Genomic DNA, 144,179 nt, shown 5'->3' on the forward strand with positions numbered 1-144,179 from the left:
ATCTTACCCCCCATGCATAGGAAGCATCTCAAGCAACTTCCTCATTAATTATGACAAGTACCTCAAGTACCTTAGTCATCAAGCATGACAAGCACCTTAGGTGGAGTTCCCACCTCAAGCTGAGCCCTAGCTTGCCTAAGGTCAAAGGCAATTTTAGGTCGGGTTCCCACCTCAAGCATAGCCCTAGCTTGCTTAAGGTCAAAGACAGCTTAGATTGGGTTTCCACCTCAAGCTCAGCGCTAGCTTGCTTAAGGTCAAAGACAAGTTTAGGTCGGGTTTCCACCTCAAGCTCAGCCCTAGCTTACTTAAGGTCAAAGGACTTTTAACACTAACCATTTGAGGTCTTTAATGAAGCTAACCATAAGGTCTTTTAAGCTCCATTAGTTAGCCTTGCTCTTTGGCAAACCATCTCTCATTTGGGTCCCTTTACCATTGGCCCCGTGTAAGCAGATGTCTATATTCTAACCCTTGTTCCCGTTTATTATCCCACATTAAATGATCAGTTTAATATAAGAAAATCATTTGGGTTGGTTAGATATTAGATATTTAATGACATTACCTCTCTCTTGAAATCATAGTCGTCATCGACTATGAGGTAAAAGAGATAAAGTCATAGTCATTAATCAATTTGTCTTAGCGGGTAGAGGATCCCTTTTTACCCTATGACATCATTCCAAGATGGATGACTAATCCATTTGGTGATTGGGAGATATAGTTGCCACAAGCATGGTGTTTGAGAGACGTCGTCATCCCAAACATAATTCTAGTATGCATGCTACTTCAATTTGTGCACAATAAAGAGAGAATTAGTCTTATAAAACAAAACATTGGTCATTAAAAGAAACATGTACATTTGCTTACTTCAATGTAGCATTGCAAGCGTTGACAAGGTTCATACTATCCTTAAGCTGGATTCCTTGCATCCATCTAGCATCTTCAAAAGGATAATTTTTGAACTTAATAAGATACCATCGGATAGTCTTACCATGTCATAGTACCTTGTCTTCATGCCGAAGGATAGCTTCGAGTTGTAGTACCTCTTCTTGATCTTCTATTTCGGGAGAGTCTTCAATAATTGGTTCATTTGGAGGCTCTCCTTTATAGGGCTTGAGTAGGCTCACATGAAAATCATTGTGTATGAGCCAATGGTTAGGCAACTTGAGTTGATAAGCCACCTCATTGATTGGCTTCAAAATTTGAAAAGGACCATAGTATCTTTTTGCTAGACTAGCATAATACTTTTGATGGCCCGTAGGATTTTTGCCCGTCATTTGCTTCAATCGAGCCTTAGGAAACTTAAGTAAGACCCAATCATTTTCTTTGAACGTTTAGGCCCTTCTGTGCTTGTCAGTAGCAGCTTTTTGCCTTAGTTGGGAGATGGATATAGCCTCCTTTTGAAAAGATGCTTGCAGGTCACGGCTATACTCATCGATAGCAAAGATCTTCCCATGTATTTTAAGTAGCAAGGGACTTTTAGGTCTTCCCTCTATGATTTCAAAAGGTGCTTTTCCTGTAGAAGTATGGATAGTATTTATGGGCATACTCTACAAGAGTTAAGTACTTTTCCCATTGTGAGCGTTGATTTACTTATGTAACATAGGTCTTTAGTAGATCAAGAATCGTAAGATTGGCTATCTCACTTTGGTCATCCGTTTGTGGGTGATAGGCCGAAGAGAAATTCAATCTTGTACCTAGATTCTCAAAGAGACCTTTCCAGAAATTACTGGTCATTCTAGGATCTCTATCGGACACGATGGATGTTGGCAATCCATGGTGTTTGAAAATCTGTGATATAAAGAGAGTTTCCATTTGGGGTGCCTTAATAGTCTTCTTGACACGGATAAAGTGTGCTTGCTTGCTAAACCTGTCGACAATTGTCCATATTCCCGTATTCCCATGGATAGATTTGGGTAATCCAAAGGTAAAATCCATGGATATACTCTCCCATGGTGAATTAGGAATTGGCAATGGCTGGAGTAATTCACGTTGCTTCCCTCTATCATACTTGGTCTTTTGGCATACCACACATTTTGAAACATACTCTTGTATGTCCACTTTCATGGTAGGCCAATAAAAGTACGTCTCCACTCCTCGAAAAGTAGGTTGAATGCCTCTATGCCCCGCATAGGGAGGAGCATAGGATTCATACATGACTTTCTCACGAAGGGAGTGGGTAACACATAGTCTATTGCCACGGAGAGGATAACCATCTTGCAAGGTGAATGGTTCCTCTTTCTTCCCCAAAGCAAGGACAGACATTATGTCTTTAAAGTCAAGGTCAGTAGCATACTCATCTATCATAGAAGATAGATCATTGTGAGTTGCTATTGACAAAGCATTAACTTTTGGTCGTCGTGAAAGTGCATCAGCCACTTGATTGTGCTTACCAGCAATGTGAGCAATGTGGAAATTAAATTGTGAAAGAAAATTTGCCCTCCTCATTTGTTTGTCGGAAAGCTTTGTTTGCATCATGAAGTACTTGAGACTTTGATGGTCTGTTCGTAAAATGAATGGAGTCCCCAATAGATAGTGCTTCCATGTGTCTAGGATGTAGAACAGCTAACAACTCTTTCTCATAAATGCCTAAGACCCGTTCATCCGTGTTGAGCCTTCGGCTCTCATAGGCTATGGCATGCCCTTCTTGAAGCAAGACTGCTCCCTTAATGCTTGAAAAATCACTTGGAGATGTGCTTGCGTTCCTCCAAGGAATTTGAGTAGATGATGATATTATCAAAGAACACTCCAATGAATTTGCACTAGGGTCTAAAAATTTCTCCATTAATCAATTGAATGTAGCTGGTGCATTAGTCAAGCCAAAAGACATGACTAGATATTCATAAAGGCCAAACGTTGTACAAAACGTGGTCTTTAGGTTATCTTCATTCACTATCCTTATTTGATGGTAGCCACTTTTAACGTCAATCCTACTGAAGTAGGTAGAGCCTTGTAGCTTATCAAACAAATCTTCTACCCGAGGTACGTGAAATTTGTTTTTGATAGTGATATGGTTTAGTGTGCGATAGTCCACACACATGCGGTATGTACCATCTTTCTTTTGCACTAAAAGGACTGGAGAGCAAAAGGGAGAGGAGCTAGGCCTCACCATTCCTTTGTCTACTAATTCTTGTACTTGCCTCATGATCTCCTCTTGTTGAGCTTGCGAAACTCGATAGGGAGGTTTCTTAGGCGGTGAGCTTCCTGATAGGAGCTCAATTTGATGGTCATCATCCCCTCGTTTTGGAGGTAAGTCCATAGGGATATCATCGATGAACACATCTTGGAATCCTTTTAGAAATTTAGACAAGCCTAACTCTTCTTGATTCCTACCATTCACCTTTGATGAAACATTAGGACCTTTTAGGGATTATTTGACAAAAATCATGTACGCAGAAACTGAGCTTTTCATTGATTTATCAAGGGCGAGAGGATTTACAAGTGGTATAGTACGACCAGACTCATTAGCATCTATATATATATATTCTTTCCCCTGTAGGTGAAGTAGATTCTCCTTTCAGGGAACTTCATGATGGCAGCCATGCAATTGAACCATGGTACCCCTAGGATAGCATCCTCATGTTGGAGAGGAGAGATACAAAAGTCTTCTTTGTCGACATAGCTTTGGACATGAAGCCTCAACTTCCCAATCAAGGGAGTAATGGAGGCTTGCTGTCCCTTGAAAGCGGCATCCGCAGTTACAGCATCTCCCATCTCAAAGGCTTGAATGCCCAACTTGGTGGCCAACTCCATTGATATGAAGTTGAGAGTAGAACCAAGGTCAAACAAGATGAAGGCATCATGCTCCCTTACCTTTTCCCAAGCATAGGAGAGAGGTGATCCTTTGCAATGAGTATCCTCTTTTGAAGCTTCGATAGTGGAAGCTCTAGGAGTCTCATTGCGAGCATTTCTTTTAGGGCAAGAACGATAGCCATGTCCTTGCTCCCCACACTTAAAACATTTGTGATCCTTGCAAAAATTTCAAGCTCTTCAGGAGAGAGTTTATTTTTACCTTGTAAACTCCTTTCTCCTTGGACCGATTGTTGTTGTTGTTGCTGGAATGGCCGCAGGAAAAATTTTGGGCATTAATTTTTTCCTTTGCATCACTTTTGTCTTTATTGTCCATGGGTTTGACATTCCGTCTAACCCCTTGTTGGAAATTGATGCGTGAAGCAACCATGGTATGGTGGATTACTTCGCTGATAGAGGCAGGCCGTTGAGAGTTGACATACTCGGAGATCTCTTCAGGTAATCCCGCACAGAATTGTTGTTTTTGTTCAGCAAAGTCTATCATTTGAAAGATAGTAGCCTTGAGATGTAAATCCCAAAACTTGTCCACATATTTGTGGATAGACTCATGAGAGAGAAGCCTTAAACTCCGCCATTCGGTGAGCACTTTGTCCTTTGCAACGCTTGCAAGGAATTGCTTCATGATGGAAACTCGTAGAGTTTTCCATGTCTTTGGGGCTTTGCCATTGCCACGAAGGCTAGCCCACCATTGACGAGCCGATTTTTGGAAGTGCATAGCTACATGGCGTAGCTTGGAGGACTCCGTGAAGCCCTCGTCTCCAAAGGCCGCATCAAATTGTTGGATGAAGGCCAACACTTTGTTGGTAGCACGAAAGGTGCCATCATAGGTGAGAAAAGAGATACTCTTTCCTGCCTCTTTGAACTTCTTGAGCTTTTGTGACCTTCGCCATGCAGGTAAAGATTTGTGATGTCCTCCCCTCTTATATTCTCTAGGAGAATAGCTATAGCTTTCATCGGTAGAGGAGGAAGGTGAAGAAGAAGGAGAAGAGGGTGACCTCTTTCTTGCCCTTTTCTTCCTTGGTTTCCTCTCTTCCCTTTTGGAGTGACGAGGAGAAGGACTATGGGTTAACCGTTTCCTCTTGGAAGGAGTTGGCGATCTTTTAGTCCGCCTTCTTCGTGGAGCCGCATCTTCGGAGGAATTTATGGATTCATTGCTTTCTTGATCTTCCTCCTCTCGTATGGGAGAGAGTCTTCTTTTGGGGGTCTCTTCAAGAGGCCTTGTAAGCTCTCTCTCCTCTTGGAGAGGAAAGGAAATCCCATAAGCACGAAGTTGTTGAGTAACTTCGGCTTGCAAAGTGGGGTTGCCCATAGCTTGTTGCAACCTAGTGACAAGATAATTAACAAACATGGGGGCATCATCATTGGCACCTTCAGGTGCAAAATCAAAATTATCAATGTTCATTCTACTCTCTTGGTTATTGTCAGCCATGTTAATTAAACTTATATGTTTACTTAGTGTATGCTTTGGCAATTCAAAACCTTAGTTGCTACTCCTCTTAGCCTTTGAAAATAGGCCTTAAGTATCTACACCCACGGCTCGAATTGGTTAATTATAGAGAGTAGTGGAGTGAGTCTAACATAGCGAAGTTGCCGAGGGATAGCTCCTTTAGGACTTCTTATGGCTCAATAATGGTAAAGCCGTAGGCAAGTCTAAATAGACTCCATTATTAAGACGAGGTGTGCACCATATCCCACATAGTGGGCTCAACAAAACCGATCATAGATCCCAGACCCACTTACCCTAATATAACTAACAAAAACAACCATTAATAGGCTACTTAAGGACCTCTCTTCTTAAGCAAGAAAAGAGAAACCAAATGCTCTGATACCAATGTAATGGAAATGGCCTATGAACTTTGAGAGTAGCGGAATTAGAAAATTAGGTGAAGCACTTTTGAGAGATTACTTTGTGAGCATAGCGGGTGAACTTAATTGATGGTAGCTACATAAACTTGGTACTTAGTTAACTTGGCATGAACAATACTTTTGTAAGAGAGAGAGAGAGAGAGTTTAAAGAACATGACAATAGTTGAGGACCGGATTCATATGGAGCCGGTCCCCCTCCAATAGGCATTTGTATTATAGTTTCTCCCGTCAAGAGAGACTTGGTACAATACAATCTTTGTGTTCCTTGTGACCTACGTGATGCAATGATATGGAAAGCTTCATGCATCACAAGCATAGCATAAACTTGTAGAAAGCATTAACTATCCCAAGCTTCAGTCCCAAGGCCTCAAACACCTTCAAAGGTGGAGAGAGCTAGTGGGGAATGAGGGTAGGGAAGAGGAAGAAGAAACATTCAAGAGGAGAAAGAAATAGTTCCTCACTTATCATTACTCTTCTTGCTAGCATACATAATAGCATAGTAATGGAGATGGAGAAGATGACAAGCTTAAGCATTGAAGCATGTCTCTTGGTTGGATTTGCATTCCATAGCCAAAAGTGTTGATGTAGGCTCTCACTTCTCACAAGCTTGGAGAAGGAGGCGGTGTTCCTCAACTTTCACCAAGTGAGAATGCCCGTGCAAATGAGTGTGTGTGTGGAGTATATCCCCCTAGCACCCCCCCCCCCCCCCCCCCCCCCCCCCTTGCTTTGGGCGAGTGGTGACTTTTCTACATGCTGCAAGGTCATTGGACCCCTCTCCCCCTAGCCAATCACATGCAGCATGCAGTCAAGTACATGGGTAGTCTTTGACAAGTGTCCTCCTTACCCCTTAGAGAGAGAGAGCTTGAAAATATCTAGATATTTGTTGGATGGAAGTAGAAGCTCAGTGGACCCCTCTTTAACCAAACCAATAGCATTCACACACACCATGTGGTTAAGCTTAGTGGGAGTCTGACATTTTTCCCATGTACCTTTTTAAAAAAGGGGTGCCCCTTGGGTGAGTGGAAGGTTGGGTCAAAAATTCCCCTAACTTTGGGACTTTTATGCATAGAAAGCTTCTCAAGCAACTTCCTCATTAAGTGTGTAAGGTTTCTTTTTGACTCAAGCATCTTACCTCCCATGCATATGAAGCTTCTCAAGCAACTTCCTCATTAAGTGTGTAGGAGTCTTTTTTTGACTCAAGCATCTTACCCCCCATGCATAGGAAGCTTCTCAAGCAACTTCCTCATTAATTATGACAAGTACCTCAAGTACCTTAGTAATCAAGCATGACAAGCACCTTAGGTGGAGTTCCCACCTCAAGCTGAGCCCTAGCTTGCCTAAGGTCAAAGGCAAGTTTAGGTCGGGTTCCCACCTCAAGCACATCCCTAGCTTGCTTAAGGTCAAAGACAAGTTTAGATCGGGTTCCCACCTCAAGATCAACCCTGGCTTGCTTAAGGTCAAAGACAAGTTTAGGTCGGGTTCCCATCTCAAGCTCAGCCCTAACTTGCTTAAGGTCAAAGACTTTTAACACTAACCATAGGAGGTCTTTAATGAAGCTAACCCTAATGTCTTTTAAGCTCCATTAGTTAACCTTGCTCTTTGACAGACCATCTCTCATTTGGGCCCCTTTACCATTGGCCCTGTGTTGAGATAGATCCGTAAGCACATGTTTATATTCTAACCCTTGTTCCCGTTTATTATCCCACATTAAATGATCAGTTTAATATGAGAAAATCATTCGGGTTGGTTAGATATTAGATATTTAATGACAAGACTAGTTTCTTTAATATAGTTTCTATTTTGTTAAAAAAAAGATTAATGTGACATAGCAAAGGTATGCTAAATAGGTATGGAGTTAGGATTTAAATTTGGAAAAATTACCAAAATACCCCTCAAATTTCAAAAATTCCCAAAATGCCCTTGTATCTTTTTGGTTGGATTGTTCCAGATTTTGTACTCTTTATCCCATTTTGACAATTGAGATCTGTTTTTGAGTGCTTAGAATATAATTTGTCACTAATTACCTAGAAGAAAGGACAATTATGTCAAAAAATAATGAAGCAAATCATCTCCAAAGCCTACATGTGTGCTTAGAAAATAATTTGTCACAAATTTCCTCGCAAAAAAGGGTAGTTATGTCAAAAAATAATGAAGCAAATCATCTCCAAAGCACTCAAACAACATACTCAATCTCAAAAGGATCAAGACTAGAAAATCTTGAACAATCCAACCAAAATAGATAAAGGGCATTTTGGGATTTTTTGAAATTTGAGGGGTATTTTGAGAATTTCCAGGGGTATTTTGGTGATTTTCCCTTTAACTTTAACAGGTCTCTCTCTCTCTCTCTCTCTCTCTCTCTCTCTGTGTGTGTGTGTTGTCTTTCCTTTCACTATCACGATCCACTCAAAGATCTCCAACGCGCTCTGCTCTTGCTCACCCAAGGGCGGTCGTATACACGAAACTCGCCATTCCTGTGTTTTTTAGGGTTAGGGTAATTGATTTTCAGCATTTCGCTTGTCTCATGGGGGTTACAACATTTGGGCTCAGTTACGTGTTTGTCTTTCTGTTCGTCCTCTGCAACCGTTCAGCTGCCTCGTTTCTCTCGTCTGATGTCTGTCCAAAGCTTGACATTGAAGAAGTTCTCCTGCTCCAAGAGAATCAGTGTATCATTGATGGTGACGGCAACTCATTGTATGCCGATATTGCACCTGGGGTCGCAGAGGTAATCAAGATACAGTTGTTTGCATAAGTACCTTTCCCATGTTATCTATCACGTTTGCGTCTCACATAGATTTCTCTGCTCTGTACTGTTCTCTGCAGGTGAATGGAACTACACTGGAAAGAGTTTTAAGCATTCTGCAAAGCAAGCAGGATGCTTATGCTGCCATCCTCTTCTATGCAAGCTGGTGTCCCTTCTCCAGGACCTTAAGGCCTCTGTTTGACACACTTTCATCAACGTTTCCAGGAATTTACCATATAGCTGTCGAGGACTCAGCCATCCAACCAAGGTAGGTTCTGCTGATAAAGTTATACGGTGAGATCAACAAAGACAAGTATTAGGGATAGTTTTCTGTCACCTGGTTAGAAATTTGGGGTTTCTACAAGAGGGCTTTAAGATTCTCGTGTTGCAGAATAATGTTGTTGATTTGAATTTGTGTTGCAGGATAATGTTCACGATGAAAAGGGGAAAATGCATATATTGATTGTTTATGAATATCTTTAGTTCTTTGATTGGTTCACGAACGTTGAAAAAGAATTCTGAACAAGTGAATGCCTGTTGACGATCCTCAAAGCTCTGTCCCTTCTTTCTACTTGTCCAAGTGCCCACATTGTGGAGTATTGAGTTTTAGCATTTGTTTGATTCATGGTGCGTGTGTGTAAAAGAGATAGAGATACACAATGTAGACTCTAAATGAACTCTTTATTATGCATTAGAAAAGCGAGATTACACGCATCTTGTATAGGCACTCATAGAGGGTGACATTTTGTCAAAGTGCAGCCGAAGGCTTGATGACGAGAGAGAGAGAGAGAGAGAGAGAGAGAGAGAGAGAGAGAGAGAGAGAGAGAGAGAGAGAATGCAAGGCTAGAATGCCCCCCCCCCCCCGCTAGAGGAGAGACAAAAATGCATGGCCCACATGTCAATAATCCATGTCAAAAACATAAAAATAGGGTGCATACAAAACAAAGTTTGGGAAAAATCCCCCATGATGCCTCGATTCTAGAAATGCCTCACAAGGCTTGCCACGGCCACAAAGAAGTCCTCACTCACATGATCTAGATGGAAAAACTCAATAGATAACCTCCAAAACACCCACACCCCCTCAGATTTTGGGTACACAAGACCATGTATCCGAACACCCAAAGACATTTAGTAAGTTGTTCCAACTTATGGGTATCTGTCGATAGGGCCCTAGGGACACAAGAAATTAAATAAAGCTAACTGGACAGCAGTACGGATTTTCCACTAATTGCATTGACAGGTTGACGTGGACTGTCGTACCGATTTCCATAAAAAAGCATTGATAATGTTGACGATGTAGGTTGTACGGATTTCTAGAAATTACGTTGGTTGCTTTTAAGGAGTTCCAATGCTAGTTTCTGGACCAGATGCTTTTGAGATTGACGTGGCAGGCTGTACGGATTTTTGGAAATTACTTTGGCTGCTTTTTTGGAGTCCCAACGCTAGTTTTTGGACCATATCCTTTTCGGATTGATTGCTTTTGAACTATTTGCTTTTGGGGCATCCTTTGTAAGAATAAATAGAACTCTCGGGTAAGAATAAATAGAACTCTCGGGGGTCTCACTCTACAGAGCATCTGGATGTAGAGTCCTGCGGGTGTTGTACTTTGCTTAAGCATTAATATAAAAATAAATACTGAAAGGGGCGCCATATTTTGGGGCCAATACCTCTGAGCATGAAACTACGTCGGGTTGTGTCGACTCCAATTTTTAAAGTGTGAAAAAGTTATGACTTATTTTAAGTGATTTCGCTCGTGTGCTGTGCCAGATTTTTGACTTGGGGTGCCCAAGTATGTAACAGTGGTATCAGAGCTCAACCGATTTCTCTTCTACCGGGAAACCCGATCCTTTTACCGCGACACACATGGATTCAGAGATGACTCCTGCAAGAATCAAACGAACCCACCCAACAGTTTTGGAACGGGTGGCAGCACGAAAAGTTCACATGGAACAACAGATAAAGAGTACGGGCCACCTTGGCCTGCGGACTACCAGCTAATGGAGATGCAGTGTCAACAACGAGGTGATGATTGCACAAAGCAGATTCTTCCAGTTTTCGAAGAATCCACAATATGCCAAATTTTTGACCCGACACCCGATTGATGAAGTTCATTTTCGATGGCAGACAACCATCGACTTCCCATTAAAGTAAGCCCTCAAGAAACCTTGTGTCCCATGGATGTTTACTGAAGATGAACTCGATGACGTTGTCGAAAGATGAGTCAACCAACTTCTGGGGACGAAGAATTAATTGAAGAAACGTGACGAGGGAACAAACTACCCTGGCTATTAGGTCGTCAATCTTCTTTTGCGAATGCAAGAAAACAGAAGAAGCATGTACGCTTCGAGGGATTGTGTAGTTCGTTCTCATCTGCTTTTGACAGTTCGGATAGCTCTTCCTCTTTTGATTCAAGTGACGAGGACAGAAAGGGAAAGAAACGACGAAAGAATCAGAGATATGGAAAGAACAGGAAGAAGGCGAAGAAAAGCAGATCCTGTCGTAGATCCCGACAATTTTTTGATAGTTTGGACGAGGATCCGTCCTCTTTTGAGAGTTCGGACTCCGAGGAATAGATGTTTTATTTGAAGAGGAAGCATTTTTATAGAGCCAATCAATACGACTTTCTCGAAGATAAGAGTAAGAAGACCAAAGGATTCAAGGAGGATAGGCAAGCCATAAAATTTGTTACCTTTTCAAGTTTTCGAGATGCGCACAATGCCCTCGCTTTTATTCAACAATTTTACATAGCTTTTTTTGGAGGGCGTTGTTCAAAGCACTAACAGATTAGGAGGGCAATATCCTATTTAAAAGGAAATGCACGAACATGGTGGTCCACTCTTTTGTTACGAAAAGAAGCATTGACAAATTGGTTAAAGTTTAAGAGACTTTTTATTTCCTCATGGCTCACTCAAGTGTACGAACGTGACATTATCACCGCCTGGAATCATCTTAGGATGGCGAAGGCATATACTTTAGATACTTATTGCGAGAGATTCTGGAAAGTTTTTCTACATGTCTCATCTTTAAAAAAGATCAATTTTAAGCAGCAAATCAAGCGATTTTGCCGTGGACTGCCCATAGAGATACGAGATTATTACTTGTTACAGAAATGTGAGTCCATACTGCAGTTGATGATGCTAAGCAAGGGTTTGCTATGCATTCAGGTAACTTGACTTATCCAATAGATTAACCTTCGATAAGTGATGGCAGAAGGAGAGGAAAGAAAGATACACGTCTGCGATTGATAGAGGAATAGAAATAAGAATACCTCCAGACAGGAAAGTGTTTTGACTGTGGGAAACAAGGACATATATCTGCGTGGTGCCTCAGAAGGCACAAGAATGAGAACGACTAACAGATTGAAATAGAATTAGGTGAGGAGATACTTGCTCCATAACAGATACTGGATATAAAAAATTGAAAAAAAAGACATTTGTCCTACCTACTTTTAATAAATGTCGTGTCGAAGTCACTTATTAATAAACGACTCAAGTGAGTGTTCATATGCCTTTATGCTTAAGTGACTTAATTGTGCAAGTGAGTGTTCATATGCCTTTATGCTTAAGTGACTTAATTGTGCAAGTGAGGGTATGTAACTTGAGTTGCCTGATCATGCACGTCTTGCTAGAGACTCACAAAGTGCCAAGCTAGGTCCTAAGCTAAGACTGACGCTAGGCTGTAGCAGAAGCTTATCCACATAGCGCAAGTGTAGTGCGCACGTGACATCCCCCATGTTAAAGGTGAGGCACAATTGCTGGTCTTCTACCTTGGGGCAGGACACTTGCAGGTCTATTGGCACTCCTTTCACGACAAGGAGTCGTTTTTTTTTTCCGCTCAGTTCGGGATCTTCACGCAATATCTTCACCTTGTATTGATGGAGTACAACACTTTACTACACTGCTCGTGAAGGCACTTTACCATGGAGATCGTGACACGCCATGGAGTATCTTTCAGTGGAGGCCGCCTGTAACCGGCCTGTTCAATCCAAAAAGGGCGGTAGACTTTACTTTAAACCTTGATTTAGCTTTCACCCATTATTAGTCGTCTATTTTACCTGTACTTTCAAGACACAACAAAGGGGAGAGGGATACAGGCTGCTAGATTGCACCTGTATGAGTAGACGGACACCAGATTGGCCCCTAAGTTAGGCGCCCCTTTCGGTATTTCTTTATTGTTCAAAAGAGGGAATATACGCTGTGGTTCTTTCCAAGCTGCCCCGCACAAACTCGGCTGAATTTCCACTGTTCCAGCTTGATTTCGGCAGCATAACTGTACTAGAACCCTTCACAGTCAGTATTCCCACGCATTGGATGACTTTCCCGACGCATACGGGCACTTTGCAAAACCTGGCGAGAATCTGCAGCACGCTGAATTCTCTGTTTTCAGCCCCGAAAATGCGCCAGATCACCTGTACAGCGGTCCCCTTGCGTCCCCGAACGTCTTGGGGGTATTAGGGTCCGTTTAGGGCCAAAACCCTAAACCTGCAAAAATACACAGCAGGCTGTAATTTACTGTTTCGGGCTCCGTTTCGCGTGCCGGTCGCATCCGTAGCAAGTCCTCGAGCTCCCGCACCTGTAGGGCTACTTGCCCTTTGAATCAGACGAGATTTCTGGCGTGAAAACCTCTCCGAATTCACCTGTACCTGCGGGGGGATTAGCCGCTAGCTAATCCAGTACCTGTGCAAGAGGCTCTTGCCTCGGCAATTGTGCATGAACCCACACAACTGTACATTGGTCAAATGAAGAGCCCACTAGAGGGGCATAACATACTGCCAAAGGGGAGAGAGAGGGCAGTGCGTAGCGTGCAGGGCATCACTCCTGGCACCGCACTGTGCATAAGAGGGAAAGCGAGCACTCCATAGCTCTTAACCTGTGACAAAAACTGAAAATGAGGCTCTCCCACTCCTAAATTCAGCGCCACTTCTTGTTGCATGAGGCAAGTGCACCAGAATGTGCCACTTGGCACATTTACAAGCATTTTCCCGTTTCGGGGTTGCCGCCTAAAAATCTCCCAACCGGTTGCCCAGTTGACTTCACGGCAGAGTAAGAAAATGTTCCCCTTGTCATTCCGGAGGTAATGACGCCAACACATTTTCAAGTCCCGAAATAGCAGTTCCCTAAATGTTAGGAGATGCTGCCATTGTATCTTTCTAGGTCATCCGACCCTCTTTGTACACTGCGGCCACATCCAGAACTGAAATGTAGCCTCTGTAGCAAAGGATTCCACTTTGGCTAGTCAATGACCCACTTGGCTAACCATAGTCCTCGTCCAACCTTAGTGCTCTCTTGCCCTCAGGCCTGGACTCCCTCTGGACAGTTCCACACTAGCTATGCAATGCAGGGCAGTTAGATTTCCCGAGGGGTGTTTCCAAAAAGTGAAAGTAAATAGATAATAAGAAAGAAATCAACAAAAAGGATAGATAGTAGTCACACGCTGGTGACATACCCCCCTCTTGAAATCTCAAACGTCCTCGTTTGCATCTATGTCGTACATGCTTATTGTCAACACTGATGTATTCAACACCTGTCGACACATATACGACACATACATGCTCATTGTCAACCCTGGTGTATTCAACACCTCGTCGACTCATGTATTGCCTGCGTGTGAACCCTGTCCCAATGACATAGTGGTAGCTTCGCACTCTGCCATTGCTTTGAGTCACTAACTTTCCAATGACAAAATGGTAGCTGCACATTTTGCCACTGTCTTATAGTACACGTTGGATCCCGTAACACTTTCGAGCATACCCAAACCGACAGTTTAAGAATGCAGTTACACATGTACTCTTCAATAGAAGCAATCACTGTATCCTTGACAAACTGACAAGAAATACTCACTTCTATAGCACTAACCAAACTTTTGGACATTCCATAAGAGCAATTGCCAAACTGACAATCTGTACAGCTCTAACATTCATGTAACAGGTATTTCATTTGAGCTCACTTTAAATACCATGTACATCATTTGTTTCACAAGCCATTGTCACACTGACAATCCATTTAGCTTTGAAACTCAAGGGGTCAAGGTAGGTTGCAAATCGAAGGCTTCCAGGTAAAGTGATAACACAGTTGGTGACTCTGCAAGTTCACCTTCTTCCATCCACTTAGCATCCATTGGTGGATAGTTTCTGAACTTTACCAAGTAACGCCTAGCAACCTTGCCTTTCACTTTCCTTTCTTTGTGTGCCAAAATCTGTTCCGGGACCAAGATCTCGTCAAGTTCCTCGACTTCCGGCTGATCTTCAGCTGGCATATCTTCTTGCACATCACCCACATAGGGTCTGAGAAGACTCACATGAAACGCATTGTGAATCTTCCAACTGTCAGGCAATTTCAGCCTATATGCAACATCACTGATTATGTCGCACACTTGAAAAGGCCCATAGTAACGCATGCTGAGCTTTGGAAACAGTCTTTCCTTGCCCTTTCATCTTCTTTAACCTTGCCTTTTCAAAGCGTAAAAGCACCCAATCACCAAGTGAATATACCACTTCACGACGGTGACGATCAGCTGCTTTCTTTTGCTTTGCCTGAGTCCTTTCTAAGGCCACTTTGACCTTCTTGTACATTTCATCCATGTCCTGAACATACTTATCTGCTTCAAATATCTTGTCCTTTGTATGCAGTATGGGAGGAACTTTCTTGCCACCTTCAACTATCTCAAAAGGTGCCTTGCCAGTTGATGAATGCACTGTATTATTGTATGCATACTCCACCAATGGCAAATATTGCTCCCACTTTCCTTTATGCTCTGACACATAACACTTCAGCAGATCTAGGACAGTAGAATTTGCCTCTTCTAACTGCCCATCTGTTTGAGGATGAAATGACGAAGAGAATTTGAGCGTGGTGCCCATATTCTCAAACAAGCCTCTCCAGAACAAACTTGTCATGCGTGGATCACGGTCTCTAACAATCGACTGGGGAATGCCATGATACTTGAAAATATTGCTCATAAACAAGCGTGCCATCTGATCTGGCTTTATCTTCTTCCTGACAGGAATAAAATGAGCCTGTTTGCTGAATCTGCAAATAATGGTCCAAATACCATCGTTTCCTGTCTGCGTTCTCGGAAGATCAAAGATAAAATCCATAGCAATACTTTCCCATGGTTTATCTGGAATAGGTAGTGGTTGCAATAACCCTGGTGCCTTTTGCCTGTCAAACTTGACCTTTTGGCATATTAGGCATTCTCGCACAAAGGCATCCACATCCCTTCTCAATGTAGGCCAATAGAAGAATGTCTCAACCGCTTTAACTGTAGCATCGATACCTCGATGCCCTGCATACGGTGGGACATGACTCTCTTCCATAACTTTGCGTCGCAATGGCTTTGTGACACACAATCTGCCATGCATCATCATGAACCCGTCTTTAAGAAGATAGTGTTCATGACGTTGTCCATCCATTAGTTGCTCGAAGACCCTTGCAAAATCTTCATCATTTGCATATTGTTCTCTCATATCATCAAGTTCATGATGATAAGGAATCGACACAGCTGAAATTTGTGGCTTCCTTGACAAGGCATCAGCCACAACATTCTTCTTGCCTTCCACATGCACAATCTGAAAATGGAACATGGACAAGATATTTGCCCATCGCATATGCTTCTCAGATAACTTTGTCTGTGTCAAGAAGTATCGCAAGGTCTGATGATCCGTTTGGACAACGAAATCTGCACCTAGCAGGTAGTGTTTCCAACTTAAGAGCGCATGAATCACAGCCAGTAACTCTTTCTCATAGACCTGCATGGTCATCTCTGGCCCTTGCAAAATTCTGCTCTCATAGGCTACTACCCTGCCATCTTGCATTAGCACTGCACCAATGCTACTACCGCAGGCATCACACTGGACCACAAATGACTTCCTAAGATCTGGCAACACAATGACTGGATCTGAAGTCATCTTTTCCTTTAAGAGATTAAAAGCTGAAATCTCTTTCTGTGTCCATCTAAAGGTGACTGCCTTCTTTTGAAGAGCATGTAAAGGTGAAGCAATCTCAACGAAATTTCGGATAAACCTTCTGTAATAGGAGCATAGTCCCAAAAAGCTTCGGACATCATGCACCGTCTTCAAATTTGGCCATGACTTGATCGCTTCAACTTTTGCAGGATCCATTCTGACACCATCCTTTGAGACAATGTGTCCGAGAAAGTGAATCTCTTCCAGAAAAAACTCACTTTTCTTTGCATTGATGAGCAACCTATGACTGCGTAGCTCTTTGAACACAATGGCCAAGTGATGCCTATGCTCCTCTTCATTCTTTGAGTAGACTATCATGTCATCAAAGAATGTACCAACAAACTGCTGGTGTGGACGGAAAATTCTGTCCATCATCCTATTGAACGTAGCAGGAGCATTTGTGAGACCAAAGGGCATCACTAAAAATTCGTAAAGGCCAAACGTTGTTCTAAAAGCAGTCTTGTGCACATCCTCTGACCTAATGCGGATCTGATGGTACCCACTCTTTAGATCTATCCTGCTAAACATAGCTGCTGCTCCTAATTTGTCCATAATATCATCAATTCTAGGTATAGGAAACCTATTCTTGATGGTATTCTTGTTCAGTGCACGGTAGTCGATGCACATACGCCATGAGCCATCCTTTTTCTGCACCAACAACACTGGAGAACAGAATGGAGATGAACTGGGCTGAATCAGCCCCTTTTCTAACAACTCCTGTACTTGGCCCATTATCTCTTTCTGTTGAGCGGCACTAACCCTGTACGGAGGCTTATTTGGTGGGCTACTGCCTGGCACCAAATCTATCGCATGGTCCTCGGGTCTCTCTGGCGGTAATTGAGACGATAATGAATCGAAAAAACAGTCACTATACTGTTGTAAAAACATTGACCTTTCTTTATCTAGCAAAGATAAATTTGATTCATCACAATCTGACACTTCTCGTGCAAAAACCAAGTACGCAGAAAGATGCTTTTTCATTACAGAAGTAATAGCAGAAGCTGATACAGTGGGAATAGACTCCCCTTTAAGCTTTACATCCAGAATGTGAGTCTTTCCCCTGCTCTGTACAGTGATCTTTTTGTTGTAGGCATCCATGATTCCCTGTACACGAAACAACCAAGGAATACCTAACAACACATCACATCCGTCCAGTGGCATGATGTAAAATTCTTCAGCATCTACATAGGACTGGATATGTAGACGCAACTTTCCAATGATGGGTGTCACAGCCTCTGTATGGCCAGGACATGCCAAACCTGCCTCTGCTGTATACCCCATCTCTTCAGGTCTGATTCCCAACTTTGAAGCCAATTTTGGGGAAATGAAGTTGGCTTTGGCACCTGGATCAAAGAAGATAAGCACTGTTTGATCCCTGACCTTTCCCCATGCTCTGCAAAGCTCACTTGCATCTGAGTTTGGCTTGTCGCCCACCATATCTGGCACTAGACCAGCCATGGGCTTCTTTCCTTTCTTGTCTTCCTTGTCATCAGAATCAGCTGGCCTTTTCTTTGTAGGACAATTGTAAGCAATGTGGCCAGGCTGCTCACATATAAAGCATTTGTTCTCTGTCCTCAGGACCTTCTTTTGCTCTTCTGACTTGCGAGGAAAACGTCTTTTCCATTTCTTTGCTGGTCCTTTTTCTGATTTAGCCGTAGCTTTGTCTTTCCCTGCGTTGGCTGACTGTAACAAACTTGGACACTCCAAGTCAAGAATCAACCGCGACAGCACCAAATAACCACTTCAAAACAATTCACAGATCACAATAGATTTGCACTGGCCCGGCGGAGTTCCGTGCCTAGAGATATTGGCCCCAAAGACTGGCGCCCCTTTCGGTATTTCTTTTTGTATTAATCAATCATCAAAGTACAAGAGAGCGGTTAGGGTTTCACTCTCAGACTCTGCGTCCAGATGCTCTGAGAAGTGAGGCCCTCACCACTAATTTAAAGGTTACAAGGGATGCCCAAAAGCAGAGCCCCAAAAGCTTTTAAAATCAAAAGCATCAGTTCTCTCTCTCTCTTAGAGAGTCTTTTCTCTTTTTTTTTTATAAAAAAAAAAAAAGCAAAAGCAAAATTCGCGTCGCTCATCATTTTCCAAATTTTTTTTTAAAAAAAATAAAAAATAATCCGCCTCCGCGATTTCCGGAATTTAGGGTTTTTGGCAAAAATTAGGGTTTGCAGGAATTTTAGGGTTTCTGGCAGAAATTAGGGTTTTTGCTGTTCGCCACGTCATCACTTTGTGACATACCCCCCTCTTGAAAGCATTGTAATCGACCGCGATTACGCCTGCAAAACCGACAAAAGCCATAAACCGTCTTAGCAGACACTGACTGTTAGTACCTACGTACTAGGAACACACATCTAGCACATGTACAAAATCGACAGTCACATCACATGACATCACAGGACATCACCAGACATCACAGGACATCACATGACATTCAACATTCATTCGGATCTTAGACCATGATTTATCGGCAATGTAGCTAGCAATCACATCTAGGTCCAATCGGGACCTCATCGATGTCCGATTGACTAACCCCTATTGCAACCATGTCTATTCGAGATCAATCAGACCAAAATGCTACAGTCATTTCGTCTATCAGTTCCTGTACTCACAAGAAGTCAAGAACAAATCAGTATCATAATCAGGAATTCCATTTCATAAAGTCATCCAGCAGAATACTGTCAGCTCTCAGTATCCCTGAAGCTCAAAGAGACATCAGTGACTTTAGTATCAAAATCGAGGCATCTGTTGACAAAGGAGTGGAGCGACTCCCCTCTTGTGCATCCCACTGCACCAGATCTTCGGCCAAGCTGAGTTTCTGGGTTCCGTTTGGAGTAGACTATGCTAAACCAAAACATCGAGGTAAAGTTTCACAATCCGAGGAGTATCTGCTAGGTCCTCCTCCTCCATCCACTTCGCATCAAATGCAGGAAAGTTCTTGAACTTAACCAAGAACCGCCTTCGGACTTTACCTTTCTTCGTATCATTATGTGCCAAAATCTGTTCAGGAACAAGGATCTCCTCGTTTTCTTCCACTTCGGGTTGCTCATCAGGCTCCCCATCATCAGGCACATCACCTTTAAAAGGTTTCAAGAGATTCACATGAAATGCATTGTGAATCCTCCAAGTATCTGGCAGTTTCAATTGGAAGGAGACTTCATTTATCTTTTCAGTAATCTGGAAAGGGCCGTAGTATCGCATACTAAGCTTTGGAAAAAGCCTCTCCTTTCCCTTGTTCTTTCGTAGGCGTGCCTTCTCAAAACGTAAGAGCACCCAATCATCCTCCTTCAATTTCATGTCGCGACGACGGCGATCCGCTGCCTTTTTCTGTCGTTCTTGAGACTTCTGCAAAGTCTCGCGAACCTTGGCAAAAGCCGTATCCAGATCTCGCGTATATTTATCCGCTTCAAAGATCTTATCTTTCGTGCTCAGGAAGGGTGGAACCTTCGCAGCACCTTCAACAATCTCAAATGGCGCCTTACCCATCGACGAGTGTATCGTGTTATTGTAGGCAAATTCCACCAGAGGTAAATATCTTTCCCATTGAGTCTTCTGATCTGAGATATAAGACTTCAATAAATCTAGAACCACTGAATTGGCAATCTCGGATTGCCCATCAGTCTGCGGGTGGAACGATGACGAGAACTGTAACCGTGTGCCAATGTTCTCCCAAATTGCCTTCCAAAACAAACTCGTAAATCTGGGGTCTCTGTCGGAGACAATTGTCTCAGGCATGCCATGTAATCTGAAAATCTGGGCCACAAACAGTCTCGCCAAGTGATCCGGCTTGACTGTTTTCTTCACTGGAATGAAATGAGCCTGTTTGCTAAATCTGTCAATAACAGTCTAGATACCATCGTGACCACTCTGTGTTCTCGGGAGATCAAAAATGAAATCCATCGCTATACTTTCCCAGGGGCGGGTGGGTATGGGTAAAGGCTGTAACAATCCCTGTGCTTTATGCCTATTAAACTTAACCTTCTGGCATACCAAGCAACTGCGCACAAACTCTTCCACATCTTTCTTGAGTCTCGGCCAAAAGAAATATCTCTCTACCCCTTTCATGGTGGTAGCAATGCCGCGGTGACCCGTAAAAGGTGGACAATGGCATTCAGTCATAACCTTTTCCCTCAACGGCTGTGTAATGCACAACATAGTCTTTTTCATCAAGTAGCCTTCCCGAAGGGAGTATCCAGCTACTGTCTCCCCATCCCGTATCCGTGTGAAAATATCTGCAAAATCTGTATCTGTGGCACACTGATCGACCATATCCTCGAAGCTCCTATGATGTATCGCGGAAATAGCCAGAACCAACGGTTTCCGAGACAAAGCATCTGCCACCACATTCTTCTGTCCCTGCACATGGACAATCTGGAAGTGGAACTGTGACAAGATGTTCGCCCACCGCATCTGTTTTTCCGAAAGCTGCTTCTGTGACAAGAAGTAGCGCAAACTCTGATGGTCTGTAAAGACAGTAAAATCCGCTCCGAGTAGGTAATGCCGCCACTGAGTAAGAGCATGGATAACCGCCAAAAGCTCTTTCTCATAAATCTGTGCTGTCATCTCCGGCCTAGAGAACAAACGGCTCTCGTAAGCTATGACATGGCCTTCTTGCATCAAGACCGCACCCAGACTACGACCACAAGCATCACAATATACTTCGAATGACTTCTGCAAGTCCGGCAAAGTCAAAATAGGTCCCGTAGTCAATTTCTCTTTCAATGTCTGAAAGGCAGTCACCTCTGTGGGTCCCCACGAAAAAGGTACTCCTTTCTGTGTCAAGATATGCAAAGGGGAAGCAACCTCTGCAAACTTTCGTATGAACCGCCTGTAGTATGAACATAGTCCCAAGAAGCTTCTAACTTCATGGACATTCCTCAAATCGGGCCAATCACGGATAGTCTCTATCTTGGCCGGGTCCATTTGCACTCCTGTTGTGTTGCTGACACAATGTGTCCCAAAAAGTGTATCCATGGTAGGAAAAAAATTCACTTTTCTTTGCATTAATCACTAGCGTGTGATCTCGTAATGCCTAAAAGACTTGAAGCAGATGATCTCTGTGTTCTGCCTCATTCTTCGAGAAAACAATGATGTCGTCAAAGAAAGTGCCAACAAATAGCCTGTACTCTCGAAAAATCCTGTCCATCATCCGGTTAAATGTCGCAGGAGCATTGGTTAAGCCAAAAGGCATCACCAAAAACTCAAATAACCCAAAAGTCGTCCGAAAAGCTGTCTTGTAGACATCTCCTGGCGCTATCCTGATCTGATGATATCCACTCTTCAAGTCAATCCTGCTAAAGCACGAGGATCCCTGTAACCTGTCGAGTATATCATCGATCCTAGGAATCGGAAATCTGTTCTTGATGGTGATTTCGTTGAGAGTGCTATAATCGATGCACATTCTCCAAGATCTGTCTTTCTTCAAAATCAACAACACTGGAGAGCAATACGGTGAAGTACTAAGCTGGACAAGACCCTTTTCCAAGAGGTCTTTCACTGAGTTCATAATCTTTTCATTCTGTACTCGGCTCACACAATAAGGTGGCCGATTCGGTGGTGTGCTTCCAGATATCAGATCAATGGTATGATCTTCAGGACGAGCAGGTGGTAACTCTCCTGGCAGGCCTTCTGAGAAGCAATCGGCGTGAGAGTGTAGAAAATCTTGGCGTTCTTTATCAAGTTTAGACATATTTGTCCTATCATCACCACTCAACTCTTTCATAAAGATCGAGTAAACAAACAGACTGGATTTCATTAATTTTGAAATAGCCGAAGCCGATACAATAGGGACAGACTCGCCCTTTAGTTTAATATCAAGTACAATTGTTCTGCCCTTTTCTGTAGTCAAAGTCGCTTTTCTCGCCCGATAATCGACCACGGCATTGTTCTTGTGGTACCAGGGAATCCCTAAGAGAACATCACAACCCTCCAAAGGCATTATGAAGAAGTCCTCATGCCCCAAATACCCCTGACAATGCAACCGAAGTTTGCCAATGACAGGTGTAATGGCTATGTCCCTGCCGGGTGCCGCTAGAACTGCCTCTGCAAATGGTCCCATCCGATCGGGAGTAATCTCGAGCCGCGCCGCCAATTCCGGTGAAATGAAGTTGGCCTTGGCTCCTCCATCAAAGAAAATCAGGGCCTCTTGATCTTTCACTTTGCCCCAAGCTCGGCAAAGTTCTGTACTCTCATCCATGGTGTCGGGATCAGTACCCACACAATCTGGAACCAGTCCTGTTTTCATCTTGCCTTTTCGTACACGGTCCTCAGCTGCTCTCGAACTCTCAGGCCTTTCGTCGTCCTTGTCATTCTGTTCTTTCTGTGCCTTTTTAGGGCACTTCGCGGAGATATGTCCAGTTTCCCCGCATCCAAAGCACTTCCCCTCCCTGATGTAGCGAGTCCGCTCCTGATGAGTATGTCTGGGTCGTGCATCCTTTTTCTCTGGGTTGCTCTTTCGTTTTCTACTTTCATTCCCAGAAGTCTGTCCGGTTCGTTGTGTCATGGCCTCATCTGTGGGGTAGGTCAGACTGCCAGAGTGAATTGCAAAGCCCCGCTTCGCATGACTCATCAACTCCTGAATAGAAGCTGACTTCTGTTCCAAGCAGTGGTCTCGGATCTCTGTAGGTAGACCCAAGGTAAACCGCTCAATCTGTTCTCTGAATGAGATCTTCTTGAATGAAGAGGCGGGTAGAAAAGAGCTCCAGAATCTTTCACAATAAGAATTCACTGTATCGCTCTTGGTCATCCGGAGATGGTTCCAAGCAGCTCGTATATCTCGCTCAAACTCTTGAGTCAACCAAGAAGAAATAAAAAGCCTCTTGAATTTCAGCCATGTAACCGGCACAGTCTTGCTTAATAGAAGCGTGGACCACCAAGTATGAGCATTCCCCTTAAAGTAAGAGGCAGCTCTTCGAATCTTGGAGTGCTCTGAATAGCGTCCTCTCGCGAAAGCGATGTCAAACTGCTGTATAAAAGACACAGCCTTTGAAGCATTTGAGTATCCTGAAAAGTATCAAACTTGATCGAGTGGCCACCTTCCTTAAACTCTCGGACTTTCTTGCTTTTATCTTCGAGAAAGTCATACTGGTTGGCTTTGTAAAAATTCTTCTTGTTCGCATAAAACTTTCCGTCATCGGAATCTGAGCTGTCTGTAGACGAGTCCTCAGTAGAACTGTCAGTCTCTGGGCAAGATGTAGCCTTCTTTGCCTTTTTCTTGCCCGTTCCGAAGCTTTGTGTCTTGCTTCGCTTTTTGCTTTTTTCTATCTTCTTCGCTCTAATCCGAGGAGCTAGAAGAACTGTCAGAAGAAGAAGAAGAAGAACTGGGTACTCCTTCAAATCGAACACGCTTCTTCCGTTTCTTTGCTTTGTCGAATGTCGATTGACGACCCAAATATCCCGGGAAGTCAGTACCTTTGTTCTGCTTTTTGCCGTGCTTTTTGCCTTTCTTTTGCACGTCGAAAAGCTGAGCAATCCGTGCATCAACCACGTACTCCAGTTCCTTCTCCGTATATTTCTTGGAGCTAGAAGGTTTCTTGAGAGCGGGTTTCGGGAGTGGTGTTGTGGTTCTCTGCCACTCCATCTGTACCTCTTTCAAAGAGGTCTGGTTCATATATTTTACCATCTTCGGGTCCTTGGCAAAATTGAGCATCATCTTTGTTGCATCGCCAATCAATTGACGACGCTCCATCTCTGTTTGCTCCGCTTGAGTAGGCCGAGGCGGGCCATACTCTCTGTCTGAATCTTCGTTGTGATCCCAGCCCGCATCTCCAGATGCAGAGGGAGTCGACTGATCATTGCCTGAAGCCATAGGTGCCGCGGAAAAAAAATAAATTCGGGGATCGGATTTCCCGTAGAAGAGAAATCGGCCGTGCTCTGATACCACTGTAACAAACTTGGACACTCCAAGTCAAGAATCAACCGCGACAGCACCAAATAACCACTTCAAAACAATTCACAGATCACAATAGATTTGCACTGGCCCGGCGGAGTTCCGTGCCTAGAGATATTGGCCCCAAAGACTGGCGCCCCTTTCGGTATTTCTTTTTGTATTAATCAATCATCAAAGTACAAGAGAGCGGTTAGGGTTTCACTCTCAGACTCTGCGTCCAGATGCTCTGAGAAGTGAGGCCCTCACCACTAATTTAAAGGTTACAAGGGATGCCCAAAAGCAGAGCCCCAAAAGCTTTTAAAATCAAAAGCATCAGTTCTCTCTCTCTCTTAGAGAGTCTTTTCTCTTTTTTTTTTATAAAAAAAAAAAGCAAAAGCAAAAGCAAAATTCGCGTCGCTCATCATTTTCCAAAATTTTTTTTTTAAAAAAAAAATAATAATCCGCCTCCGCGATTTCCGGAATTTAGGGTTTTTGGCAAAAATTAGGGTTTGCAGGAATTTTAGGGTTTCTGGCAGAAATTAGGGTTTTTGCTGTTCGCCACGTCATCACTTTGTGACACTGACTCCTGAGTCCCTTTAGGAGCCTCATTGGGAACGTGCTTCTTGGCTGAATTTTTCTTGCCTGATCCTGCCTTGACGCCAGTGTTAAATTCACAATCTTCTCCCTTGAGCAAACCATTGCCAGTGTTTGCCACTTCTATGAGCTGCGTCAAAGTAGCGACTTTTGTCTTCGTGCAGTATTTTCTCAATCCTTTGGGTAGGCCACAACAGTATTTTTCAATCTGTTCTGTCAATGGCACAAACCTATAGGAAGTTACTGGAAGTAGAGCTTTCCAAAACTTCCGATTGTAATCATCCAGATTTCTGCAAGTGGCAGCATTTAGCTGGTGCCATTCTGTCATGACATCTGCTTCAAAGTCATCAGATAACCATGCTGCTGCAAAAATCTGCTTGAAGTAAATCCATGTGGACGGAGCTTGCCCTTGAAGCAATAAAGTTGTCCACCATTGTCCCGCATTCCCTGTCAAGAAAGTGGCTGCCTTGCGGACCTTTGAAGCCTCTGTAAAGTTTCCCCCTGCATAGGCCTTGTCAAACTGCTGGAGGAATGAAAGAGCCTTCTTCTTGTCATCAAACCCTGTAAAGGTCGTGAAAGTCACACCTTTGCCACCTTCTTTGTACGGAGTTGGCCTCTCCAGCGGCGTTAAATTGTCATATGGAAGTGACTGAAACATGGGAACACTATTAGGGTTCATCTGTGTTCCTTGACCGCTATTAACTTGACCTGAAAATGCCATATTTGGCTGCTGATTTGTAATTCTAGCCATACCAAAATTTGCCCGTGGCATCCCAAATTGGCCCTGAGTGCTCTGAAACCCTGGTTGCATACCCATGACACTGTACATGGGGTTAGGCATCATCGTTTGAGCACCCCCAAACACTGTTCCTGGAGTGTAAAACTGATTTCCAGGTGCATGACCAGCCATGCTCTGGAATACCGATCCACCTCCAAAATAGCCAGGGTGTACTGAAGGTGGTGGGAAGACCTGTTGCATAGTGTGTAGGTTGCTTCCCTGCCTATTAGAACCAGCTATAGGCTGCTGAAAGGTGGCGGGCTGAACTGGTACAGCTTGAAAGACTTGCATCTCAGCCACCTGTTCTTGCACCTTAGGCATAGGTTGTGGAGACTGCATGTTCTCCGTCAAGTGTACAGGTGTTTCCATTGACTGTGCGGAATGAATCACCTGTGCTCGAGCCTTAACAGGCTTTTGAATATGATCCAGTGACCCAACTTGTTGAGACGGAACAGGAGGTTGCAGAAAGGCTAAAAACCTCGGGTTCTGCATTACTTGTGTGAACATAGCCACAGCAGTAGCCAACTGGGTCCTGAATATATCGTCATCTGTCTGTGGTGGTCTTGAGGACTCACCCACTTCATGTGTCTGTTGACCCTGTGAAGAGGAAACCTCTTCAGTCACATCATCTGGTCTGTCAGCCATAATTGCGCACTCACAATAATAAAGCAAGTGCTTGCTCTGGCAACAGAGCAAAGGGGTCTTTGAGGGTGGTTGGGACCTGACATGTCGTGTTTGTCTCTCTTTTCTCTCTCTTTGCATCTCTCTCCTTCATTGTGTTTAGTGCTGTTTCTCTTTTCAAGTGAAGTATAGTAACCTTGTGTTTGTGCGGATTACTAGATCCGAGCTAAATCATTACTCTCTTCCGTTGCACCTAACATTAATATCAAAGCTCTATGCTTGCTTCGGCTTCGCGAACTCAATGGAAGAACCTAAAGAACCTGAGTAGAACCAAGAACCCAAAGAACCTCTGTCATTTTTTTTTTCTCTCGATCTTGGATTTATTAGTGCCTCCCACCCTTCATCCATCGCGCATCGAGCGCGCTCCCGTTGTCATTGCTATGTCTTTGAACGAAGATCGACTCTGGGCGTGCTCTTGTCTTCATCGCTATGTCTTTGAACGAAGATCGACATCGGACGCGCATCGCTATGTGTTTGCACGAAGTTCGACGCGGATCCACGAAAATCCAGATCTTGAGTACCAAGATCTACCTGCCTCCTTTGCTCATATGAAAGGAGTTGGAGAAAGGATCCCTAATCCTCTTCAACATTCACATTCGCATTCGCATGTAGCGTTCATCCAACACTTCCATAGACAAGCAACTCTTGGATATTCCTCCGAGCATCCTTACCTTTGAGCTTCACCCGCAATGTTTTCACAACACGGCTATTCATGTCAGGTATGCACTACACTTTGTGCTAGCTTTTGCTACAGTCTAGCGTCAGTCTTAGCTTAGGACCTGGCACTTCGTGAGCCTATAGCAGGACAAAGATGAAATGTCTGCGGCATGCTATCTAATGAATGATTTGAACTTAGTGCATCTAAACATCTATTAGAGTTGAGTGAGATCTGGATGTGATGGCTAAGTGAATGTGAAATGAATGAGATTCTAGTGCATCAAGATGACTAGATACTATTGTGAGTGTATCAAGAGTTTTGGAAGGATGAGATGGCTGCACAGGGGTCCAGGTGCATCAGGAGTTCTGGATGGGATGAGATGGCTAGATTGAATGATTGAAACACATTGTTCAGTGTGAACTAAGTGTGTGATTTGCGATCTGGATGCTCTGTGAATGTACTGTCATGTGGGGATGGTCATTGACATGGTTTGCTTGAAATGTGAAAAGAAAGGATATGAATCTGATAGTGACAACGAGATTGAGTAGATCAAGACATTTGTGGAAAGATCAACGCGGTTTGGATGTGATTGCTAAATATGTTACTGAAACGAACGTAGAGAGTGGATCTCCCGGCTACACGGACCGCCTACAGACACGCGTCGAACGAACCACCCGACCATAGCCACCATCCGGCGGCTCCCCCGTGTTGGGGCCAGTGTCGGAGGACTTAGGCGTGCACCTGTAAGACCAGTGTCACATACCAGCCGGCCTCACCTCCTCGAGGTGACCTTGTGCACTCCTAGCCTCGTGGGCTAACCACTTGCACTCTGCCAGTGGGGACTCGATAACTGCAAATGAGGCCTTGGCCTCCCTTTTATAATAATGGCCGGCCACAGTGGCCGTGTTCACACTACTTCCGCCCGGACACTGGACGCCCATCCCGACGACCTCTGGACTAGATCCCCTGTCCTGTGAGCGGAACATAACATACTTTCCCCCTTAAGAACCATTGATGTCCTCATCAATGAAGTGGGGATACTGAGCTTTTAGAGCTCTAACTGGTTCCCAAGTAGCAAACCTTTTAGATTGACCCTTCCATTTAATTAAGTACTCATCATGAGCCTTTTGGTTCTAATGACGGGTACGATGATCTAAAACTATCTCTGGTTCTCGAGGAATATTCTCAGTTTGCATATCTTGCCATACATTTTTCTCGATGGGCACAATAACGTCGGCTTCGTCCAATTTTACTCTAAGGCGGCTGATATGAAACACTGGATGTACACTAATATCTGAAGGAAGAGGCAACTTGGCCAATTTTCTTTGTGATCAAGAACGGACCACAATATCTAGCTGAAAACTTATAATGCTTTCCTGTTCGCATAGTTTTGGAATCCTTGGGTATCTTCAGATAGACGCATTGTCCCACATCAAGAGTCCTTGGAGATCTCTTTCGATTAGCATAAGTAGTGACTCGATCACGAGCCGTTCTTATACTATCTTTAGCCAATTCGAGCATTTCTTGCATGTCATACAGGAAATCACGAGCTTGGCGTTCCTTGACTTTCTCTAAGCCAATAGCAATTGCGATACATCAGCATGAATGGGCTAAATCCAGTAGAAGAATGCTTGCTACTATTATAGGCAAACTCTAACTGTGGAAGATACCTTTCCCAATCAGACTGCCTGCGAGAGACATAGGCTCTCAACATGTCCTCTAACGTCTGATTCATCTTCTCAGTTTGTCCGTCGGACTTAGGATGGTCAGAAGACGACATACTCAACTTCGTCTGAAGATGATCAAACACATCTCGCCAAAATCGGCCAGTGAACTTAGTATCTCGATCATTGACGATATCTTCTGGCAGACCATACAGCTTATAAAGCTGATCGACGAATAAAACCGCCATCTCATGGCTTTTTACTGTCGACTTCGTTGGTATAAACTTCGCCATTTTTGTGAGTCTATCGACCACAACCCAAATAGCGTCATTGCCCCGACTAGTATTTGGCAAACCAACTATAAAGTCCATGGAAATACTCTGCCACTTGGCATCTGGGATATCCAATGGATGTAGCAGGCTAGCTTTCCTAAGGCACTAGCGCATCTCTTCACATAGCTCTCTATGTAAGAGCGCATTCTTGGCCAATAGAACTATCGCTTGACCAAAGCCAAAGTTTTTTGGATGCCAGGGTGCCCAACGCTAGGAACATCGTGACATTCACACAAAATCCTTTGTCGAACCTCATCGATTTTCTGCACGTAGACTTTTCCATTTCTAAACAATAGTCCGCCTCTAATGGAATATTGTCACTGTCTCATCTCTCCAGCACGACCCAAATAGCGTCATTGCCCCGACTAGTATTTGGCAAACCAACTATAAAGTCCATGGAAATACTCTGCCACTTGGCATCTGGGATATCCAATGGATGTAGCAGGCCAGCTTTCCTAAGGCACTAGCGCATCTCTTCACATAGCTCTCTATGTAAGAGCGCATTCTTGGCCAATAGAACTATCGCTTGACCAAAGCCAAAGTTTTTTGGATGCCTGGGTGCCCAACGCTAGGAACATCGTGACATTCACACAAAATCCTTTGTCGAACCTCATCGATTTCCGGCACGTAGACTTTTCCATTTCTAAACAATAGTCCGCCTCTAATGGAATATTGTCACTGTCTCATCTCTCCAGCACGACTCACTTGGGTCTCCGGATCACCCAAGCCTGTACGCGAGTCATGCCCCGCTTCGACCTCGTTCCATATCTTGCCAAAATTGTCACGATTGTGACTATGTTAACAACAATACATCTACTCCTAGTTGCAGATATGCGAAGTGCCATGCCAAGGAGGACCCCTGCGCTTGGATGGTCACACCCCTTTGCCCAAGAGACGTGCCTCTTCGCCAAAAGCCCACACTCCTTCGACGACTTGTCACACCCTTTCGCTCTACGGGTGCGACTCTTCGCGCAATGGTTGCAGCTCTTTGCCGGAAGGATGCCACCATGAGACGTGTCTTTTCATTTATGTCTGTTCGTCTCCTATATAAGGAGCCCTTGTATCACCAATTCAATCAATCAAACACAGAGTCTTCTAAGTCTTGTTTCTGAGTACAGTTCAAGTTTCTTAAGTCTTAATCCTGAGTTTAAGTACTTAATTAAGGATTAGTACCTAGAATCCTTACAGTGGATCAGAGCAAATTTTTTTCCCGGGCCTTTGGACTTGGCGTCTACTTGGCCTCGCCGTTGCCGTCCCTACCCGCGACACTCACCTCGTGTGTTGTATGGCCGCAGAGGAAAGATGGTGTACTTCTACTACGCGTATAAGGTAACTTAAATTTATTCAATTCCAATTATATACATAAAGGATACATGACAGAACACAGATGTGTGTGCGTGGCGTACCCGAAGAACCCTGCATACCCCTTTATCGGATTGCACTCCTTCGCACCTGTGTGCTAGCTTTCATGTGAAAGGCCATTGACTTGGCAAAAGGCAACGTGCCTCTTCAATTCCCAGGAATCACACCCCTTCACAAAGCGTTGGGCTGCCTTTAACCCAATTGCTGGCCTGAAATTCTGAAACCCTCTGATGAAAATTACCAAGCGTCACATGATGTCCCAAGCGGCACAATCTCCAAGCAACAGTCTGCAACGCTGAAACGCTGGGCTGAAAAGTTGTGTGGACTGCCTCTTCACAAAACTCTTCGCTGGATTTTATTTCCACGCGTTGGCTGGCCTTTCTCTTTTTACGCTGGGTAATTTACGATGGCAGCAAGTCAATTTTCAGATTATTAAACTGCCCTTAAGTCAAGTAATTTAAGTTGGCCGTCTAAGACCCAAATTTTTAAACCCAATGTGAACTCACTCACTTAATCATATAAACCCCAAATAAACTAACTTAAAAAAAAGAAAAAACAGCTAACCAGCTTTCCACACTGTCCCTTTTCTCCCCTCCAACGTGGCTCTTTGCTGCTGCTCTACGTGCCGTCGGAACCACCACTTGATCACAATTAAGTACCTTTTCCATATTTACATAGATGAAGTTCGGACAGAGATTTCGCCCGCTACCAGCAAACCCTCTTGCACGTGAAGTGCTCATTATATCGGATACTCGAGCTCCGAAGTCATCATAATTCTAGATTCGCCAGAGCCAAAAGCCGACCAGGAAAAAAAAAGAAAAGAAGGTTTGGAATAGTGGTAGTAGTAGCTGTAGCTGTAGCAGCAGTTGTGTCGCTAGCAATTGTCTAGCTTATGCTACTAACCTTGGCTCAGGCGATGTTTAGTTATGTTACGACATTACAGTGTACACCCCGAAGCTACAGGGAATACACCTGGCATGGATACCCGGGACCCATTTGGAACAGAGTTTTCGCTCGGAGCACCCGTCCAGAACCTGTTCCCGACCCAAAACCTGCACTTATTCGAGTTCCTTTTGAGACGTAGCCATGCCGACATCACACGATGGAGAAGGACAAGCAGAAGATGGCCTTGCTCTTATCAAGAAGCAGATGGCCACATTTTCCGCAAGCCTTGCATCACTTCACACTCGCTTGGATGAGATACACACGCAAAACACTTTTCGAAGTCGTCGTGCTGTTTCGCGAAATACTAATGCAACATCTTCAACACCTTCTTCCGAAGCTTCAGTGGACGAACTAAACGAACCAGATCCAACTGAAGAGGTAGACAATCGCAAACTTCAATTACTTTACAAAATTTTTAATGCTGCACAGAAGAAGAAGCTTGATGTTAAACTACCGGAACCATAGATTGGTCGTTGCGACAAGCGCGTGCTGGACCACTGGCTATTCAAAATGGAGGTTTACTGATCGAACACAGACTTGGTCGAGAGTAAAAAAGTCGCACTTGCTAGTTCTCTGCTCAAAGACATAGCATTTCTTTGGTGGCAACGACGGGTTGCTGATGGTAAACACACACCTTTTTGGGATAAATTACGGCGTGCTGTTCGCAAGGCGTTCGAGTTTGCCAATGCGGATTTTCATACCCGGTCCTCCCTTCGCCGCCTGAGCTAGACAGGTTTCTTGGCCGCGTACATCACAGAGTTCCAAAGGCTAACTCTGGAGATAAGAGACCCTTAGTCCCTTTGATAAACTTCACAGTTTTATCGACGGACTCGAACCCAACCTGAAGGACGATGTGCATAAATACAACCCTACCACCTTGGATGCTGCAATTGCCTATGTGGAGTGTCTTGGCGATAACCGATGCTCTACACGGAATTTTCTCCTTGGTGACAGATCTTCAAACAACGCTCGCTTTTCACAGCGCGATCGCAGAGACAGCTATAGCCAAAGTGTTAGGTGCAGCGGAATGATTGTTTGCGCTTTGCTCAAGATGAGTGCTCTGAACTGTGCTCAAGGTTCCCCCTTGTTCTTATGGAAGGGAGAGCCTTCCGTTCTTAATGAGAGAATGCTATGATCACAAACAAAGTGAATGGACACTGTGCGTGCAAGTGGATGAGAGAGAGAGAGAGAGAGAGAGAGAGAGAGAGAGAGAGAGAAGAGAGATACGACACCAGAGACGTTGTAAAACCCTCCTCTGAAGGCCCCACTCTCGTCGGCGAGAGTGGTCTACTTATGATTGCACAATCTGGTACAAATGGTATGTATGAGACTGATGCAAGTCTAGTCTATGTCGGCGATGACCGACACTAGGGCTGAAATCTGCAATCTTTTATCTGCTGTCCAAAAACGCTATGGGCTGAAATCTGCTACAATCCAAAAACACTGATTTGGGGGGCTGTTTCTGTGGGTCTTTGTCGTTGAAAGCTGCAGGTTTAGGGCTGAAAACTGAGCTTTCTTTAGGCTGAAAACTGATGGTCTTTCCGGGCTGAATCTGCTACTCTTTAGGGCTGACTTTTGCAGGTTCTTCACGACTGAAAAACGCTGCACTGCTGTGGCTGAAAACGCTGTTGGAAACTATCAAAAACGCTAGGTTGATGTAGCTTTACAAAAACGTTGGCTGTGTCTGGAACTTCTTATGGCGATGAATGCTGATGCAAATGCTAGTTTGCCGGCGATGTCTACTTGATGCAAAACGCTAGGTAAGGCTTGTTGAAGAAAACGCTAGGGGAGGTTCTTGCTTGGAGGGAAAGTCCACCAAGTTCTTGTTGAGAAGTTGGCTGTTGAGCTTGGCTCCTGTTGCCTCTTCTGCCAATTAGTGCTAGTTTAGGTTTGCTTATATACAAACTTACTCAATTTGCCTTACCTACTTTCCAACAAAAGTCACTTAAAAATAAAAAGTGAAAAATGTCAAAAATAGGAAAAATAGGCTAAATGCACTGGAAAATTCCCTTGAAGGATTCTGATGGGAATGCTTATGATCATGCTGTGTGCAACCAGAGGATATCCATCTACACTGAGTGACTGGGCATGCACGGTCTACGAATAGACTCACAAAAGTGCCAGATCACTTCTAATCTAGACTCACTCGACTGACTGAACCCTGATCATGCTGTAGCTTGTCCACGGGCACATAGGGTTGGATGTGTCACGTGACACAAAGTCAGCAGCATCAGTCTCAGTTCCGACAGCAAGCAACGCAACCTTATTCAGCTTGAAGGTTCTATTCTCAAGATCAACTATCTCAAAGCAGATCTTCTTCACATGTTTCTCCACTTGATCGTGATAAAGGACGTGATTTTTCTCAAGATCGGCATTCCAATTCTCAGCAAGGCTCTTCATCAAATGGATCTTCGACTTCAAAGAAGAAAGGATTATGTACAATTTGCGATGGTGATCATAGATGGTATCAATGTCCAAAGAAACCAAATCCGTCTAATTCGAAAAGAAATTCCAACGCGGAAACATCATCGAATTCTGAACAACCAGATTCTGCTAAGGATAAAGGAAAATCTGTAGTCAATACGATTCGTGTCTCAGAGGATACGACTATTCTTATGAAGCATGCTCAGTGCAATTCTTTAGTTTTGAAGCCTCTCTCAAAGCAAGTTTTGAGCCTTCTTGGAACACTCAATGGTCGCTCCATCAGTGTTTTGGTGGACAGCAGATGTTCAAATAATTTTGTCAGCACTCAGATAGTTCAACAGCTTGGCTTACCAACTCAGAAGAGATCTCACTTATATGATGTGGAATTAGCAGGTGGATCAATTTTGACTTGTGATCTATGATCAGAGAACTCGACAGTTGCAATTTGAGATTCAAACTTATGCAGATCAATTAGATTTCGAAGTCATGCCTTTATCTTATTACGACATGATTCTTGGTCAGCAGTGGTTATTCCAATATGATCCAGCAATTAGCTTTCGAGGACATACTATCAATTTGTTCAAAGATGGACGTGAATTGACTTTACACGGGCTTTCTCATGTGGAAAGAGTGATTCAAGCCTCACGTGTACTAGTCAAACAACAGTATACAATGAATTATGAAGAGAATATGATTTCCGATGCAGATGCAGATATTATTATTGATGAATTTTTGAATTCATTAACTTCTCCTAAATCAATTGATGAAGACAAAGATGATTTCAAGCAAGAAGTTTTTCCAAGTGATACTTCGTTACCAGACAAAGATAAGGAGATAGTTGCAGATTCTGAGTCTGAAGACGACTATGCTTTCTTTGATTCTTTGTTGGATGATGATATGCCAATTGCTAAGTTATGAAGTGACACTTTCAGAAGATGATTCTAAAGAATTTTGGGATTCATTATTGGACGATGATTACACTCTCAAGCCAGAATCCTCTCTGGTGATTACTAAAGTTGAAGTTATCCCATCTGACGAGTACCTTGAGAAGATTTCCTCTTCGCAAAATATTTCACTGTTAGGTGCAGCGGAATGAATGTTTGCGCTTTGCTCAAGATGAGTGCTCCGAACTGTGCTCAAGGTTCCTTTTGTTCTTATGGAAGGTAGAGCCTTCCGTTCTTAATGAGAGAGTGCTATGATCACAAACAAAGTGAATGGACACTGTGCGTTCAAGTGTATGAGATTGAGAGATAGAGAGAGAAGAGAGATACGACACCAGAGACGTTGTAAAACCCTCCTCCGAAGGCCCCACTCTCGTCGGCGAGAGTGGTCTACTTATGATTGCACAAAGTAGTTCTATGCGGATGCAATGGATTGATGCAACTTGGGACTATGCCGATGACGACGACGGTGATGATGACGACGACTTTAGGGCTGAAATCTGTGGTCTTCTATCTGCTGAATTTCGGGGCTGTTTCTGTGGTTGAAAATGGCTGTTTTGGCTGCGTTTTCGAGGGCTGAAAATGGGGGTCTTTTGCAACCAACTAGGGCTGAATCTGCTGCAAATCTTAACTGCTGAAAACGCTGCTCATCTGTTGCGACGATGGCTGAAAATGAAAAATGCTAGCGTTAGTGAAAACGTTGAACATGGGGGAGTGCTGGCGATCATGGGACTCTGCAAACGCCAGGAATTGGGGACTGCTGGCGATGTTGCAAAGCTGAAAAACGCTAGTGATGGGGATGTGCTGAGGATGTCCAAAAACGCTAGGGTTGATGGTGCTTGGGGGTTCTTGCTGAGAAGAATGCGTGTTGAGCGGGAAGCTCCTGCTGCCTCTTCTGCCATTTAGTGCTAACTTGGGTTTGCTTATGTATTTTCTTAGCAAATTTGCCCTATCTACTTTTGTTGGAAAGTCACTCAAAAATATTGAGTGAAAAATACCAAAAATAGGAAAAATAGGCTAAATGCACTGGAAAATTCCCCTGATTGAATCTGATGGATTCTGAAGGGAATACTGATGATCATGCTGTGTGCAACCAAAGGATATGCATCTATACTAAGTGACTGGGCATGCACGGTCTACGAACAGACTCACAAAAGTGCCATATCACTTCTAATCTAGACTGACTGGACTGACTGAACCATGATCATGCTGTAGCTTGTCCACGGACACATAGGGTTGGATGTGTCACGTGACATTCATAGTTTTTGGAAGATTTTGAACCAAAAATCTTATATCGCATGAAAGATTTTGAAGACCAATCTCTTGTTGTAGTCAACCTGATTATACCAGATTCCTCTAAAAAGTCTTTGAATAATGCAATGACATGAGATTTAGCAGTCAAAGCAAAAAGGTTTCGCAAAAAGCAAAGGTTCAAGACGAAGGTTTCTGATAACTCAAAAGATTGAAGATTTTCGAAGATTCAATGCTTTTCCAGAGTTTTATCAACATTAGAAGTCATTTCTTTGACACGGGCTCTCATTTTAAATGGGAGGGAATGTCACAATTGTGACTATGTTAACAACAATACATCTACTCCTAGTTGCAGATACGGGAAGTGTCATGCGAAGGAGGACCCCTTCCTTGGATGGTCACACCCCTTCGCCCAAGAGACGTGCCTCTTCGCCAAAAGCCACACTCCTTCGACGACTGGTCACACCCCTTCGCTCTACGAGTACGACTCTTCGCCCAATGGTTGCAGCTCTTCGTCGAAAGGATGTGTCTTTACGTCTAAAGTCACGTCTCTTCACCATGAGACGTGTCTTTTCATTTATGTCTCTTCGATATAAGGAGCCCTTGTATCACACATTCAATCAATCAAACACAGAGTCTTCTAAGTCTTGTTTCTGAGTACAGTTCAAGTTTCTTAAGTCTTAATCATGAGTTTAAGTACTTAATTGAGGATTAGTACCTAGAATCCTTACAAAAATGGCCATCGGAACGACATAGCCCTCGGAGAGAGAGATAGAAATCCATCGAGATCTCAGCCATAGACAAGGCATTAACTTCAGGAATCCTGCTGAGTCCATCGCAACTTGATTGCTGGATCCTTTTCTATAATGCATCTCAAAGTCAAACTCTTGCATAAGCTCAACCCATCTAGCCTTCTGGCCTCTGAGATCACCTTGATCACAGACATAGTGCAAGGAGTGATGATCTGTCCATGCAACAAACGTAGTGTTAGGTGCAGCGGAATGAATGTTGTATTTTCTCAAGATTAGTGATCTTTATTGCTCAAGGTTCCTTTTTGTTCTTAAGGAAAGAGAGAGCTTTCCGTCTTGTAGAGTGCTGTGGTCACGAATAAAGGGAGTGGATATTGTGCGTGCAAGTGAATGAGACTGAGAAAAGGAGAGAGAAGAGATACGACACCCGAGAGGTTGTAAAACCCTCCTCCGAAGGCCCCACTCTCGTTGGCGAGAGTGGTCTATTCTTTGATTGCACAAAGGTGTACAATGCGTATGCAATGGACTATGCAACTTGGTCTATGCCGATGACGACGACGACGACGACGGCTGAAATCTGAGATCTTCTAATCGCTGAATTTCGGGACTGTTTCGGTGGTTGAAAATGACTGTTTTGGCTGCGTTTTCTTGGCTGAAAAATGAGGTTTCTTAGGGCTGAAAACTGATGGTCTTTACGGGCTGAATCTGCTACACTTAGGTGAATAATGCTGGTCTTAATTTGCTGCTGAAATTCAAAAACGCCAAGGGCTGAAATTGGTCCTTCTGTTGCCGGGGTTCTGCAAATGCAAAAACGCTAGGCTGATCTGCTGTGTCGTGATGACGCCGGGGCTGATCTGCTGTGTACAAATCGCCAAGGCTGATCTGATGCAAAAACGCTAGGTCTTCTGAAACCGGCCCGTAGGGCGGTAGGCGTTGGCTTTCACCCGAAATTCTTTACTTTATACACACACACAGAGCACTTTGCAAAGAGAACCTGCTATGGGAATTAACACTTAATCACACACACAGCTCGGAAGCTAGAATGCTCCGAGCAGACGCCGACAACCTATAGGCCCCAAAATTGGCGCCCCTTTCGGTATTTCTTTATTCTTTAGGAGGGTAAATTACAAGGTAAGGTCCTGGGAATCCTTCACGTGTATCCACCTAGATACCATTTGATTTGGCCAAATTTTGGCAGCATAACAGCCCCAAGACTTGCGCGAAACCAATTCCCCTGCTGGAACTCGCTTGCACTGTCGTATACCCTCTGATTCCTGTCCAAAAACAGTAAATTCAGCACGCTGTATTTACTGGTTTTTGCCCTGTTTTCAGCCCCAAACAGTCCCCTAACTGTCCTTTGCCAGTGGGGCACGATTCCCAATGATCCTGGCGTCCGTATGGCTGAAAAACAGTCAAATTACAGCGCATACACAGCGCTGATTTTGCACCTGTACGGTGAGGTTATGACCCTCACCAGTGCCTGCTTTGGAGCAGCAGTTAGCTACCCCTGTTCCTGCTCAAGGAGGCTCTTGCCTCAGCACAAAAGCATGAACCCACACAACTGTACATCAGTCAAATGAGTAGCCCTCTTGTGGGGCATCACATAACTGCACGTAGGGGAGAAAGAGAGCAGTATGTAGCGTGCGGGGCATCACTCCCGTCACCATACTGTGCATAGAGGGCAAGGTAAGCATTCCATAGCTTCTGTACCTGTTACAATCCGCCTGTGGCTGAAAATGGCGCCCCCTTTGTTGATATGCAGCTCGTTTTTGCCTCCCAGAGTGGCAGAATCGCTCACAAGCTGACACGTCGCCCAGTTTCCGAGTTTAGGCTTTCCCTGCTAAAAATATCTCAACTGGTGCGTCAGTTGACTTCGCGGCAGAGTTGTAAAGTGTTCCCCTAGTCATACCGAAGGTAATGACGCGAACACATTTCGTGGCCCAAAATAGCAGTTCCCTAAATTTTAGGAGATGCTTCCGTTGGGCTCCCACTGGTCTTCTGACCATCTATCCTCATTGGGACCGCATCCAAAAATGCAATGTGGCCCAACTGTCGGATACTTTTGGTTGGTAGTCCCACCTTGACTTTACGCCTTAATTGAGTTCACTTCCTAGTATCCACCAACTTGCTAAGTGCGACGGGGGGACCTATATGATCTTGCTCTGAGCCTAGACATCCTCTTACCATACGAATTCCAGTGCCGACCCCTTCCCGTCTGCGGGTGAATCTACAGTTCACATTGGCCATACAATGTCCGACCGTTTGCTACTTCAAAAAGAGGGTCTTAAACAAATAAAATAAACCCCATTGGAAAGAAACCAACAACCAAGGTTAGCAGTTGCCACATCTCTGTGACATGGTTAATAACTGTCACGTCCTCGTGACATACCCCCCTCTTGAAATCGCAAACGTCCTCGATTGCATACCATAAATACACGCCACTGATGATCTTGTGCTATCAACACTCTTTTATCATCGCATGTATCCGCAAGAAAGGTCGTAACATACATAGATACAAATGACTTAATGAGGCCTTCATACTTTTGCCATTTCTATCTATGGCACTGAATTCATATGTACATTCGATGTACTAGCTCTATCATTACCCCTCCTTTGCACACGTTGGGTTGGGGCATAAGTAGGCTGTAACCCAAAGGCTTCAAGGTAAAGCTGCAATACATTTGGTGACTCTGACAGTTCATGCTCTTCCATCCACTTTGCATCCATAGGCGGATAGTTCTTGAACTTCACCAAATAGCGTCTTGCAACTTGTCCTTTAACTTTTCTGTCCTTATGTGCCAAAACTTGCTCAGGTACCAGGATCTCATCAAGTTTCTCAACTTTTGGCTGATCCTCAACTGGCATATCTTCTGGCACATCACCCACGAAGGGTCTTAGAAGACTCACGTGAAACGCATTATGAATCTTCCATGCATCAAGCAATTTCAGCCTGTAAGCCACATCGCTGATCTTGTCAAGCACTTGAAAAGGCCCATAGTAACGCATGCTGAGCTTAGGAAACAGCCGTTCCTTGCCCTTCATCTTCTGTAACCTTGCCTTTTCGAACCTTAAAAGAACCCAATCACCAGGTGATAGTAGCAATTCACGACGGTGACGATCAGCAGCCTTTTTCTGTTTTGCCTGAGTCTTCTCCAAGGCAACTTTAATCTTCTTATACATCTCATCCAAGTTCTCAACATATCGATCTGCCTCAAAGATCTTGTCCTTTGTATGCAAAATGGGAGGAACCTTTTTGCCGTCTTCAACAATTTCAAAAGGTGCTTTGCCAGTAGACGAATGCACCGGATTATTGTACGCATACTCAAGCATAGGCAAATACTGTTCCCACTTGCCCTTATTATCTGACACATAGCATTTCAGCATATCTAAGACAGTAGAATTGGCCTCTTTTGACTGTCCATCAGTTTGTGGATGAAACGAAGACGAGAACTTGAGCGTAGTACCCATGTTCTCAAACAATCCTCTCCAGAACAAACTGGTCATGCGAGGATCACGATCACTGATAATCGATTGTGGCATACCATGGTACTTAAACACATTGTACATGAACAAGCGTGCCATCTGATCGGATTTTATCTTCTTCCTGACAGGGATAAAATGGGCCTGCTTGCTGAACCTGCAGATAATGGTCCATATACCATCATTCCCTGTTGGTGTCCTTGGAAGATCAAAGATAAAGTCCATAGCAATGCTTTCCCATGGCTTATCCGGAATCGGCAGTGGTTGTAACAACCCTGGTGCCTTTTGCCTGTCAAACTTGACCTTTTGGCAAACTATGCATGCTCGCACAAAGGCATCCACATCTCTCCTCAAGGTAGGCCAATAGAAGAACGTCTCTACCGCTTTAACTGTTGCATCAATGCCACGATGCCCTGCATACGGTGGGACATGACTCTCTTCCATGACCTTATGTCGCAGTGGCCTAGTGACACAAAGTCTGCCATGCATCATCATAAAACCATCTTTGAGGAGGTAGTGCTCATGATGTTGCCCCTCTTGTAACTGTTCAAAGATCCTTGCAAAATCTTCATCAGCAGTATACTGTTCCTTCATGTCATCTAACTCATGATGATAAGGAATTGACACAGCTGAAATTTGTGGCTTTCTTGATAACGCATCAGCCACAACATTCTTCTTGCCTTCCACATGCATAATCTGGAAGTGGAACATGGAAAGAATGTTTGCCCATCGCATATGCTTTTCGGATAACTTTGACTGTGTCAAGAAGTATCGCAAGGTCTGATGATCTGTTTGGACAACAAAATCAGCACCTAAGAGGTAGTGCTTCCAGCTAGAAAGCGCATGAATCACGGCCAAGAGCTCTTTCTCATAGACTTGCATAGTCCTCTCTGGCCCTTGCAAAATTCGGCTTTCATAGGCTACTACCCGTCCATCTTGCATTAGCACTGCTCCGATGCTACTGCCACACGCGTCACACTGGACCACAAATGACTTCCTGAGATCTGGCAAAACAATAACTGGATCTGAAGTCAACTTTTCCTTTAAGAGACTAAAAGCTGAAATCTCTTTTTGGGTCCATCTGAAAGTGACCTCTTTCTTTTGCAATGCGTGAAGAGGCGATGCTATCTCTGCAAAATTTCTGATAAACCTTCTATAGTAGGAACACAATCCCAAGAAGCTTCTGACATCGTGCACAGTCTTCAAGTCTGGCCATGTCTTGATAGCTTCGACCTTTGCGGGATCCATTCTTACACCATCCTTTGAGACTATGTGGCCCAGAAAGTGGATCTCTTCAAGGAAGAATTCACTTTTCTTAGGATTGACAAGTAACCTGTGACTGCGCAGCTCTTCGAACACAATGGTCAAGTGACGCCTATGCTCCTCTTCATTCTTCGAATACACAATCATGTCATCGAAGAATGTTCCAACAAACTGTTGATGCGAGCGGAAAATCCGGTCCATCATTCTGTTGAACGTGGCAGGAGCATTTGTTAGCCCAAACGGCATCACTAGAAACTCATAAAGACCAAATGTCGTTCTAAACGCAGTCTTGTGCACATCCTCTGGGCTTATACGAATCTGGTGGTACCCACTCTTCAGGTCTATCCTGCTGAAAATTGCAGCACCCTCTAAACGATCGAGAATATCATCAATGCGAGGAATAGGAAACCTATTCTTGATGGTATTCTTATTCAACGCACGGTAATCAATACACATGCGCCATGAGCCATCCTTCTTCTGCACTAGGAGCACTGGGGAGCAAAAGGGTGAAGAACTAGGCTGAATCAGCCCCTTCTCTAATAACTCCTCAACCTGGCCCATAATCTCTTTCTGTTGCGCCGCACTAACCCTGTAGGGAGGTCTATTTGGTGGGCTACACCCTGGCACCAAATCTATCCGATGGTCCTCAGGTCTCTCTGGCGGTAATTGCGACGGTAATGAATCAGAAAAACAGTCACTAAACTTTTGCAAAAATGCTGACCTTTCTTTATCTAACACAGATAAATTTGACTGATCCCTATCTGAGACATCACGTGCAAAAATCAAGTACACAGAAAGATGATTCTTTATTACAGAAGTGATAGCAGAAGCAGATACAATAGGGACTGACTCTCCTTTAAGCTTTACATCCAAGATGTGAGTTTTGCCCCTATGCTGTACAGTGATCTTTTTGTTGTAGGCATCCAAGACTCCATGCACTCGGAACATCCACGGGATCCCCAACAAGGCGTCACAACCTTCCAGCGGCATGATGTAAAACTCTTCAGTGTCCACATACGACTGAATATGCAGACGCAGTTTTCCAATGATGGGAGTAACACACTCTGAGTGGCCAGGACATGCCAACCCTGCCTCTGCGGTGTACCCCATCTCTTCAGCTTTGATGCCGAGCTTCATAGCTAACTCTGGTGAGATAAAGTTGGCTTTGGCACCTGGATCAAAGAAGATGAGTGCCGTCTGATCTCTAACTTTACCCCATGCCCTGCATAACTCACTGGCATCTGTGCTGGGTCTGTCACCCACCATGTCTGGCACTAAACCTGCCGTGGGTTTTGGCTTCTTGCCTTTCTGGTCTTCTTTATCCTCTGAGTCAGCTGGCCTTTTCCTTTGTGGACAATTGATAGAAAAGTGACCAGGCTGCTCGCATATAAAGCATTTGTTCTCAGCCATTAGGACCTTCTTTTCCTCGAGCGACTTGCGCACAAAAGGCTTCCTTTTCTGTTTCTTTGCCTGCGCTCCAGAAGTCCCAGGTGAATCCTTGTCTTTGGTGGCCTGTTCAGACCCCTGTGACGCATCAGGAGCCGTCTTCACAAAGGGCTTCTTCGCTGAATTTTTCTTTTGCTGCCCTCCTTTAGCACTGCTCGGAAATCCACTGTCTTCTCCTTTCAACAAGGCAAGACCAGTGTTCGCAACTTCCATAAGCTGAGTAAGGGTAGCCACTCTGTTCTTTGTACAGTAATCGCGAAGCCCTTTAGGCAGCCCACAACAATACTTCTCTATCTGCTCTGTCAGTGGCACAAATCTGTAGGAGGTCACTGAGAGTAATGCTTTACAAAACCTCCTATTGTACTCCAGCAAGCTCTTGCACGAAGCTGCTGTAAGCTGGTGCCAATCTGTCAAGACATCGGCTTCAAATTCATTTGATAGCCAAGCAGATGCAAACATTTGCTTGAAGTAAACCCAAGTGGCCGGTGCTTGTCCTTGCATTAACAATGTCGTCCACCATGTAAGCGCATTGTCCTTTAAGAAAGTGGCAGCTTTCCTGACCTTCGAGGCCTCTGTAAAATTCCCTCCCGCATAAGCTGTATCAAACTGCTGGAGGAAAGTGAGTGCCTTTGTCTTGTCCTCGAAACCACTGAAGGTACTGAACTTTACTGCTGCACCACCTTCTTTGTAAGCCTTCGGCTTCTCTAGTGCCCCCAAGTTGTCATACGGAATGGTCTGCAACATGGGCACTGTACTAGGCATGATCGGCACGCCTTGGCCATTCACATTTTGCGTAAGAGGTGCGATATCTGGCTGCTGTCCAGAAAAACCAGCCATGCCAAAATGACCCTGTGGCACCCCAAACTGGCCCTGGTTGCCGTGGAAACCTTGCTGCATGCCGATAGTACCATACATGGGGTTTGGCATGATGCCTTGCATACCCCCGAACACTGTTCCTGGCATGTACGGCTGACTTCCAGACGCATAACCAGCCATACTTTGGAACACTGATCCACCCCCGAAATACCCAGGATGTGCCGTGGGTGGTGGAAAAACTGAGTGCATAGCCTGGTATCCAGCTCCCTGTCCATTCAAGACAGCATGCTGGCTCTGAAAGGTGGCGGGCTGAACTGGCATAACCTGTGGAATAGGCGTTCTAGCCACCTGTTCAAGCACGGGAGGAACCTGCTTTGGAGCCCCCGACTCCGCAACATGCGAGTGTTCCCTTTCCTCCTGCGCCTCATGAAGTATCTGGGCTTGAGCTTCAACAAGCTCCGTACGCGGCGTAGGTTGCCTATTTTGCTGTTGCACTGGTGGCGCTTGCAAGAATTCCATAAACCTCGGATTCTGCACCAGCTGCGAAAAGACATTCACCGCGGCAACTAACTGAGTCTTAAACGCATCATCCTCGAGTTGCCCTGTCATAAAGCCCTGTACTACTGGAGGGACATTCACGTTGACAGGAGGTACAGACTGACGTGGCCGTGAGCTCTCGCCAATCTCAAAAACCATAGGAATCTCTTGCCTGTCCTTTGGAGAGGAACCCTCTTCCATAATTCCCTTCCCCTTGTCGGCCATAGTGTAATCCCCGCGTTCTTGCAATGTGTGTCTTTACCCTGAACAATCCAGGCTCACTCTTTGAGGAAAAAGTGATTGATGTCCCGGCAACGGAACCATGAAACCGGCCCGTAGGGCGGTAGGCGTTGGCTTTCACCCGAAATTCTTTACTTTATACACACACACAGAGCACTTTGCAAAGAGAACCTGCTATGGGAATTAACACTTAATCACACACACACCTCGGAAGCTAGAATGCTCCGAGCAGACGCCGACAACCTATAGGCCCCAAAATTGGCGCCCCTTTCGGTATTTCTTTATTCTTTAGGAGGGTAAATTACAAGGTAAGGTCCTGGGAATCCTTCACGTGTATCCACCTAGATACCATTTGATTTGGCCAAATTTCGGCAGCATAACAGCCCCAAGACTTGCGCGAAACCAATTCCCCTGCTGGAACTCGCTTGCACTGTCGTATACCCTCTGATTCCTGTCCAAAAACAGTAAATTCAGCACGCTGTATTTACTGGTTTTTGGCCGAAAAACAGTCAAATTACAGCGCATACACAGCGCTGATTTTGCACCTGTACGGTGAGGTTATGACCCTCACCAGTGCCTGCTTTGGAGCAGTAGTTAGCTACCCCTGTTCCTGCTCAAGGAGGCTCTTGCCTCAGCACAAAAGCATGAACCCACACAACTGTACATCAGTCAAATGAGTAGCCCTCTTGTGGGGCATCACATAACTGCACGTAGGGGAGAAAGAGAGCAGTATGTAGCGTGCGGGGCATCACTCCCGTCACCATACTGTGCATAGAGGGCAAGGTAAGCATTCCATAGCTTCTGTACCTGTTACAATCCGCCTGTGGCTGAAAATGGCGCCCCCTTTGTTGATATGCAGCTCGTTTTTGCCTCCCAGAGTGGCAGAATCGCTCACAAGCTGACACGTTGCCCAGTTTCCGAGTTTAGGCTTTCCCTGCTAAAAATATCTCAACTGGTGCGTCAGTTGACTTCGCGGCAGAGTTGTAAAGTGTTCCCCTAGTCATACCGAAGGTAATGACGCGAACACATTTCGTGGCCCAAAATAGCAGTTCCCTAAATTTTAGGAGATGCTTCCGTTGGGCTCCCACTGGTCTTCTGACCATCTATCCTCATTGGGACCGCATCCAAAAATGCAATGTGGCCCAACTGTCGGATACTTTTGGTTGGTAGTCCCACCTTGACTTTACGCCTTAATTGAGTTCACTTCCTAGTATCCACCAACTTGCTAAGTGCGACGGGGGGACCTATATGATCTTGCTCTGAGCCTAGACATCCTCTTACCATACGAATTCCAGTGCCGACCCCTTCCCGTCTGCGGGTGAATCTACAGTTCACATTGGCCATACAATGTCCGACCGTTTGCTACTTCAAAAAGAGGATCTTAAACAAATAAAATAAACCCCATTGGAAAGAAACCAACAACCAAGGTTAGCAGTTGCCACATCTCTGTGACATGGTTAATAACTGTCACGTCCTCGTGACATCTTCTGTGGAGAAAACGCCAGAGTAGTCGCGGGGGTTGGTCTTGTTGAGAAGTTGCCCGTTGAGCAAGGTGCTCCTGCTGCCTCTTCTGCCAGAAAGTGTGAACTTTGGTTTGCTTATATATTAACTTAGCAAAATTGCCCTACCTACTTTTGTAGGAAAGTCACTTAAAAATAATTTATGAAAATCCCAATAAATAGGAAAATAGGCTAAATGCACTGGAAAATTTCCCTAACTGATGCTAATGGATTCTGATGGGAATTCCGATGATCATGGTGTGTGCAACCGGAGGATATGCATCTATGCTAAGTGACTGGGCATGCACGGTCTATGAATAGACTCACAAAAGTGCCAGATCACTGCTAATCTAGACTTGATTGAATTGACTGAACCTTGCTGTGGTATAGCTTGTCTACGGACACATAGGGTTGGGATGTGTCACGTGACATCCCCTCCTTTTCAAAGTGAGGTACTGGTACGGAACTGTATGGCGTTGAGGGAGATCGCCAACAGCATCCGGAATCCTGGAAGGGACTCTTCGCCAGCCCACTCTGATGTGTGGGTCGTGCGGTACTTGAACTTCATAAAGGTCTGCAACGCTTGCTTCTTTGGGCCGCGCCAAGGGCGACACAGTCTTCTGAATCTCCTTTCTTGCTTCAACTTCGTCTAGAGTCCTGTTTCTTTCGTCTTCAAGAATCTCCATGGCTGAAAATTCGTGAAACCATCTCCAACACAAAACCATGAACATACCCATTCCATGTAAAGTGAAGGAAAAAAATCTTGTCTTCTCTAAAGACTGTGCATGCAATGTAGATGAACAATTAGACGGAGTGACAACCCGTTCATCAAACACATGCAAACAATACAATCGAATCTTTTCTGTTTGATCAAAATCAATCAACTGTGGCAAATCACAATGGAAATGCCCATGCTTGGTGCTCATACTATCATGCTCTCTTTCGGAAACTGTGTCATGTCAAGGAAGAGACATGGAATGTGACTTCCTGACATACAAACTTTTCAGCTTTTTACGAAAAATCCGCATACATTCGTGCTCATCCATGATAGAAACGTGCTCAACATACAATATGTCATGCCTAGGAAAAGGGATCACATAACGATGTTGACTAAAATACAGGAAACCGTCACGAATGAAACACTCGAACAATGCGTGCGTGTCAATCATGCGAACACATAATACTTCCTGTAATGGTTCTTGAGACCTAGGCACGAGAGCCAATATCTGTTCTTCCTGAAGGGGTTCTTCTTGACAAGGTTCTTTTTGAGGGGGTTCTGTTGACCTAGGCTTGAGAGCCAAGATCGATCCTGCGTGATTGATCGAATCTTCTTGTGGGGGATCTGTGGACCTCGACTCGAAAGCCAAGATCGATTCTTCGTGATTGATCGAATCTACAAGGAGGTTAGCTTCGCTAGGAAAAGCATCCACTAACACATCATCCTTGTGAACAATCACATCATCTTCATGCAACTCGTCATGCTTGTGAGCAATCACATCTTGATCATGCAAATCATCATGCTTGTCATTGGCATCCAAATCATCATGCTTATCATTGTCATTCAAATCATCATGCAAGTCATTGTCAATCAAATCATCATCCCACAATCATGCAAATCTTGTGTATCATGCTTTGGAGAAGAAGAGACTGAGAGAGTCTCCTTTTCCCGATTCTGTTGCATCTGTGCCTGAGCTTGAGAAAAGAGTCGCAAGCGCTCTTCCCTTCTTGCTTTGATCTCGCGATCAAATTCTGCTTGTCTTGCCTTGTTCGCTGCTTGTCTTTCTGCTTCGGCTTCTGCGTGTCTACGTTCCATTTCTTTGAATTCACGATCAAATCCGGCTTGTCGTTCTTTGGCTTCCAAGCGTGCTTGCTCGTACTCACGCGCTATGGCTGCCATTCTTGCGGCATTTCTTGCTTTGCGTTGTAAAGTCCGTTCCATAAACAACAGCTTCAACTCCTCCATTGGAGTTAGTGCAATCGTTGTCGTAGATGGGGAAGGGTCGGAAAAACCTCCTGGTGGGGAAAATTCTTCTTCGCCTCTCTCATTATGCTCATCACTTCCAAGCGAAATATCCATTCCGCGTCGAGTTTTGACCATTCTGCAATCGTGGGTTCTTGTGGGTTCTTGGGTTCTTAAGTTTTCGAGGAACTTGGGTTCTTGAGTCTTGAGGGTCTTGGGGCTCTTGAGGTTTTCTTTCGCTTGCAAATCGCGTTGAGAAGGATCTTCTCTTCACCCGAGTTCTACCCTTTTTTGCAGGCGCACCCCTTGGCGGCCTTGCGCTCACACCAAGGTTGCTTTTTCCCACCTCACGTCGATTGGCCGGTCGCTAAGTGCACGGTCCGCTCTCAATGAGTGAAAAGAGACACAAGGGGAGGTTGGACAAGCCCTTCTTTCTTGGGATTCCTGTCACTCTTGAACAAAACATGATTAGGAATCGCCACGCCCAAGTAAACTTGGGTTCCTGCGATCGCAACAAGCAAAAAAAATTCTTGTGGTTGTTGTGATTCTTTCCTTGAGTAATGCATAACACTTCCAAAGCTTTGATACCAATGTCAGGTGCAGCGGAATGAGTGTTGTATTTTCTCAAGATTAGTGATCTTTATTGCTCAAGGTTCCTTTTTGTTCTTAAGGAAAGAGAGAGCTTTCCGTCTTGTAGAGTGCTGTGGTCACGAACAAAGGGAGTGGATATTGTGCGTGCAAGTGAATGAGACTGAGAGAAGGAGAGAGAAGAGATACGACACCCGAGAGGTTGTAAAATCCTCCTCCGAAGGCCCCACTCTCGTCGGTGAGAGTGGTCTATTCTTTGATTGCACAAAGGTGTACAATGCGTATGCAATGGACTATGCAACTTGGTCTATGCCGATGACGACGACGGTGACGACGATGACGATGACGATGACGACGACGACGACGACGATGGCTGAAATCTGAGATCTTCTAATCGCTGAATTGCGGGACTGTATCGGTGGCTGAAAATGACTGTTTTGGCTGCGTTTTCTTGGCTGAAAAATGAGGTTTCTTAGGGCTGAAAACTGATGGTCTTTACAGGCTGAATATGCTACACTTTAGGTGAATAATGGCGGTCTTAATTTGCTGCTGAAATCCGAAAACGCCAAGGGTTGAAATTGGTCCTTTTGTCGCCGGGGTTCTGCAAATGCAAAAACGCTAGGCTGATTTGTTATGTCGTGATGACGCCGGGGCTGATCTGCTGTGCACAAATCGCCAAGGCTGATCTGATGCAAAAACGCTAGGTCTTCTGTGGAGAAAACGCCAGAGTAGTCGCGGGGGTTGGTCTTGCTGAGAAGTTGCCCGTTGAGCAAGGTGCTCCTGCTGCCTCTTCTGCCAGAAAGTGTGAACTTTGGTTTGCTTATATATTAACTTAGCAAAATTGCCCTACCTACTTTTGTAGGAAAGTCACTTAAAAATAATTTGTGAAAATCCCAATAAATAGGAAAATAGGCTAAATGCACTAGAAAATTCCCCTAACTGATGCTAATGGATTCTGATGGGAATTCCGATGATCATGCTGTGTGCAACCGGAGGATATGCATCTATGCTAAGTGACTGGGCATGCACAGTCTACGAATAGACTCACAAAAGTGCCAGATCACTGCTAATCTAGACTTGACTGAACTGACTGAACTCTGCTGTGGTATAGCTTGTCCACGGGCACATAGGGTTGGGATGTGTCACGTGACACGTAGAGCCATACAAGTAGTGCCGCCATTTCCTCAAGGCGTGGACTAAGGCGTAAAGCTCCTTCTCGTACGTTGGATAACGCATTTCAGCGTCACAAAGCTTCTTACTTTCAAACGCAACTGGACGTCCATCCCGGTATAATGCCGCACCAATGGCATAATCACTAGCATCGGGTCAACTACAAACGGTTTGCTAGGATCCACAATGTGCAATATTGGCGCAGTAGTCACCAAGTGCTTTAGTGTCCGAAAGGTCTCGTCGAGACGCTGATTCCAGACAACAAGGGGATTACCTTTACGGTGTGGACCCGAAGTCTTCGGCCTTTCACCCCTCCTTTTAGAAGTTGCATAAGCAGAGCAACAACTTTAGAGTAATCCTTGATAAACTTGCGAAAGAATCGAGTAAAGCCTAAAAAGGACTTTACTTAGCGCACATTCTTCAGAATGGGCCAATTTCGCACTTTATTCAACTTTTCAGGGTCGACGTGAATTTTATCTCGAGTAATGATGTGACCCAAGTACAAAAGCTCTTTCTTGAAGAATTCACACTTAGAGGCCGTAGCATAAAGCTTCTCAGTAATTCGAGAACAACGCGTATATGCGTTAAGTGCTCGGACAAACTTCGTGTAACTAAGTCAGACTTTGTAAATAATTAATTTATTTACGAGAAAAGAATTATCTAATTAGTTGTGTGCACATCAGAATAGATTTAGCAGTTCTAGGGCCTCAGGTGCGCCCAAGTTTGGGCCAGTGCACCTCAGGGAGACCCTAGCAGAAAATACCCTGAAGCCCTAGCGATTGAGAAATCGGGTCTTCAATGAAGGGGTAGATAGTAGCCTCAGATTTCAGGCTCAGAAAATTATGCGCGCTAGTGCAAGCTTAGGAATGAGATGGGTTCCTTAGAATATTAACCCTAAGGCCTGATTATTTTACAGCCTTATGATAAGTTAGTTAAAGTATTTTTAAATGATTTACGCTGGACCAAATGGCCGGACAAGTGCGAACAGGTAATGCTAGAGCAGTGTCGGTACGGCATTGCGCTGGGGAGCAGCTAACAATTTAATTGGTTGCATCTATGTGTGCAGTTGTGCACTTAATTGCACATTTCATTAACTAGCATAGGATTTTTAAAGTCAAAAGTTGAATGGTTTTTAAATTTTAAAGTAAGTGTGCCACTTGGCACACTTTCCTATACAATCTCTCTCTCTCTCTCTCTCTCTCTCTCTCTCTCTCTCTCACTCCCTCTCTTCATGCTAGCGCCCCCTCTCCTGGGAGGCTATAAGAGAGCAACCCCTCCCCCTCTTGCCAGGTTGGCAGTGCACTACCCCCCCTAAGTTGAACGTCCTCTATGCAGTGAAGCTCTCCATTGAAGCTTGAGAGCAGCACCATGTGGTGTATGTGGAGCCTCTGTGCACCCATCACCTAGAACAAGGCCTCTCATGGTCATAGGCAGCTGTGGGAGAAGTTTCATCGCGTAAAGTAGTAGAAATGTCACGTGACACATCAAGCTACACCACAACAGGGTTCAGTCAGTTCAGTTAGATTAGATTAGCAGTGATCTGGCACTTTTGTGAGTCTATTCGTAGACCGTGCATGCCCAGTCACTTAGCATAGATGCATATCCTCCGGTTGCACACATCATGATCATCGGAATTCCCATCAGAATCCATTAGCATCAGTTAGGGGAATTTTCCAGTGCATTTAGCCTATTTTCCTATTTATTGGGATTTTCACTTATTATTTTTAAGTGACTTTCCTACAAAAGTAGGCAGGGCAATTTTGCTAAGTTAAGATATAAGGAAACCCAAGTTAGCACTTTCTGGTAGAAGAGGCAGCAGGAGCTTCCCGCTCAACAGGCAACTTCTCAGCAAGAACCTCCCCATTCCCTTGGCGAGGCCCCACCATCAAGCATAGCGTTTTCCATCACAGAGCCTCTCCCCCTCACCGGCATTACCAGATCAGCCATCGCCATCACATGGACTGCCCTAGCGTTTTCCATCTCTGCTAGAGATCGCCAGCACATGACCAAGACCAGCGTTTTGTTACATGATCAGATCAGCGTTTTTCCATGGTACTAACGCCAGGACAAACTCAGCCAAGGCAGCGTTTTCTTCACAGCATCGCAGCAGGACCTAATCGCCGGGTAAGAGGTTTTCTCAGCACTTGATAAACCTGCGGTTTTCAGCCAAACACACTCTGCTGTCCAGCGTTTTGCAGCAAGGAGGTTTCGCCCAGAAACGCAGCCAAAAGCCTTGTACAGCAGCGTTTTTCCCTCATCTATCCAACCCGACCAAAACAGCCATTTTCAGCCTTGAACAGTCCAAGAAATCAGCAATCAAGAAGAGCCCAGATTTCAGCCCAAGTCGCCGTCGTCATCACCGTCGTCGTCATCGGCATAGTCCCATTGCATCAGTCCATTGCATCTGCATTGTACGCATTTGTGCAATCAAGTTAGACCACTCTGGCCGACGAGAGTGGGGCCTTCGGAGGAGGGTTTACAAACCTCTCGGTGTCGTATCTCTTCTCTCTCCTTCTCTCAGTCTCATTCACTTGCACGCACAATCCACTCACTTTGTTCGTGACCACAGCATTCTCCATAAGACGGAAAGCTCTCTCTTTCCCTAAGAACTAAAAGGAACCTTGAGCAATAAAGATCACTAATCTTGAGAAAATACAACATTCATTCCGCTGCACCTAACAAGAAAACTCTTTTTCTCTCTCTACTAGCTGCTGCAAATTCTCTGTTATCAGCCCCTAATCACCTGTATTAGGGTGAATTTCAGCAAAGCTTTAGTAGGAAACTATTCCTCTCTACCTACTATACACACACACAAAGTTTGGAGCATTTCCGTCGCGAAAAGGACCTCCGTTTCGGCATTGGAACGCGCTTAGGTAACAATTTCTGGTTATGTGCAGAAAATTACAGCTAGCGTGTGTGCGTGTGTTTTGCATGTTTCCTTCGTGGGTTGACTGCAGGAATGATTATGTCCAAAGAGACTTAGTTAGCGGAAGATAGACTCTCGTTTTTGAGAGCTTCCGATGAGTTTTGTGGAAGATAGACTCTCATCTACGAGAGCTTCCCAAAATCTCACAGAAGAGGAAAGATCCTCTTAGTAGTCAGGAGAGCAGTTCTTCTACTCTCTCAGTCAGAAGAAGAAGAAGGACAAGAAAGAATAGAGGACGGGCTTTCGCCCCGTTCCTGTGCTTGTAAAGAATTCTCCCTTAGTAATAAAGATATTCTCTTTATGGGGGGAGGACCAGCCCATCTTTTGGTCCCCAATGATGTGTGAAGCTTTCTCTCTTTCTCTCCAAAGTCTCTTGAGTATATAAATTGCATTTAACAGTCAGTTTTCGCTTCCGTATTTTTGTGACAGTGGTATCAGAGCAAGGTCATCTCTCTCTTCCTTAAGGGATTGACGACTCTTGGCAGACTGCAGAAATGGGAGGATGCGAGATAGAGTTCTCTCTCCTTCAACAGCAGGTGGAAGAGTTGCAAAAAGCTCTCTCCCATCCAGAAGTCCAAAAGATTCTCCATACTCTTGAGAAAGGGAAGGAGAAAATGCCGATGGGGTCGGGAGAAATCCCGCAGAACCCAAAGGTGCCAGAACCAAGGAAAGATCCTTTGATTGGAACCTCCCGCATGCACGAGAGGCACAGGAAACCTCCAGAATGTCATGTGCGGTTTAACCCAAAGGTTCAAGAGCAGGATGCCCTTGATTCCCCTCAGTTCTCTTTCATGAAGGATCTGGATGACATAGTTGCTTCGGAAGACATGTTCCTGGAAGATCCGTCGCAGCAAGAAGTGCATTCAAGGGAAAAGACTCCTGTCCTTAAGGAGTCTAAGCATAGAAAGAAGGAGCATCATAAGAAGAAGCACCACAGGCAGAAAACATTCAAGTCGGGAGACAAAGATGTGAAATTCGACACCTACAATGGGCGGCGTGATAATGACAAAGCGTTGGCTTTCATCCACCAATTCGAAGTTGCATTTGCTGAAGGGAATTTTAAAGAAAGATCCAAGCTTCGCCATGTTAGTATGTACCTAAAAGGCACCGCCAGCAGTTGGTGGTTAACCCTTATCCTGGAAGATCGTAAACCCCAAGATTGGACTGCTTTCAAGAAGGAGTTCTACGCACAGTTTCTTTCTCCAGACTATGAGGAAGAGGTAAAGAAAGAATGGGATTGACTTTCACAGTTGGAGAACGAAACTGTTCCACGCTATGTGGATAGGTTTTGGGACGTTCTCTTGAAAGTCACTCCATTCAAGAAGATTGACGATTCGGAAAAGATGCGCAAGTTTGATGCAGGATTGCATGAAGCCTTGCAAAAGGCTATGAAGCTTTACCCTCGAGGTAACTTGCAGATACTTATGGAGTCAGCCCGCATAGCTGATGGAATACATGACAAGGGTACTCCCAGGAAGATGGAGCAAAGCACTTACCATGCCAAGCAGAAGGCTCTCCATGAGCAGCCTACCTCTACTTCTTCTTCTCAATTCTTCTCAAAAGAAGAAAAGAACCGCCTCCGAAGGAGAAGCAAAGCCAAATCAGCCCAAGAAAGGGAGATATCTCTCTCCTGCTGAGTTGCAAACTTACATTAGTGAAGGAAGATGCTTCAAGTGTGGACAAGTTGGTCATATGAAGGGTGATTGTCCTACCAAACCTCCACAACCACCCTCTTCCAATGCAGTCCCAGATGTACAGGGAAATACAACCAAGGATGGAAAAGAAAGAGCTCTTCTTAAAGCATGGGGTAGCATCAACAACCAACGGGCTCTCATTTTGTTTGACCCTGGCAGTACAGACAACTTCATCTCTACCAAGCTAGCTGATGACCTGAACTTGCAGCCCAACCATTTTGGAGTTTCTATTCAAGCACAATCCGCTTTCAAAGGGCATAACTCAAACTCTACTCCAATCATAGGGAAGTTGAATCTAAAGGTCGACGATTACAAAGATTAAGAGTCTTTCTTACTAGCTTCACTTGAAGGATGCGATGTTATCTTGGGAATGCCTTGGCACTACAAGATGCATCCCATTCCGGACTATGTTCAGAAAACCTTATCCTTTGCTCATAAAGGAAAGGAGTATCTTGTACTTGCAGATGCAAGTGATTGGCGTATTCCTATCGCCAATCACATTGCCATCAAGAAAGAAATGAAAAAGTGTGTTTCAGCGTACTTGATTTTTGCAAGAGAGAGAGATGTGTCTGTTTCACAACTTTCTTCCTCTTTAGAGCAAAAAAGACTTAAGTTATTAGAAAGTTATAAAGATTGCTTTGCAGATGAACTTCCAAATGAACTCCCACCTTCGCGACCTGAGGAACATACAATTGATTTGATCCCAGGAAGTTCTGCTCCAAATCAATCCCCTTATCGAGTTAGTCTAATGCAGCAAGAGGAAATTCTCAAGCAGGTTAACGAACTTTTGGAGAAGGGCTTAATAAGGCCTAGTACTTCTCCATATTGTTCACCTGTCTTGCTAGTACAAAAAAAGGATGGCACATTCCGCATGTGCATAGATTATAGATCTCTAAAGAAGATCACAATCAAGAATCGATTTCCAATCCCTCGGATTGACGACATTCTTGACAAGTTACAAGGAGCAAGTGTTTTTAGTCGTATAGACTTGAAGAGCGGTTATCATCAAATCCGCATAGCTCCTCAGGATGTGCATAAGACTTCATTTTGAACAACCTTCGGGTTGTATGAATTCTTAGTGATGCCTTTTGGACTCACTAATGCACCAGCCACATTCAACAGAATGATGGATAGAATCTTCCACTCATATAGAAGCTTCACATGCGTTTTCTTTGATGACGTCTTAATCTTCTCAGAGACGGAAGACGAACACTATAAGCATCTCGCCTTAGTGTTTGAAGAATTACACAAACACAAATTATTTGTGAATGCTAAGAAGAGTGAGTTCTTTCTAAAAGAAATCCACTATTTGGGCCATATAGTATCTCACAATCAGGTGAGAATGGACCTTGATAAGATTCAAGCAGTTGTAGAATGGCCTACGCCAACTACAGTACATGATGTACGAAGTTTCCTTGGCCTCTGTTGCTATTATCGGCGTTTCATTCGAGCTTTTGCCGCGATAGCAGGTCCCCTCCATGACCTGACAAAGAAGTGGATTCCATTCCATTGGGGGTTTGGACAAAAACAAGCTTTCGAAAAGCTTAAGTATCTACTCAGTCACGGATCTGTTCTCACCGTCCCTGATCTTCGCAAACCTTTCGAGGTATATTGCGGTGCATCTGGAGATTGTGTAGGAGCAGTTTTGAACAAAGAAGGTCACGCGATAGCCTATGAAAGTCGGCGCCTTAAAGATGCAGAGTTGCATGTCTCCATATACGAGAAAGAGCTAATGGCAGTAATTCATGCTCTTTCCATTTGGAAACACTATCTATTAGGAGCTGATTTTATTATCAAGACAGATCATCAAAGTCTTCGCTACTTTCTCATATAGAGAAAGTTATCAGAAAAGCAGATGAGATGGGCCAACTTTCTTTCAATGTTCCATTTTCAGATTTTACATACTTTTGGAACGAAGAATGCAGTTGCAGATGCTCTCTCCAGGCGTCCAAAGACCAATGCACTAACAACAATTTATCATGAGGAACTAGAATCTCTCAGCGAGATGTATCCTCAAGATCCAGACTTCGCCACAATTTGGGCAGATCTTCAAGCTGGTCACTCAAAGCCACCTTATTCCATTAGGGACAATACACTCTATCGTCAACAAGCAATATGCATAGCTCAGCCCTTACGACAGAAGGTGATGGATGAAGCACATAATTCTCCTTATGCCGGGCATCGGGGAATTGCTTCCACCACCAGTGCCCTCGAAAGGTATTTCTTTTGGCCAACAGTCCGTGCGGACATTGAAAAACATGTACGTGAGTGTTTGGTCTGCCAAAAAGTAAAATATGACAGACATAAAGTTTATGGCAAGCTTCAGCCGCTCCCTGTGCCTAACACGCCATGGGAAAGTATTGCCATGGATTTTATTACGGATCTTCCTCGATCCAAGAATGGAAATGAGGCAATCTGGACTATAGTAGACAGATTCAGTAAGCAAGCACATTTTCTTCCAGTAAAGAAGACGATCAAAGTTGATCACATGGCTAGAATATTTCTAGCTCAGATTTTTAAACACCATGGATTGCCAAAGACTATTGTCAGCGATAGAGATCCCCGCACGACTAGTCTATTTTGGTAGGCATTGTTTGAAAACTTGGGAACTAAGCTTGACTTTTCATCAGCTTATCATCCTCAAACAGATGGTCAAAGCGAAATCGCTAATGCCACTGTTTTAGATCTCCTCAAGTGCTATGTTTCGGAACGACAATCCGAATGGGAACAGTACTTACCAATCGTTGAGTTTGCGTATAATAATACCATACATTCCTCAACTGGTAAAGCTCCCTTCGAAATTATTTATGGGAAGCCACTCTTACTTCCTATTATGGTTACCAAAGAAAACATCTTCGCTGCAGATGAATTTGTGCGCAATATGGATATTGCCCATCAACAAGTAAAGCAAGCGATTCTTCGTGCTCAAGAGCAATAGAAGAGAAAAGCAGACAAGCACAGAAGGAATCTCAATCTAGAAAAAGGACAATATGTCTTGCTTCGGTTTGAGAAAGCTAGATTGAAAAAGCGGGTCGGCAAAGGGAAAGTTGTTAAACTTTCCCATAGATTTTACGGCCCTTTCAAAATTACAGATAAAGTCAATGACGTGACTTTCAGATTGGATTTGCCTTCTCACTGGCACATCCATAATGCTTTTCATGTCAGTCTCCTACGACCATATGTTGGACCTCCTCCAGTGGCGCCAGTACAAGAAGATTCTCCAGAAGTCGAAGAGACTGAGGAAATCCTTCATCCTGAACAGATAATACACCACTTGAAGAAACAACTCAAGTCGGGGAGTCTACATCGAAAGTATTTAGTCAAGTTCAAGAATTACACTCCTTTAGATGCAAAGTGGATGATTGAGTTCGATCTTAAGGACTACCCAGACATCTTGCACGGTTATGTTGACGCTCTACGGTTGAGGTCAACTGTTTAGAACCAAGAGGGATGTAACTAAGTCAGACTTTGTAAATAATTAATTTATTTACGAGAAAAGAATTATCTAATTAGTTGTGTGCACATCAGAATAGATTTAGCAGTTCTGGGGCCTCAGGTGCGCCTAAGTTTGGGCTAGTGCACCTCAGGGAGACCCTAGCAGAAAATACCCTGAAGCCCTAACGATTGGGAAATCGGGTCTTCAATGAAGGGGTAGATAGTAGCTTCAGATTTCAGGCTCAGAAAATTATGCGCGCTAGTGCAAGCACAGGAATGAGATGGGGTCCTTAGAATATTAACCCTAAGGCCTGATTATTTTACGGCCTTATGATAAGTTAGTTAAAGTATTTTTAAATGATTTACGTTGGACCAAATGGCCGGACAAGTGCGAACAGGTAATGCCAGAGCAGTGTCGGTACGACATTGCACTGGGGAGGAGCTAACAATTTAATTGGTTGCATCTATGTGTCCAGTTGTGCACTTAATTGCACATTTCATTAACTAGCATAGGATTTTTAAAGTCAAAAGTTGAATGGTTTTTAAATTTTAAAGTAAGTGTGCCACTTGGCACACTTTCCTATGCAATCTCTCTCTCTCTCTCTCTCTCCCTTTCTTCATGCTAGCGCCCCCTCTTCTGGGAGGCTATAAGAGAGCAGCCCCTCCCCCTCTTGCCAGGCTGGCAGTGCACTACCCCCCCTAAGTTGAACGTCCTCTACGCAGTGAAGCTCTCCATTGAAGCTTGAGAGCAGCACCTTGTGGTGTATGTGGAGCCTCTGTGCACCCATCACCTAGAACAAGGCCTCTCATGGTCATAGGCAGCTATGGGAGAAGTTTCATCGCGTAAAGTAGTAGAAAACTTTTTTTCTCTCTCTACTAGCTGCTGCAAATTCTCTGTTTTCAGCCCCTAATCACCTGTATTAGGGTGAATTTCATCAAATCTTTAGTAGGAAACTATTCCTCTCTACCTACTATACACACACACAAAGTTTGGAGCATTTCTGTCGCGAAAAGGACCTCCGTTTCGGCATTGGAACGCACTCAAGTAACAATTTCTGGTTATGTGCAGAAAATTACAGCTAGCGTGTGTGCGTGTGTTTTGCATGTTTCCTTCGTGGGTTGACTGCAGGAATGATTATGTCCGAAGAGACTTAGTTAGCGGAAGATAGACTCTCGTTTTTGAGAGCTTCCGATGAGTTTTGTGGAAGATAGACTCTCATCTACGAGAGCTTCCCAAAATCTCACAGAAGAGGAAAGATCCTCTTAGTAGTTAGGAGAGCAGTTCTTCTACTCTCTCAGTCAGAAGAAGAAGAAGGACAAGAAAGAATAGAGGACGGGCTTTCGCCCCGTTCCTGTGCTTGTAAAGAATTCTCCCTTAGTAATAAAGATATTCTCTTTATGGGGGGGGACCAGCCCATCTTCTAGTCCCCAATGATGTGTGAAGCTTTCTCTCTTTCTCTCCAAAGTCTCTTGAGTATATAAATTGCATTTAACAGTCAGTTTTCGCTTCCGTATTTTTGTGACACTTCGGTTGTAGATCAAGATCGAGAAATACAACAACGAAGTTGCCTAGAAAAGGTTTCAACAGATCATTCATCATCTGCTGAAACGTAGCTGGAGCATTGGTCAAACCAAAAGGCAAGACCAAAAACTCATAGTGACCATAACGTGTATGGAAACCTGTCTTAGGAATATGATCGGTTCTTCGTGATTGATCGTCTCTGCAATGAGGTTAGCTTCACTAGAGAAAGTATCAACTAACACATCATCCTTGTGAACAATCACATCATCTTCATGCAAATTATCATGCTTGTCATTATCATGCAATTCATTATGCTTGTCATTATCATTGAAATCATCAGGCTTATCATTGTCATTTAAATAATCATGCTTATCATTGTCATTCAAATCATAATGCTTATCATAATCATGCAAATCATGTGTGTCATGCTCGGGAGAAGAAGAGACGGAGAGAGTCTCCTTTTCCCGAATCTCTTGTATCTGTGCCTGCACTTGAGAAAAGAGTCGCAACATCTCTGTCATGTCACTCGTTCATTGCTTTTCTTGCTTTGTTCTCGCGATCAAATGCTGCTTCTCTTACTTTGCGCTCACGATCCAATTCGGCTTGTCTTTCTTTGGCTTCCAAGCGTGCTTGCTCGCTCTCACGCGCTATGGCTGCCATTCTTTCGTGGTACTTACAATCAATTTCTCCCAGTCTTTCTGATGTTCTTGCTTCGCGTTCTAACTTCCTGTCCATCATCATCTTGTCGAAAGCCTCCATAGGAGTTAGTGCAATCCTTGGTGTAGATGGGGAAGGAGGAGGGTCAGAAAAATCTCCTGGTGGGAAAAATTCTTCTTCACCACCCTCATGCTCATCACCTCCATGCGAAGTATCCATGCCGCTTCGGGTGATGACCATCCACTGAAGTCTTGGGTTCTTAAGTTCACTAGGAACTTGGGTTCTTGTGGGTCTTGGGTTCTTGGGTTTTTGGAGTCTTGAGGGTCTTGAGGTTCTTGAGATTCTTCTGTCGCTTGCAATCTGTGTTAGAGAAGGATCTTCTCTTTACCCTAGCTTTACTCTTTTCCGCGGGTAGCACCCCTTGGCGGCCTTGCGGTCACACCAAGGTTGCTTTTTCCCACCTCACGTCGATTGGCCGGCGTTACGTGCGACCTCAATAAGCAAAAAAGATTATGTGGTTCTTTCCTTGAGTGATACAGAACACTGCCAAAGCTCTGATACCAATGTAAGGTGCAGCGGAAGTGAATGTTGAACTTTGCTCAAGATGAGTACTCTGAACTGTGCTCAAGGGTTCCTTTTACTTACGGAAGGGAGAGCCTTCCATTCCTTTAGTGAGAGAGTGCAATGGACACAAACAAAGTGGATAAACACTGTGAATGAAGGTGCATGAGAGTGAGAGATAGAGAGAGAAGAATATGACACCAGAATGTTGTCAAAACCCTCCTCCGAAGGCTCCACTCTCTGTGGGGGCGAGAGCGGTCTACTATAGATTGCACAAATCTCTACAATGCTTGGACTTGCCGACGATGTCGATGACGAGACGGGCTGAAATCTGAAAATGCTAATGGCTGAAATCTGCAAATCTTTATCTGCTGAATTCTGACTCTATGTCGGTGACGATGTCGATGACGATGATGCAGCGAAGACACGCTGAAAATGCAAATGCTGAAATCTGCGTTTTCCGTGCTGAATCTGCAAACTTCACGGGATCTGACCGTGCGGCGAGGATCTGTTGCGGGAAGGTGAGATCTACGAGGTTCGGGACTTGTTCTGCTGTGCCTAAGTGCTGAAAACTGAAATCGCTGATGCTTCTAATTGTTCCGTCGCGAAGGATCTGCAAAATGCTAGGTTGGTATGCTGATCCAAAAACGCTAGGGTTGAAAATGGGTCTTGCTGCGAAAACGTTGTGAATCTGTTGGTGCAAACCACTAACACTAGGGCTGATCTGTCCTTTGCTGTCGGCGGCTGATCTGCAATGCAAAAACGCCAGGCTGCTGGTCTTGTCCAGAAACGCTAGCTTTGTAGATGGCTGAAAATGCTAGGTCTTGGGGGTCTTGCTGAGAAGGTGCTTGTGGAACCGGAGTTCCTGCTGCCTCTTCTGCCAGAAAGTGCTAGCGCTAGGTTTCTTTATATACTGGCTCTGCTAATTTGCCCTATCTAGTTCCCAACAAAAGTCACTTAATAAATAAGTGAAAAATGTCAAAAATAGGAAAAATAGGTTTAATGCACTGGAAAATGCTCCTGATGGATTCTGATGGTCATGCTGTGTGCAACCAAAGGATATGCATCTAAGCTAAGTGTTTGGACATGCACGGTCTGCGAACAGATTCACAAAAGTGCTAGATCACTTCCTAATCTAACTGAACTGAACCCATGTCATGAAGTAGCTTGTCCACGTACACATAGGGTTAGATGTGTCACGTGACAGCATAGCCCATTAAGATCACTTGCAAGAGAAGAATCCAAGATTTGTTTCGAGCTGCTGTTTTTCTCAGAGACAGTAGCATGCAGATGTTGATAGCTACCAAGCAGCATACTCCAAGTACTTGGCAACCTTGAAAGAAAAATTTTGCCCAAAGTTATATGGTTTCTGACATCTTCTTTCGGAGTGCAACTTTTGGTAGAGGTGGGGTATCCTGAAATGCTTGCCATGGAAACCCTAGCAGATTATAACTTGAAATTTCTCGACATCTTTCAGTACATGTCTCTTCACGAGCAGATGACCTTGGAGGTTCGGTGTGATTGCTCTCTCTTGGAACTACCATCGCCGCCAAAGAAACATTGTCTGTCTAAGAGCTGATGGACCATGCTGTGCTCGACTACGACCTCATGGAAGGAACCTAATCCTAATTTTTGGTGCAGGTTTCAGGATGGAAATCAGTCGACTTTTCGAGCTCGGCTAATGTGAGATTGCTTTTTAAGTTTGAATTTTGTCTGAGAATCTGTTTGAGAACTTGTTTGGTGATCCTGTTTGGAATTTGTTTGAAATGGATGCTATCTGTTTTAAACATGTCTTGGTGCCGATTTGAAATGTTTGACTCTAGTTTTAATACTGGTTCCAATGATAGGTGATTTTACTCCCGGGTGGATGTTAGGTGCAGTGGAATGATTGTTTGCGCTTTGCTCAAGATGAGTGCTTCGAACTGTGCTCAAGGTTCCTTTTGTTCTTATGGAAGGGAGAGCCTTCCGTTCCGAATAGACTCACAAAAGTGCCAGATCACTTCTAATCTAGACTGACTGGACTTGACGGAAACCCTGTTATGGTGTAGCTTGTCCACGGACACATAAAGTTGGATGTATCACGTGACAAACCGATCTTGGCTCTCAAGCCTAGGTCCAAAGAACACTTACAGGAAGTACTGTGTGTTCGAATGATTAGTCAGCACGCATTGATCGAGTGTTTCATTCGTGATCATTTCCTATATTTTAGTCAGCGTCTTTATGTGATCCCTTTTCCTAGGCATGACATATTGTACGTGGAGCACGATTCACTCATGAAGGAGCACGGATGTATGCGGATTACTAATGAGAAGATGAAATATGTGCACCCAAGGAATTCACATTCCATGTCTCTTCCTTGGCATGACACAGTATCCGAAAAAGCACAAGGAGGATTGAGCATCAAGCATAGGCATTTCCATTGTGTTTTGCCACAGTTGATTGATTTAGATCAGAAAGTCACAATTTGATCCCATTGTTTGCGTGTGTTTGATGAATGGTTTGGCACTCCGTCTATATGTTCCTTTGATTAATTTAGTCGAAGGAATAGTATTTTTCCAGTCACTTAACATGGAATGGGTATGTTCATGTTCTTGTGTTGGAAGAATTTTCAGTCTCGGAGATACTTGAAGAAGGTAGACACATGACTCTAGACAAAGTGGAAGCATTGAAGATGACTTTGTGTCGCTTTCGACGCAGCCCAAAGAAGCAAGCGTTGCAGACCTTTATGAAGTTAAAGTACCGTACGACCCCACACATCAGAGTGGGCCGGCGAAGAGTCCTTTCGAGGATTCCTAATGTTGTTGGCGATCTTCCTCGACGCCATACAGTTCGGTACCAGTACTTCACTTTGAAAAGGAGGGGATGTCACGTGACACATCCAACCCTGTGTCCGTGGACAAGCTACAACATGATTAGGGTTCAGTTCAATCAAGTCAGTCTAGAATAGGAAGTGATTTGGCACTTTTGTGAGTCTGTTCGCAGACCGTGCATGTCCAGACACTTAGATGCATATCCTCTGTTTGCACCCAGCATGACCATCAGATTCCAGTCAGATCCCATCAGTAGAATTTTTACAGTGCATAGACCTATTTTCCCTATTTTTGACTAAGTGACTTTTGTTGGAAAGTAGGTAGGGCAATTTTGTTAAGTTTGTATAAGCAAACCTACCGCTAGCACTTTCTGGCAGAAGAGGCAGCAGGAGCACCTTGCTCAACAGGCAACTTCTTAGCAGGACCATAACAGCATGGCCTAGCGTTTTTGCAATAGCATCAAGCTAGCGATTTTTTGCAAGACAGATCAGCCTTGGCGTTTTTGCATTGCAGAGCAGCTTCGGCATTAGCAGACATAGTAGATCCACTTGACGACAACAGATCAGCCCTAGCGTTAGTGGATTTCCTCTAGCAACAGATTTTCAGCCCTAGCATTTTTTGCATCTGCAAGACACTTCAGCGTTTTGCAGATTCATCGCGACAAGGCAACAAGAAGACCAGCGTTTTCAGTTTTCAGCAGTTATCACCTGCAGTAGAAGTCTCAAACCTCGCAGATCTCACTTTCTTGCAGCAAAGCAGATCATCGCCGCACGGTCAGATCCCGCGCAGAGTGCAGATTCAGCCCGGAGAATGCAGATTTCAGCAGCTGCGTTTTCAGCGCGTCGTCGTCGCATCGTCGTCATCGACATAGAGTCAGAATTCAGTAGATAGAAGATTTGCAGATTTCAGCCCGTCTCGTCATCGTCCTCATCGTTGGCAAGTCCAAGCATTGTAGAGATTTGTGCAATAAAAAGACCGCTCTTGCCATAGAGAGTGGGGCCTTCGGAGGAGGTTTTTACAACATCTCTGGTGTCGTTTTCTCTTCTCTCTCTCAGTCTCATGCACCTTCACTCACAGTGTCCATTCACTTTGTTTGTGTCCATTGCACTCTCTCATTAAGAACGGAAGGCTCTTCCTTCCATAAGTAAAAGGAACCTTGAGCACAGTTCGGAGCACTCATCTTGAGCACTCATCTTGAGCAAAGTTCAACATTCATTCTGCTGCACCTTACACTTACATGGGATGCTAAAAGCAAAGCCCCCAAAAGCATCAATTCTAAAAGCTGTTCTTCTCAAAAGCCGGCGTTCTAAGAATCATGCGCAAATTTAGGGTTTTCGTACAAGTGCTATGTCAGCAAGATATCCGTGATTTCTGGGCTAGCGGGCCACAATAGATTTGGGCAATTTTGTGTTTCCTTGCTCTGTAGGGTTGTAGGCCCCTCGGTCGTCGAGTCCAAGGTTGGGTTTCAATGTTCTAACCCCCCCCCCCCCCCCCCCCCCAGCCCCCCCCCCAAGGGTGGTTGTGCCACGTTATTTACTTGTGAGAGAACTACCCTATGGTCATGTATGGATAATCTGATGCTCTTGTTTGAAACCCCCAAAGCTTGTACAAGATTGTATTCTCCTTGGATAATATAAGTCTCTAAAGGAAAGGGGTTTTTTGTGGGGGGGGGGGGGTTGTGTCAGCCCATTTTGTCCTCAACATGGTGTCTTATGAGCACATTTTTATTTTCAGCTTTGTCCCTAACATGCGAATGTATTTTGTGGTTATTTTGGGTGTCTTACTAATATGACCATGTCCGTAATTTAATTGACTAACGCAGATCAAAAGAAGTAACATGACAAAATCCGCACAAATGATGTAAAATAAGAAAACACCTCACGGTTAGTCTTCTTCCAGGAATCAACCATGGCTTGTGTGATGAAGTAGGAGTTCAATAGGTAATTGGCCAACGTGCTTGTACTATCCCTGCAGTCCACAGAGGTGCAGAGGGTCCGAGGAGGGTAGATCTCTTTGTGCACTCCCATTTGAGGGCCATATGTGAGTAGATCTAGCAAGATCAAGGGCTTCCTAGGCTAGAGACTGTACATGATCGGAGAGCCTGAAGCTCTGATACTGCGTGAAAGTGCGTGGGGAGGAGAAAGACAGAGCTTCATAAATATCTTTGCTAGTGTTCATACTTGTCTTTGAAGTTTTTGAGGTATTACCATACTTATAGTTTAGCTATCAAAGTCTGGGTAAAGCTTGCTTGCAATATGTGTAGTCATGTTTAAGGCAAAGGTTTACTCGTTTCAAAGTTCTTTTTTGTTTGAAAGATCTCGATGTTGTCAAAAACTAAGCCTTCTACCTGCCTACAACCTAGTCTGAGGCTCCTTAGCCTATTGTCATCTGTACACTGATACTCCTGCTTTCACTCAGGGTTTGCACTTTTGCAATTCTCTTCATGGAATGATTGCGTCTGAATATGAAATTGTGGTCGGTCAAGTGTTGGCATTTATTTAAACCTTTGGCCATGGTTCAAATGGGAGCCCTCCGCATACTAAACAGATTTTTCTTTCTCAGAAATAACTAATTATTACTGTTTGGTGTGTCAAGAGGATTTCATTGTTAGGAAAAGCTGTTGACATGTTAGATCTTTTCGTGTAGTTTCAGCAGTCAGTATTTGCTCTTGTATCTCTCTAGAGTCAATAGACTAGCAGTGGCATCTAAATATAAATTACTGCAAAATAATGCTTTGTTCCCTCGCTATGTTAGCTGGGGTGACCACATGTTCTTATCCTCAGCTATGTGATGCATGTTCTTAAGTGAATTACACTTATTTTTTCTTATGGGTTTGTAGTGCTCTTTCTCAATATGGAGTACATAGTTTTCCAGTCCTTTTCTTATACAACAAGGCTGTTAGAGTGCGCTATCATGGTCCTCGTATGTTGGATGCAATCAGCGATTTCTACAAGGATATCACAGGTATGTTATTTATTGTACTTTGTTGTAGCTCTTAATTTCATCTTTGCCGTGGGTACATGTATGAACTATTTCTGTGTCTGTGTGACACCTGTACAGGTTTGAAGATTATCAATAACCATAAAAGAGGCAGTAATGGGATAGCATTCATTGAGAAACTTTCCAAAAAGGGTATGGTTCAAGACAGGGTCAATTGCCCTTACCCTTGGGCAAAATCTCCAGAAAAGTGGTTGCGTGACGACATGTACCTACTGCTATCCACAGTTTTTCTGGTTTTAAGGGTTCTTATTTACTTGATTCCTCGTTTATATAGCAGCCTCAAGTATTATTGGGGTCAAAGGGAGAGCTCTCTGGAAGGCCACAGAGTGTTGTTGAGAAGAGTGCTTCTAAGGGAGCAAAACCCACTTATCAGAATTCCTGTGAAGGGTGGCTTTGAAAGTGAGCGGTTAAGGAAAGGAAAGGCCGTTTTATCAGTACCTGGGTGGTCATCATCCCCGCTTGCTGCTGTCACACTTGCAGAGAATAGCTCAAATAGGTCTGGAGGTGTTGAAGATGCTCGGGAAAATGGACATGGTTTCAGTAGCCACTTTTGGGGCTAAGGTTTCGTGTATGTGATGTGCATGCTTGCATTGATCTTAGTAAATCATATCATCTTTCTTGTTCTTCGAAAGCAAGGGGCGAGTCGGAAATTCAATTGCGTGTTTAGTGCTAATGCAATTTTTTGTAGTTTACGCATGGCTTTTTAGTCTCATGAATGCTGTGGGTGGACTCGCGAGGTGGTACATATTGGGGTGTAAATTATAGCATGATAATGGACTGAGCGGTGAAGAAACACGCCAGTTGTATGTTTACCATTTTCTGTTTGAGGTGTGCAGTATTTGTTTTGCTCTTCTTTAGGTAAATCTCTCGTTTACCATGTTTATGCAGATGCTGATAAGAGCTTTTATGTCATTTTAAGCTCACAGACGATGCTTGACATAAACGAGAATTGCATGTAGTGAGCTGCTTGTAGAAGTAGAATTTGATTTTTTGAGTAGACTCTGTTGTGCAGTTTCTCAAACGTGCTTATGATCCTCGTGGCCGGCTGGCTTGGGCAGAATCGCAACAAAGTAACAAAAGGACCATGGATGCAGACTTGATCACCCAGCTATTTTGGTCTTAATTTTCAGTAGGGTTCAGCTTTAAGTCTCTGTTCGTGTGCCTCAGTGAAGTTTTTCCATGAAATCTTGAATGACGTTCATTGTCGATGGTTATATGAGGAGTTCTGCACTTTTCTTTACAGGGGAATCTAGGCTTGTTCTAGGTTCACTGGGTAAATGTTGCAAGCTGTATCAAACTGCATATTGTGAAGTTTTTGCCCATTTTGGGCTCATTGGAACTCTGCTTCTACAATAATGTCAACAGCTTCAGTTCTTTCAAATGGTTCTCTACGCTTTATGATAGCTCAGTTGCCTTGCATAATTGTGTCATGGCAAAAGCTTAGTGTGCCTCAGTGTGCTGTATGCTGGTATGTAAAGTGACTGAGTGTGTTTGTGTTTATGCGCGTGCGTTCATGCCTGTATGACATTACTTAAAAAAAAGTGAGGAGAAGAGAATTTTTATGTCGTAGGAAACTATCCCAAAGATCTATGGGACGAGGAGAGTTGAACTCAAGACCTTTTATTGAAGAGGGAAATGGAAATCTACCACACTTGGGTATTAGAAAGGTTATACCATTTTCCTTTTATTAGCACGCGCGAACACCCTCACACTATCCCCCGACGAGGAGAGTTGAATGAGAGATTTTACCGTCATACGAACACTCCCAAAAGAGGTCTATATGGCGAGTCTTGAACTCAAGACTTGCTATGCCAAAGGGAAATGGGATTTCTAATCACTCACGCTTGGGGGATATAAAGTTTATTCCATTTTCCTTTGCCTGCTCACGCACCCAGCCGCACGCACGCACGCACACCTCCATTTTAATGCTTAAAGAACATTCCCTAAGAGAGAGAGAGAGAGAGAGAGAGAGAGAGAGAGAGAGAGAGACCCCATAAAAAAAGAGAACCGAAGGAACCTATGATAGATTGATTTTCAAGAGTCCATTTTGATGTTGAAGTTGGCCTCAGAGGGATCGTCTTACAAGTACCTTCTTTTGAATGTAAAACTACAAAATAAAATTCGACCAATGGAAGGTGGAAGTAGTACATCTATGGGGAGTGTTGATGATGGTGGGATGTCCGGGCTAGGGAGTACCATCATGAGATGCATGTCTTTAACTAACTATGTTTGGTACCATGTTGGGGCTGGAAGAGCCCTTTTAATTGACTACCATCGGCATGAGGGGGTGGGATTAAGGGTATATAAGTAGCCCTAGTCGATTGGAATGTAAGCCCGCTTCTTGGTCAAGTCTTTCTCAGCTCTCCAAGCGATGTAAAAAGAGGGTAGGGTTGTCCTTGTAGCCAAGTGTGCATGCTGAGAGAGAGAGAGATTAAGTTCAACTATTGGATCTTGATCACAATAGTGGACATGAAATATTTAGCTATTACCGGTGTAATATTTAGCTATTACCGGTGTTCCCAGAAAGCTGGGCTCTAGTGTATTTTGAATTAGCTAAAATTGTAAAATGTCGACTAGATTTTGAGCTTGCCTTGAAAAATCTTACAAGTTTAGTTGTCAATACCGGTAAATTCTTCACATTTTGACCTAGACATTGGAAGAATTGTAAGTGTTTTATGTTCTTCGGTTAAGCACAATGTTTTTGGCTAGCCCTGGCCATTACTATGTATGTTTGCTTACACGAACTTGTGATTGATTGCCTTGAGTTCATGGGTGGATCTAGGATCGATTCATCTAGGTATATATATTGCTTGCTTTAAAATAAATCTCTTGATTTAAAAGAAAATCCGAAAAGCAACTCTCATGTCTCTTCAGATGCTATATGGCTCGGTGGATGGCAATTACTCTTGATATGCTAACTTGGCTACGAATTGGGCTAACACTAGCATAGTTGGAGGCTTCTATCTATAGAAGCTGAAGAAAAGGGTGGGGATAATGTTACTGGATTAGCCTCACCGGAATCAATTTGAAAGGAGCTTTTTTGCAATGTAGGAGGCAATATTCACCATTTTTTTTGGGGGCGAAATTGATTTTAGAGGTTTTTCATTTGTTGTGAGGGGTAATAATTATAGTCTTTGTTTTGGTGAAACTTGGTGTTTCTTATTGCTCCACACTTTTTGGTTATCTTCAATGGCCCTTGATTCTCTTGGAGTCGACTATCCTATACATTTGTGGAATATATGATTGGAAGGCATTACTGCATTCTTAAATGTGTTTAGGAGAGTGCATCTTTAGTTGCGATGTGGCTCTTGTTCAACACTTTCTTTTTTGTGTTGCTAAAGAGAGTTTTCTTGGTTTTGTTTATTTATAATCTAAAGGCCCGGTACCCTGACATGTAGCAGTAGTTTGGTACCAAGACAAGACACTCATGTCCTCTTTTGGACGATTTGAATAAAATGCCACTTGAATAAAGCTTAATGTGTAAGGAATTGGGACCATAAAGAGCACTCACACAAAGATTCATGTGATGGTTTTGAAGGATAGATACCCCACGCTTATATACAAATGTTGAGGCTTAGGTAAAAAATCTAGACTACTTCATGCTATTTTCAAGTTTTATCTAATATGAAATTTTCTTGAGGTTGTATTTAATTGTTTTAAGTTGCATGTGTTCAATATATAAGTTTTATTCAACATGTAATGTAATTTCAAGTTGTATCTAAGTAATAATTAAGATATAGCTATTGATGTTCATGGAACTTACAAGTACAAAATATTATTACATTGCAAAATTGTGCGCACATTTTTTTTTCTCGCTTTTTACAATTTATTAGCTATGAGAATGGGCTTTACTTCAAAAGAAATCTCAACTTCATTGAACCATAACCAATTCTTCAACAAGAACACATTTAGAGCATTTTGATCTCATTTACATGCGTGCTTGTTGATTTGTTAATTCTTTGAAATTTATACATGAAAGAATTTTAAAATGCATAAGGATTTACTAAACCAACATCGATTCTTTGATATGAGTCTTGAAAGGCCAAAAATTGCCTTCACTAACATTTTTAAAAGGACATTCTTCTTCTTCGTTATAAGTTATAATATGGATGGATACTAGACTCTTATGGATACCTTTTGGTTTTCAAGATATTATTTTCTAGTGGCAAGGATTGATAATCATGAGAGATCAAGTCTTTTTAGAAAGTTATAGGTTTTATTTGATTTTTTCAGAGAAAGTTTGAAAATTTGATGAAAATTTCAGCTTAAAATTTTTCATGAATCTCTCCATATATAGTAATCTTATTGACATAGAAAAAGATCCCCAACTTTCTTTAAGCTATAATCTAACCAACAATGAAAAAGGCTTCATCTTTCTAACTATTAGCGCAATATCTAATTGTGCCTTTCCATTGTTGTTTGCTATTTAGGTCTCCATAAACCTTGGGGGTGAACGTCCTCAAACATTTGTAGTGCGATTAAAGATCACTAGCTCATGAAAATGATTAGAAAGGTTCGTCATGGAGGATTCTAAGCCAATAAGCTGAAGAAACTTGTGCTTGATAACGATTGCTCTAACGTTAGTTCCACATGTGAGCATGCATTGAAGGCTAGCAATCTTGTTATGGTATGTGTCTCCATAAAATTTGCTACATTGAAGCGCTTGATAGATGGTCTCTGCATAGTCATGCCATATATGTGGGTCCTCATTTGAGGGAGGGGGGGGGGGGGGGGGGGGGGGGATCTCTTGTACTTGTTGCCATGCTATCGCTCAGTCTGTACTCATAAGGGGAGAGCTCTAGCTACTTCAAGTTTCCACTTTTTTTTGGCCGATGAGCACCATCTCTCTATGGGCCTTGCACTCCGCAATCTCCTCCAGTGCATGTTGTGCGTGCATGGGAGTAGTCTAAATAGAACCATCATACTATCTCTTTCATGGTATGGTTCTTGTGTGGTTCGGCGAGTCCTGTGTGCGTGTGATGAGAAAACCTAAGAGTGCGATTAAGGTGCACAAGATGGAGAGAGGTTGGGTGCTGAGTGTCTCTAGTGGTGGGATTTTAAATGGTAGAGGAGTGTAAACATCTAAGAGGTCATGAAGGAAATACATGGCAATGTAGTTTTGTTTTCATTTTGAGGGAGGGGTGTATGTAGGTGGTGTGCTATCATTAGGGAAAATTTGGACCCTCAAAGCGGCCCTACAAGGGGATTTGACTTTGCCTCTCTTGTCCAAACTGGGCAATCGGGTGAAGTACATAAACACTTTGTCAAAACCTTATCAACCAACATATCATTGGAAAGATCTTGAAAGTAGGTTCTAAATCCCCAAACTCCGAAAAATTTGGAGTTAATTGTAGAAGTTATGGCCTTCCCATTGAAGTTGAAATGTGGGGAGAGATTCCATTTATAAGACGGAGTTGTCACATTAAAAAATAGAATCTTCTAGAATATAAGGAACCTGATGGCATGCTATATATCAATGGATAGATCTCGATGAGTCTAAATCCAAAAGTTCCGACAAGTTTTGATTTCATTTGTAAAAATTTTACTGTGTGTTCGTTTTTGACAAGAGGGAGAAAGTCAAAGTCTTTATAGGGCCCATTTGAGAGTCCAAAATTTCCCTAATGCAAAACAAAGTGATAGGTAGTCATGGTAAAAAATGGTAGTAGCGAGATTGAGAGGGAGGTAATTGTGTGTGCTTCCTCTTTAGATTCCAAGTATGAATACACTATAAGACACCCCTCGACTTGTGCAAATTGGCCATTTTCCTGTAAATAACGAAATAGTATTTATACCCTAGACAAAGTAGATGGTGGCCATATGTTGTGAAGGTTGCTCTATCCGTTGTGGCTCTCTCTAATCTCATCTCATCCAAGGATATAATATCTCGGACCCGTTGAAGTCATAGGTCTCAAATTGTGCTTTGTGCTCGCTTGATGAGGAAGACTTCCTTGAAAGTGTTGCATTATCCCCAACGTTTCTCATGACGAAGAATTCCCTGAAGTCAAAGTAGCACATTATCACCTTTGCTAGGCATGTGAATGATGAGCTTATGTCCACTAGATGAGTCACTAGTTTAAAGCCTTCTTGGATGGAGTGTAGGGGCTCGTATGGGATCTATAGACCACTCCCTCCAAGAACATAATGATGGCCCTCTGTTGGAAAATACGTAAATGAGAGTTGACGTAGGAGAAAAACAATAATCACTAACTTATGAGTTATACAAATAAGGAAGCTAGGTCTCATTTATAGATGTGAAATTTAGTGGAGCTAGGCTTGATATATACAAGAATTAGCCTCTAATGATGTGGCACCTAAAGATGGATTGACCAATAGGCTAAGGGCTATCTTATCTAGTAGAAACATCCAATGTAGAGTAACTTTAGGGAGGTATATGTGCTACAAACCCCCCCTTCATCTCACAGGTGAGTCAAACCTATGAGATGAACATTAAGGATAAGATGTTTAATTAAATTGAACTTTAAAGTAACCTCTTGCCAATGTTGAAGTGATTTGTATGTGCACATCCAAGGGACTCCTATGATGATTGCTTCTTTAAGATCTATATTTGCCATGACATGGAACTGATGTAGGCATTGATGGCTGTGAATATTGATTGACATATTGACTTGTCATAAGTTGACTATCTTTCCTTGGTTTGCAGGCTTGAGCTCTATCTGATTTGTCAATAATGGTACATCTATCATCTTCATGTATGTAGAATATTTGATCACACTGGCCCTAGATCCTATGTCCACAAGTGCTCGCTCTGTTGATCCATCCAGAAGTTGTATTTTGATTATGATACACCCATGTCTTCAAGCCAATTTTGCTCTATCTGAATTGCTTCTATTGGAACAGGTGCCTTTGCTAGTTGTGGCAAAATTTGCAAGTCGGTTCTGCGTTCTTAGCGCTTTAAAATCTGTAGCTTAGCTTCCTCCTGAGCCTTTTCCTTATTAGCCTGGTTTTGCTTCTTTCTTACAGTTACATCGTGGATCTTCTCCAACATTTTTGTGGTTAGTGGCATATGATATTTCTTCAACCTGCAATTGCTAATCCAATTAGGCATCTCTTCTCCCTCTAATGTAGAAAGCTTTATGGCTCCACTCGATGATATGTCATGAATCACAAATGGGCCATTACCTCGCTTCTTCAATTTCTTAGAGTGCTGTTTTAAGGTGTAGACTAAAACAAAGTCTCTCATTTGAACTTTTTGTTGATTACATGCTGATCATGAAACTCTTTCATGTGTCTTTTCTGGGCATAAATGCTTGTGACAACTTGTAAGAATTCCTCTTCTAATTTCTTGAAAATATCTAATCTCTTGGGCAGCTCATGACCTATCCACTCTAAGTCCTTGGCTACTCTAAGCGTTGGAATCAAGAAGTATACGGAAAATATGACATTAAGATTAAACACCATGTTAAAAGGCGTCGTTCCAATCGATGTTTTGTATGTAGCTTATGCCCAGAAGTTGAATGTTGTTTCTTGTCTCAATCCACTCTCGAGTCACTTACTATCTTCGTGAGCACAATGCATAGGATTTTGTTTGTGTTCTTAGCTTGTCCATTAGCTTGAGGGTGATAGGGTGCTGATTTGCAATGAATTACCATGAATTTATCTAGCAAAAATTCAATCATTTCATTTATGAGGTGTTGTCGCTAACTATCTCAATTCGTAGCCCATATCTTAATTCGTGCTGATTTACGATAAATTACTATGAATTTATTTAGTAAAAATTCAATCATCTCATTTATAAAGTGTTCTCGCTAACTGTATCAATTTGTAGCCCATATCTGGTAAAGATATTCTCATGCAAAAATTGCACTGTCATTATTGCATCATTCCTTTGTGTTGCTTTTGATTTGATCCATTTGGTCAAATAGTCTATGGCTACTATTATATTTTTAGCATGTGTACGATATGCAAGAGGTGCTATAGGTCCTACAAAATCTATGCCCCATTTGGCAAAATCTCTTGCCCCCATCATAGATTGTAGAGGCATCTCATCTCTTCGCATAGATACCTTGGTTCTTTGGCACTCGTTGCATCTTTTCTCATAATATTTTGCATCCGTAAATAGGTGGCCCACCAAATCTCGCAACAAGAATTTGGTGCCCCCCATCATTGAATGTAGAGGCATCTCATCTCTTCGCATAGATACCTTGGTTCCCTGGCACTCGTTGCATCTTTTCTCATAAGCTTTTGCATGCATAAATAGGGTAGGCCACCAAATTCTCGCAACAAGAATTGGTTTCAGAGTTTTGTCAGCATAAAAATGTCCACTTGCTTGTCCAACATGAGATTGCTCTAGAATCGAAATGTATTTACTCTCAATGGCACACATCCGCAGGGTCATCCTTTCCTCTCTTATAGAGATGATATTCAATTTGTTACCATATACATGTGGTAGTGATGTGTGTGAACACACTAGGACCGCCGGGACATTTTTTCCCTCTTTAGGAGGTATTTTCCCCCATGCATTGTATATACGCCCATCACTCTAGGGCTATCTAGCTTTCCATTGCACACTAAGTAACACACTCTCTATTGTGTGCCTTGAGCTTCCTTCGTCTTCTCCAAGCTTTGCGTGTTTCTCTGCACCCTAATTCCAACAATTGGTATTAGAGCAGGTCACGTCCTCCCGGGCTTACTCACCAGCTAGCTGCTCCAGCACACGCCTACTCACTTTCTCCGATTTCAGTGAGCTTTGGCGAGCGTTCGCAGGTCGACAAATATTTTGGGATCGCTCAAAGAGCTCGGTCTGCTCAGAATTTTGATTTGGGCTCATTTTGGCCTCCGTTTCCACTACAGGCAGTACTGCACAAGCTATTTCGTCATTTTGTGCAGAATTTTTGTCAGTGTCGTTTTTTGCATAACAGGTGCCTTATAGTCTTCTACGGTTTGTGCTATATAGCACAGGTTGTTCCCGCTCCGTTTCTCCTATTTTCGGGCAGTTTTCACATCAGGTGCAGCATTTACCATGGCTGACAACAACAACACAGATGTGTTCAAGATGTTTGTTGCTCAGGACAGGTTAGATGGGGACAACTACTCTATGTGGGCTTATATGATGCAACATGTTCTTGCATCGAAGGGTGTCTGGAACATTGTGCAGGGCATTGATCTACGTCCTGGTTTTGAGGATATAGGTGATGTTGAGGATGTTGCAGGTCTTGCTGCAAGGTTTGCAGCTGTTAGAGTTGTTTTGCCTATAGCAGAACAAGCTCGTTGGGATGTTAAGGATGCGCAGGCTCATGCATTGATTGCGTTGTCTGTGAAGCGCACCATTGTTCCTCACATCCGTTCAGCAAAATCTGCAAAACAGGCTTGGGATATTCTAGCAGGTCTTTATGAGAACCGCAATGAGGCTAAAATTGCTTTGCTGCGTAAAGAGCTGGAGTCGAAGATTATGCATGAGGAAGATGATATGGACACTTTCCTTGCTAGTGTCAAGGATATCAATGAGCAGCTTATTTCTGCAGGTGAAGTCATTTCAGACAGTTCACTTATGCACACTGTTCTTGATGCCTTACCAGATTCCTACCAGACTTTTGCTAGTACTTGGAGACTGATGACCCAAGCAAATCCTGAAGTTGTCAAGTTTGATGCATTATGCACATTGCTGTTGCAAGAGTCACTTTCTAGAAAAAACAGGACTAGGCAGCGTGCAGTTGAAAAGGCTTTTATTGCTTTTCAAAGAAAGGGTGGTAACAGTAATGCAACCACTTCTTATGGTTCTGTTGCGAGTGGCAAAAATTCTGTTCCTAATGCTTCTGCTGGCAGCACTTTGTCTGGCAATTTTGGTAATAAGGGCAAAAAGAAGATGCGTTGCCATTATTGTAAAGCCAATGATCACTTGATCAAGTCGTGTCCTAAGTTGAAGGCCAAAGAGGCTAAGAAGAAAGAGGGTGGTTCCACTGCAAATGCTGGTTCCACTACAAATGCAGCCATTATTGAGTCTTCTGTGAAAGGAGACTGTAATGCTGATGTTGATGCAGAATGGGCGTTTAGCGCAGAGTGCACTTACAATCCTGCTGTCCATGATGCATGCTTGTCACTTGCTGCGGATTCACATGTGTGGTATTTCGACAGTGGTGCTACAAAGCACATTACCTCACATCGTGAATTGTTTACCTCTCTCGAGTCTATCCCTCATGGGAATTCAGTCACTTATGCCAACAATGCCTCTTATCCAGTTCAAGGAGTTGGAAAGATTGTGTTTACTGCTGCTAATGGCAGTTCTTTCACACTTGTTGATGCACTTTATGTACCTGGGATCAAGAAGAATCTCTTGTGTGTATCCGCACTTGCTAGACTTGGACTTGTAGTCAAATTTGTGGATGACAGATGTACAGTTCATGATCTTAGTTTTGGTGATGAAATTGTTGCATCTGGGCTTTTGTGCCGTGGGCTGTATAAGCTCACTTTGTATGACAAGTGTGGATAAAATTTTGCAAATGCTGTTGCAGATTCAAGGGCTATTTCAGATGCAAAACTTTGGCATGCACGTTTTGGTCATCTGAATTTTGCCAGTTTTCTGCATTTGCAGAAATCTGATATGGTTGCTTCTTTGCCGCGTCTTGAAGCACCTGTCAAACATGTTTGTGAGGGTTGTATTTTGGGTAAGATGGAGCGTTCTAAATTTCCAAAGGATGGTTCAGTTCGGGCCACATGCATGTTGCAGCTTGTGCATAGTGATGTTTGTGGGCCCATGCAAACTCCGTCCTTGGGCAATTACCTGTACTTTGTGACTTTCATTGATGACTACTCAGGGCATGCATGGGTATTTCCGCTTAAAGTGAAGTCCGAAGTTTTTATGTGCTTCAAACAATTTCTGGCTATGGTTGAAAATGTCTCGAAATGTACTATGGCCACCCTCCGTTCCGATCGAGGGGGGGAGTATATGTCTCATGAATTTAATGCATTTCTGGCTAGTCGTGGGATAAAACACCAATGTACAGTGCCTTATACACCTCATCAAAATGGTGTTGCTGAGAGGAAAAACAGGTCACTGACGAAAATGGCACGATGTATGGTGAAAAGTCAAGCTTACCGCATTCTTTTTGGCTTGAGGCCATCATGTGTGCCACTTATGTACTTAACAGGTGTCCTACGAAAGCTTTGCAGTCTATTACTCCATATGAAGCATGGCATGATAGAAAGCCTTCTATTGAGCACATGCGTGTTTTTGGCTGTTTGGCATATGCTTTGGTGCCACAAGTGCAGCGCAGAAAATTGGATGATAAGGCTGTCAAATGTATTTTTGTTGGTTATAGTGATGAAAGCAAAGGTTACAGGTTGTATCATCCGCAAACAAAACGTATTCTGGTTTCTCGGGATGTAGTGTTTGTGGCAGATTTTGTTCAGCCCTTGCTGTCATGTACTAGAGACAGTAATGTAAGCTCACACGACATTTATGACACTTTGTTGCCTCTTTTCAGTGGTGGAAATACGAATGTAAGTTCCAATGAGGCAAATGTACAGCCTATGGGGGTTTCTGAAAATGTTTTAGATCAGCCTATTACTGATGCAGATGTACATGATGTACTTGATGAGGAAAGGGCTGAAAATGAGTAGGCTAGAGGTATGTCAAAATGGCTGGTGCACACTTTGCGTGACAATAAATTGGATGCACCTTTGTCTAGTCGTACTCGTTCAGGCTCTTTCCATGCATCTTATGCATCAGATTGTTATGCTTTGGCTGTGTCTAGCTTACATGATGTTGAGGAGCCGCTGTCTTTTGATGAAGCACAAAATTCAGAAAATTGGATGGCTGCCATGCAATCAGAATATGATGCACTTATAGAAAATGACACATGGACCGTATGTGATTTGCCTCCTGGAAAAAAGGCCATTGGTACGAAGTGGGTTTACAAGTTGAAACGCAAGCCGGATGGTGAGATCGATCGCCATAAGGCTCGACTTGTTGCAAAAGGTTATGCACAACAAAAAGGCATAGATTATGAAGAGACTTTTGCTCCCACTTGTCGTATGACTACTGTGCGTTTTCTATATGCATTGGCAGCTCATTTTGGTTGGGATGTACATCAATCAGACATTGTTACTGCTTTCTTGAATGGTGACATATTTGAGGAAGTTTATGTAACGCAGCCTCGCGGTTTTGTCATAAAAGGACAAGAGGACAAAGTGTGCAAATGTAACAAGGCTTTGTATGGGTTGAAGCAATCTCCTCGTGCTTGGTATGAGAAAGCTGACACTCATTTGGTCAAACAAGGCTTTCGTAACAGTCCAACAGAAAGCACATTGTATGTAAAGCGTGAGGGTGATGTACTTCTCAGTGTGGTTCTTTATGTTGATGATTTGCTGATCATTGGACCAAATGAGAGACATATTGCTGAATTTAAGGCTGATTTGAATGCTACTTTCAAGATGAAAGATTTGGGATTGTTGCATCATTACTTGGGTATACAGTTTAAGCAGTGTGATGGTGGTATTGCCTTGTGTTAGAAAAGTTACATAGAGACATTGCTATGTAAGTTTGGACTTGAGGATTGCAAACCTATTGCCACTCCCATGGAAACAGGTTTGAAGTTGAGTCTACATGATGCTGGTGATCCTGCTGATGTCACTCTTTACCAAACTGCTGTGGGCTGCCTCATTTATGTATGCAACACGAGGCCAGATATTCAGTTTGTAGTCTCACAGGTCAGCAGATTTATGCATAGCCCACGGTCTAAGCATTGGCAGGCAGTGAAGAGGATTTTCCGCTACCTTAGTGGCACTTTGCATCTTGGCTTGTTTTATCCCAAGGGGGGATCATTGCCACCAGACTTACATGCTTTTTCGGACTCAGATTGGGCTGGTTGTTTTGACACGTGAGTGTCCACAAGTGGTTTTTGTTTCATGCTTGGCAATTCATGTATATCATGGTTGAGCAAGAAGCAACGTACTGTGGCCACTTTGAATTGTGAGGCTGAGTACAGGGTAGTCTTCACAGCTATGGTTGAGTGTGTATGGCTCATACGCCTTATGGCTGATTTGGGTATTGGACAGGACACTGCCAACACTATCTACACTGACAGTCAGAGCGCATTGGCAGTTGCGAGGAACCCAGTTTTTCATGCTCGCACAAAGCACATTGAGGTGCATTACCACTATGTCAGGGAGAGGCTCTCAGCAGGAGAGATCAGCTTGGATTATGTGCCAACACAAGACAACCTTGCAGATCTTTTCACAAAGGCATTGTCTCATGAGAAGCTTGAAGCTTTCCACAAAGCTTTGGGCTTACTCCCCTTTGTGGACCGATCCTGTCCTCAGGGCATGGCACTTCCCTTTACTCATGTGCCAGCTCTTGTTCACCGCATCACTCCAGGGGGGATTTGTTACCATATACATGTGGTAGTGATGTGTGTGAACACAATAGGACCGCCAGGGCATTTTTTCCCTCTTTAGGAGGTTTTTTCCCCCGTGCATTGAATATACGCCCATCACTCTAGGGCTATCTATCTTTCCACTCCACACTAAGTAACACACTCTGTATTGTGTGCCTTGAGCTTCCTTCATCTCCTCCAAGCTGTGCGTGTTTCTCTGCAACCCTAATTCCAACAAAATTAACACTTAATTTTTCACTTTATTTGGAATGGATTTGTTCCTCGCTTTGCTCAACCCCTCTAGTAGGGTTTCTATTGTCAAGTAATCCATAACGTATGAGCTTCACTTCAGTGCTTCTGTGATTCTAAGCAGTGTCGCATGTTCTATTGGTACATTGATTTCACAAATGTTACATGAGCTAATGTAGTCATGAACACTTTTTTGCATTTGAGGCCAATATATATCCATTCTGAATATTAGAGACTAAGACAATTGGGTGTATGTTGACCTCAAATGCGTGGCTCAAATACACATGTGTTTCATTTGGTTATATATATAGCCTAAATATGCCATCATTTTCTTACTTGTGCAACCTTCTAGCTATTGGCACAAGTGTTTTGGATTATCTCAATTATGAATGGCTAACTTTTAATGTGTGTGATGAGCAAGGCATAACATGCTCACTCCACCTTGGTACCATCTCAATGTTGAACAAATAAGAATTATGCAAGTTGATGGGTGCTTCCCCTCAAGTGAGTCTTGATAAATGGTCAGCCCTTTGATGTGTAGTTCTCTTTTTCACCAATCTCAAGCAATGTAATGAACCATCTAACAATACGTTTTGTATTGCAAGGTTTGTTCACCAAGTACAATAGTGCCTGGTGATCCACAAAATATACAAATTTTGTTTGTAAGAATGTAAGTGTCTAAACTTTTTCACAACATATGCCATCCCTAATCTTTCTCTTTTTGTAGTCATGTAATTCTTCTCTACACTATTCAATTGCCTAATGGAGTAACATATATGAAAATCCATGTTGTTCTCTCTAGGTTGTGCTAGAATACATCTTATAGCATAAGCTCATGCCTCTATGTTGACATGAAAAATTGTTGTCCAATAAGGAGCCTTCATAATTGGAGCAGAAACCAATATCTGCTTCAAAGTCTGGAATGCTCCTTAACATTCGTCGATCCACTCAAATTTTGTGATAAGAGAGTGGAGAGGTTTGAAAATTATTTGTTGGTCCACTCAAATTTTATGATAAGAGAGTAGAGAGGTTTGGCAATTATTGCATACATATAGATGAATCGTAATGGCCCATAAAGGCTTGTACCTCCCTAACTTTTGTAGGTCTTTGACAGAGCAACAATCACTTGAATCTTCTCAAGATCCGTAGAAATATCATCCTTGTCTTACCATGAAGAAACATTTCTTTGGATTTAAGCAGATGCGATATGTTATGCACTTTTGAAAGATCTTCTTCAAGTGTTTGATGTGCTCATTCCTCATCAATAGAGAATGCATGCATAAGTCATACATGTAAATCTCTAACAATTGTCTTAGATATTCCTTAAATGCACGACTCATCAGCCTTTGGAATGTGGCAGGTGCATTGGTTAAGCCAAACGACATCACTCTATAAGCAAATATGCGCCATTCTGAGGCAAAAGCTCTGTTATGCTAATCCTTTGGCTTCATAGCAAGCTGGTTATAGTCTAAAAAGCCATCAAGAAAGCTGTATGATTCCTTTTCTACAACTTCTTTATCACATGATCAGTAATTGGCAGGGGATAGTTGTCTCTTATAGTGGCCGTCTTACATACTCGTAACTTCTCATTTTTCTTGGGCACTACCACAATTGGTGAAATCCAATCTGTGTGCTCAATCATATAGATAAAATTTTAGCTTTGCATCACTTTTAAGGGGTATCGTGTGTTAACCTATGTCTAGATCTACACCCTTAAGATCCTTGTATAACCACACACAGACCTATTTGTACTCTTTGATGAGTGTGTCTATCAAGAGTTGCTCTTCCTCCTCAGTGAGGTCAATGGAAATGTATGCTGGCTTTGAGTCCTCTCCTAGTTTAACTAAGTCTATGAGCTTGGATTTTTTGGGTCCGTCATAAAATGTGCCTAGTTCTTTAAGTTCCCACATTGGTTGCTGAACTACGATTTTCCTATCTTGTAAGGTATATTTCTTGTAGTGAGAGGGTGCATGAAATCGATTACTTTTCGAGACCTCTTCACTCTCCATCTTGGTTGTCCAGACTTCTCTCAATGTTTGTTTCAACTTTTGATATTCTCATTTGCACGACATCTCATTTGTGCTTGTGGTTTATGGTTTTCTTTGTTTCTTAGGATTTTTCTTCTTGTTGAAGGAAGTTTTGCATATCCCTTCATGATCTTGTCTTTGACACAACCTGTTTCTCCTACAAGCATCATGTACTACGTTTTATTCCTCATAAGAGTATCTGTTTCTCCTACGAGCATCAGGTACTACATTTTATTCCTTTCTTGAATTTTGGATTTTTGGTTAGGGAAATCGAAGAAGATCACCCCTTTCTCATTTGATTTTGTTCATTCTTAGAGCTACTTGATAGCTCATCCTTAACATCCATCTATGGAAGAGCATTATTGTGTGAATCTCAAAATTCTTCCTTGTTTTTTTTCACTCAGATCCTTAATGACACACTTCATCAACTATGCATTTACATTCCAAATTTTCCTATGTATCTAGGTCCTTGGTCTCTTACTATAATTCCATGATCACACTCATCATCTAGAAGGGTACTATTTCATAGCCCTCTTTGTCACAAAACTTTGTTGGGATTAGCTCATTTAAACATATTTCTAGAGTAGTGAGTGTCTAATTTCAGAGGCTCAAATAGTTCTTTAGGAAATGGTTTCAAAATATAGTTCTTATCCTCTACTAGTCTCTCTAGTATGCAATTTTCTTTTGCCAGACACTTGGAAGCCCCACACATCCAAAGATGTGCTTTAACATGAAGCTATGGATGTATCTCGTGGTCATTGATCGTTGCTGAGTCAAATTATTTTATAGGAGTTTGACTGACATCTATGAAGCTATGGTCTTTCGCACTGATTCTCATCATAATCTCTTTGTGCCTCAAGTAGACATGGTCATAACCCCCGGATTGTGCCTTTTAAGTTGATGAATAAATGGTCTCTCCTCAACGACATCAAAGTTGTTGCTCTTGCCAATATCCAGTTTCGCAAAGGTGTGTTGGTATTTAATTCCACAAGAGGATACTATAATCTGCTTCAATATACCTACAAGTATCTCAACATAACCATTCGCCAGTTGTAACTTCATTCTTGTTGTCTACTGAGCTGGTCTTCCCCATTTATTCCATATCTCTTTTGTAGCAATGGCCACTCTAGCCCCGCTATCAAGTATCACAATCATTTTTACCCCTTTGTGTTCCCAAAGCAAGGTGGTATTTCCTTATTCTCCTTCACAATAGTCACCCACCTTGTTCACAGGAATTGGTTCTACCTTTGGTTTCTCCTATGAAAGACAACGAAGTCTTCAATGTTTTTTCTTTACTCTCCATGGATACTTCGATTACCACATCACCATACACAGATTGTATATCTCCTGAGTAAAACTCGTGATCCATATTGATCTCAGTGATAAGTGCAGATGTAAAAGTTACCCTACCATCCTTCTCGTTCCTTACTGCAAGGCAAAGGCCTATAGACATGGCTCTACCACTTCAAGAATTGGTACCATTTGCGACTTGGAGTCATCTGTGGTGTTAGGCACTATATTTCTTGTTCCTTACTGCAAGGCAAAGGCCTATAGCCATGGATCTACCACTTCAAGAATTAGTACCATTTGCGACTTGGAGTCATCTGTGGTGTTAGCTACTATATTTCTTGTTCCTTACTGCAAGGCAAAGGCCTATAGCCATGGCTCTACCACTTCAAGAATTGGTACAATTTGCGACTTGGAGTCATCTGTGGTGTTAGCAACTACCCTATTATCCATTGGTATTTTAGTCTCATTTCCTAAGTGGTCATTTGTTTTGTTTTCTTTGTGCTCAACCTCCTCGTCCCGTTTGTGAATTAATACTTCATGTCTGGGGATGTTTTGTTTTTTTGGCTCCATTAGAGCTTGAGCTGCCTCTATGAACCTTTTGCATATTTCCAATCTTTGTTTCTCAACTTCAAGGTGTGGATATGTCAACCATCTCTGTTCCAGTGTCTGATTGGTTTTCAATCTAGCCTTGTAAGCTTGTAATAGAGCCTCTAAAGGTTCTATGACTTTATCTACAAGGATCAAACCTCCCGATGATGGCCAGTGGAAGACATCGCTCCTTCAATTTGTTCTTTGTTTTTCTTTTCATGTTTCAATTGCTCTCTAGTTTGTTGTAGTTCAATCTCTAAGGAAATTTTGTCATTTAGCCTTTTTGCTTTGATTTTGTCTCTTTTAGCCTTCCACAAATTTCTTTGAGTCCTCACTGGAAAGCTCTCAAATTCCGTTTGAACAGGCAGTTTGCTTTCATCCTCGACATGTGTGTTTTTGGTACTATTCTTGAGCTTGAGATTTAGTCACTGCATTTATTAGAACGGTAGGCTTAATTTTTCATCCACTCAAGCATGGCATAGTTCCAATGATGTTCATCGTTTCTTTCCCCTTGTTGTCAAGATTTTTGGGAAGGTCTGGAAGAACATGAGTGATTGCACGTTTATCACATAATCCAAATTTTTCTTTACATTCACCCTTGTGTGGATAATTTCTTGCCCAAATTTGATCACTTCCACATTCATAGCACTAACCTACTAGTGGGGATGCTTGTAGAGCACCCATTGGTCGTGCTAACCTAGGAGGATAATCTCTAGGTTTATAGTTTTGGTTGACTATGAACATGAGCATGTTCTCGTCCATCGTATACTGATTTTTTGTTGGTTGCAAAACATATGATGTCTCTGCATCATCATCTATGCTAGTCCAATAAGGATGACCTTTGTCATCATAAGCATTACTCTCAAGTTCTCTCCTGTAAGTTTCCACTAGTTCTTCACAGTACAAAGGTGGTGGCAACATTCTTTGGTGCTCATGTGTTTCTATCGGCTATGTGTATCTCATGATCGCTCAATTCTCTTGAGGTAAAGGAGGTTGAGCTCCATTGTTTGGGCCTATTTGGTACCTTGGTGGTGGTGGCAATGGTTGCACCCTTGGAGGTCCCTACGACATTTTCTTCACATAGTTCTTATTATAGAAACACTTATTCGTCGGTTGGTTCATTTTTGCTCAATGGTACACCACTTTAAAATACGCTGTGCATTTACTATTGCTGGTCTCTCTTGAGTGTTGCACCATTGGGTGGGATGTTCCCCTCCACAAGTGTCACATCTCCTCGTTGGTTGTTGTTGCAAATTTGGGTTCTATCTATAGCCTGGGTTCATTCTTCTAGTCACTTCGTCGATAAATGGTAGGCATGGTAGGAGTTTGAACACCCCTCTTCATTGTGGATTCACTCATCATAGAAGAGGCACTACTAAGTTAATTTTTTGAATTGTTTGTGACTGCTTTGTAAGCCTTGTAATTGTCAACTAGATATAAATCTTCTATAGTGACTTGCTCAAATGTTGTGCATGCTTTCAAAAGTAGGTACTTCTTGAGAGTCTCATTCCTCAATCCCTATATTGAAAGAGAACTGATAGCCTCTCATCTTGTGGTAACTCTCTGACAGGACACCTCTCTATGTACTACTTGAAGTGCAACAAAGCTTCCTTCACTTTCTCGTTTTCTTTTTGCTTGAAGCATAGATCTGGGACACAATGTTATGCTTGATTCCCCTTTTAGAGAATTCCTCCACGAATTAATGCAACAGTTTCTCTATGTTGAGAAAGCCCTTGTATGAAGTCTATTCAGAGTTCTCTCTATAGCTCTTCTCTCAAGACACACATCTCGCACTTTTGTCATGGTCAATCGATCTCTCATGGTGTATATTGTATCAGGAGATTCACTGCCCTTGTGAGTGGTCATCCAAATCGTGGAACCCAAGGATCCCATGGGTCTAACTATTGAAAACTGATGTTGACTCAATGAGTCAACAACTCTCATTCTTTCAGGACTCACTCTTGTTGTCTCGGGTCTGTTATGCGATGCTATAGGTCTGATTGACTCGGGAGTTTTAATGTTGAGTAACAACACCCATGCTTATAAAGAATAATTATGTGAGTGTCTTTGCCTTCCATGTATGTAAATACATACGACCATTTATGCTCCAACAAATATCCTATGTAGGGTTCATTGCACTTGTAATAATGAATTTGTTCGCCATTATCATATTTGTAGTGCCCCTCATGAGTATTGTCTGTGTTGACTCGTTCAGCCTCTGTTGGAAGATTCAAACAACATATGCTTTTTCAAGAGAAGGAGATGCTTGAAAGGTCTTTTGAACCTTCGTAACACATAGTTGAATGTAAGTTTTTGTCAAAAAACCATTAGATCTTCGTTCACTTTTCACTTATGCGGAATCCGGGGCTATGAGCTTCCAATTTGTATCATAAGACTAGACAAATTTTTCAGATAGGTCACTTATTTTTGAACTAGTTTTAGCCTTTGTACATATAAGACCCTTAGACAGAGTATAAATGGCATTTTTTGGAAGGTTTTGGGGGACACAGTTCATTATTGATAATAAGAGATAAGATTTTGTCTGCACGTGGTAAGCTCCCTCTTGATGTCAAGATTTCATCTTTTTGCACTGCATCATACGATTACCGTATCGACAAGTCAAGAGCATCACCGCGTTAGCCTCGAGGAGCTCTACACGTTGATATCTACATTGTAAGCATTTTGCGAGATTCGAGCATCGACTCCTTCGACCTTCCATGTGACATATCTCACTATCCAAGTATCGTTTTGAGATTTTTTCAGTTGCATATGATTACCAACACTTAGGAGCATCTAGTAGATGTGTTCGGCACCAGATTTGGTGACCTATAATTTTGCTACAAGAGAAAATTGCGATTTCTACAGGTATGCAAATTTGAGGTTTGCTGGTTCAAAACTCATTTGGCATGTAAAGTTTGGTGTTGATCGGAGTTGATTTGGTCCTGGCTTGGCACATGGATGTGTGATTAGATTAGAGAGGTAAAAATCAAGTTTTTCACAGTTAGAGAGTTCATAGATCGTTTTCACGGAGTGTATTGTGTACAAACAAGAGATTAACAACCTCTTGGTGTGCCTCCATGCCCTAGTCGAGTCACTTGCTCCCAAGTTTGACATTTTAGTCTTGGTTTTTTGTCTCTTTCTAAGATGTGATAGTTGATGACCATTGTGGTCCTCTATTGGCACCGTTGCAGGGGAACGAGTACCTAGACTAATGTGAACACATACAAAAACCTACATAGTCCATAGTTATCCGGAATGAAAAATTGGAATGGAATTACGGAACGACAACATGCACGAAATGCCATTCCTTGTCTTGGATACTCACGTCTGAAACATGGAACGGGGATCCAAAACGAGAAACTGGGATGGGGAACACAGACCTAAAAATGGCCATTCCCTGTAAGTATGGTAGAGTTATCTTCTTAGATAGACTAGTGAGATAGAGTAGACTAGGAGTGGAGATCGAGGCATCCTTGGTCTTTGCGGTATTAGTGGTGAGTTTCTCGCCATAAGAATAGTTGCAAATAGCGAGATGATGTACAAACAAAGGGACCTCCGATAAAGAAAAATTGAGCTGGAGACTAAATCCAAGAAGCTCAATGAAGAGTCTCCTAAAATTGAGATAAAACCAAAACTGCAGCAAAATATAGAAGTCGGCACTTTACCTTGTACACATAATGTACAAACACAGATGGAGGTGGAACTAGAAACTCAAATGAATGAATCTGTTGTTGCAAATACCAAAGATGGCAATAAGTCATATAGGGCGCTATTCTCACCATAAGAATAGTTCGTAGATAAAGTAAAGTGTTGATAATAGGTGGTGCGTGGCTTTGTTGGCTGTTGGAGCAATGAAGTTGGTACTAGGCTGAAAAACACAAATTTCAGAGTTTTTGTAGTTGTTTTTGAGTGTTCTTTTACCTTGTTTTAGGAGTAGAGAAGTAGATGCGTCTCTCGATGAGATTTTATCTGAATTTTGGTTGAAACTTGTGTTAGTTTCTGTTTCATGTGAGAATCAACAAAAATAAGCGACAAAAGAGGAAAATTCACCCAAGGTGTTCAATTGCTGTGGAAATTACCTAAAATGATTACAATCTCGAAAAAACTCTATTTCCGCCTATTGGCAAGAGAAAATTACAATTTTTGCATTAGCTAGTTGCTAGAAAAAGGTTTTTTTTGCAAAGAGTTGGTTTAGTAGTAGGCTTTGATGCAAGGATCACCCCTATCAAGTCAAATTTCAAAAAAATTGTCAAAAGCAGTAGCAAAGAAAGAAAATTCCATTTCCCCCCCCAGCTACTAGCTACATGAGTCAAGGACAAGGGTTCTACTTGACCTAAGAAAGCAAACCATCAAGTCAAAACTGAACTTGGACACATAGTGTGAAAGTGAGGTCAAATCTCAACTTTCAGACTCAGAAGTTGCTTAAATTGGGATAAGACTCAAACCAGTTGACCAAGCACTAAGAAATATGGTGAGTGTACTCTTGAAAGAGAGTAAAACACTTGGGAATTAACAAAAGCTGAAAAAAGTTGTAAAAAGCAGTAGTACAGGAAAAAATCACGTTCTTTGCACATCTATCTGAAAAAAGAAGCTTTTGTTTTCCAAGTTTTGAACCAGAGGAGAACTTGATGCAAGGATAGTCATCAACAAAAAATTGAAATTGGACATTTGCAGATCAAGCTATACCAAACCCTAGTAAGAAAGTGCCAAAAGAAGTCAAAACGTAACCAAACTTGGTAGGTAAGATCTACAGAGTGTGGGAAACCTAACAAAATAAGAAAAGCTTCATTTTGACAAATTTGTGTTGACCTAAGAAGAAGATTGCGATCTTTTCCTAAAGGTTGGGGAAAAGAGTTAGAGTCAACTGAAAGTTGGTGTGCTCAAAGGTCTTGGTGTGACAAACTCTTTGGTCTTTAAAATCAAATTTGGACACTCAGATCATAGGTTAGGCTCAAAACAGTTAGAAAGGGACTCCAAAATCGCTTAAACACAGTTAGGGGACCTTCTTGTTGGAATTAGGGTTGCAGAGAAACGCACACAGCTTGGAGAAGACGAAGGAAGCTCAAGGCACACAATAGAGAGTGTGTTACTTAGTGTGCAATGGAAAGATAGATAGCCCTAGAGTGATGGGCGTATATTCAATGCACGGGGGAAAAAACCTCCTAAGAGGAAAAAAAAATGCCCCGGCGGTCCTAATGTGTTCACACACATCACTACCACATGTATATGGTAACAAATCCCTCGTGGAGTGATGTGGTGAACAAGAGCTGGCACATGAGTAAAGGGAAGTGCCATGCCCTGAGGACAGGATCAGTCCACCAAGGGGAGTAAGCCCAAAGCTTTGCGGAAAGCTTCAAGCTTCTCACGAGACAATGCCTTTGTGAAAAGATCTGCAAGGTTGTCCTGTGTTGGCACATAAGCCAAGCTGATCTCTCCTGCTGAGAGTCTCTCCCTAACATAGTGGTAATGCACCTCAATGTGCTTTGTGCGAGCATGAAAAACTGGGTTCCTCGCAACTGCCAATGCGCTCTGACTGTCAGTGTAGATAGTGTTGGCAGTGTCCTGTCCAACACCCAAATCAGCCATAAGGCGTCTGAGCCATACACACTCAACTGTAGCTGTGAAGACTGCCCTGTACTCAGCCTCACAACTCGAAGTGGCCATAGTAGGTTGCTTCTTGCTCAACCATGATATACATGAACTGCCAAGCATGAAACAAAAACCACTTGTGGACACTCACGTGTCAAAACAACCAGCCCAATCTGAGTCCGAAAAAGCATGTAAGTCTGGCGGCAATGATCCCCCCTTGGGATAAAACAAGCCAAGTTGTAAAGTGCCACTAAGGTAGCGGAAAATCCTCTTGACAGCCTGCCAATGCTTAGACCCTGGGCTATGCATAAATCTGCTGACCTGTGAGACTGCAAACTGAATATCTGGCCTCGTGTTGCATACATAAATGAGGCAGCCAACAGCAGTTTGGTAAAGAGTGACATCAGCAGGATCACCAGCATCATGTAGACTCAACTTCAAACCTGTTTCCATTGGAGTGGCAATAGTTTTGCAATCCTCAAGTCCAAACTTACATAGCAATGTCTCTATGTAACTTTTCTGACACAAGGCAATACCACAATCACACTGCTTAAACTGTATACCCAAGTAATGATGCAACAGCCCCAAATCTTTCATCCTTAAAGTAGCATTCAAATCAGCCTTAAATTCAGCAATATGTCTCTCATTTGGTCCAGTGATCAGCAAATCATCAACATAAAGAACCACGATGAGAAATACATCACCCTCACGCTTTACATACAATGTGCTTTCTGTTGGACTGTTACGAAAGCCTTGTTTGACCAAATGAGTGTCAGCTTTCTCATACCAAGCACGAGGAGATTGCTTCAACACATACAAAGCCTTGTTACATTTGCACACTTTGTTCTCTTGTCCTTTTATGACAAAACCGCGAGGCTGCGTTACATAAACTTCCTCAAATATGTCACCATTCAAGAAAGCAGTAACAATGTCTGATTGATGTACATCCCAACCAAAATGAGCTACCAATGCACGTAGAAAATGCACAGTAGTCATACGACAAGTGGGAGCAAAAGTTTCTTCATAATCTATGCCTTTTTGCTGTGCATAACTCTTTGCAACAAGTTGAGCCTTATGGCGATCGATCTCACCATCCGGCTTGCGTTTCAACTTGTATACCCACTTCGTACCAATGGCCTTTTTGCCAGGAGGCAAATCACATAAGGTCCATGTGTCATTTTCCATAAGTGCATCATATTCTGATTGCATGGCAGCCATCCAATTTTTTGAATTTTGTGCTTCATCAAAAGTTAGAGGCTCCTCAACATCATGAAAACTAGACACAGACAAAGCATAACAATCTGATGCATAAGATGCATGGCGAGAGCCTGAACGAGTACGACTAGACTAAGGTGCATCCAATTTACTGTCACGCAAAGTGTGCACCAACCATTTTGGCATACCTCTAGCCTGCTCATTTTCAGCCCTTTCCTCATCAAGTACATCATGTACATGTACATCAGTAATAGGCTGATCTAAAACATTTTCAGAAACCCCCATAGGCTGTACATTTGCCTCATTGGAACTTACATTCGTATTTCCACCACTGAAAAGAGGCAACAAACTGTCATAAATGTCCTGTGAGCTTACATTACTGTCTCTAGTACATGACAACAAGGGCTGAACAGAATCTTCCACAAACACTACATCCCGAGAAACCAGAATACGTTTTGTTTGCGGATGATACAACCTGTAACCTTTGATTTCATCACTATAACCAACAAAAATTACATTTGACAGCCTTATCATCCAATTTTCTGCGCTGCACTTGTGGCACCAAAGCATATGCGAAACAGCCAAAAACACGCATATGCTCAATAGAAGGCTTTCTATCATGCCATGCTTCATATGGAGTAATAGACTGCAAAGCTTTCGTCGGACACCTGTTTAGTACATAAGTGGCACACATGATGGCCTCAAGCCAAAAAGAATGCGGTAAAGCTTGACTTTTGACCATACATCGTGCGATTTCCGTCAGTGACCTGTTTTTCCTCTCAGCAACACCATTTTGCTGAGGTGTATAAGGCACTGTACATTGGTGTTTTATCCCACGACTAGCCAGAAATGCATTAAATTCATGAAACATATACTCCCCCCCTCGATCGGAACGGAGGGTTCCCATAGTACATTTCTAGACATTTTCAGCCATAGCCAGAAATTGTTTGAAGCACATAAAAACTTCGGACTTTGCTTTAAGCGGAAATACCCATGCATGCCTGGAGTAATCATCAATGAAAGTCACGAAATACAGGTAATTGCCCAAGGATGGAGTTTGCATGGGCCCACAAATATCACTATGCACAAGCTGCAACCTGCATGTGGCCCGAACTGAACCATCCTTTGGAAATTTAGAACCTTGCATCTTAGCCAAAATATAGCCTTCACAAATATGTTTGACAGGTGCTTCAAGAGGCGGCAAAGAAGCAACCATATCAGATTTCTGCAAACGCAGCAAACTGGCAAAATTTAGATGACCAAAACGTGCATGCCAAAGTTTTGCATCTGAAATAGCCCTTGAATCTGCAACAGCATTTGCAAAATTTTGTCCACACTTGTCATACAAAGTGAGCTTATACAGCCCACGGCACAAAACCCCAGATGCAACAATTTCATCACCAAAACTAAGATCATGAACTGTACATCTGTCGTCCACAAATTTGACTACAAGTCCAAGTCTAGCAAGTGCGGATACAGACAAGAGATTCTTCTTGATCCTAGGTACATAAAGTGAATCAACAAGTGTGAAGGAACTGCCATTAGTAGCAGTGAGCACAATCTTTCCAACTCCCTGAACTGGATAAGAGGCGTTGTTGGCACAAGTGACTGAATGCCCATGAGGGACAGACTTGAGAGAGGTAAACAATTCACGATGTGAGGTAATGTGCTTTGTAGCACCACTGTAAAAATACCACACATGTGAATCTGTAGCAACTGACAAGCATGCATCATGGACAACAGGATTGTAAGTGCACTCTGTGCTAAACGCCCATTCTGCATCAACATCAGCATTACAGTCTCCTTTCATAGAAGACTCAACAATGGCTGCATTTGTAGTGGAACCAGCATTTGCAGTGGAACCACCCTCTTTCTTCTTAGCCTCTTTGGCCTTCAACTTAGGAGACGACTTGATCAAGTGATCATTGGCTTTACAATAATGGCAATGCATCTTCTTTTTGCCCTTTTCACCAGAATTGCCAGACAAAGTGCTGCCAGCAGAATCATTAGGAACAGAATTTTTTCCACTCAGAGTAGAACCATAAGAAGTGGCTGCATTGCTGTTACAACCCTTTCTTTGAGAAGCAATAAAAGCCTGTTCAACTGCACGCTGCCTAGTCTTGTTTTTTCTAGAAAGTGACTCTTGCAACAGCAATGTGCATAATGCATCAAACTTGACAACTTCAGGATTTGCTTGGGTCATCAGTCTCCAAGTACTAGCAAAAGTCTGGTAGGAATCTGGTAAGGCATCAAGAACACTGTGCATAAGTGAACTGTCTGAAATGACTTCACCTACAGAAATAAGCTGCTCATTGATATCCTTGACACTAGCAAGGAAAGTGTCCATATCATCTTCCTCATGCATAATCTTCGACTCCAGCTCTTTACGTAGCAAAGCAATTTTAGCCTCATTGCGGCTTGCATAAAGACCTGCTAGAATAACCCAAGCCTGTTTTGCAGATTTTGCTGAACGGATGTGAGGAACAATGGTGCGCTTCACAGACAACGCAATCAATGCATGAGCCTGCGCATCCTTAACATCCCAACGAGCTTGTTCTGTCGTAGGCAAAACAACTCTAACAGTTGCAATCCTTGCAACAAGACCTGCAACATTCTCAACATCGCCTACATCCTCAGAACCAAGACGTACATCCATGCCCTGCACAATGTTCCAGACACCCTTTGACACAAGAACATGTTGCATCATATAAGCCCACATAGGGTAGTTGTCCCCATCCAACCTGTCCTGAGCAGCAAACATCTTGAACACATATGTGTTGTTGTTGTCAGCCATGGTAAATGCTGCACCTGATGTGGAAACTACCCGAAAATAGGAGAAACGGAGTGGGAACAACCTGTGCTATATAGCACAAACCGTAGAAGACTATAAGGCACCTGTTATGCAGAAAACGGCACTGTTGGAGCCCCATTGGTCCAACTGTTGTAATGAGCCCATTTGTAAAGCATATCAAATTCCATTTTTTAATGTCAAAGACGTCTTATCAGTTTGATCCATTCGTCTGGATTATGTAAATATTAGTCAGTTAGTCAGGACTCAGAATTATTCCCACTTTTGTAATCATGAGCGAGAGAACCCCATGTACATTTTTTGAGCTAAGGTGACTAAAGTATAAAAGTCACCTTAGAACCATTTTTTGAATAACATTTGAATTAATCTTGTGTCGTACGAGTCTGAGAGAGAGAGAGAGAGAGAGAGAGAGAGAGAGAGAGAGAGAGAGAGAGAGAGAGAGAGAGAGAGAGTGTCTTATCCTCTTCGCTACGCGCTTCTCCCTCACTGGATTCACGATGCGACTACACCACCGCGATAGTCTCTCCGAGAGCTACGCGCCCACGCCACGCATTCGCCGTTTCGAGTTGATCGTGATCGATTCTTCCTCGAGCTTGTTTTGCTTGTAAGTAGCACAAACGGTGTCTGTTTTCAATAAGCAATTGCTTCATGGAATGAGAAAGAGATTAGCTACACATAGATACTGATAAACTTAAGTTTTTCCCACTTTTGGATTATGACCTGTTGGTCTATCGCGATAGCATTCGAGATAGCTAGGGTTCAAATCTGGTGAGATTAGACTTATAGGTAAGTATGTCCTAGTGAGAGGATGGTGCCTAGTAAGTTTGATGCGATTCTGAGTTCATTGGACGTGTAAACTGTGTTGTGAGAGTTAAGGGATAGGGTGGGTTGCATTCTACCAGGGTTAGTGATTGATGCATCATAAAAGTGCGTATGTGTAGATTGGTCTCAGCCTGACAAGCTAACGAGATTGCCTACGTGCACCTACGGGTTAGTCGTGTCATCGGATGATAAGTATGTTGTCTGTGTCGTGCTCGTGAGTATGAACAGGGGATTAGTTAAGCCCTAAAACATTGGCGCCGCTGCCGGGGACACAAGACCTTAAGTAGGGAGATCTACGTCACTCGTGTGATGGTTAGCTTACTTTATTTTGACTAGAGAGAGCTTAAAACTTTTAGAAGAAGATCCAGGATAGAGTATCCTGAGGTCTAGTGGATAGCCAGGAAGCCTGTGTCTTGCCGAGGGTCTGCGACTAGTTAGATTTAGTTAAATAGGATAATGAGGAGTTATGGTTTTTGGTTTTGAGTGCTTGTTATACTTGTGAAGAAATAGAGTAGAAAAACGCTGTAAAACCGCAAAAAACAAACAAAAAGAAGAAACAATAAGGCTGTTTGCTTGCCTTGAAAGCAAAACCCACCTCATATACCCTTGAAAGGGGTGAAAAGAGTCGACATTGAAATTTATGATTCAACACTCGAGAAAACATAAAAACTGTGACCAAAACCAACAAAAGAAAAAAAAAGAAACAGGTGATTGTCATAAGGAAACACTAAGTGAACCTAAAAGAGGCCAAGATGAGATATAACCATTAGCCAAGGGTAAACTGACTGTGTCATGAGGTATGACTGATGTGCACAAGTTTAAGATGCAGTGTCATCAAATTTGCATCACTTCAAGTGCAATGGAGTTGTGAATTGTCAGAGAAAAGTGAAATTTTTGAAGTGCTTGAGTTTGAGGTCAAAATAAGTCCAAACTTCACAAAACTTGGGGGATAGACTTGTATGGGCACAGGGAACAAGACTATGCAAAAACAGACAAAAAATTGAGTTCCTATTGCTCACTACCTGGTCTATCGCGATAGACTGGTGAAGGTGGTGTTTGTCTAGCAACAAGCAAAAAACCCTTACACCACAAGCTTAACACATCAGTACAAGGGTACTCACAAAAATTGAGTGAATTTGAACACCAATTTTGACCCCAAAACTTCAAAACTGGTGTTTGGAGTCTGGATTCAGAGACAAGGGCAAGAAGTCTTTGACCAGATGTCCAAACAGTGCCGAAATTGGTCAATGCACTACACAAGGGGAGACTAAACTAACTGTGGGGAAAACTTTGGAAAAAAAGTTGAAAATGAAGAAAGAGATCAGTCTATCGCGATAGACCAAGGAACTTTCTGTTGGGGAACTTTTCTTTCAAATTTTCCCTAGGGAGAGCTTTATCAGGGCCTAAATAGCAGACACACCAAAATTCAAGGCATTTAGATCACTAAAGGTCAATCTGAGGGTCAGATAGAGAATCAAGCTCTGACTGAAATACTAAAAGGGGACCAAAACCCAACCCAAGTGTCCAAACTTCACAAAACTTGAGGGATAGGCTATAGAGGGTAACTGGAACCCAAGGGTAAAGTCACAATTTTGAACTGACTTGTGCTGAGCAAACTGTCAATCTATCGCGATAGACTAAGGAAGTAGTGAGTCAGACATTTTTTGCATTTTGTGACTATACTGCTAGAACATACTCTCTATATAGATCCCAGTCATCATTCCATCATTGAAATTGGACCACCAGAAGACTGACTAAGTGGTTGCTGTATATACTTGAAATATTTTTTGGTAATTCAGGGAAAACACTTGTGAACAGACTAACCATCCTTGTGTAGATCCCAGAAGGAGGTCATCACAAAGCTATATAGGAAGAAGGAGTCCAGGTAAGATTTAAGTTTGCAAAAAAACTTTCATTCTTATGTATTTGAGGTCAGGAGCCTTTGTTAAGTCGGGAGCTAAAAGTGTCAAAAGTCAAGTTAGCACCACGTCCACAGAAGAGAGTGTAACTCAGACGAGACTAGACCCATTGGCACCAATCATTGAAGAGGGAAGTGATACTGACACTTCGTCAGAAAAGTCCTTCTTCATGATGGGGAGTCAACAGCCAGTAGGTTTCAACGGTGAAGGACCAATGCCAGGGGGGAGCACCTCCCTACATCCTTTAAACGAAACCAAGTTCACTATAATCTTCTTGGAAGGAACTAACTCGAGGGGAGCCCTAGTCTATTCTGACTATCGGGGACGCAAGTGTATCTGTATTGAAGAAAGACCAGCTCAGAGACTAGAGATAATTCCAGTCTACGATGATGGAGACTGATTTAGAGACGAAAAGGGAAACCACTATCTGATAGTAAGTAAACCTGAGGATTACAACAGATATGGGGATAACGTGGCCAAAGGGAAAATGGTTTCAGAAACCCAAGAACCGCCTCCTAACATTGATCGACCTGGAGCGCTTTTTATGTATGATAAGAAAACAACCAGAGTCCCAACCTATAATGAGAATGTAGGGATTTACAAGCATGAAAGCGAAGGAATAGTCTCTTACTTTCAATGCAAGGAACCCTACCCGAATGAATTAAGCAAAGACAAGGTTCTTTACTTATTTTCTTATGAAACTGCTATGGGGAAGGATATTGTTTTTGTTGACAGATACGGGCGAGAATACAAACGTATTCTCCCTGAAGAGGTTGAAAAGGCAACAGTTCCGAGAGCATCGACCTATGGCCCCGACGAGGTGCCAAGAGCCACCTACTCCCCTAGCAAGTCGACTAATCCCTTTTCAGAAGAGTATGATGCTACCTCACATTCTACCTGACCACCGACGACCAACTACCAGGACCAACCAGCTACTCAGCCATCACTGCAGGCATGGCTTCGACAGAGTGCTACATTAGAACAAGACCGAACCCGAGATGGTTATCAAACCGCATGAGGGTTAAGGGATTTACAAGAACCACCACTCTATGCACAGTATCAAGGAGAGAGTAATCCAAAGACTCAGGGGTCAACTGAGCTTGAAAGAACACCCCGAGAACGAGCTCGGAGAGATGAACCATCTCTCCCGAGAGCTGTTAGAAATTATGGATTAGGAGCACCATTGGGAGAAGAACCTGGCCACTACAGAAGACCAGAGGAGGTATATCGACTAGGACGGGGAGATCCCATGATGAGATTTGGAGACCATCGTAGAATTAGACCTTCTCAAGTGCAAAAATGGGTAAACAAGAAATATACGGGAAGCAAGGATCCAAGAGATCATGTAGCAGCCTTTGTGCGTGTAATTAGAGCTGAAGAGGTGCTAGACTTTCCTACCCAATTTGCAGGATTCGGTTTAACCTTAGAGGATGATGCGGCTACATGGTTTGACTCCGTGGAGCGAAGAGACTTTGAGTCTATGGAGGAAGTGTTTGACGAGTTTATCGAGGAATTCTCACAAAGGGGGATAGCTCATAATACTGTCTCGCAAATCCATAAATTCAAACAGAAAGATGGAGAGTCCGTGCGAAAGGCCGCCCTCCGATTAAAAAGATATGTTAAGTTCTGTCCTGTGGAAGAACTGCCAACTCAGTCCAGACTTATGCTTATATTTATACAAGGACTAAGGAATGTAGATCTTCAAAAGAACTTACATATGAAAAGGACCACTACGTTGAATGATTTGACCAAGGAAGCGCTATACCTTGTGGACAATTGTGCGGTCTACAAAGAGGGTGAGTTCAAGGATCTTGACGATGATTCTTCCTCACAACAAAGTGGGAGCAAGTATGCTAAGACAACACTGAAGGGGGAAGTAGCGGTAAGCCAAGAGCAGCTTGTAGAGGAAGTGCTTAAAAAGATTAACTTGTATTCCAAACCACAAGCTAAACAACCAAAATGGTGTGCGATTGAAAAAAAATGGACAAACCATGGAACGGAGGAGTGTTATTATAACAAGGGATATGTGAGAGAACTACCATATGCTCCACAAGCTCAGGCGACATCTCCTCAAGTCCAACCGATGCCTAGATATCAGACTGGCAACCTACCAGGACCTGCTAGGTGCAGAAAGACCACAACCAGTGTTGGGACAACAACCACCCCTACCAGGATTACGACCAGTCGGCATAAGATACACACCCACAGTAACTGAGTCGGACGAGAAGGCTTTGGTACCTATGCATGCATACTACGACGATCCCAATGGATATGCGGCAAACTCTGTCTATTATCCACAGGTCGAACCCTCTACACCAGAACCATGGAGCATGATAGGAAATACAGGACCACCAACTGCTGCACAGGCAGTGGGAGAAGGACGATATAGCCTGGATGAAAGAACACTGTTGTTCATAGCCAACGGAGGCATGAGCGGGCAAAGAATTGCGCACCAACAAAGAGGAGCTCCACGAGCACCTCAACAGCCTAAAGGACCATGCTACTGAGGCGGTCCGGGGCGGGCAACAAGAGAGGCGACCTCTAAACACCCCTCAAGGCTCCCGTGCTGCTCAATTGGGACTGGGGCAACCACAAGCACAACACAACAACAAACCCACAGCCAAACCCAAACAAGATAGGGGCACCACCTAGTTATGGTATGAGAACTAGGACGCAAGAGAGATTTTGGCACAACCAAGAAGATGCACCACACAACACACACAAACAACCTCACACCAAGACACACACAAACTGGACCAGAGAGAGCTAGAGCAAAGGGAAGAGAGAGAGAAAAGGATCTTGGGTAATACCTTATTTGTGACTTGCAAATGAAGAGGGTTCGTTATGATGCTATCGTAGAACTTGTATAAAACTCACTCAATGCTTAGTGATTGCTAAACATTGCCAAAACACACACACTGTCTTAGGGTGTGGGAGACCTCTCACCACAATACCCTCTTACAATGGACAAAAAATGGCAATGAAAAAACACACTAAAACACTTTCTAAATCAAGATCAACCGATAAAAACTCAAAATACACAAGTCACCTTGAATTCACCGAACCGTATTGCACAAATGGAAGGATGAAGATTTGAACGTCGAATCACGCCTTTGATGCACCAAACCTCAATTTATTGATGATGAAGGAGCATATACAATAGTGGTTTTGAGATTTGTGGAACTCACGCTCTCTCACTTACAATGTGTAGCTTGAAGGCTTCTCTCACACCAAGAGTGAAGCTCACAAGTGGTTGCTACACCTAAGTCTCTCCTCACGCATAGAGTGTTGGGGTGCTATATGAGATATTGGAGGTTGTTTTACAAGAAGGAGAGGGGCCTATTTATAGGTTGGAGACCCCTCATTAAGATTATTGGAAATCCTAATTTACAAGCTAACAAATCAGGATTATGATTTTTTTGAATATCAAAACATTGCGGGCCTTCTTTGTCTGCTTGAGTCATGGGTGTGGGCTCAAAAGAGAGCATTATTGATGGTAGATAAGGTGAAAGTAAGTTTTAAGGAAGGGAGAGAGAGAGAGAGAGAGAGAGAGAGAGAGAGAGAGAGAGAGAGAGAGAGAGAGAGAGAGAGAGTTACTATACATGTCTTGAGGTGAGGTGTCTTTTATGGTTAGGTCAATGCTATTTTGTGTTAGTATGTTAGTCGTTAGTAATCACTAGAAAGTTAATGTTACATTTACAATGGGTAGAGTGAGTTGATTTGATGAAGGAAGAGGGGTGAATTAAAAGAGAATCATTGAGATGGTGAAGCTTTGAAGAAGCTTGAACTCACCCTTGTGTAGATTGTGGAAAAAATGACCGCTGGTCTTCTTCTTCTTCTTCGCTTCTTTACGCCGCCGCCACGGTTGACCACCACGATGAAAAGAGGATTTGTTGATGAAAAATCCTCAATTTGCAGAAGTTATCATGGTTAAGATGCTGAATTTTAGATATTTTAGGAGAGGTAAATGAAATTGTAACATAGAAGCAATAGAGAGAGACATGGAGAGGGTGTATGTATGTAGAGGTTCATAAAAGAACTATAGGGATGAGAGAGAAGGGTAATGGTGAAGAGGGTGGGAGAAGCCATGGAAATTGCAGGTTTGAGTGAGGGAAGGAGAGGGAGGGATGTGTAAGAGTGAGTAGGTGTGTAGAAGGGTGAGAGAAGACTAAGGGCTACTTGTGAGAAAAGTGGGCAGACTGGGGTCCACTCAAAAAATCATAGCTCACCGGTGGTAGCTCCAAAAATCATGAAAAAATTTGAGGTGATTATTCAGAGCGTGGGCTACATTTTCTCTTTTGACCACCGCTCCAAATTCGGAGTGGAGATAGGTGCCAAAATTCTCACCAAAAAGCTTGTTTTTTATGCCTGCAAAAGTCTTTATGTGGCCCCCTCCTTTGTTGAATTTGTACAATGCATCCAAGAGTGAGCCCCTCCTTTGTCATATTATAATACAAAGCATTCAAGTTGCCCTTGACCCATGCATGGAGGAGGATTATTGGTGAAATAAGAAATATATACATGGTGGGACTAGTGTATGGACTATTCATGGACTTTAGCTCAATGAGCACATGGTGTTAGAATAATGAGTAAAAATAATAATAAAAAAATATGGAGGAGTTATGGATATGGAAAGATATTGGAATCATATGATATGGTCCCTCCTTGAATTATTTTGGGTGAAAGAGGAAAAGGTATGCAAGTAAATAATATAATAAACGTAACTAATGAGTAGAAATCAATTTTTTGTTTTCACGAGGGTGAGGGTGAAAATGTGAGAGTGATTTGTATAAAGGAAAAATATGAGGTTAGAATATGTACATATTGGCAAAAAATATACTTATGGTGTAAGAGGATGAAAGAAGGTGTACATAGGTTTAATAAAACACACACCTAAGTAGAAATATTTAAATAAAATACCAAAATAATTATAAAAAATCCCTATATTTAGGCCATATATACAATGAAATATTTACACACAAAGAGGCCATAATATACTTTTATTTTTATTATTTTTATTTTTTTTGGCTCACCTAGCCTAGTGACTAGCTAGCTGAGGGTTTTTAAGAAGATATGGGAAAAGCCCCCTAACTCACACACGCCTATGTACAGTGAAATGGTAGGGATAGCCATAGCGTTTGGGTGAATTTGGTAGGGTGGAGTAATCTAGTATGGCAATTATGGAGAGCCGAAAAACGGCTATCATTAGCCCTTCCCCCAGGATGATGGTATATTCATGTACCATCATAGAGCATCTTTTCCAAAGAGAGTGCTTTAGAGTCCTTGACGAGATCTTCATTGTTTGGCCCCTCAGAATTTTGGCTGGAGTTACACTCATGCTTCATGTAACAATACTTACATGAGACAGCGGCCTTTGGACAGATCTTTGGTAGATCCTTTGGTAGAAGGCGACTCAAATAGGGCTTCAAGCGATACCCGTTTACCTTCCTTGAGTGCTCTTTACCATTCAAGTCCATAAGCTGATAGTAACTAGAATTGAAAGCCTTCTTGACTATGTATGGCCCTTGCCATCTAGTTTCAAACTTGGCATCAAAACGATTGTCAAGTCGATTGTCATACCTTAGCACAAGCTCTCCTTCCTTGATGCCTTTGTCCTTCAGTTTCTTGTCGTGCGTTTCTTTCGCTTGTGTGGCTTTCCTCTTGTAGCACTCGTATGCTGCTTCTCTTTTCCACTCAAGCTCCACTAACGTAAGAAGTCGATCCATCCATACCTCTTGATCATCTTGTGCTCCTTTGCCATGAAGTCGCATTGTTGGAATGTTGAGCTCGATAGGCTGCAAAGCCTCTTGACCATAGACCAAGTGAAATGGTGTGAACTCCGTGGCTTCCCTATATGTGGTTCGATATGCCCACAAGGCACCATCCAAGAAGTCATCCCATAATTTTGTCTTGTTTTGCACCATCTTTCTAATGATTCCTGCAATGACACCATTAGCCTTCTCCACCAAACCATTTGACTGTGGGTAGTATGGTGTGCTATGACGATGTAGAATGTGAAGCTCTTCACAAACTTCTGTGAGCAAGCCCTTCCTAAACCCTGGACCATTATCAGAAACAATTTCCAAAGGTGTGCCAAATCTGCAACAAATGTGAGTGTACACAAACTTGCTAACTGTCCTCTCATTCACTCTTGCCACACTTTGAGCTTCCACCCACCTAGTCATATAGTCTACAGCCACTAGAATGTAGAGTTTACCATTTTTTGTCCTAGGCAGAGGACCCATAGCATCAATGCCCCACTTTTCAAAGGGTCCATTTGCAAGCACTATTTGCCTCGGGCCATGCACCAACCTTCTATTTCCATTTATCTGACAATTGTGACAGCTTTTACACCAATGTTGAACATCCACATGCAAGCTTGGCCAAACATACCCCGCAAGCAAAATCTTCTTCACAGTTGATTCTTGGGAAAAATGACCACCACATGCCTCTTCATGCAAACCTTTTAGAATGGCTGGAATTTCCTTGATAGTTGGTACTCTTCTGCACACTTGATCCTTCCCTTTTTGATAGAGGGAGCCTTCTAGGAAGAGATAGAAACTTGCCTTCTTCATGAGTCTCCTCTTCTGAGCCTTCGTGAAGTCTTGTGGAAACTCACCCTCCAAAATGTAGCCGATAATGGGAGCCAATGACTCCAATCCCTGGTATCTCGGTTGCTTGACAGCTGCTACCACCATGATGACCTGCACTTCTCTCTCAACACATGTAACTGCTTGTTGTGCAAGTAAATCGGCATCTTCATTTTGTTTCCTCGGAATATGATATAGTTGCACTTCTTCAAACTGATTAAACATCTTACGAATGGCATGAACTTTTGTCCTTAAGCTTTCATTCTTGCATGCCCAAATGCCTAAAATCTGTTTAACAATGAGAAGTGCATCTCCCTTTACCATGAGACGTTTTATCCCTTGGCCAATGCACATCTTCAAACCATGAAGTAGTGTGTCGTATTCTGCTTCATTGTTGCTAGTTGAACCTGGTAGATTGACCTTCTCTTTCATGACCACCTCTCCACTTGGGTTGAGCAACACTAGCCCTCCCCCTGCTTTTCTTGTGGCTCGTCGAAAAGCTCCATCAAAGAACAAGGTAAAAGCATTGGGAATACTTTTTGGTGGTGGCAATGGTAGGGTCTTTACTTGAGGCACCTTAATTTCCTTCTCATGTACCCTATAAGTGAGAATCCCTGCCAATTGTGCACGCACACTATCTTCTACCTTGAAAGAGTATTGGAACTCTTGCAACTCCATAATCCACTTTGAGATCCTAGTACTAAGATTCATTTGAGATGACACCCAAGGGAACAAATTTTCTGCAGTGAGAATTACAAAAGGTTTTGGTAGTAGGTAGGATCTAAACTTTCTCACCACAAACATGAGAGAAAGCATCATGAGTTCTGCTTCTGTGTAGTCTCTCTCCAAAGCATTCATGACCCTACTAGCAAAGTAGATGGGTCGCATCCTTGTACTGTGGGGATCTTGTTGTAGCAACACATCACCAATTGTTTCCCTTCCAACACTAGAGCTAACAAAGAATGTGTACTCCCAACAAGGAGGCATGAGTGTTGGTAGCTCTGACAAAATGACTTTAATGTTACAAAAATACTCTTCAAGCTCATCAGACCATGCAAATTCTACTTGTTGTGTCAACTTTTGCAAAGGATGAAGCAACTTCGAGGCTAAGTGAATGAAGCGTGACATATACTTCACCTTCTGAATGAAAGAGATGACCTCCTTAAGACTCTTCGGTGATGGGAGCTCAATAAGAGCCTTTGCCTTTGAAGGATCCACCTCAATGCCTTTATAGGAAACCTTGTGACCAAGCAAGATCACTTCATCCTCAGCTATGTGACACTTGTCGGGGTTGAGTTGACCTCCCATGTCATAGAGCTTCTTTAAACCTTCTTCTACCCTTTGTAGATGCAATGATTTTGAGCTATAAATGCAAAAATCATCAATAAAAACCCTAATGGACTTTCCAAAGAATGCTTGAAACACCATGTTCATGAAGCGTTGGAAAGTTGCAGGAGCATTTGTCAGGCCAAATGGCATGACTCTAAAAGCATAACAACCCCAAGGAGTGATAAAGGTTGTTTTCAATTGATCCTCCAATGCGATACCTATTTGAAAGTAACCCGAGTAGCCATCGCACACAGTGTACTTCTCATGACCAGCTACCTCATTTAGTATCTCATCCTGGAATGGGAGGGGAAAGTGATCTCTTTTTGTTGCCTCATTGAGTGGACGATAATCCACACACACCCTCCACTTGCCGTTTTTCTTAGGAGTGACAACAACGGGAGAGACCCACTCTGAATTCTCCACTGGATAAATGAAACCTGCTGCTAGAAGCTTTCTTACCTCCTTGAGTAGAGCCTGCTCCTTAATGACTCCTAGCCTTCGTAGCTTTTGAGCCTTAGGTGTGGCCTCTGGCTTCAACTCAATTTGTGTTGAACAACATCTACTCCACGCACATCGGTGTAGTCTTTAGCAAAAAGCCTCGGAAATTTCCTTAGCACACATTTGAACTCCTCTCTTTCATCCTTTGTAAGTGTTGTAGACAACATACCTTCTAACATTCCTTCATCTTCCACATTTTGGTTCTCTTGAGGACCTACCTCCTCCAAGCCTTGACAAGAGGTCTCTTGGTTGCTTGGCTTAAACCTTACCCCCATGACCTCGATGGAAGACTCCTCTTCAGTAATGCTGTCGCTACTTTCTTCTTCTGAAGTGCTATCGGTCCAACCTTCTTCCGTCTCACTTTGAGATGATTCTTCATGGAGCTCCTCTTGGCGTTGCTCCTTCATGTCAAAGACAACCTTCTTATGATTGTCATTCCTGCAAATTAATTTCCCACTCTCCCAATCCTGCAAAGCTCGCATTTTCATTAGCCATGGTCTTCCTAGGATAAATGGATAACCACTTCCCTTGGTCGACATAACATAAAAATCCACCGCCTTCTTAATGCCAAAGGCCTCCACAAAAACATTTTTACAAATGCCTACACACCTAGCCTTGCTATTGTTTGCCATTTTCACTTTGATTTCAGGTGTCTCATGGATGTGCATGCCTAGTCTTTGCATGAGTCCCTCTGTCATGATGCAAATTTGTGCACCCCCATCCACTAGACCTTTCCTAACCAATCTCCCTTTGATGTAACAGTCTAGCACCGGTGTAATGTCCTCATTCATTTCAGCTTGTGCAATTTTTACAACAGGCACACTCTCTTTTACCTTTCTCCTAGTGCTAACTGCCCTTGTTAAATCCCTCCTAACTTGTGGACATAATGCAAGAAATTGAGGCCATGAAATATCAGGACCCTTACCTCTCATGTCTTCCAACAAGTTGTACGGAGCCATACCATGTCCAAGAGGGAAGTCTTGGAGGTTGATACGACGTCGAGTCCTCTTGGTTTCCTTGGTTTCCTTTGCCTTCTTGCCTTGTCCATGGTCACTCTGTGATGTGACTCCTTCTTTCTCTTTACCTTTTCGTCGGCCACACTTAATGCCATTGGCTTCCATGTCAACCTCATTTGAATTTGTCACCTCTACCACATGCACATTTGGATCTGGCAAAGGTGGAACTCCTTCTACCCCTTGTGGAGGTGGTCTTGGTCCATTTGGCCTTTGTAGAAGCCTTGGTTGTTGACCAGCTCCTTCTCCTGCATTCATCACTGGGTAATTCAAGTTAGGTCTCCCTGGCTCTCCACGGGGCCAAGGACAATTATACATCCCATGTCCAGACTCTCCGCAATTCCAACATTGCAAGACTCTCCTAGGTCGTGGGTCTCGCTCTTCAGACTTCTTTGCTTGTCCCTTTGGACCTACGGCTTGTGCAAGGTGAATTGACAGGCTGCTTAAGGATTCATTTAACTTCTCAATCACTTCAAACCGTTACCTCAGGAAGCTCCTTAGATGTTGATGCTTGTGACTTACCTTTGGGTCTAAGACCTTCTATTGGAACCTCCCCCTTAAGCACTTGAGTTTCCTATATTTCTCAGCAGCCCTAGTTTCAGCTGCATCAAAGGTAGCAGGTGCACCCGCCTCAACTTTTACCTTAAGGTCAGGAAAGAGTCCGGCTATGAACCTCTCCTTCTTTAGAAATTCTGCACCATCACCAGGGTTAGCAACATTTCTTATCCATAGAGCCCAAAGACGTAGGAACTCTTGCTTGTACAAGTAGTAGTCATCTAAGTCTTTTTGCTTATGAGAAACAATGTCTTGCCATAGCTTTTGAGTGTTTTGGGGATCAAAGAAGTATCTCTTGAAATGATTGACAACTTCCATGTAATTTTCTTTAACTTCCTCAGGCAAAGAGTCAAACCAAGTGCTAGCATCTTTCCTAAGGACTACCTCAAACATTTCTACACGTTCTTGATCAGTTACTATCCTCTTGATACGACAAGACATCTTGAAATTTGCCAAAAATAATTCTGCATCCTCTCCAGGCTCTCCAAAGAAAAGAGGATATCCAGACATTTGGCGTTGGTTCTCCATTGAATTGATTTCAAAGTGACGTGTTTTGTTTTTTCTTTCTTTAAAAGATCTACACAATAATATTCTCTAAATTGCAATCTATTCTACAACAAAATAAAAATATTCACATCAAATGACCTATGATAATCAATGAGAGGTAGGATGACAGGGTTTGGTGACGCGAGAATTTCTCCTACTCTTTGGGCACCAAACATGAACACCATACGTTGTTGAAAATGGATTTTTCTACTAATTGCAATGTTTATTCTAATGTGTGGAGTGAAATGAAAGGGGAAAACCTCTATTCTTGGGCCATTATCCATTGTCTATGCATGACCTTATGCTTAAAACAAAACAAAAATATAGACGTCCAAACTAAGGTCGTACCTAATGAGAGGCAAAATAAAAGGATTTACTGATGCGTTTATCTCTGCCAACCTAAGAGGACCTAAAATTCTACGAATTACACGTTGAAATTGCAACTTAGTACTAACAATTATGTGTACCTTTTGCCTTGCAATGGGAATGAAGGGATCATACAAATTCTCGTGATTCATGCAAGCTACTTGATTATGCTAAAGGTTGAGCCTACACAAAACATACACAAGCCTGTCCTCCGTGGGGGCACCAAAATTGAGGCGGTCCGGGGCGGGCAACAAGAGAGGCGACCTCTAAACACCCCTCAAGGCTCCGTGCTGCTCAATTGGGGCTGGGGCAACCACAAGCACAACACAACAACAAACCCACAGCCAAACCCAAACAAGATAGGGGCACCACCTAGTTATGGTATGAGAACTAGGACGCAAGAGAGATTTTGGCACAACCAAGAAGATGCACCACACAACACACACAAACAACCTCACACCAAGACACACACAAACTGGACCAGAGAGAGCTAGAGCAAAGGGAAGAGAGAGAGAAAAGGATCTGGGTAATACCTTATTTGTGACTTGCAAATGAAGATGGTTCGTTATGATGCTATCGTAGAACTTGTATAAAACTCACTCAATGCTTAGTGATTGCTAAACATTGCCAAAACACACACACTATCTTAGGGTGTGGGAGACCTCTCACCACAATACCCTCTTACAATGGACAAAAAATGGCAATGAAAAAACACACTAAAACACTTTCTAAATCAAGATCAACTGATAAAAACTCAAAATACACAAGTCACCTTGAATTCACCGAACCGTATTGCACAAATGGAAGGATGAAGATTTGAACGTCGAATCACGCCTTTGATGCACCAAACCTCAATTTATTGATGATGAAGGAGCATATACAATAGTGGTTTTGAGATTTGTGGAACTCACGCTCTCTCACTTACAATGTGTAGCTTGAAGGCTTCTCTCACACCAAGAGTGAAGCTCACAAGTGGTTGCTACACCTAAGTCTCTCCTCACGCATAAGTGTTGGGGTGCTATGTGAGATATTGGAGGTTGTTTTACAAGAAGGAGAGGGGCCTATTTATAGGTTGGAGACCCCTCATTAAATTATTGGAAATCCTAATTTACAAGCTAACAAATCAGGATTATGATTTTTTTGAATATCAAAACATGCGGGCCTTCTTTGTCTGCTTGAGTCATGGGGTGGGCTCAAAAGAGAGCATTATTGATGGTAGATAAGGTGAAAGTAAGTTTTAAGGAAGGGGAGAGAGAGAGAGAGAGAGAGAGAGAGAGAGAGAGAGAGAAGAGAGAGAGAGAGTTACTATACATGTCTTGAGGTGAGGTGTCTTTTATGGTTAGGTCAATGCTATTTTGTGTTAGTATGTTAGTCGTTAGTAATCACTAGAAAGTTAATGTTACATTTACAATGGGTAAGTGAGTTGATTTGATGAAGGAAGAGGGGTGAATTAAAAGAAAATCATTGAGATGGTGAAGCTTTGAAGAAGTTGAACTCACCCTTGTGTAGATTGTGGAAAAAATGACCGCTGGTCTTCTTCTTCTTCTTCGCTTCTTTACGCCGCCGCCACGGTTGACCACCACGATGAAAAGAGGATTTGTTGATGAAAAATCCTCAATTGCAGAAGTTATCATGGTTAAGATGCTGAATTTTAGATATTTTAGGAGAGGTAAATGAAATTGTAACATAGAAGCAATAGAGAGAGACATGGAGAGGTGTATGTATGTAGAGGTTCATAAAAGAACTATAGGGATGAGAGAGAAGGGTAATGGTGAAGAGGGTGGGAGAAGCCATGAATTGCAGGTTTGAGTGAGGGAAGGAGAGGGAGGATGTGTAAGAGTGAGTAGGTTGTGGAAGGGTGAGAGAAGACTAGGGCTACTTGTGAAAAGTGGCAGACTGGGGTCCACTCAAAAAATCATAGCTCACCGTGGTAGCTCCAAAATCATGAAAAACTTTGAGGTGATTATTCAGAGCGTGGGATACATTTTCTCTTTTGACCACCGCTCAAATTCGGAGTGGAGATAGGTGCCAAATTCTCACCAAAAAGCTTGTTTTTTATGCCTGCAAAAGTCTTTATGTGGCCCCCTCCTTTGTTGAATTTGTACAATGCATCCAAGAGTGAGCCCCTCCTTTGTCATATTATAATACAAAGCATTCAAGTTGCCCTTGACCCATGCATGGAGGAGGATTATTGGTGAAATAAGAAATATATACATGGTGGGACTAGTGTATGGACTATTCATGGACTTTAGCTCAATGAGCACATGGTGTTAGAATAATGAGTAAAAAATAATAAATAAAAATATGGAGGAGTTATGGATATGGAAAGATATTGGAATCATATGATATGGTCCCTCCTTGAATTATTTTGGGTGAAAGAGGAAAAGGTATGCAAGTAAATAATATAATAAACGTAACTAATGAGTAGAATCAATTTTTTGTTTTCACGAGGGTGAGGGTGAAAATGTGAGAGTGATTTGTATAAAGGAAAAATATGAGGTTAGAATATGTACATATTGGCAAAAAATATACTTATGGTGTAAGAGGATGAAAGAAGGTGTACATAGGTTTAATAAAACACACACCTAAGTAGAAATATTTAAATAAAATACCAAAATAATTATAAAAAATCCCTATATTTAGGCCATATATACAATGAAATATTTACACACAAAGAGGCCATAATATACTTTTATTTTTATTATTTTTATTTTTTTTGGCTCACCTAGCCTAGTGACTAGCTAGCTGAGGGTTTTTAAGAAGATATGGGAAAAGCCCCCTAACTCACACACGCCTATGTACAGTGAAATGGTAGGGATAGCCATAGCGTTTGGGTGAATTTGGTAGGGTGGAGTAATCTAGTATGGCAATTATGGAGAGCCGAAAAACGGCTATCACTACAAGTGTGGAGGAGACCATTGGCTGAGGGATTGCCCTCATGACGAAATCATTAGGGTCAACGCATATTGCACGGAGTGTGGAATTACTCACTTGATCCCTGATTGCCCTAAAAACCCGAGCAAAGGAGCAAAAACTACCTTGAATATGCTGGGAGCGCTACCGTCCAGTGGAAAGTCAGAAAACGAAACTCCGATTCCTGTTAAGGTCTTGACGAGAGCCCAAGCAAGGAAAAATGACAATCAGCCCAAGAGTAACGATGAAAATCAAGAAGAAATCAAGACTGACAAGTCTAGTGTCAGTCGTGATAATCCTTGGAACGAACGAAGAGCAAAAATGAAAGCTAGACGTGAGCGAAAACAAAAAGATGTAGAAGCTGAGCTAACGATAGCTCGAGAACAACTTAAATAGCAAAGAGAGTGCGACTCTCTAAAATCAACAGAAGGACCAAAGAGTGCAAGCTCAGGAGGGTCGATATTGGTAGATAAGATCAATGAACCCTTAGATGCAATCTTGCAAGCATATGAAGCAAGATTGAAGAACAGACAGACCCTAGAGCAAAGGTGGATGACATATCCATATCCAGAGATAGAAAAACAGAGACTAGAGATGTGCAAATAGCTGATTGAAACTGCACAAGCTTTACTAGAGCCTCCACCTATGGAAGCGAGAGATAGAGTAATCAAACCACCAAACCATGAAACACCTCACAAAACCGAACAAAGGATACCCGACAAGATAGAAAACATTAAATCCTTGTCGGATGTAGAGGATGCAAAAGACGTACCTAATAGCACTGATGAATCACTGAAAGATTTTCCACCATATTCGCCTATTGTGGAAGAAAATTGGCCTGAAGAGCTATGGGAAACGGTGCGAAAAGCTCAAGAAAAATATGAGACAAAAACAGTCGAGTCAGTGCCTTTCTCGGAGCTGAACTTGAATAAGACTCCATGGGATTTTGACGTTAAATCATTTCAAGGGGATAATGGTTCAGTTGCATCCGAAGATAGCAGACCACAATCTCTCAGAACTTTGCCATCATATATGGGGGACTATGAGGCAAGATTAGAAATTCGAAGAGTACCTTCTCAGAGAATAGGCGGTTCAAATCAATTGGACACTAAAATCCTGACAGACTTGTTGACTACTCCGGTCAAGTGTACAATCACATTGGCAGAATTGTTAAAAATTAGGCCAAGCATGTGGACGGAAGTGGGAAAATGTCTTGAAAAATTTGGCATAAGGACGCCTCTTAAGTTCTTCGAAACCGAGCTTAATGACACAGAACCGAAGAAAGTCAACACTAGACCAGTGCCACTCAACAAGGTAGGAGAGTATTGTGAGGGTGAAGATGGCAACACGACCCTACCAGTTGAGTATAATGGCATAGAAACTAAGGCAATACTTGATAGTGGAGCTACCATTGCCATTGCGACCAAATTGCTATGGGAAAAATGGGGAAAACCAGCAATACGAACAACTAGAATGAAATTGCAACTGGCGGATAGGCACATAGAAAGGCCTATAGGATTGCTTGAGGCAATCGTGGTATCTCCCTGTGGCATAGAGTACGAACATACCTTTGCCATAATAGATTTCGGCAAGAAGAACAACTATGAAATTATCCTTGGTAGGCCGTTCATGAGGCAACTCAAAATGGTGCAGGACTGGGGGTATGATTATTTGTATCTAAGACATGCTGAAACTACTACATGCGTAAACATGAAAAATCATAGCTACCATGATGTCACGAGAACCCCTGTGGAAGAATTTGACTCAACCACCATTAGTGGATCAGAAGTCCCAGCGTGGCTTTGTAAGAAAAAAGAGATATGGATGTGTGGGGCATCTCAATGTAGTGAATTTGACCACGATGAAAGGACACTAGAGAGGGTCTTGGAAGACGATGCCTATATACGAGAACCTTTTCGTGAAGAGAAGCTCGAACCCCTAGAATGGTCTCAAATTTTAGCTACATTGGATGTATGCGTCAATGAAGTCACTCCCACCAAATTTTGTGATGAGAATGGATACGATATCATACCATACTACATGTTGAGCAAAATTGTGGAGGAGGACGAGGACGAGGTAGATACTGAGAATACGAGGATCCATAAAACAGAAACGAATTTTGAGATTAAGATAGTGGGCTATGTGGACATCCCCACTAAAGAAATCAAGCAGGAAGGAGAAGAATTTTATGATTCTTTTGATCAAAGTGAAAACAAGGATAACGCGGATGACGAGAAGTGGGAAAATACAGAGGGAGATGACAATCAAGATCAAGACAATGACGTCTTCTACAATTTCCCAAACCAAAATGAGAGACGTCAAAAAAGATACAAGAGTAAACGACACCACATCAGTACACCAACCAGGTTGAGACCCATGCCGGAGTTTGAGGGTAAGACATATTTCCTTATGAACATTCATGCTGTTGATTGTGCTAAGGATAAAGTGTCAGGAATATTTCTTAAGGTTGCTAAAGACTCAGGATTTAAGTCCAGACTGTTGAAACCTAAGAAAACCAGCAAACCAAAAAAAAGAGTTCCAACAGAAAAACTGAATTTCTATGGTAGTCCAATTATGACAAAAATTGAACGGAAAACGAGATACAATGAGTGGAAACAAAAAATTAAAAATGTATGGACAACTGAAATGGAAAGTAGCGATGGAACGAACGCTAGTGATGGGAGTAAAAAGATAGATGTACCTCCTCACTATTGTAAGTACACCATTCAGGAAAGAAGATTGGTGGTTCAGCAACCAATGAGAGAGCCTAAATCAAACGAGTCCTACGACGGGCCAGAGAACGCTAAGAAAATAGACTTAGTAGAGCCAGGAGAAAATCCTCGACCTGCTTACATTGCCACAGATCTAGGTCGATTTGCTTGGTCGTACAGAGATTTGAAGGGAGTGGATCCTAACATTTGTGAACATTCAATCCCTCTGAAGTCTGATGCAAAGCCAAGCAAACAACGTCCATACACGTACAATGAGACATTCGCCAAAAGGATAAAGAGGAGATAGACAAACTTATGGAGGCTGAATTTATTTATGAGATAGAACACTCGGACTGGGTGTCCCCGATAGTGGTGGTACCTAAGAAAAACGGGAAATTACGAGTGTGTGTAAATCTCAAGAAGGTAAACGCAACAACTATAAGAGACAACGACCCTCTACCTATCACTGAACACGTCCTGGAACGAGTGGCTGGCAAGAAAGCCTATAGCTTTATGGACGGATTCTCTGGTTATAACCAATTGGGGGTCAAACTAGAAGATCAATACAAAACAGCATTTGCAACAGAATGGGGCATATATGCGTTTAGGGTAATGCCATTTGGCTTGACCAATGCTCCAGCCACATTTCAGAGATTAATGAAACACGCTTTTAAAGAATACTTGCGAAAATTCTTGATATTTACATGGACGACTTGTGTGTCTATTCGCTATTGAGAGAAGACCATATAGATCATATGAGAAAGGTATTTGAAAAATGCAGAATGTATAGGATTTTCCTCAACCCAAAAAAATGCGTATTCATGGTACGACAAGGTAAAATCTTAGGCCACATAGTGTCGGCTAATGGAATTACCACTGATGAAGACAAGGTGAAGGTGATCATAGAATTGCCAAAACCAAACACTGTACGAGAGGTACAATCATTTATGGGACATTGTGGATACTATTGACGTTTTATCTACATGTACGCTGTAATAGCAAAACCCTTGTATAGTCTAATCACGCTCTTCAGCGAAGTAGATTCATCAGGTGGGGCTAGATTGCCTCTCACTTGTATCTGGCCTTGGAGATGGCGGCGGTGTCTCCTGATCACTGAAGTCGGCCTCAGCTGATCTCTCAAAGTTTGGAGATCCTCCTCTTCTAGTAGCAGTTCTGGCTCATCCCTCGCATTTCTTTCTTGGATGTATTTCTCGAACCAGTCCAGCTCAAAAGCTGGGTTGTTTCTATTCTTCGTTCTCAGTGTGAAAGTTCTATTAGACGGTTTCCAAGTGGCGCCTACATGGCCTCGTAGAGATCTTTCTAGAGCAAACCCTTCTATCTAGCATCCTTTCCATCTTTGCTATCTTCTGCAACCTGGTGTTGTTTTCCATTTCCGCTTTTTGCTTCTTTAGTCGGGCTTCTTCCTCTTCATTCTTTTTTCTTCAGCCATCTTTCTTGTGTACTTCTTGTCACTCTTTCCAGCTTGCGTCCTCCAATGGTATTAAAAGATGCCGTACTTTCCTTTGTGATCCGTCTTCGCTATTTTCCCTTAATACCATCCAGTCGTTCTGATGAGGGCAGGTGGCAACTGATCTGCCGCGCCTATGGCATGGTATATTACTCTGGTTAGCACTTCTCCTCCTGCAATGTAATTGGGTCTGTCCTGCCTTAGCTTTGTCATTTCTTCAAACAGATATGACGCGTGATCTATGTAGAACTCACGGGTCATTCCCATAGCCCATGTCAATGTGGTTGAGATGCTCCCGTGCGTTGTAGTGTATCTTGGCGGCCTTTTGCTGTAGCTCAACAAACACTGACTGTAGATCTGTGTCAGCTCTCTTACTTCTGGGTTTTGCTATGAGTTCGAAAGAAGGTAGTTTGGACTTTTGCAAGTAAACTGTGAGATTTTTCCTTCTTTCTCTCATGTTTGCTCCTTGATCTGAAGTTTCAATGCCTCTTTGATGATCTCTTTGGTGATCTGGATCTCCATCACTTCATTATCCATGCCTGCCACTCTGCAAGTTCCATCTTCTTGGATAGTCTCTATTAGATGTTGTACCCTCTTGAAATCTATCCCTACTGGGGTAGTGACACAAAGTTCCACAAGCCGACTTTTTTGAGCCATGACCTTTGCGGTGATCTTTTCAAGTAATTCTCTGCCTCCTTGGGAATCATCACCGTATCCACTAAGTTTCTTTTGTCATCCTTTGTCATCCACATATGAACCTTGATATATCTGAAAGGCTGCTGCTTGTTGCACATCTGCAGGTATCCATGTGGCTGCTGGCTTTAAAGAATGGGTAGAAGTGCATAGGTTGGTGCTGCACCTTCCGTTGCCAGGTTCTTGCCTTTTCTTTTTCCCTGAGAAGCCTCCATAGATCCTGTCATCACAATTATCATTTAATGCACAAACATAGTACTACTCTCCTAAATTATTACCACTTAATCATGCATCTAGATGAGCCTTCTTAATCCCAAGATTAGTTAAGATAAAATGTTAGCAGATAGACAAGTTCTTCCATTGTGCGACTTTGGCGGCTTTAAATTGATGTTGTTGGTGAAGGAGAACAAGTCCAAATGCCTTGAAAACTTTGTGTGGTGTATTCTCTCATGGCATGTAAGGTCACTCCATAAGCCAAAGCTCAAAATCTGTCCCTTTGCTACTTTTTCTTAGTCTATCGCGATAGACTGGCATTTTTTGATCTGGGTCCTTTTTGGCAGTTGTGACTCCACCACTTGGTTTCCCATACCTTGCACATGGTCTGATCCCCTTTTCACCTCAAATGAATCAAGTGACCCCTTTTTGGATCAACTCCAATTTTCCAGATTCCCTTCAGAGAGATGTTGGTCTATCTCCTTCATTTTGTGTTGTTTTGGGCTCAAACTTAGTGGGTGGTCATCTTGCATCATGTTGAAGACAGCTGCTAATTCAGATTTTTGATAAGATGGTCCAGTATCCCTCTGCTTGGTCTATCGCGATAGACTGGGACTTAGTGCAAGTTTGTCATTTTCTAGCTTTGTGACCATCTGTCTGCTTTCTCCCAGTTGATGCAAGGTTTCTTGACCCCTTACATGTAAATTTTACCTGTCTGCCCTTGAGAATTTCTTTTCTGACTCTGAGTTGTCTGCATGTCTTTCTCAGCTTGCTATATGAGTCCATCTTGGCACCAAATTTTGGTGTACTGCCTTCATTTGCTTCCCCAAGTCTAGCTTATAAAAATTTGAAAAGTCTTTCCCCCCAAAAATTGTTGCAGCAAGTCTATCGCGATAGACTGAGCTTTTTGCCAAAAATAGATTTTTCTGGCACTTTGACTTGATATTGGTGGTTAACATTCCTTGTTAGCACCCCTCATGAAGCCAAAGTCAAATTTTCCCTTATCTAAGTGCAAGTTCAAGTCTATCGCGATAGACTGGGCAATTTGTCATTTTTACCAGTTTTTTGATGTTAGTTGACATTCATGGTGTTAATAGGCCCTCCTAGACACACACATCAAGTTTTAATCAATTTAGTAGAATGTACTCCCTGTTTGCAGCACTTAGCTGGTCCTGAAGTCGAAGTAGACCACTTAGGTGATAGTCGCTCGTTCCTTTTGGTCTTTGTATGATTCCGGCTGTCTTCTACTTCCTTTTGACCTTCCATCCAAGCAGTCGTTGTTGTTTTGGTGTTTGAAACACCAGAACGACCATTTGGACGTCTTTCTGGCCTGTTGCCGGCATTTGCCCTAGTGGAAGAACTTTTTTTTTTGAGTGGACACATCCATCTCGTAGTTGACCTCCTTTGGATGTTTCCTTGTTGAATTTGGTGTAATTTTGTCACTTGGTCGGCCCGTTAGAGTATCGTGACGCTTTGTGCGGTTTTTGTCAGATAGGGACTTTAGGCTCCGTTTTGACAACTTTTTCATAATCTAACCCTTCATCGGTTTGTCGAGGTCATTGGCTTGCTGTCTATGAATTTGGCTCATTTCGATCACCTTGGTTTTGTCGCCCATTTGCAGGTCCTGCTAAATTAGGGTTTTCTGAGCGGCTTCCTTCACGCTTACCGAGGTCATAGCTCGATCCCCTAAGCTATTAATTAGCATTGTGCCTTTCACTTTTTGGTCCCATTTGGTGGCCTCTAGGTCTCCCTAACAACCATTCTACCGTATGTGTGCACAGGAGTGATTGTGATGTCGCTAGGTTTGCGACTAACTGAAGTAAACAACACTTAGAGTCAGTGTTGACGGAGCATACCTCTCATATCTGATGTCGATCTGGCGACCGTGCGCGATGGATGAGCTCCTGGAATTCTCAACTCTGTAGGAGCTCTCTCTCATCTCGCTCTCTCTCATCTCTCACTATGGAAAATGACTCAAATGAGGGATTTCTAGCCCTAGTCTCTCTATATGTAATCGAGACTCCGACACCAAATTTTCCCATCTTTTACCTGTGGCCATAACTTTTTGCGAGATGCGGTTTAGGCTAGCAAATATCCTGATTTGGACTTCGGTTTGCTCCAATTTTACCATTTTTGTAGATTTCTCCTTTTGGAGGTCCCTTCATGACGGTGGTCATTTTGCTCTGTCACCTTTGCATTCCTTATTTTTTCTGTGTCTTCTTTACCTTGCTCTGATCAGGTGTCTCTTCTTTTGTGTTTCCATCTGATTGCGGAATTTTTTCTAAAATTTTTGCTAGAAAATGGCAAAATAAAGCAAATAAATCCCAAAAAACCCGAAAATAGCAATTCTAACCTAGAAAAATACCAATGAGACCAAAACACTTTGTAGCTCACATTTTTTTTTTGTTTGTTTTTTTTTGGAAAATGTACAATCTCGCTCATAATTAATCAAAACCTTGGCCTCATTTATTGATGTTTAGACAGTTTTTGGCCAGATTTGACTCTCTATAAAGAGAGTCCAAATCTGGCCAAAAACTGTCTAAAAACAACAAAAAAATAGGCCAAGGTTGACGATAGTGAGCGAGATTGTACATAGACGAAAGAAAAGTGAGCTACAAAGTGTTTTGCTTCTCATTGGTATTTTTCTAGGTTAGAATTGCTATTTTCGGGTTATTTTGGGATTTATTTGCTTTATTTTAGCCATTTTCTAGCAAAAATTATAGAAAAAAACCCGCAATCCAGATGGAAACACAAAAGAAGAGACACCTGATCAAAGCAAGGTAAAGAAGACACAGAAAAATAAGGACTGCAAAGGTGACAGAGCAAAATGACCACCGTCATGAAGGGACCTCCAAAAGGAGAAATCTACAAAAATGGTAAAATTGGAGCAACCGAAGTCCAAATCAGGAAATTTGCTAGCCTAAACCGCATCTCGTAAAAAGTTATGGCCACAGGTAAAAGATGGGAAAATTTGATGTCGGAGTCTCGATTACATATAGAGAGACTAGGCTAGAAATCCCTCATTTGAGTCATTTTCCATAGTGAGAGAGAGAGAGAGAGAGAGAGAGAGAGAGAGAGAGAGAGAGAGAGAGAGAGAGAGAGAGAGAGAGAGCTCCCTACAGCAGTTGAGAATTCCAGGAGCTCATCCATCGCGCACGGTCGCCAGATCGACATCAGATATGAGAGGTATACTCGTCAACACTGACTCTAAGTGTTGTTTACTTCAATTAGTCGCAAAACCTAGCCGACATCACAATCACAACTTGTGCACACATACGGTAGAATGGTTGTTAGGGAGACCTAGAGGCCACCAAATGGGACCAAAAGTGAAAGGCACAATGCTAATTAATAGCTTAGGGATCGAGCCTATGACCTCGGTAAGCGTGAAGGAAGCCGCTCAGAAAACCCTAATTTAGAAGGACCTGCAAATGGGCGACAAAACCAAGGTGATCGAAAATGAGCCAAAATTCATAGACAACAAGCCAATGACCTCGACAAACCGACTGAAGGGTTAGATTATGAAAAAGTTTGTCAAAACGGAGCCTAAAGTCCCTATCTGACAAAAACCGCACAAAGCGTCACGATACTCTAACGGGCCGACCAAGTGACAAAATTACACCAAATTCAACAAGGAACATCCAAAGGAGGTCAACTACGAGATGGAATGTGTCCACTCAAAAAAAAAAAAAAGTTCTTCCACTAGGGCAAATGCCGGCAACAGGCCAGAAAGACGTCCAAATGGTCGTTCTTGGTGTTTCAAACACCAAAACAACAACCGACTGCTTGGATGGAAGGTCAAAAGGAAGTAGAAGACAGCCGGAATCATACAAAGACCAAAAGGAACCGCGACTATCACCTAAGTGGTCTACTTCGACTTCAGGACCAGCTAAGTGCTGCAAACAGGGAGTACATTCTACTAAATTGATTAAAACTTGATGTGTGTGTCTAGGAGGGCCTATTAACACCATGAATGTCAACTAACATAAAAAAACTGGTAAAAATGACAAATTGCCCAGTCTATCGCGATAGACTTGAACTTGCACTTAGATAAGGGAAAATTTGACTTTGGCTTCATGAGGGGTGCTAACAAGGAATATTAACCACCAATATCAAGTCAAAGTGCCAGAAAAATCTATTTTGGCCAAAAAGCTCAGTCTATCGCGATAGACTTTCTGCAACAATTTTTGGGGGGAAAGACTTTTCAAATTTTTATAAGCTAGACTTGGGGAAGCAAATGAAGGCAGTACACCAAATTTGGTGCCAAGATGGACTCATATAGCAAGCTGAGAAAGACATGCAGACAACTCAGAGTCAGAACAGAAATTCTCAAGGGCAGACACGTAAAATTTACATGTAAGGGGTCAAGAAACCTTGCATCAACTGGGAGAAAGCAGACAGATGGTCACAAAGCTAGAAAATGACAAACTTGCACTAAGTCCCAGTCTATCGCGATAGACCAAGCAGAGGGATACTGGACCATCTTATAAAAAATCTGAATTAGCAGCTGTCTTCAACATGATGCAAGATGACCACCCATTAAGTTTGAGCCCAAAACAACACAAAATGAAGGAGATAGACCAACATCTCTCTGAAGGGAATCTGGAAAATTGGGAGTTGATCCAAAAAGGGGTCACTTGACATTCATTTGAGGTGAAAAGGGGATCGGACCATGTGCAAGGTATGGGAAACCAAGTGGTGGAGTCACAACTGCAAAAAAGGACCCAGATACAAAAAATGCCAGTCTATCGCGATAGACTAAGAAAAAGTAGCAAAGGGACAGATTTTGAGCTTTGGCTTATGGAGTGACCTTACATGCCATGAGAGAATACACCACACAAAGTTTCAAGGCATTTGGACTTGTTCTCCTTTACCAACAACATCAATTTAAAGCCGCCAAAGTCGCACAATGGAAGAACTTGTCTATCTGCTAACATTTTATCTTAACTAATCTTGGGATTAAGAAGGCTCATCTAGATGCATGATTAAGTGGTAATCAATTTAGGAGAGTAGTACTATGTTTGTGCATTAATTGATAATTGTGATGACAGGATCTATGGAGACTTCTCAGGGAAAAAGAAAAGGCAAGAACCTGGCAACAGAAGGTGCAGCACCCAACCTATGCACTTCTACCCAATTCTTTAAAGCCAGCAACCACATGGATACCTGCAGATGTGCAACAAGCAGCAGCCTTTCAGATATATCAAGGTTCATATGTGGATGACAAAGGATGACAAAAGAAACTTAGTGGATACGGTGATGATTCCCAAGGAGGCAGAGAATTACTTGAAAAGATCACCGCAAAGGTCATGGCTCAAAAAAGTCGGCTTGTGGAACTTTGTGTCACTACCACCAGTAGGGATAGATTTCAAGAGGGTACAACATCTAATAGAGACTATCCAAGAAGATGGAACTTGCAGAGTGGCAGGCATGGATAATGAAGTGATGGAGATCCAGATCACCAAAGAGATCATCAAAGAGGCATTGAAACTTCCATATCAAGGAGCAAACATGAGAGAAAGAAGGAAAAATCTCACAGTTTACTTGCAAAAGTCCAAACTACCTTCTTTCGAACTCATAGCAAACCCAGAAGTAAGAGAGCTGACACAGATCTACAGTCAGTGTTTGTTGAGCTACAGCAAAAGGCCGCCAAGATACACTACACCGCACGGGAGCATCTCAACCACATTGACATGGGCTATGGGAATGACCCGTGAGTTCTACATAGATCACGCGTCATATCTGTTTGAAGAAATGGCAAAGCTAAGGCAGGACAGACCCAATTACATTGCAGGAGGAGAAGTGCTAACCAGAGTAATATACCATGCCATAGGCGCGGCAGATCAGTTGCCACCTGCCCCTCATCAGAACGACTGGATGGTATTAAGGGAAAATAGCGAAGACGGATCACAAAGGAAAGTACCGACATCTATTAATACCATTGGAGGACGCAAGCTGGAAAGAGTGACAAGAAGTACACAAGAAAAGATAAGAGTGACTAAAAAGAGGAAGAAAGAAGAGCCCGACTTAAAGAAGCAAAAAGCGGAAATGGAAAACAACACCATGTTGCAGAAGATAGCAAAGATGGAAAGGATGCTAGAAGGGTTTGCTCTAGAAAGATCTCTACGAGGCGATGTAGGCGCCACTTGGAAACCGTCTAATAGAACTTTCACACTGAGAACGAAGAATAGAAACAACCCAGATTTTGAGCTGGACTGGTTCGAGAAATACATCCAAGAAAGAAATGCGAGGGATGAGCCAGAACTGCTACTAGAAGAGGAGGATCTCCAAACTTTGAGAGATCAGCTGAGGCCGACTTCACGTGATCAGGAGACACCGCCGCCATCTCCAAGGCCAGATACAAGTGAGAGGCAATCTAGCCCACCTGCTGAATCTACTTCGCATTCAGAAAGCTCACATCGAGATGACAGAGTTCACACACCGCCCAGTGAACAGGAAGAAGAAGAAGGAACAGATAGATGCCAAAACACTGGAACCATATCACAAAGTGATAAAGGCAAGCAAAAGGTGGTGGATCAGTCTAAAGATAAAGCTTCCTCCTCTCAAGAAATTGAGCTGGAAGCTACTATAGATGAAGATTTGCAGTCAATGGCGACAATACTAAACCGAAAAAGACTGCATAGTCAATGGTTAGCTGATCAGAACCGGTCCAACAAAATGAAGCTACAAAAAACTGATGAGGAAGTTCAGAGACTGCAAGAGCTAAGGGAAGACACTCTAAAGCTGATCAGCATCAGAGATACTGAAATATTGGGGCTCAAAAGCACAGTAAATCTTCTCAAGGACAATTTACAGGAATCCGAAGACTTCAATGCCATATGTGAAGATACAATAAACGTGTTCCTTGAAGATGTCAGTGAAAGAGACGAACACATCCAACAGTTGGAAAAGGAAAAGCAAGATGCGCTAGAGGCCATCACAAGTTTGCAAGTCGTCATCGATGACTTACAAATTGAAGTCAAAGATTTCAGAGCAGTAACAAATATCCAAGGAAGAGAAATCGAACGCGCTAAAAAGCAAAAAATGTCGCTACCAACAACACCAGTAGTCCATCCAGAAGAAGAAGTGGCTGCACTAAAGAGGGAGCTGGAGTTAGAAAGAAAACAGCGTTTAATGATTGCTGAAAGTGCGCTTAGAGCAGAAGGTGAACTACAAAGACAAATTTCAGATTTGCAAAGTGAACAACAACAAGGACCAGCTCCTGACAGTGAAATGGAAAGCATTGTTTCCAAATCACTCAGGGAAGAAAATGAAAACCTGCATATCAGGATAAAACAGTTAGAGGAGTTGGCCGCTAAAAAAGACATGGAATTTCAAGCTTTACAAATCAATAGTAGAACAATGACCGCACAAATCGCAAGTCTACAAAGTGCAGGGCAGCACCAAGGACAGGGACGAGTGCACATGGAGCCAGTAACAACGAATTTGGCTGGACTCGCCGAAGTTTATGGGGGTCAAGATGAGTACGACGAAGATTCAGATGAACAGGAGGCACATACGCAGACTGATCAAACCGGCTCCAAAGACCAAGAGACAAAAGAAGATTCAGTCACGAAGATGGAAGAGCAGAGGCTAGCCGAGCAGATGGAAAAGCAAACAGAAATGATATGGTACAAGGCTATGAAACTCGAAAAGGAGTTGCTACAAGGGCTTTCCAAATTGGGCAGAACAGCAGCAGAGCTATGGCAAGAATGGAATGCGCCTATGTTACCTTATGCTCTACTGAAGTATGAGACTCTAACACATCAACGGCAGCTCGAAAAAGAAGAACAAGTGCCAGTATTTGAAGGAGAAGTACAAGATAGGGAACGGCAAAACAGAATAGTGGATAGCCAGCCAAAGTGGAGGTGTCAATGGCTATTGGACCATCCTCATAACTTGATCCACTTAGTCAACGCACCGCCTGAGCTGAGGAATGACAGAACGTTTTGCCCAACTCCCCGAACATACACCTACAACCAACATAAAGCACTACAGAGCAGAAATCCGACATGGCTGAATTATCCACTAATGCCAGGGCGAGCAGAGGGAGAGAGAATATCCGGTTCTTACATGGTGAAAACCCTACAGGGCGCCATAGCAGAATTCGGAGGCTCTCTTGACCTATCCTGCAAGATGCTATGTAAAATAGCTCACACATTTTTGGCCTGTCTCACAACCTTCTCAGAAATCTGGACATCAGAGTATATGAATACTGAAAGAAGCATCTCAGAATTGTCATACGATCTAAGTGGGCCACCGACAGAGCCAGTATTGTATGCTTATTTCAAATGGCTGATGTTTCTGCCAAGCTACCATCTCCAGACATTTGAAGAAGCATTTTACACGAGCTTCTTCATGTATAAGTCAAAATTTTTGGGCCCATTAATGGCAAGTGACTCTATGCGCTATGATGCGTTTCTACAGCAAATCACTCAAGAAAGGCGACAACGACAATAAAGACAAAGACGATCATGTCGTGGTAGTCATGAACTAGGAGGGGGGGAGTGTTGGAGCCCCATTGGTCCAACTGTTGTAATGAGCCCATTTGTAAAGCATATTAAATTCCATTTTTTATGTCAAAGACGTCTTATCAGTTTGATCCATTCGTCTGGATTATGTAAATATTAGTCAGTTAGTCAGGACTCAGAATTATTCCCACTTTTGTAATCATGAGCGAGAGAACCCCATGTAAATTTTTTGAGCTAAGGTGACTAAAGTATAAAAGTCACCTTAGAACCATTTTTTGAATAACATTTGAATTAATCCTGTGTCGTACGAGTCAGAGAGAGAGAGAGAGAGAGAGAGAGAGAGAGAGAGAGAGAGAGAGAGAGAGAGAGAGAGAGAGAGAGAGAGAGAGAGAGAGAGAGAGTGTCTTATCCTCTTCGCTACGCGCTTCTCCCTCACCGGATTCACGACGCGACCACACCACCGCGATAGTCTCTCCGAGAGCTACGCGCCCACGCCACGCATTTGCCGTTTCGAGTTGATCGCGATCGATTCTTCCTCGAGCTTGTTTTGCTTGTAAGTAGCACAAACGGTGTCTGTTTTCAATAATCAAGTGCTTCATGGAATGAGAAAGAGATTAGCTACACATAGATACTGATAAACTTAAGTTTCGTCCACTTTTGTATTATGACCTGTTGGTCTGTCGCGACAGCATTCGAGATAGCTAGGGTTCAAATCTGGTGAGATTAGACTTATAGGTAAGTATGTCCTAGTGAGAGGATGGTGCCTAGTAAGTTTGATGCGATTCTGAGTTCATTGGACGTGTAAACTGTGTTGTGAGAGTTAAGGGATAGGGTGGGTTGCATTCTACTAGGGTTAGTGATTGATGCATCATAAAAGTGCGTATGTGTAGATTGGTCTCAGCCTGACAAGCTAACGAGATTGCCTACGTGCACCTACGGGTTAGTCGTGTCATCGGATGATAAGTATGTTGTCTGTGTCGTGCTCGTGAGTATGAACAGGGGAGTAGTTAAGCCCTAAAACAGGCACTCACAGAAATTCTGCACAAAATGACAAAATAGCCTGTGCAGTACTACCTGTAGTGGAAACGGAGGCCGAAATGAGCCCAAATCAAAATTCTGAGCAGACCGAGCTCTTCGAGGGATCCCAAAATATTTGTCGACCTGCGAACGCTCGCCAAAGCTCACTGAAATCGAAGATTCTAAGCAGGCGTGTGCTGGAGCAGCTGGTGACTAAGCCCGGGAGGACGTGACCTCCTCTGATACCAATTGTTGGAATTAGGGTTGCAGAGAAACGCACACAGCTTGGAGAAGACGAAGGAATCTCAAGGCACACAATATAGAGTGTGTTACTTAGTGTGCAATGGAAAGATAGATAGCCCTAGAGTGATGGGCGTATATACAATGCACGGGGGAAAAAACCTCCTAAAGAGGGAAAAAATGCCCCGGCGGTCCTAATGTGTTCACACACATCACTACCACTTGTATATGGTAACAGTTCTAAAACTCCAAAATGAACCAGAAATGGTAAGTAGGCTATTCGTAAGGTGAGGAACCTAGCCAAAGTGAAAAACTTTGAAAAATTTGAAATGGGAGCATCTTGAGAAAAAAATCATGATGTTTGCTCAAGAAAGTTGTTAGATTGGGTTCATATTTGGTGTACCTGTAGTGCATGATATGTGTTAAGTGCATGGTCAAAGTTTGGAGCCATTTGGACATTGGGAGTGCAAGATCTAAGCAAAACAGTATGTCTAGACATGCTAAAACTATAATTTTCTGTGTTTTCCTTGACATAAAAGGTTCTAAACTTGACAAAACTTGACACATAGCATACATTGAGAGTGGGGAACCCAATGAAGTCATCAAAGCTGAAAAATATTGCAAAAAAGTTACCTTGAGAAAAAAATCATGATTTTTTCTTGTCCATCTTCTATAGAGGTCAAAACTTGACAAGACTTGGTGACCTTGTTGTGCATGTCCTTTACAATGCAACGATTAATTTTGGGCCAAAAATACCAAACAAAGCTCAAGTTACAAGCAGTTTTGTGCTGCAAGTGAAAAATAGTTTTCACAGATCTTAGAGTAACATCTTCAGAACATCTTATACAAGTCCATTCCTTGAAAACAAAACATGCCCTAATAGATGATACATCCATAGCTCTCTATTGGATATCCATAACAGAAGATATCAACATGTACATAGGAAAATCCATTGGATACGAGGCGATCACAAAAGAGAAGATCCTATATGTTTTTGCTTCAACAGTTACAGAGACTGTTTTGACCTTAGACAAGTTTGGATACAAATTGGTCAATCACTTATCAAGGAATTTTAGTGATTGACCAATTAACCATGTCCAATGCTCCTAGTGTAAGCCTAGAGCCAAGAACTGTAAAAGCTAGAGTTGGAGTAGTGGAAACACCAACAAAGCTCAGAGAAGAACTAGGCATTGAAAAGGATCAGTCAAAAGAAAGATCGAGTGTCTCCTACGGTGATCAAATTCAGCTCATCCAATGTCTTGTGATATGTGGATAATCATGAAAAAGCCACCAATCACCGAGCTAGAAGAAACAATGTACACAACTTCTAAAACGGCAATTCCTAGCTTTGGAGTGGTAGAAGCCGTACTCAAGTTGAGTATTGGGGAATTCAAGGACACTTTCTACATGATTGATTCCCATCACATCAATGAGAGGCTAGTTTCTGACTAAAATCTGAATGAACGTCTTCTTTCGACAACAACCAAAGGCTTTAACAACACCACCAAAAGTCCCAAAAGCACCTCAAGTCCATGCATAGAAGAAGCAGTCCATAATTGCAAAAAAGGATAAAGCTAAGGTAAACACCGAAGTAGATCAACCTTGCAAGTCAACTTTACCTTCAACAAATTTCCATCAAGCTTCCTACGTAGCCTCTACATCAAAAGCCAAACCATCAATGATGCAATGGAAACCTAAGAAAAGTTTATTAACCCAAGTTTCCATCACAACAAAGCCTCCAGAAGAAGCCAAAGAGAATCAACCAAGTGTTAGTATCCAAAGATCACATCAAAGTCAAAGATCTAGTTTGGATATATCAAGCACGGGTTCAAATTCAACAACCAAAGGTCATCGGGTGGGTCACATCAAATGAGTCAATCACTGCTCAGGGCTACTTTCAAGGAAATATGAGTCTTTGGGCCAAACCGCCTAAAGTAATGGCTTGGACCTACTCACCTCAACCAAAGAGTTCTTTGAAGAACAAGCCAAGACCTCAACAGAAAACAACCACCTCAATCAGGAGAAAGAACAACCACAAAGAAAGAAAAATGCGGCGACCTTCAAAGAAATAAGCAATGCGGCAAGTATGGGTACCAAAGTTAGACTTCAATCAAGCTACCAACAAAGACAGGTGCAACCGCATATGATCCTCGTAACGCTACTAGAAGCACAAGGATTTAATGAAGGTGACTCAAATATGTTTACCAAAAGTTGTAGCTCAATCTGGAACAAGCAAGAGCAATCATGCAGCACAAGCTTCCATCCAAAGGCAAGAAGTCAAAACCAAGTGACAAGCCAATCAAAATTGGCAATGATACAACCTCTAGATGGATACCTCGTCTCAACTAGAAAAGCAAGGCTTCTATAACGGAAATAATCAAATATGGATACCGAAGCCTCGTCTCCATCAAGCCAAGCAAAAGGAGAAAATGCAAAAGATGGTCACACACGGACCAAAGACAAGGTGGGTTCAAAAATTGCTAGTGGGAACTCAATCACAAAGAACCCACACACATCGACAACCTCTCCTCATGGGAGATAAAGAAAAGGCTCCACCAGTCTCTACAATAGTCGAAGAACTTGTTTCACAAAGCAGTGTCAACATACGACAAACAAGTCAAGAGGAGCCGAAGTATGCCCATCTACTCGAAAAAATGGTGGCATTCATAGACCAACATAATGAAAGAGGCCTAAATTGTCAAGAACTTATGGAATTGGGTTTCTAGCATTGAACAGGTATGTATAAGTCGCCATTAAATATAAATGGCATAAAAGTCAGAGTCGGACAACTAAGCCACTAAATGGGTGAGGCTTTAGTCCCAAAGCTTTAAGTAATATTTTTTGCGATCTACACGTCTTAGCTATTCTAGGTACTTCTCAAGCTGGAAGAGTTGATCATATTTATGTTGTGTCGCTCATGCTGGTATAGGTGAGCATAAGAGCCAAAGTCTATGTATTTTAAGTGAGGTGAAGTAAACGAGGAATTCCAAAAGACACTCACGCATTGAGTACATTGAGGTATGAGTGGAGAAGATTCTACATAAAAAATCCTTCTTGGAAACGTGGAAGCTATTGAGATATCCTTTGATATCACATGTGTTACACTTGTTCTTTGAAGCACCTATCAACTCCATCTTTTACACTGCATGCTTTTGTTTGATAAAATTTCTCATATGCATATAGAGTGTCCCATAATTGGTACTTGCATTAAGCACTCTTCCTTTGTTTCTCCCAAGTACTCACCTTGCATGACAGGTACTTCAAGTCCAACTACTCAACTCTAATAAGAGCGTAACCTGGCAACGATGCTAATGTTAGCAGGTTACCGCCGACGTCTATAGCACAGCTATCTCGCACTAGCATACTAATGTCAATACTCAAGGACATGACTCGGATGGGGCACAAAGACTCTTTGAGGGTGAGTCAAGCCTCAAGACGTGAACCTAACAAGAAAACGTATCAAGATCAACAAGCAAATCACGAACTCCCAGATTGAAAAATCTGTCTATGTCCTTTCTCAACGCTCTAGGTCATCACGCTATTTCAATGACTAGATGGACTCGGATAGCCACGAAACTTTAAGAGAAGCTATACTAGGCCTAAGGGGACAAGTCTACAAAGTTTGAGAGCAATATGACAAGGTACCAAAATTATGATCCATCATTTATCAGGTCATACAAACCGCAACAAAACTAATCAAAGAGGTCACCCTAAGGTCTAATATCACTATCCTATAGTCAAAGTGTCAATGAATAGTGATTTAAGCACTAAAAAATGAAGATAATATTTGTAGATGTGTAATCGCAAACCACGACAGAACATAAAGTGCTTCCACTTGAATGAAAGAGCAAGAGGTGAGGAACAAAGTGCAAGTTTCAGAATCAAAATCAGATACACTTGAATGAAAGAGCAAGAGATGAGGAACAAAGTGAAAGTTTCGGAATCAAAATTGGATACACTTGAATGAAAAAAAAAGAGATCAAGAACAAAGTGCAAGTTTCGAAATCAAAATCAGATTACCCAATCATTAGAAAAGTTGAATACAAATCTGAGCAGAGTAACCGCTTGAACGTATATACAACAAAGCTACTCTCTTTTTCCAAAAGAATCCAACAATTTAACCATTCAAGGGTACCTACATGGGCACCATGGCAACCCTATGGCCCTCAGGCCATATAATGTATGACCCTTGAGCTTATATATTGGCACATTATGACCTTAAGGCCATAGGACCTCTCATCAAAATAGAGGGCAACCAAGGGCCCTAGGGCTAGAGGATGGCCTAAGTGTCAATGTAAAAGCTCTCAAAGAGCATTTAGGATATTCAAGGGCATCTACATGGGCACCATGGCAGCTCTATGGCCCTAGGTCCATAGAATCTCTCATCACAATAGAGGGCAACCTATGGCCCTTGAACTTATACATTGGCACCCCATGGCTCTACAAAAGTTTGGTTTGAGGTTTATTAGGGCAAATGTCCATAGATTCTCAATTTTTCAACAAGATAAGTAAAGGGCGGGGCAGGTGGCATGCAAGGAGGTGACGATCAAGTAGGAAATTTTGTCACCTACTAGTGCCATTTCTAATTTTAAATTGTGGAGTCTTACTCAAAGTCATTAGGAACTAGACACTAGCGAAATGTAAGGATGTCATTCTCGCTATATAGGAATCTAATAGTAGACAATGCACCATAAGAAAATTGATTCTAGCAACGGCAAGATGAGGGGTAAACTCAGGGTTGCAAGCTTACTAGGATCAAGGGTGGAAACTTTGGATATGTGTCAGTAAGATGTGAGTAGAGCCAATCTTTTACTCTTAGGTGAACAATTTTTTGGGTACTCTAATACAAATTTTAAGTGCATCGTAAAAAGGGGAGGAGGTTTTCGCTTTTCAAGACACAACATAAGTAGAGTAAAAAATAATAACATCAAATATTGTGGAGCTTGGGTTGCTTACACATTAAACATGTACCTTGCCCATCCCTTTTGGGATGGGGTAGGGATGTCTTTACACACCAACAACTAAGTATGTTGTGTGGGGTATGATGTTCAACTCTTGGTTGAGCTTGGGTAGTGGGTCTTGCATGTCCAAGGTTTTGTCTAGCTTGCTTTTGTCCCGGCCAAATCTTCTTTTACCACTTTCGTGCATGCACCAATTGCCAAAAAATGGGTGCCAGTGTATGAACAACCTTAACGATGGTGACCTTCTGTGTTACTAAATGTACTACATGTATACATGCACCATTATTCACCTCATTTTCCATAAGACTTTTGTAAGGCTAACGAATGGCTCCTAGTGGGTCGTATCATAGTTTATTCAATACATGCAGAGATTCTGTTAGATTTTCAGACATCCACGCTTCTCTGCGTATTTAGCTCCACGGCGATCTTCGCAAGCCCCCTCCCAACCAGAGCGCTTCCCCCCTCGACATCTATTGCATCTCCCGTTTTCGCCTTCCACTTCCCTTTTCTACTGCGGCACCGCATCTTCAGTAGATTCGCGTCCTTTAGCTTTTCTCCAATTGGGTAGCCCCTACATGTACATAAAAAGTTCGATTTTGATCCCCCCTTCCCCCCGTTTATTAAGCATGCTATAAGGCCAGCGAGAGGCGAGTGAGACATCACCTTGTTACGTTGGTCCGCGTGCATATCCCCTAGTGAGAGGCTTGCTAGAATGGCCTCTGGACTAAATAACACATAGCATTTAAGAGAGGGGGGGGGGGGGGTGTGAGGGGATCAATGGACGGGAACTCCACGCACGACCGTCGAGGTGTTTTGGGTTGTAGATGACTTATTAAAACTAAACCCGGCCAAGGGCCCCGTCCGGGTTTAGTTCTAAGCCGTCCAGGTTTATTGTTTATATGATTGTGTAAAATGGGAGTTCTTTCACATGTGTGCGGACAGGCATCGTGGTTAGTCCATGCTTCCAAAAGTGCTGGGGTGGGACGTCACGGGTTCCAATCCCAACCCCTCAACAGTGCCGCTAGTTTTTGAGTGCACTCCTCCACCTCGAGATGCCCACCGTCACCCTTTACTGTCGATCCCCTTACTCGCTTCCATGTGCCCCCATGTGTCACTTAGTGTCGTGGCTAGAATGGGGGCATCTCATTACTGTGGAACTGGAACTTGAAAGCTGCCAAAAAAACGAAAGCGTTTTCTGTAAGTGATGATGAGCGCCTGAGGGGCCAATTTTTTGTTTGAGAGGAAATCTGAGAATCACACGAGGCGCGCGCTTGAGAGCGAATCTGCAGGTTTGGCTCGACCTCAGTTTTGCAGAGGGGCCCGCCGCCCGCGCAAAGCAAAAGGAAAGGCTGCTCATTGCTGAGGCTGGATGTGATGGCAACATGGGCGGGCGCTGGTCCCCTCTAGGCTCTCATGCCCTCTAGGGCCTAAAAAAACAATCTTTCGAGCTGCCAGCTCCACCCGCTCGTGCATCTCTGCCTCATCCCACCTCAGCCTCTTGTCACTCCCCCTTCCCTTGTGGGCTCCCATCCATTTCCCCATTAAAACTGAAAAAACCCTCCACGTCCTCCTTGTCTCATATCCCCTGTGATTCCCCACAATGCACATGAGTAGGAATGACTATGGGCATGGTCACGCGAGGCTTAGTTCTCCGTTACAGGTGCCAACCATCTCTGACAGGGGAGTACTTTCCACCGGCTTCATAGTGCTACTGTGCCGAAACTAAGCCGGTCACTTTCCAGCGAGTTCTTTTTTTCTCTCTCTTGTCTACGTCTCACACTTCCTCTCACTACAAGCTTCTCCCCATGCGCCGTTGAGCGTTGCCGTACCTGCTATGGTCAAACTCTAGCGAGAAAACTAAACCTCACATGACCATATCCTATCCAAGGCTCATATTTCAAGGGTGAGTCTAAACTCTTGAGTGCTCCACCATGGCTACGTCGGGGTCTTTGGTGTCGGGCGAACTTAGGGTGGTGGGACGTGGGGCTAGGGCTTGGCAAACTTGGATGCCAACATTGCTTAGGGTGCGTTCAGACTATCACAATATGCACACATTCCTTGCCTTTCCAACACAGTGAAATTCACACAGGCAACCCATTAACAAAAGAAAAATATGTAGCTAAAAGAGCAACGAGGTGTTGAAGTTTTCATGGTTAAACCCATTTGCTGCATAACTGTGGGGACAAAGGTTCAAAGCCTCCTTGCAATCGGTGCTGAAAAGTGAACGACATTTATCTCGTCTGAGGGGGGAAGTCTGCCCATAGCTTTGGTAGGTCTAGACACTGCAACAAATTTTTCAACCAATTACTTTATGCCAATGCACGGGCATTATGCGAGTTTCGGCTAGTCTGAACCGTACCTTACTTTGAAGCCACTATGGCAGAGTTAGGTAGTGGTCATGCGATGCTCAATAATTGTAAAACCGTAGGCAAGTCTAAAAAGACTCCATTGTTAAGACCAAAGCTCTCGAGATGTGCACCATATCCCACATAGTGGGCTCAACAAAATCGATAATAGATCCCAATCCCACTTACCCTAATATAATCAACAAAATCAATTTATTAATACGCTACTTAAGGACCTCTCTTCTTAAGCAAGAAAAGAGAAACCAAATGCTCTGATACCAATGTAACAGAAATGGCCTATGAACTTTGAGAGTAGCGGAATTAGGAAAATTAGAGAAAGCATTTTTGTGAGATTACTTTGTGAGCATAGAGATGAACTTAATTGATGGTAGCAACATAAACATAGTACTTAGTTAACTTGGAATGAACAATACTTTTGCAAGAGAGAGAGTTTACAGAACATGACAGCAGTTGAGGACCGGATTTATGTGAAGCCGGTCCTCCCTCCAATAGGCATTTGTATTATAGATTCTCCCATCAAGAGAGACTTGGTAAATACATTATTTGTATTCGTTGTGACCTAGGTGATGCAATGAAGATGGAAAGCTTGATGCATCACGAGCATAACATAAACCTTGCAAAAATCGTTAACTATCCCAAGCCTCAGTGGCAAGGCCTCAAACACCTTCGAAGGTGGAGAGAGCTAGCGGGGAATGAGGGTAGGGAAGAGGAAGAAGAAACATTCATAGGAGAAAGAAATAGTTCCTCACTTATCATCACTCTTCTTGCTAGCATACATAACAGCATAGTAATGAAGATGGAGAAGATGGAAAGCTTAAGCATTGAAGCATGGCTCTTGGTTGGATTTGCATTCCATAGCCAAGAGTGTTGGTGTAAGCTCTCAACTTCTCAACAAGCTTAGAGAAGGAGATGAAGCTCTTGCACTTTGCACAAGTGAGAATGACCTTGTGAGTGTGTGTGAGAGAGAGTATACCCCCCAAGCACACCCTAGCTTCTCTTGGTTGACCCCTCCTTGTAGCTCAAGCTAACATTTGATTGGACCCCTTAAAGCCTGACCAATCACATGCAGGTTGTATATCAAGCAAGCATTCTAACCTTGGAACAAGTGTCCCCCTTTCCCCTTTGAGAGAGAGGACTTGATAATGCATAAACCATTAATTAAATTAACTAAATTGTCATTGGACCCCTTGGGAGGCCAACCAATAGGCTTTAGGCACACCATGAGGGCAACATGAAGAGGAGGTTGACATGTGTCCTTGTTGCCTCCTTGGTCTAGGTTTGCCTTGAGTGAGGGTGTGTGTGTGATCTCTCATGCTCCCAACTTGTAGGGCTCGCCCCCTCCTTGTAGGGATACTTGTTGAATTTTTGACATCTCAAGCCCCTCAACCTTGGGCCTGGTTCTCACCACAAGCTTGGCCCTTAAGCCCCTCAAGCTTGGGCCGGGTTCCCACCTCAAGTACAATCCTAGCATCTCAAGCATGACAAGCCCCTCAAGCATCTCAATCATCAAGCACCTCAAGCACCTTAAGCTTGAGCCAAGTTCCCACCTCAAGCACATCCCTAACTTACCTAAGGTCAAAGGACTTTTAACACTAACCTTTGGAGGTCTCAATGAAGATAACCCTAAGGTCTTTAAGCTCCATTGGCTAGCCTTGATCTTTGACATACCATCTTTCATTTGGATCCCTTTACCATTGGCCCCGTGTTGAGATAGATCTGTAAGCACATGTCTATATTCTAACCCTTGTTCCCGTTTATTCCCCCATATTAAATGATCAGTTTAATATGAGAAAATCATTTGGGTTGGTTAGATATTAGATTTTACGACAAAATATTTTTATCACCGCCGCAACAATAGTTGGCCATTCACACAGCTATGCATCAAGGTCCTTCCTATACTTCTTTTGCCAGATTGGCTCTTGAGAGAGTTGGATTTACCAATGTCAATACTCTGCTCAAGAATGATCAAGGTAAGAACCTCAACATCCATTTTGTTCTACTAATAACCTCTCGTATAGCATAGAGCACCCTTTGCATGGAGATGTCCCCAATCCTGACTCGTTTTGAACCCATATTTGGGAAAGTTTTCCATCCTTTTTCTTGATGACATTTTAGTGTACAATGAATCTACAATAGAGCATTTAAAACATTTGAGGTAGGTATTTGATTTGCTATGGCAACACGAATTATATGCTAAGGAAACCAAGTGTGATTTTTGAAAGAAGAAATTCACTATATTTGGGGCATGAAATCTTTGTTGTCGGACTGCATATGGATCAATCCAAAGTGGATGCCATCCAAAAATGGCTTTCTCTTAGAAAATTTGGAGGAGCTCCAAGTTTTCTTGGGCTTTGCTAGTTTTAATCAAAGGTTCTTAAAAAACTATGCCCAAGTTGTTGTTCCTATGAAACCTTTTGTGCTTGAAACAAATGCCAATAATCAAACAATTGGGCCAGTTCTTCTTCAAGAAAATATACCCATTTCTTTTGTAAGCAAAAAACTCATTTTTACCCGAAAAATTATTTTGCGTATAAATGCGAGCTCTATGCAATAGTGTTTGCTCTAAAAACATGGGGACATTGTTTGTATGGTGATCAATTTGAAATAGTGTTTGACCATGAAAGTATGAAATGATTTACAAGACAATATAATTTGAAGGGTCCAAAGGCCAGGTGGCTAAGATTGTTCAAGAATATGATGCAAAGCTCTAGTATCATAAGGGATGATACAATGTGGTAGATGATGCTCTTAGTTGAATGCCGGAGATGTAGCCTCTTCCTTTTACGGAACTTAGAAGTGAGTTTTAGGCATGTTTAAGGGTACATGTGAGAATGATGATGCATACTCCAAGGTGCGGAGCCATGTCAAAAAGAGGGATCTCTTCTCACTCCAAAACTAGTAGTGTGTCCATTTTCCTCTACACTCCATTCTCCTCTTTCAAGTAATGAGCTGCAAAGATGGAATAATTTTTCCATAGATGATGGGTTCACAAGGGGAGAGTCTATGTGATGGATATTTTTCTATGCTTGGGCCATGGAGCAGACCCAGATAAGAAAAACCAAGCAAAGACTAATACTTAAACCCCCAACCCAAGCCCACCAACAAGGAACTATGGCTAGAGATGTGCTACTAAAATCTGCTACCCAGGAATGTGCGATGCAGTCTTAGTGTCAGATCCTATCAATGATTATCCACAAAAACAATCACTTCACCATTCATCAAAAGAGAGAGCGAGAGAATTTAATGGTGTCTTCATTTCAAAAGAGAGAGAAAGACGAGAAGAGCCCGAGACGTGTGTGAAATTATTGAGCAATTATGAATATTGAAAATATTGTTTTTACAACAAGCTTAACAAAGCTTATCTTTGGCTTCAAGATTTTTTTGTCGAAGCAGCTTTGTGGGCTTCAAACTTTGCAATGGCAGCGACTAAAGGCTTACACCTTATAGGGTAGTGCTTCAATTTGGCTTACACCCTATAGGGCAGCGCACTTGCAATTGGCTTACACCCAATAGGGCAACGCTTTAGTTTCTTTCTTTTCTCTCTCTCTCTCTCTCTCTCTCTCTCTCTCTCTCTCTCCCACTATAACCTTATGGAAACTTTACTCTCTCTCTCTCTCTCTCTCAACATCCTAAGAAAGTGCCCTCATTCTCTCTCTTTTGGCCTTTCTTGGCTATGCACACCCAAATGACGAGAGAGAATCTCTCTCTCTCTCTCTCTCTCTCTCTCACACACACACACACACACACACACACACACACACACACACACACACACACACACACAATAGAGTACCCCGGATTGCTTGTCTATGGGAACTTCCCCTTAGTGGGCTTTAATGAAGTTTAAACCTCCTTAAAAAAAAGAAATCTCTCATTCTCTTGGATGTGCAACGAGACAAACTCTCTCTCTCTCTCTCTCTCTCTCTCTCTCTCTCTCTCTCTCTCTCTCTCTCTCAGCCTCCAAGGCTCAATGTCTCTCTTGCTCCTGCCTTCCTCTTGCTTGCGGCTATGGCCAAAAAACCCCTCGTGATCTCTCGTCTCCCCTCTAACCGGCGGCTCACCATCTCAATCGACACTCCCCTTGGTGACACACTGCATGGCTCATCTCGCATTGCAGCCCTCACTCTCCCTCCTTTCCTAGTTCTCGCTCCTTCTTCACACGGAAGCCCCCCCCTCGCATGCACAACCCTCCTCCTCATGCACACCCTGTCGCTCTAACTTGTCTCCCTCACGGCACCTCTCTCACTCTCAATTCCCTCCACTCCTCTCGGATGGCAAGCATACGGCGATGCCTCCCTCCCCCAACCAACACCACCCCTTCCTAGTTTTGTCAACTTGTAAGAAAAACTATTAAAACACCCCCTTTTTTTTCCATTTAAGCAAATCCCCTTCAAGCTCCTGCACGCACGCATGCACACACACACACACACACACACACACACGTGCGCACGCGCGTGTACACACACACACACACACACACTTGTACAGTACACGCATGCGTAGTATGATAAAGTCACACATGACATGCAATGTCAATAAGAGACCAATAGTGGCAACTATCTTTGTTTAAAAGGTGACATTAGACCATCCTCTTCAAAATCTTGTTTGGACGCCATGGTACACCTCTAGCAATGGTCGATCTCCATCTCTAGCCAAGGACTTTATCATAGCATCTCCAAGCACATTATACCCTGTCAAAACAACTCCTCAAGGCAAATAGAGGGAGATTGTCATCATAATTCATAATAAAATGACCAATACAAGCTTGCTAAAATGCTCAATCTTTGGTACAGACGTTCTCTTCCAAGGTCAAGATTCCCATGTTTCTAGCCAAAAAAACTTCAACAGTGGCATCTTGCAAGGAAAACTAGCCTGCTAGTGTGAACCCAGACAATTTGGTTAAATCCGTGCCTTATCCATTGGGATTTTCTTTCTTCTTCCATTTAAATTTTACCCTTTTTCTATTACTTTCTCTCTTATCTTTATCTTTCCATAACCCCCTTGGATGGGAAACAAACTCGCTCGTTGGCACATGTGGTATCCAATGTTGAGTAGGTAAATCGGTAACTCCAAAAGAAGGTGGAACAGGCACCATTGGGGTTCTCGCCATTGAATTCAAACAAGCCTCTCTTAGTATCTCTCAGCTTAAGTCAGGACTCGGTTGCTAGTGCAGTGGCTTCAAAGGTGTCCCCCACTACCTTAACTCGTGCATATGCATCCTCAAGTGTCTTTGGATTTGACAACCTCACATGAAGTTGAATATCCCTTAAAATACGCTTAAGAAAATATTCCAATAAACCCTTTCATCAAAACAATAGGGATCACAATGCTTCCTTTTGAAACCTTGAAAGTGATGAACATAATCAACAACTCATCCACCCTCCCCGCGGAAGAAGTCTAACAAGTTACCAAAGGCTAAATTATAAGGTAAAATAGGGGAAAATCTAGCAACAAAAGCTCGGCACATTCCTTTCCAAGTCTGCATCAAATGTGGAGAATGTCGTTGCGTACTATGGTACCACTGCATAGCTACACCAATCAAAAAGAAAGGAAAGAATAGCATGAGGTCTTTAGGTTTGTCATAACCCTCGAACCAACAAGCTTGCACAAATTTCAATAAATGAGAATCAGCTGCATCAGCTCCAACTCCATCACAGGGTGTCAACTTGACAATCCATTGATCAATAGGTCTCTCCCTACCTTGGGGAACAATATTGAACAACTTCATGAGCATCAGTAACCACAAGATTTTCCACTAGAGGATCAAGATTCTCTTTCTTAAGAAAATTTTCAATGGTAATCATATCATTATAAAAAACACCAAGATAACTAAATCTAGAAGCATCAAGACCATCCTTAAGAAGAACATCATCTTCATAGAAATGAGCGTCAACCATTGGCTTAACTTCTGGTACAAATGCCACCCTTTCTAAAGGTTGCATCTCATCATCAATATGGTCAAAATAAGCGGTAAACCCCACTCTAGACTGCACCTCCTGAACAAGGGTTGGAGGGTGGGAAAGAACAAGAGGTAGGTCAACATTCTCCTCCTCAAGAAGAGATTGGTCAAAAGTGGCATCATCCACTAAGTTGGCTAAAAAGCCATCCCAAATGCACTCTCAAGAGTCGCACTCTCCCCATACACTTTGCTTGAAGCAATATCCTCAAGGGAAACGCCCTCGTCTTCATCCACTTCATCATTCAAATGGGCTAAAAACTCATCCCAAATTCTATAAAAACCTAAAGGCTCACCAACATCACCATCAATGCTCAAGGTATGGGTAGCAACAAACGTTAAAATAAACCTGTTTTTGGAATCCTCCCACCTCGATATACAAGCATCCCAAATGGCCGTGAGGAAAGAAACTAGCCTAAAAGTCAGGTACACCCAGAAAGGAAAAACTAGATCCATCTCTGAGAATCGCAAGTACTTTGGTCAAGTGAAAATGCTCGAAGTTGGGTCCCACTGGGCGTGCCATTGATGGATATTTCTCTAGGCCTGGGCCATGGAGCAGACCCGGACAAGAAAAACCAAGCAAAGACTAATACCTAAACCCCCAACCCAAGACCACCAACAAGGAACTATGGCTGTAGATGTGCTACTAAAATATGTTGCCCAAGAATGTGCAATGCAGTCTCAATGTCAGATCGTATCGATGATTATCCACAAAGACGATCACTTCACCATTCATAGAGAGAGAGAGAGAGAGAGAGAGAGAGAGAGAGAGAGAGAGAGAGAGAGAGAGAGAATTTAATGTTGTCTTCATTTCAAAAGAGAGATAAAGACAAGAAGAGCACGAGACGTGTGTGAAATTATTGAGGAATTATGAATATTGAAGATATTGTTTTTACAACAAGCTTAACAAAACTTATCTTTGGCTTCAAGAATTTTTTGTCAAAGCAGCTTCGTTGGCTTCAAACTTTGTAATGGCAGCAACTCAAGGCGTACACCTTATGAGCAGTGCTTCAATTTGGCTTACATCCTATAGGGCAGTGCACTTGCAATTGGTTTACACCCAATAGGGCAGCGCTTTAATTTCTTTCTTTTCTCTCTCTCTCACTATAGACTTATGGAAAATTTACTCTCTCTCTCTCTCTCTCTCTCTCTCTCTCACTCACACACACACACACACACACACACACACACACACACACACACACACACACACACACACACACACACACACACACACACACACACACACACACACACACACACACACACACACACACAATAGAGTACCCCGGCTTGCCTGTCTATGGGAACTTCCCCTTAGTGGGATTTGATAAAGTTTGAACCTCCTTTTTAAAAATAAGAAATCTCTCATTCTCTCTGTCTAGGACGTGCAACGAAACTCTCTCTCGCTCTCTCTCTCTCTCTCTGCCTCCAAGGCTCAATCTCTCTCTTGCTCATGCCTTCCTCCTGCTCGTGGCTATGACCAAAAATCCCCTCGTGATCTCTTATCTGTCCTCTAACCAACAGCTCTCCATCGCAATCAACACTCCCCCTGGCAACACACTGCACGACTTGTCTCACATTGCAGCCCTCGCTCTCCCTCCTATCCTAGTTCTCGCCCCTTCTTCACAAGGAAGCACCGTCCCTTGCATGCACGACCCTCCTCCTCATGCACACTGTGTCGCTCTGTCCTCTCTCCCTCGTGGCATCTTTCTCACTCTCAGTTCCCTCCACTCCTCTCGGATGGCCTGCATACGGCGATGCCTCCCTCCACCAACCGACACCATCACTTCCTCGTTTTGTCAGCTCGTAAAAAAAACTATTAAAACACCCTCTTTTTTCCATTTAAGCAAATATCCTTCAAGCTCCCGTTCTCTCTCTCTCACACACACACACACACACACACACATACTTGTATAGTACGTGCATGTTTAGTATGATAAAGTCTCACACATGACATGCAATGGCAATAAACGACCAATAGTGGCAACTATCTTTTGAAAATCATGTTTAAAAGGTGACATTAGACCATCCTCTTCAAAATATTGTCGGGCCTCCATCATGGTACACCTCTAGCAGTCAATCTCCATCTCTAGCCGAGGACTTTATCGTAGCATCTCTAAGCACATTATACCCTGTCAAAACAACTCCTCAAGGCAAATCAAGTGAGATCATAATTCATAATTAAATAACAAATGCAAGCTCGCTAAAATGCTCAATCTCTCATACAAAGGCTCTCTTTCTAGGTCAAGATTCCCATGTTTCTAGCCAAAAAAAACTTCAACACTGCGTATCTATGGACGGAGACATTCACCACCAAATTTTTCACGAATTCCATGACATTCCTAGTGAAGGGCATCCATGCATAAAGAAAACTTATGCACTCGTACAATGATAGTTTTATTGTACATGTTTACATGGATATCTTCAAGATTATGTCTTGCATTGCCAAAAATGTCAAGTCAATAAAGCAGAGCACCTAAAGACAGGTGGTCTCTTGCATCCTTTGGAGATTCCCAATGGAAAGTGGGAGAGTATCTCTATGGATTTTATTGTGGGTCTACCAACCACCTTGTGAGTTCATAACTCGTTACAGTTAATTGTTGATAGGTTGACTAAACTTTGTAAGTTTATTCCGACCAAGTCCACTGTTAAGACTCCAAATTTAGCCAAGCTGTTTGTTGACAATCCGTACAGGTTATATGGATTTCTCAACAACATTGTGAGTGATCTTGATCCCAAGTTTAACGATCACTTTTGAAGGGATGTCTCTAAATGCCTTGGAACAGAACTAATATCAATATTGCAGATCATCCAAAAATGTGTGGGCAAACTGAACGACTTAACCAAGTGCTTGAGGATATGCTACAAGTAGCCGATAGCAAAGAAGCAATCCAATTGGGAAGATTACCTTACTTTTTTGGAGTTTCCTTATAATAGTGCTAAGCATGTTACAACACGCTTTAGTCCTTTCATGTTTATGCACGATTTTCAACCTAGATCACCAATTATAGTGGGGTTGACTACTGAGAAAATTTAGCAAATCAAGGACTTTATCCAAGATCATATGGGTATGTTGAAAATTTATCATTAAAATGTCTAACAAGCACAAGATCAATACAAAAAGTATGCTGATGAGAAATGTTGCCAAATGACCTTCATGGAAGGAGACGGGTTTTCTTACACTTTCTAGACCACTCAAAAAGTATATAAATTGGGTCTACACCTAAGTTATCTCCTAAGTATTGTGGTCCAGTTAAAATACTCAAGCGAGTTGGTGATATGTTCTACAAACGTTCTCTACCTATGAACTCTCGTATTCATCAAGTTTTTCATGTAGGTCATTTACGTAAACACTTGCATAGGGATAACAATGTAATTGATCAAGAGATTTATTGAACCTCCAACCCAACCGCATGAACTTGAGTGCATTCTTCACTAACATGATTTATGAACCCATCATCATGTGCGTCGTCACCAAGCATTAGTTAAGGTGAAAGATCGACTTGACAAAGGCTCCACTTGGAAAAACATAAGTGCTCTTACAAAGAAATACCCCACTCTTCTTTTCAAGGGTAATTTTTTTTCTCTCAAGGGGGGAGTAATGTAAGGCCAAGGATAGCCAAGCCGGGCCTTGGTGGGAATTGAGCACGAGGGTCTGACTAGCCTATAAAGGGGGGTTGGGGTAGGCTAGATGGAGTATTCAATTCCCATCTTGCCTTGTTCTTAGACTCTTAGTTTATTTGAGCCTCTTATGAGTTCCAAGGATTTAACAAGAGGTTTCTAACAATGAAGTTGAAACTATTAAAAGTACCCAATTGGGGAATACTCCTAATCCAAAAGATGCCAGATTCATAGAAGAATTGGAAGCAAGAGATAATGTCAATAGAAAATACCTTTTTACTTCCTCTTAAGCATCCATGGACATTATCATGACTCGGGCTGAAGCAAAAACTCTACCCATTCATACAAATTCTAAAACTAAAAAGAAAAGAGAAATATAGTGATCCTAATAGAGCCTCTATCTCTATGCCTAAGCCTCAAAAATCTAGTAGAAAATGATTTGCCCCAATCTAAAAGATGTTAGCCTTAGAGGCAAAGACCTTACTGACCCTGCCAGAGCTAGCTGTAATAAGACCTCGTTTATTGATCACAACTTATAGATTGATTTGATTTACTTGTAGGAAGAGTAAAAGATTGATTCTAACTAGTTCAAAGTTAATCTAAAAAGGATTAATGATAATAAAAATTGGTAGTCTACTAATCACTCTTCAAGGAGAGCAGGATATGCTATAGGATTATCCAACAAGTATGTGCAAAATATTTTCATTGTACATAAGATTGAAAAAGGAAGCTACTCTAGGTATTCTAGACCATTCAATATGTTCTCTAAGGTTGTTATGGACCCAAGTGTTCAAGTTGCATCCCCCACTTGTATGGAGCGATCCCTTCTTGTAGGGAGATTAGAAAGAGAACACTCACACACATTAGAAATCAACTTTCACTTAAGGCATAGGGGACACATGTCAAGTAACTAGCTATGTTGCCCACAAGCAAGCCTAAATTCCATTGGATAGCCAACATGAAGAACCAATGAGAATTAAGCATTCCCTAGAACAAACTTTGATCTCATTGGATAACCCACAAAGACAACCAATAAGAATAGAGTATCGCATGGGTAAGCTTTGATCCCATTGGGTAGTCTACTAGGGGGACCAATGAGAGTAGAGCATCGCATGAGCAAGCACAAATCTCATTGGATAGACTACCTTGAGAGCCAATGAAAATTTAGCTTTACTTGATTGAATAATTAATCTCTCTTCTCAAAGATGAAATGAAGGACACTTGTCACAATGATAACCCTCTTGCTTGAAATAAAGTGATCCATTCATTGTTTAGCCCACAATAAGGTCCAATAGCCTTCAAGCATGCCAAATAAGGGGGGGTCAATGGGTCTCTCTTCTCTCTCTCTCTCTCTCTCTCTCTCTCTCTCTCTCTCCCTCCGTCCCTCTCTCTCTCTCTCTCTCTCTCTCTCTCTCTCTCTCTCTCTCTCTCTCTCTCTCTCTCTCTCTCTCTCTCTCTCTCTCTCTCTCTCTCACCTCAATGAAGTTCATGCTAACAAGGTGAAGACACCTTCTCAAGGAAAAGAGAAGTGGAGAAGACGACACCAAAAACATTTGACCATGGAATGAAAATCCAAGCAAGTGCCAAGCTTACAAGCATGATCATCTTCTTCTCCATATCCATTATTATGCTATGCTATGGTTTATGAGTGAACTAATGTGAGAAGAAAACTTCTTCCTTGTAAGAATAGTTCTTCTTCTTCTTCTCTTTCCCCACTCCCGCCAAGATCTCTCCAAGTGCATGAAGCTTTCCATCTTCATGGCAGCAATTGGTCTTTGAAGAAAACAAAGATTGAGAAGTTATAATACAAAGTCCACTTGGAGGGGGGACCGGCTTCAAGTAAATGTGGTCCTCAACTATTGTCAGTCTTAATCTCTCTATCTCTTTTTCAAGTTATTTTGCATGCCAAGCCAACTAGTTATGTTGTTTCTTATTACAGAATCCAACCAAGCACTTTCTTTTTTCTCATAAGGAATATCCTTAATGGAAGTCTCTCCCTTGTTAATATAATTTTGCAATGTTAAATGAAACTAGCTTAATTTTGTCACATAGTTCTTCTACTTTCAATGCTTCGGAGAATGCTATAAAGAAAATTGAAAAGGAATCTACTAATGAATATAAGAGAATAGCTAAATCCATTAGAGCTCATAGAAGGATGATGATAAGTGGGAAGATTCTTCAAGTTGAGGAATCTCTCTCCTGCCCAGATCACGTCCCTTAGAAGCTCATTGACCTTAGGGAGTCCCTAAGGTAGGAATAAATTCTAGATTCTAGTAGTGCCCCTTGTCTATTCTTTAGAATTCTTGGCAAGCAAGAATAATACACCTAACAAGAACATGTTTGATCTTCTCAAAGAGAAAAAATGTAAGGATTTTGTTCCTTTTCTAAAGAATAAGCAAGGCACTTTGTCTATTCCTCATAAGGAGAACTCAGCCATATCGCAAGAATTCCTTATAGATATTTTCTCTGGGCTCCCCAAGAGGTGTACAAGAAGCTAGAGCTAAAATAGCTCATGTGAGAAAGAAGACTGTGGCTCTCAATATCCCTTCTTGTGGATCATCCTCTTTCTGCTAGGGAGCTGTAA

The 144,179-nt window shown here is 42.7% G+C and overlaps 1 protein-coding gene across 1 annotated transcript; it reads left to right on the plus strand.

Moving 5' to 3' along the window:
* Positions 1-8,034: 8,034 nt before the first annotated feature.
* LOC147436812 (5'-adenylylsulfate reductase-like 3) lies at positions 8,035-67,078 on the plus strand. Its single transcript, XM_086486224.1, has 4 exons — positions 8,035-8,392; positions 8,491-8,678; positions 66,069-66,193; positions 66,290-67,078. Exons 1-4 carry the CDS (start codon positions 8,192-8,194, stop codon positions 66,787-66,789), a joined length of 1,014 nt encoding a protein of 337 aa, XP_086342350.1. The 5' UTR covers positions 8,035-8,191; the 3' UTR covers positions 66,790-67,078.
* The last annotated feature ends 77,101 nt before the right edge of the window (positions 67,079-144,179 follow it).

This window comes from Adiantum capillus-veneris, chromosome 17 (genome assembly GCF_014529385.1).
Source record: "Adiantum capillus-veneris isolate H3 chromosome 17, ASM1452938v2, whole genome shotgun sequence".
Taxonomy (NCBI): Eukaryota; Viridiplantae; Streptophyta; class Polypodiopsida; order Polypodiales; family Pteridaceae; genus Adiantum; species Adiantum capillus-veneris.

Coding starts and splice junctions, on each gene's coding strand:
- LOC147436812 (XM_086486224.1), top strand. CDS start 8,192: ATGGGGGTTACAACATTTGGGCTCAGTTACGTGTTTGTCTTTCTGTTC. Junction 8,393..8,490: donor TTGCACCTGGGGTCGCAGAG/GTAATCAAGATA, acceptor TGTTCTCTGCAG/GTGAATGGAACTACACTGGA. Junction 66,194..66,289: donor TTTCTACAAGGATATCACAG/GTATGTTATTTA, acceptor ACACCTGTACAG/GTTTGAAGATTATCAATAAC.